This window comes from Amyelois transitella, chromosome 9 (assembly GCF_032362555.1).
Source record: "Amyelois transitella isolate CPQ chromosome 9, ilAmyTran1.1, whole genome shotgun sequence".
In the NCBI taxonomy this organism is placed as follows: Eukaryota; Metazoa; Arthropoda; class Insecta; order Lepidoptera; family Pyralidae; genus Amyelois; species Amyelois transitella.
In genome coordinates this window covers 9871576-10015754 of record NC_083512.1, presented here as the reverse complement: position 1 = coordinate 10015754, position 144179 = coordinate 9871576, and the positions used below count along the sequence as shown (strand labels likewise).

The 144179-nt window shown below is 35.6% G+C and overlaps 4 protein-coding genes across 5 annotated transcripts; 1 reads left to right on the top strand and 3 right to left on the bottom strand.

Annotated features, from left to right (window-relative positions):
* Positions 1 to 32061: 32061 nt before the first annotated feature.
* LOC106142852 (oxamate amidohydrolase proenzyme) lies at positions 32062 to 40316 on the bottom strand. The gene is made up of 2 exons (XM_013344769.2): positions 40168 to 40316; positions 32062 to 34415 (listed from the first exon to the last, which is right to left on the bottom strand). The coding sequence occupies exon 2, from the start codon at positions 34404 to 34406 to the stop codon at positions 32808 to 32810; it is 1599 nt and encodes a 532-aa protein (XP_013200223.2). The 5' UTR covers positions 34407 to 34415; positions 40168 to 40316; the 3' UTR covers positions 32062 to 32807.
* On the top strand, positions 39637 to 57242 carry LOC106142851 (calcium-binding mitochondrial carrier protein Aralar1). Of its 2 annotated transcripts, none has more exons than XM_060945765.1 (14): positions 39637 to 39855; positions 43482 to 43620; positions 46042 to 46218; positions 46919 to 47205; positions 47794 to 48032; positions 50174 to 50264; positions 51697 to 51772; positions 52462 to 52670; positions 53025 to 53105; positions 53557 to 53769; positions 54318 to 54440; positions 54808 to 54910; positions 55635 to 55725; positions 57038 to 57242. In XM_060945765.1, the coding sequence occupies exons 1-14, from the start codon at positions 39805 to 39807 to the stop codon at positions 57198 to 57200; spliced, it is 2043 nt and encodes a 680-aa protein (XP_060801748.1). In that variant the 5' UTR covers positions 39637 to 39804; the 3' UTR covers positions 57201 to 57242. The 2 variants fall into 2 exon arrangements, with proteins under 2 accessions (XP_060801748.1, XP_060801749.1); XM_060945766.1 differs by lacking the exon at positions 39637 to 39855 and adding an exon at positions 40407 to 40460.
* A 6260-nt stretch (positions 57243 to 63502) lies between these two features.
* LOC106142854 (ubiquitin thioesterase Otu1) lies at positions 63503 to 67312 on the bottom strand. Its single transcript, XM_013344771.2, has 4 exons — positions 66775 to 67312; positions 65352 to 65524; positions 64818 to 64976; positions 63503 to 64471 (listed from the first exon to the last, which is right to left on the bottom strand). The coding sequence occupies exons 1-4, from the start codon at positions 67163 to 67165 to the stop codon at positions 64262 to 64264; spliced, it is 933 nt and encodes a 310-aa protein (XP_013200225.1). The 5' UTR covers positions 67166 to 67312; the 3' UTR covers positions 63503 to 64261.
* A 1636-nt stretch (positions 67313 to 68948) lies between these two features.
* On the bottom strand, positions 68949 to 136198 carry LOC106142903 (tolloid-like protein 1). The gene is made up of 19 exons (XM_060945808.1): positions 135969 to 136198; positions 108780 to 109027; positions 106085 to 106659; positions 103977 to 104271; positions 103227 to 103456; positions 102385 to 102563; positions 94261 to 94491; positions 89173 to 89313; positions 77131 to 77334; positions 76624 to 76736; positions 76040 to 76188; positions 75411 to 75616; positions 74740 to 74912; positions 74344 to 74472; positions 73592 to 73818; positions 73037 to 73151; positions 72335 to 72515; positions 71007 to 71257; positions 68949 to 70502 (listed from the first exon to the last, which is right to left on the bottom strand). The coding sequence occupies exons 1-19, from the start codon at positions 136168 to 136170 to the stop codon at positions 70260 to 70262; spliced, it is 4092 nt and encodes a 1363-aa protein (XP_060801791.1). The 5' UTR covers positions 136171 to 136198; the 3' UTR covers positions 68949 to 70259.
* Between the last annotated feature and the right edge of the window lie 7981 nt (positions 136199 to 144179).

Below are 144179 nucleotides of genomic sequence, written 5' to 3'. Positions count from 1 at the left end.
TATGTATGTATGTATGTTGACTTATGTACTACTTGCCTGTTGTTTCATCTGCATGGAAACCCTATCAATCCCGCGGGAACTCTGAGATAAAAAGTAGCCTATGTGTTATTATGGGTCTTCAGCTATCTACATACCAAATTTCATTATAATCGGTTAAGTAGTTTTCGCGTGAAAGAGTAACAAACATACTGACATCCTGATATACTCACAAACTTTCGCATTTATAATATCGATTATCACAAATCCAACAGTAATATTAACGAAAAAAAAGATTTTTTTACTTCCTCTTAAAGCGACGAAGTGACACGAAAGTGTATCGTCAGCCCTTCTTGAATAGGGCGAGTTATACAAAAGTAAAGGGACACTAAGGAAATTTTGTAGTTAAGAAAGGGTGCGCTGTTAGAGAGCAAACGCGTGAGCAGCGTACTCATTGATAGGTAGGTCATTGGTGGTAATAGAATAGTGCTTTTTATGTGTGTGCGAAATTTAAATAAACCACAAGAAGCACTAACTTCTTTTGACAACCCTACGAAGAAACAATTTCTTTTTAATCTATACTAATATTATAAAGCTGAAGAGTTTGTTTGTTTGAAGGTGCTAATCCATATAAGTATTTATTATAAAATATAGTATCGTTGAGTTAGTATCTCGTAACACAAGTCTCGAACTTGCTTCGAGGCTTACTCAATCTGTGTGATTTGTCCTGTAAAAAAAAAAAATCTCAGGAAATAAATAATTCTTTGTGTTGAATAGACCATTTATCAAGGAAGGTTTTAGCCTATATAATATCACGCTGCAACTATTAGGAGCGATAAAATGATGGAGAATGTGAAAAAAGAACGGGGAAAATTATTCATCCTTTCGGGCTACAATGATGCCCAAAATAACTATTCCACGCGGACGAAGTCGCGGTAAGAGCTAATATCCAATAATTTAGCTAAATAAATTAAGAACTAGTAGAACCGAATAAACTTACTAGTCAATACGAATGGGTTCACAACGGCGTATTTAATCAGTTTTTTGATTAGAAAGGAAACATTGCCGGTTTACGAGCGCTATAAGCTATAAACGACCATACGAGACCTAGCAAGTTAGTACGGTAAGGTAAGTTATAAAGTGACCGTCATTCTATATTTTATATTTACGTATCCCTTGCGGAGTAGACAGAGGCAACAGTTTTGAAAAGACTTGGCCACGTTCAGCAGATTCATGATGGAATTGAGCTATATTTACATATTTCTAAAGAAAAATAATAATATAAAATCTGTATGTTTCTAAAGAACAAAAAAAATATGTAGGTATATACTGACTGGAATAGGTCCGAATAAATAAATATATACGGGACAAATTACACAGATTGAGTTAGCCTCGAAGTAAGTTCGAGACTTGTGTTACGAGATACTTACTCAACGATACTTTATAATATTTATAACGATATTTTATAATAAATACTTATATAGATAAACATCCAAGACCCAGGCCAATCAGAGAAAGTTCTTTTCTCCTCATGCCCTGGCCGGGATTTGAACCCGGGACCTCCGGTGTCACAGACAGTGCGTACTACCGCTGCGCCACAGAGGCCGTCATCAAATCTTTTGAAGAAGATAAAGTTTTATTAATATCAAATCGGGGATATTCTATTGAAAGGTCAGTCAAGAGTTTCCTCAACGATAGATAATGAAATGAAAGCAATAGATTTGTGCCGTGTGGTTCCCGACACCAATAGAAAAAAGAATAGGACCACTCCATCTCTTTCAGATGTTTTTTTACTTTCAGAGAAAAAAATCAGTCTATAATATCAACATTATAAATGTTTTATTAAACTTTCTTTGAAGAAAACTTTCTTACAATTTATCATCCATCAGACTGTGAAGAAACAAAGAAATTAATGACAAGATCTGAAATGTCAACGATCCATATTTTCGTCCGTCCATCCATGCAAGCGGAGTTGAGCTTTTGAAAGTTAAGAAATTCAAAGTAACGTAGTTATACAAATGGCTTTTAGTGGGCGGAGTACGCAAATAGAATTTAAAATTAGTTGATAAAATTTAGTTAAGACAGTTATGTTAATTTGATAGGTGTACGTAATAAAGTTTATTTAATTTTTGGTTTTATTTGAAGCAGCAATCGACTTTCTTTGAATAGGTAGCGATGGGCCCAACAAATGAAATTAAAAAAAAAAAAAATGGAACTTCTAACAAAAGAAAATTTAAACCTGCACATTCAGGTAACTTGGCTGTGTAACCATAAGATCCAATACGGGTTAGGTTTCTCTACAAAGGTTGCGGTGATCAGACGGCAGTCGCTTCGTGTAAAACCTGACTCAGCTAATCCAGGATCTATGGTCAAAGGCTATCCCGGGCTCCTCTCCAGAATGGTGAGGCTACAACCGGGACTAAAGCCATGATGAAGAAGAAGATGTAACATAGCAACGGACATAACAAAATTCAGAGAAAAATCTATACTAATATTATAAAGCTAAAGAGTTTGTTTGTTTGTTTGAACGCGCTAATCTCAGGAACTACTGGTTCGAATTGAAAAATTATTTTTGCGTCAAATAGACCATTTATCGAGGAAGGCTTAATGCTATATAACATCACGCTGCAACTATACGGAGCAAAGAAATAATGGAGAATGTGAAAAAAATCTGGGAAAATTGTTCCTCCTTGAAGGCTTCAATGATGCTCGTAATAACTATTCCACGCGGATGAAGTAACGGTAACAGCTAGTATAATATAATCATAACGAGAAGACTATATAAAACATTCATTTATTTTTTAATGATTCCTATTTACACTGTAAATTAAAGTTAACACCACATTTTTGCGCCGTCAAAAGCCGCAGGTGGTAATTTACGGCAAGCTGAGTTCGCGTAGAAAATGTTTAATGAAAACAGTGCATCGTTACGTTTAATGAGAAAGTAATGAATTCCCGCATCATATCTCGGACCATGGCTGGCAGACGTATCAACTTACGTCAAGGAGTTACGAAGAAATTTTATAGCGACCAAAGAGATCGGATGGATTAACCTGTAATATTATTTTGTTCAATCATGACAGCCATTTCATTTCTCCACTGCTGGGGTTCTGGCCTTAAATGAAAGCTCTCTCGCTCTCATCTTGGTGGGTTCCCGGTTGCATATCTGCCATTATTCTACGGGACCTTGGGTCCGCTTTCCTACTCTGTTCATTTTTTCTGGTCTACCGTGTCTTCAGTTATTAATTCATGCCATGTAACCATTTAGGTAACATTGAAATGCAATATATCCTTTAGTTCATAAATAAATGATTACCTAAGTTATGAAAACATGAAAGAATAATGAATTATGATGAAGCTAAAGCAGTAGGTATGCAGTGTGAGTGGTATGCGTAGAATTCGCTGCCTACCTTTCCGGGAAATCATGTCATCCATGTATTTTCATGGGTAAATAGTAGCTACTGTTACAGCATTTTTACAACGAACGTTGGTTCTCATCAGTTCTCTCTTTGTTTTTTAAAACCCTAAAAAATAATGATACATCCCGCTAAACATTTTTATAATTAGACAAATTTTTTGCCATCGCCTAAAACTAATTTGCCTTAAAAACTTTGTTTTGAATGAACTTACCTTTTAGTCTTTGTATAATTTTATGTTACCAATGCCGCATTCGATACACCTGGTATTCACACATCCACGGTTACTCATTACGGCGGGTTTACCCGACAAATTTCCGAAGTCTAGCCTCTCACAAAAGCTGAGTTAATTTTCTGCCCACCCTGGGCGCAAAACTTCTCGTTTTTCATCGTTCAACACCTTATTTTTGTGCCTATATTAAAACAGTTCCTTTGAAGGATCAGCTGCAGTTTATTAATTTTTTAATTAAGTTTTGAAAAGGACTTATTAAGATTTAATCCCCACTAAGAAGGTTCTTAGCGCTAGGTGGTTTCATGAGACATTTATTATTAAATATCTTAGTCACTGCCAGTATTAAAATCAGTACCTTATATGCCTAAAAATAGCCTTTTAATGGTACTTCTAAAGTCTCACGGCAATTTTCTGGAATCTTCTTTAGCATATACCTACATTATCATTGTCTTCGTACTGTTTTCTGAAATCTCTTCAATAAAGTAAGTTTTCATAATTGAATTCTTTGTAACAATTCTCTGTTTTGATTTTGCTGACCCGCTTGATAGAATTTGATTATTTTTAGGAATATATTTATCTGTCCTAGGTCAAACGAAGGCTTTGTTTCAGAAATACCTATAAAAAGCTAATTCTAATTAATTTTACGGTAGCAAAGTTCTTTATTATGAGCGCAATCACGTTTAGTTTACTTTTATTACGTGTGCATTTTACTTTTGAGAGCTCTTTAAAGAACTAAATTGGCTGCCTTGTATATTAGGTCAGCTGAAATTAATTTTTATTTTTACTATACTTTAGATGAAATGTTACATAAAAAACTTTACAACTTCATTGATAGTTTCATTTTATAGTAAGTAAAAATTTTAACGACTAGTTTAGATTTGAACTCTTATTATTAATCGAAAGGCCGATTTTATAAGCTTTAAAATACAAATCACAAAAATAACGCAGTGCATTGATATTTTTTAAGAAATTATAAGTAATTAAAATGGCTTTATAGCATGTAACATTTACATACATATGTAATATGAAAACTTTGTATCTCAATAAGAAGACAGAGTCAATATACTGAGTCGAACTTCAACAATTAACATGATGTCTTTAAAAACTAGACCACGTGTTAAAACAATTTTCCGCACAGACATTCTTCTGCACTATGAAAAAGATTTAAAAAAATGAGTACAGTCAGCGAGATAAACAATAAAACGGGGCCAACGGGCGAGTTGGGGGCATTATAAAATCGAGAGTGGCCCGCGTGGGGCCGAGTTCGCCCCAATTAATTAGTATTTACTGGGGTCTCGGAGATATATGCGCATGAAGAAAAGTGGAGTGTTTATTTGAGCGGAAGATAATAAATATATACGGAATGATTGTCAACCTGTATGTTCTAATAAACCAAAAACCTGGACACGCATACCTACTCTCCGGCTGAGTAAAGGGCCAAATCTATACATTCTTATAACTATGCGTAATTCTAAGACGGCAAAGAAGACTGTTACGTGTATTTCTCTTCTTTTTTGTGGAAATACTAAATGAAAGAGAGTAAGTATGCGTCACAATAAGGAAGCGGGAATTTGGGTATCTTAACTACGTTATAAACAGGAGTATTATGGCTGAGTTCAGTCTAAGAACTCTCCTCATGATTCAAGTCGAGGATTTCAAAAACACACAACTATTTGATTTACGGGAGCGATGATTCGGGTTCAACCACCACAAAGGGAAGATCTTCCGGCGGCTCCGACGATGTTGAGTCAGAGGTCGTATTTTTGTTTCATTCTGTGAAATCTTTATTTGCGCGATTTAGACTCTTCGCTGCTATTGGCTGAACGCGTCATTTTCTTCGCTATGATTAACTGTTTGTGTGTGTCAATAGTGATGTCGCCAGATATTTATTTGAGCGGTCAGCGAAAATACCAGTTGCATCTTCCCTATATAAGACAAAGACAAAAAAATAATTCTGTTTTTTATCTTATCACTAGTAGATATATCCCAAATACGCTCATACTGTGACCCCGTTCCCGCGTTTTATACGTTTCAGGTGCGAGTTTAATAAAGGCTTAGGTGCGTATTAATTATTGCAAGTGACTGTACACACGCCATTATTTCTAAACTCACATTAGGCCAATTTAGCCAGTATACACTGCACATAAAGGTGGAAATAGCTTGAATACTCCTTTTTGAAATATAATGAGATTTTCAGCAACACTGTTCTGAATACTTTACAAATGATAAAATTTGTGAAATTATTTTCTACAATATTTCGCCAATCCATTGAACAGTTTGTTGTATTTATTATATTTATTTTGAGGAAGACCAACATTAGAATCCTCAAGCAATGATCCTTATAAATAAAAAACACTTGTTTAATCATTTTTTAAATATTTAAAAAAAAACTGAAAAGACATAATTGAGAAAATTATTAAAATCAGTCTACGTTCTTAGAGAAATATATAACATGGGTATTAAGCACATACGTAAGATTTTTCTGATATAATATGTTATAGCAAGGAGATAAAAATGCCGCAAGGGATAAAAATGTGATTAATGTTATGACATTAATCATATTTTTATCCCTTGCGGAGAAGACAGAGCCAACAATCATCATAAGACTGAAAGGCCACGTTCAGCTGTTTGGCTTAACAATAGAATTGAGATTCAAATTGTGACAGCGCATCGGCTAAAAGAAAAATCCCAAGCATATAAGCCTATGCCTTAGTCACCTTTTAGAACGTCCATGAGAAAGAGATGAAGTGGTTCTATTCTTTATTTCTATTGGTGCCGGGAACCACACGGCACAAGAACTGTTCTGATCGCTCTGTTTCCAAATAAATAATAGTACAGTGTACTTTTGGAAACGTGCACCGTGCCACAGGCAGGTAATGGGTTGGTTCAATCTGTCATTTATTCTCCATCTATCATTTATTGAGACGTCAGAAATCCATTACGTCCTGCCAGTTGGAGAGGCGACTTGGCGACTTATTTCGTGAAATAAATGTTTCAGGTTCGATGTCGTACAATCGGCGTAATTTCTGATCTGATTATATATATGTAGGGTCTGTCAATAGTCCAATTCGCAATTAGTCCAGCGAACTGGACAAAATGCGAACTGGACCAATTTCGAACTAGACCAATTGAGAACTGGACAATTGGACATTTTGCGAATTGGACATAATGCGCCCAACCATTTTTAATTTCGTAGGGCATCAAAATCAGTCGAGTAGCTTATGAGACATTCACGATTTTGCTAAAAAAATAAAAGGTTTGCACCGAACGACTTATTTTCATGCACCAGTCAGCCACAACTAGCATAAGGCTGTGTTTAAACCATTAGAATAATTTCCATTACGTTAGAAACTCAACAAACGTTGCGCTCTGTTTGAAATGCAGCAAGTGCAAACAGAGGTGTAGCCGATGCATCATACTTTGTGACATGGATATGAATTGATGTCAATATTATTTAGTGCCGTGTGGTTCCCGGCACCAATACAAAAAAGAATAGAACCACTCCATCTCTATCCCATGGATGTCGTAAAAGGCGACTAAGGGATAGGCTTACAAACTAGGGATTCTTTTTTAGGCGATGGTTTAGCAACCTGTCACTATTTGAATCTCAATTCTATCATTAAGCTAAATAGCTGAACGTGGCCATTCAGTCTTTTCAAGACTGTTGGCTCTGTCTACCCCGCAAGGGATATAGACGTGACCATATGTATGTATGTCAATATTGTTTTACATATCTACATATATACAATGACGTCTTTATCCCTTACGAGGTTGACAAAGCCAACAGTCTCGCAAAGACTGAAAAGTCACGCCCAGCTAGCTGAACGGCCCAAAGATGGAATTCATATCAATAATATAAATATCAATATAAGGCCATACAGCTGAACGTGGCCTTTCGATCTTTTCAAGACTGTTGGCTATGCCTACACCGCAAGATATATAGACGCGATAATATGTACATACACAAAATAATATAACTCATTTACACATGACACTCCTTTTCCAACACAGAGTTAGGTAAATAATACTTTATCTGCTCATCATCATCACGATAAATCATCTAACCAAATCATCAGCAGGTTGAAACGCTTTGATCATTTTGCACATAATAATCGCGTTTAAACTTTTGTTGACATAATTGTTAAACTTGAACACGAGACTTAGCGAAAGCTCCCAAAGTTCATGCTAAGCTTAAACTGACTCTATTCATCTAGTTACTTTACAACTAATAAGAATGTAGCTATAAATTTATGTGGGTTTTCGTATTGAAATTAGTACCTATAACTTTTAAGCTTAGTTTAAAATATTCTTTTTTTGAATTATGGTTTTGAAAGATACTTGATTATTAAAAAAAGAATATGCTTTTGAATTTAGAACCTCTTCTTTTTTAAGTCGGTTAAAAGGAATTGGATATCTATATTATAAACTACGTTGTGTACTTTAAATTTAATTAATACCTATATATAATGTCATTTACTGTAGTATTATTCACCATTTTAAGCCGAACATCACCATTTATATGTATACGGGACATATAAATGGTGATGTTGCGGCCGTAAATCGGTACAGTGTACAAGGGGCAAATCCTTTTTAAGAGATTTACCGACGGGATTTGCGAGGTCGTTCCGTTTCTGCGCCTGCTTGACTTGCGTGTGGTACAATTTATGAGAACGAGCGGAAATTACGCCTAACGTAACCTCCATGCCATGTAACTTGGTGCCGTGTGGTTCCCGGCACCAATATATAAAAGAATTTAACCACGCTTGCCCATAGATGTCGTAAAAGTCGACTGAGGGACTTATAAACTTGGGATTATACTTTTAGGCGATGGGCTAGCAATAGCAACTTCTTACTAGTTGAATGTCAATGCTATCATTGAACGTGACAGCTGAACGTGGCCTATCAGTCTTACAAGACTGTTGGGTCTGTCCACTCCGCAAGAGATATGAAGTAGTTATATGGATGAATGTATGTATCTCAATTCTAATTTATTAACACAAAAGTCTATCTGTGACGCTTAGCATGATATTGACATTCCACGGCTAAGAAGTTTGAAATAAAATCAAATATAGATTAGCATTCATTTAAAGGCAAACCAATAACAGAATTAAAATTTACTTAATATTGTGATAATTTATTCATCAAGTTACAAGAGACGGTAAAACATATTTCTTAGTTATCGTACGTTTTATAATTCTTCCCGTGTACGAGTAGAAAAAGAAACGAAATTTAATTTTGTCATTTTATTTAAAATACATTCAAAAACAAGTAATCATCATATTATTATTTAATTTTTGGTGAAATAAAATAACAGAAACCCCTCCACAGTCCGCTTAGCCTCAACATTCCAGCGGTCCCCCATTTTCCAGAATTATGTATAAAAGTGTTCTTAACATTAGCCAAATAACAAAAACTCTTTTCACTTGCACCACAACCTGTGCTAAAAGTCTCAAAGACCAAGACGAAGCTCGTAAGGAACAAAGGTACACATTATCTTGTTTTGTATCGCTCCCCTCTGTTCCTAGATCAAAAAGATTTATACAAAGCCTAGATAATCTTGTTCGCTCTAATAAGGAGTATAACAAAAATATGCTCCGTGAAATTTATATTGAGAGATTAAACGTTATTGCAATCTGTTCCTTGGAACTCAATTACTTACTGTGAGTAATGTTTTATTTAATATTCATACAAGTTGTTCGCCGAGAACCTTATCATTTAGTAAATTTATTTACTTAATTTATTAATAACTTATTTTTTTTAATTTAATTTATTACTTTAATAATTAATTAATTAATGACATTAACGTTTTTGTTGTCCCATATATAAAAAAAATCCATTGACAGATAGATCGTTTTTAAATTCATCAAATTAGACTAGCGGTTCGACAATTATCTCGTAGGTAAGAAATTATATTTTCTTCCCCAAAATAATTTGTAAATATGAAAAAGATGCAGACTGATATTAAGGTACGGCCCAAAATTTGGTCCAGATTTGAAAATTGGCATTTAGTTCCTTGGTCCACACTATTAGGGAAATTATTACTTTCTTTTTAATGAGGTAGATTTATTACAAGTAGGTATAGTTTAGGAATTGTAATAATCACATTTTGTAAACTTGATATTTTTAATTAATAAATGGTTATTCATAAAGGTAAAAAAATATATATATTAATTAAGCCAAATTAATGGTAGCGTAAACAAACCTTATGAAATATTAAATAATCAGCAAATAATACTTTTTCAAACACAATGACGTCTTTTGCCACGGCGCACCTTAGTCTCCTCTCCAGAGAGGTGAGGACGCAACCGGGTCTTATAGCAGGAAAATGGCGGTATTGAATACAGACCAACACTTTTTCAAACTGACGCCTACTTCTCGCGAAAGGCTAATAACGCCACAAAGAGCTTAATCAGGAATAACCTCGGAGCTTTCCTCAAAGCTTTGTTTCTAGTGCAGTAGGTATCCCAAGCGGGTCAACCGAAAGCTTCGTTGATCACCGCGCTGTGAGCTTCATCATTATTTTTCTCATTAGTGCAGACCTGTCTGCAACGATTACAGATGACGAGGGAATGTTAGGGCGTGTGTACATCATCTGCTAGAGTTCGTACCGGCGGTGTCTTCCAGGGAAGCACTCTAGGTCCGTCTATGGTAGTGTGTAAGGCAAGTATTTATTAAGAGCGAATCACATCTGAATATTACAGGTTAAATTTCGTTCATTCAGGTAAGTCGTTCGCATTACATTGTTTGTAGGTAAGTTTCATTTATATTTTGCAACCATATTCGACCTCATCTAACTTACCATCGTGCGAATTGAATTGTAATTAAATCCAATGCACTTAAATTAAAAAAAAAAACAGTAACTTGACTGCTGTGCTGGATGTTTTGTGTGCTGAGAACTATTTTATACCGACGTGTCCTATATCCAGAACTAAAATTCATTAATAAAATTTATTCTATCTATTTATAGGCTTATAAACTTGGGTTTTTCTTTAACAGGCTAGCAACCTGTCACTATTTGAATCTCAATTCTATCATTAAGCCAAACAACTGTACGTGGTCTTTCATTTTTTAGACCGTTGGCTCTGTCTACCTCGCAACAGATATAAACGTGATTATATGTATGTATGTTATTCTATCAGTAGAAAGCTGATTCAGTATTAAGAGGTTTTTTCATAACAATTCTAATTTTAAATCTTTTTATTATTACTCTCTTCGCCGTGTGCACGCACCCTTACAATCTGTCCTCATTAAGAACTAGCGGTGGATAAAGCTCTTATTTTCGCGAACTAATCCGTAGATCGCGTTAATAAAGAGTGATAAATGGGCGTCTTCTAATTTTTTCTAAGTAAACTTGTACGAAATAAACTCTACTCTTAACTTGTCTTTTAATTTAATTATTTCAGTACAACTATTGACCGCTGCTTCAGTCACTTTATTAGTACCTATTTTTGTATTGCGTTTACACCATTCAAACTGCCGTCTGGTTTTGGAATAGAATAAGATAACTCTATCTTTTCCCCATGAATGTGGTACAACAAGTTGAGCTTCGGTGGATCCTCCAAAGGCCACCATGATGATGATTCCATAGAATAATTATACTATGAAGACGTGTTATGTGTAACTAGCTGTGCCCGCGACTTTGTTCGCGTGGAATAGTTATTTTGGGCATCATTGAAGCCCTCAAGGATGAATAATTTTCCCCGATTTTTTTCACATTCTCCATTATTTCTTCGCTCCTAATAGTTTCAGCGTGATGTTATATAGCCTAAAGCCTTCCACGATAAATGGTCTATTCAATACAAAAAGAATTTTTTAATTCGATCCAGTAGTTCCTGAGATTAGCGCGTTCAAACAAACAAACTCTTCAGCTTTATAATATTAGTATAGATGTTATTTTAAGAGCTCTTAAATTATTGAAGCCATTTTTATTCTATAACTTTCAGACTAAGTATGTGAACCTTCATCTTACTGATATCACATTTACGTCGCAGAAATGCATTATATTCCTTCAAAATGGCAAGCTTCTGTCTCGTGCCATTCAGAATAAATCGATTGTGATAAATCGATTAGATTAGTCTCTTGCAGATGGAATATACCTATTGTAGCTAGTCTCAGTATGAGAATATAGTGAAATCTAGATTTGGTTGTAAAATTTATCATCGTGGTTCATGGTAAATAGATGAGAAAACGTATTTTGTGCTTAAATAAAAGAGTAAGATACTTACATACATATGTACATATATTAGTCACGTCTATAGCCCTTGCGGGGTAGACAGAGCCAACAGTCTTGAAAAGACTGAATAGCCACGTTCAGCTATTTAGCTAAATAATAGAATTGAGATTCAAATAGTGACAGGTTGCTAACCCATCGCCTAAAAAAGAATCCCAAGTTTGTAAGCCTATCCCTTAGTCGCCTTTTACGTCATCCATGGGAAAGATATGGAGTGGTCCTATTCTTTTCTGTATTGGTGCCGGGAACCATATGACACTAACAGTGGGTATTTTTTTGTTTCTAGTATTGAATATTCGATTATTATCATTCACCTGACATTAGTCCCAATTGCATCGTCATTTTTTTAGTACGGAGCTAGCTAGGTCAGATTTATACATACTAAGTGACTCCCGTCTGACCTTCGCAACCTTTGTACAAACTAACCCATAACCGAACATGATTAAAGCTGCACTAGTTGAATATACATATTTCCTTAGTCGCCTTTTACTACATTTTTGGGACATAAATGCACTAGTTCCTTCTGAAGTAACAGAAACCACGCGGCTTATATTAAAAGTAACTATATTTTTTATGTTAGGTCAAGAGTACCTAACCTACCCGAAACGGCTGAGAAGAGAGTTATGATCGTGGCAAGTGAAAAGATGTAGACTTTGCCTACCCCTCCGGGAAAAAGACAAGATTTAATGTATGTATGTATGTATTTTATGGTCAGATAATACTTGGACATTGCCATAAGATACTTGTATCTAGGCAACGAGGGACTTAGTCAAAATTTTAGCGGCTTGCTGAAATATTCATCGAATAGTGACGTAAAGTAACGAACAAAGGTCGATATCGACGTCCATAACGTTGTTGTGATAACGGTTAGACCACGGTACTGGGATACGCGGAAACGATACAAAATACGGACGCGTCATGAAAGGTGAAAGATACCGTAATAATCAGATAAAATCCATGGTAATTGTAAACCCGGAAGGAGAAGAAGATAGATAGATAAAATACCCTTTTTGAAAATAAAATGATAACAATAAATTTCTATAAAGGTAATGTACAAAAGGCGGCCTTATCCCATTATGCAATCTCTTCCAAGCAACCACGAAAAACCGCGTGATTAAAAAATCCAAGAGATTAGATTCACTCGAGTAAGCCTCAAAAGCTAAAATAGCAACGATTGTTTATTTTTTTTCATTGGTAAGTAAATGCAATTGCAAAAAGTCCTGAATGTGCAGTTTACAGCATTATTTCCATTATAGTTCAATCGATAGTGCACTAATATATTTTTCATCTTCGCCTCTCTGGAGAGACTCTTACTACTAGATGAGCGCGAAACGGGTACGTTTTAAAAAAATACATACATATAGTCACGTCTATATTCCTTGCGAGGCAGACAGAGCCAAGAGTCTTGAAAAGACTAAAGGCCTCCGTTCAGCTATAATGGAATTGAGACTTAAATAATACAAATATGGAATCTAGCAACCTGTCACAGGTTGTTCAAGATGATTTTTTTACATCAGTTGTCATAACTCCGTAGACTCAGTAGCCTCCAAATTTTATATAACAACTAGCTGTGCCCGCGATATCGTCCGCGTAGAATAGTTATTTTGGGCATCATTAAAGCACTCAAAGATTAATAATATTACCCGTTTTTTTTTTTCACATTTTCCATAATTTCTTCGCTCCTAATAGTTGCAGCGTGATGTTATATAGCCTAAAGCCTTCCTCGATAAATGGTCTATTCAACATAAAAAGAATTTTTCAATTCGAACCAGTAGTTCCTCAGATCAGCGTGTTCAAACAAACAAACTCATCAGCTTATAAAATAATTTGTATAGATATAAATATTTCAAACAAAATCGCTACCGCGTGTGCACCTTTACCTATACCTTACCTTTCGTGTGTGCCGCATCACTACAACAGCCGAGCGGCAGCCTAGCTCTCTCACCGGACTCCGGTCGAGGCTAACTCGCCAACTATTTAATATGTTTTCCAAGGAATCCCCTTTGCCGTATTCGGCATTCTTACTAAACCGCGTCTTTGTTGCTTTTGTGAGCGTGTGTATGTGGGTGTAAAGAATAGGCCCACACCTTATCTTTCTTATGGTTGTAAAACGCGACTAAGGATAATGCTAATAAACTTCAATTTCAATATCACTTAATAATTGTCTCATATCTTTTTGTTTCACAAAATTGCTTGACGTCAAATAAATAAGGAAAGAGGTAGTCTCTACCTACCCCTCAGGGAAAGAGGCGTGATTTTATGTATGTATGTAGGTATGTCAAATAAATTACTTAAAACTAAGTTTTACTGCCGCTTCTAAAGCGTCAATGCAAAAGAAGCGGTAACAAACTACCCTGCAGCATTTTCTTTCTATCTCTCTCCTTTTCAATATCAACGACGAAAATAAAACTCGTTCTCAATAATAAATATGAGCAACAATGACAGTAACTGTTTCTTGTTGTTGAAAATATTTTAAAATTAAGATTACGAGCATCGTTTAAGTGGAACAGCTTATTACTTCTGCAAGCGAACAGCTTAAGCGGTCCCATCTGGCGTTGTTGTAACGAGAACGTACCCGCTCAACTTGAAGGCGACTGTCTTTTAAAACGTACTTAATTTGCTTCGGACCAGAAGCTGTTTATCCTGTTTTAAAAATAAGTACATATGTACATAAATAAATGTAATAAATTTATGAGAAGATTCATCATTAATTCTTTAATCTGACACAAATGCTTTTATGTGTTTACCGTAACGTTGTAATGAACCAATTGTCTCAATACACAAGCATATTCTATTTTTAGCTATAGATGAAATCGTTAAAATCATTCCCGAAATACATAATGCATAAACACAATCAAATAACGAAGATAAAAAAGTAATAAAAAAATAAAATTAAAAATACCTACTGCAGGTCAAGGATAAGAATCCAATAAAAAAAAATGTTTGTTACTTTAACTTTTTGATTGTTTCTAACTTAGTCGTAAAAGGTAACTAAGGGATAGATTTAAAAACTTGGGATTTCGCTTGTAAGCGATCGACTAGCAACTTGTCACTTTTTGAATGTCAATCCCATCAGAATGTGGCCTTTTAGTCTTTTCAAGGCTATCACCCCGCAACGGATATAGACGTGACTTATGTATATATGATGATATAATGTATGTATGATAGTTATTTTTATTAAAAAAAAATATTGGTCCCATCTAATGACAATTTAAACTTACAACTTCACTTACAATTACAGCTTACAGTTCGTGAAACTTTAGATCTGCATAAGCGTACATTCATTTCACATAGAGGTATAGACAGAGACATCAGTGCCAAAAAGAAAAGAAAAAGAAGGCCATGTTCTGTCGGCTGTATAAAGCTAAATAATATATTTTTACAAAAATGAATGAAATATCTGCAAATTTGACCTGATTTCCTCAAAGGATATATAATATCGTCAGCTCTCAAATATCACAAAATAACATTGCATAAAAAGAAAATGGGAAAAGGCGACATGACGCGAATAAGCTTATTAGGACCCAGTTGTAAGGGGACGAATTAAAAACCGGCCAAGAGTGTGTCGGGCCATTCATATTAAATCGTACTGTAACAACCTATTATACTAAAATAACGTGATTTCTTCTTTAAGGCTAGCAACCTGTCACTATTTGAATCTCAGTGACCATTATAAAGCCAAATAGCTGAACGTGGCATATGAGTCTTTTCAGTTAGTTAGTTTCAGACTGTTGGCTCTGTTTACCCCGCAAGGCAAATAAAGACATGATTTTGATATAGTTTATAAGCGACAGTTATGCTTTCGAAAGTGTTTTACTAAATTTTCTTTGTCCTTTTTGTTAAAAAAATGTGGGCTCTTTTTAACGCTTTGTTTTCTTTTTGACATTTTGCAAAATTTTGATACAGGATCAATGAAAGTTGAATATTTTTTTCCGGGAGCAGCATGTTTCTTCATTCTTGTAATATGTTTAATTAAGTATTTATTATTAAGTTTATAATATTCACAGACAGACTAGATTGAACGCGTGAAATTAAACGGCGGAATGCACGAAATACAATATATACGTAGAATATTATGAGTATATACCTAAATAAACATATTACGAGATAGATAACCCGAAAAAAAAAGTTTTCAGAATGACTTAACCGGGAATTGAACTCTGAACCTGTCGTTCACATTATATTCCAACTATCTAGTTCCAATGTTCTCTGAGCTGAAGATGCGATAGATGGACGGCCAGACAGATAGACAAAGCAGAATAAGGCTTCCTTATTGAATACGGAACCCTAAAACCCTCGTATAATGGATTATGCCACGCACGCAATGTTGACGCGTTGAATTTTTATGTATGTTGGTTTATATGTTTTTATTATTTCGAGTGTTTGTTTTTGAGAGTGGGAGGGGGGGAGATTTGATTCAATTTATTGACATAAATTTTTTTTTTGGGATAATGAATATTTACAGAGCGAGGTGGAAGTCATTAGGAGAGGCCTATGTTTTGAAGTGGACGGCCGACGGCGAAAATGATGATCAATGAATACATACAGAGCCATCAGTCTGGCTTCGTGATGGAATTGAGATTCAAATAGTGACAGGTTGCTGGCCTATCGCCTACAAAAGGAATGTCAAGTTTATAAGCCTATCCCTTAGTCGCCATTTATGACACCCATGGGAAAGATATGGAGTATAGTTCTATTCTAAAGTGCCGAAAACCGCACGGCACGATATAGACGTTTTACGATTTTCCAAGATACAGACGTAATAATGCGTCTAACAAATAAAGTTACAAATTCACGCTCAATTCCCCTATGCCCGGGAAGCCTCATATTAAATATTCCATAGTCTAGTTGTTATGTTATAAAGAGTATTATTGAAAGGGCAATGACTTTTCTTTTGTCTTGCTAAATTTAGTTTTGTCTGAAGCTGGGTGCCTTGGGAATTTGTTAGATATATTTATTCTTAACAACTTTACCTTAAATATAATGTCTATTGTATCTTTTTCTTTTAATAAAATATATTTCGTATTTTTATCCATAAGTATATGAAACTTGTATTGGGATTCTTTTTATAGACGTAGGGCTAGGCTACTAACCTGTCACTATTTAAATCTCATTTCCACCATTCAATATCCTTTGTCTAAAGTTGATGTTGAATAAGAATATAAAAAAGGAATTAAGTAAGTAAATGCTTTATTGTTCACTAAAGGAGTACATTACAAATATAAAACAGTACAGTACAAAGGCGGGCTTATCCCTAAGTGGGATCTCTTCCAGCCAACCTAACAACAAGAGTATATAAAATTGGGGCAAGGGTGAACAACAGTTCATTTACGTGTATGATGCTTAAGACTTAAAAAATATATACGTACATAAATAAATAAAGTAAATATATAAACATGTGTGTACAATAAATTAAATTCATAACCACTTCATGAATTGAGAAAGAATTTATTAAGCTTATTAAAGTATATCCTAACCTAAAAAAGAAAATATTTGCAAAGAAATTCCCTTACAAACCAAAATGTCCAAATCATTCTACCCAGAAGGTGTTCTTTCAGATAACAGGCCACAATACCCAGATAAAAGGCTTCATTATTTTTCCCATTAACCTAAGGGCGTGCCTATTGGTCTGTGAGGTGATCCCCATAATCTTCCTCACATTGCCTATAATTAAAAGATAACGGAGTAATTGGCGTCATAATCCTCGGTCCTATTCTTTTTCACGATCATTTGTTGGTATTTTGGTAGTATATATGGTGTGAGAACGGAAGTTTGTGGGTTAATCTTTACACAATTGTAGAGAAACAAATAATTATACTTCTAAGTATAATATATAAAACTTATTTATTAATAGTGAACATGTAACGACATGTATTGACCGCATTGTAGTTCCACCGATTTGCACTAGATGGCATTGTTACGAATTTATCGATGAGCCTTGGTTTCATACTCTATGCATTTTCAATTCCGATCCGATGTTAAAATACATACATATGATCACGTCTATATCCCTAGCGGGGTAGACAATAAAATATTAAAATATTTTGAAATAAACATGGAGATAACGAACCCATGCTCATTTTAAATTTCTATCTTCTTAAACCTATAAATACAATGTATTTGCTTGGCATTTCTTCACTAAACAAAGCCATCGATCGTACTACTCCAAGAGAGAGGAACATTTTCACTTCTCAGAATCTATAAACTTGTTTACTCAAACAACTTTAGACTGGAATTAGCACAAAGACAATGGCGCTGGAGCATCAATTTAACTGGGGATCCAACAATCGCTAGCGAATGGAGTTTACTCACTCGAAACGGAGAGATTACCTAATGAGCTCATTTTTAAAGATCCACACAAAAGCGCAGATAGGAATGAGCTACAATCGTCATTTTGTTATTTTTTTGTCTTTTGTTTTCAAGGATCAAATTGAAGACTAAATGTCCGATTTGTCTTATACTTCAACTCGTCGGTTTCGGGAACTGACGTCTTCCAAGTTCCCGAAACATAAGAATTTGCATGAAGAGTTATGAATCTGGATGCAGCGAAAGTAGGCAGGGATTGTGGTAAGTGGTTAGGTGTAGTCTCTGCCTACCCTATTGGGTAGGTGTGATTTTATTTATGTATTCAAAACGAATGGATTATCATCTTTGTAAGATTAGATGTGGCTTCTTACCTTCAACTTGAAATTATTTTTCGTTCTTTGATGTCGTAGTAAGCAAAAGGATTTTGTTATTCAAAAATAACAGTCACCTTGTTAAAATTGAGACGCTTACTGATCATTACATCGAAGGAATAAGTATCATATTTACTTGTAAGCCAAGATGTTTTAATGGCCGTTAACGATCTTCATATCAAATGGTTACAGATTGTGTGAGAATAGACGCAACGTGAAACAAAAGAAAAGCTATGTAAACAACTAAAAGATAAGTGGAAAGTTTAAAAAAAACGGGGAAAATCCTAAAAGAGATTTTATGAATAAAATATTCATTTTGATTTTTAAAGATGATTACATAGACTGATGGAATAATTTTGTGGAAAAGGAGGATTAACTATACGATACAATACAATATCAATTATCTTTATTGCTCATAAAAAAATACATACATATGTAGTTGAAACATACGGAAAGTAAAGATGTATGGATCATCATGGGTAAATGATGAGATATAATGGATGTAAAAGAGAGTTTATAACATTGTAGTGTGACGACATAAGCCCTCAATAAATCTATGTAACCTTATTGTATTAGTTCATTGACTGTTATAAACTAGATTAAGAGATCTAGATAAACAACCTGGATAGCACCTCCACCACCATTCTATGTTCTATTTAAAATATGTATATAAACTTGTTTAATCAATAATAAAGTCAGTTACTGTTTGTCATTGAACCTATAACTTCCTGATTGTTTGATTGTGAACAACCCCGTATTACATCATAACATTATTTTTTTATTTATTCGTATCATAAATACATACCTACTTATAATCACGTCTAAATCCCTTGCGGGGTATACAGCGCCAACAGCCATGAAAAGTCTGATAAGCCACGTTCAGCTATTTGGCTTAGTGTGAATGTGACTTTACGTATGTATGTTGTAATAAATAAATAAACTCTCATACATACTTACATACATATGGTCACGTCTATACCCCTTGCGGGGTAAACAGAGCCAATAGTCTTGAAAAGACTGAATGGCCACGTTCAGCTATTTGGCTTAATAATAGAATTGAGATTAAACATATACAAAGAATGAATATACAAACAAATATTAATAGCATCGTGCGATCGCTGACACGTGACGTGGGCAATTCTCATGCATTTCGTATTTTGAAAACGCCACCCACATCGGACGGGTTAATCGCACTGTGCGCCTGTTATCGTGTGGGAGTCGGAGGTTTTTGAAATGCCTATAAAATGATTTAAAAAAATTCGCACTTAATTTTTATAATTTTTTTTAAAGTTCGATGCCCTTTTTTCTTCTGATAAGAGGGACTGTGTAATCGAGAAATCTCAAACATGTAGCGGTAACGATCGATCTTTCGCAAGGCTGAGAGCTGCCGCGTGGTTCCCGGCACCACTACAAAAAAGAATAGGACCACTCCATCTCTTTCCCATGGATGTCGTAAGAGGCAACTAAGGGATTGGCTTACAAACTTGGGATTTTTTTTAGGCGATGGGCTAGCAACCTGTCACTATTTGAATCTCAATTCTATCATTGAGCCAAATAGCTGAACGTGGCCTTTCAGTCTCTTCAAGACTGTTGGCTCTGTCTTCCCCGCAAGGAATATAGACGTGACCATATGTACATATGTATGTTGCTTGCAACAAGTAATTATCACTCTTTTTTAACGATTCGCGTCAAAATAACCCGTATTCGGTGTTGCGTTAATAATTAATTTGTTTCGACGAGAGACCGCATTCATTCGCTGTATGTTTCGAAGGTGTACAATAATCCTGAAATGGAACGTACTGTTTGGGACACCGATGTTTGACAATACTTATTGAATTGTTTTTATCTCCTAGGTACTACCGAAAAACAAAAATAGCAATTCACTATATGTAATGGTCAAAAGCCTTAAGACTAGTGGAACAAATATAGATCATATACATATATTTAAAGTTTTAAGCTATTGTCACTGCTAAGGTTTTAAAGTCCTCTGTGGCGCAGCGGTAATAAGATTGTCTGTGAAAGCGGGGTTCTCGGGTTCGAATCCCGGCCAAGACATGATGTGAAATAAACTTTTTCTGACTGGCCTAGGTCTTGGATGTTTATCTATATAAGTATTTATTAAAAAAATTTGCACATCGTTAAGTTAGTATCTAATAACACAAGTCTCGAACTTAATTTGAGGCTAACTCAATCTGTGTAATCTGTCCCGTATATTATTTATTTATTATTATTAAGGTTATATTTGATGCAATAAAGTTTTAAATAAATAAATACATGATTATTACAAGTATTTCAGTTTCTTATTTTATTTCAGTAGTTAATTCTAACCAAAAAAATTCAGAAAACAGTCTTAGAAGCCTTCAACTATAAAGAAAAAAAAGAAACTGGAAAATGTTTGTCTATTCCATGTCAATTGTATTACTTTCTCCGTTTTTACTTGTTATTTTAATATTACAGAAATGTTGTGGTTCTTTGATGAATGCGGATGAAACAAAAGATACGAGTATATACACGGACTGTGACAATTGGAAGATGTAGTCTCTGCCTACCTCTCCGGAACTGAGGCGTAATTTTATGTATGTACGATTTCATGTCTCCAAAATGCATTTACGACTCCTGTTTAAGAAGATGCTTGTTCTTAGGGCTTCGATCCTGAAGAAACTTTCAAATATCTTTAAATTATTACCTCTCCAAGCCTTGGTAATTTGGTATATATTTTATGTAAGTTTATTATTTGGTATTTACATATGTGTGATATTATATTTTATTTATGTACTTGTTTATGTATGTCTATTATTAGTCGTGTGAGTGGAGTACACGCCTGTTACGCTTTCCATCATGTCTCTTATCTCGGGTCTGCTGGAAAAGATTTCTTTTGAAATAAGCAGCACCTTTGTTATTTCTGTTTCTTGTGATTAGATAGAATCCCAAGTTGATTGCCTTCTCCTTAGTCGTCTCATACGATATCCGTGGGAAAGAGATGGCGTGGTCTTATTATAAATTGTCAGAAACCACACTGTACTAATGCCACATAACCATAAAACAACAAAATAATTAAAAATAGCCACTCACATAAAATATATTAACCTTCTTCTACCTAGACTTACACTGAAATAATCCTGAAACAGATATCAGAAACATACGGGCATAAATCGGCACAGTGGGCTCCTGATAAGTGCATAGTACATAAGCAGGGCTATTCTGAAACGATTCTAATAACAGTAACCGCTACGGACCTCGTAAAAACGTATTGCGAAATGTGGTTTTCAGCAGGAATTAAATTTTCGACACAGCGCAAAAAATTAACGAATACCAAATTGGCCTGCTGGGTATTTGTGAATGTTTTAAGTTAAAAGTTTTTAGACTGTGTCAATCAAAGAGCAAGCGCAAAATACAGTGACCACAATAATACTCTATTAAGCGAACTGTTTGGAAAGCGTTACTTTGCTAATGTGTGGAAAGCAGACAGCGTCCAATATCAACGGTCGCATTATCGACTGAATCCATTTCGAAATGTTCATTGCAATTTAGATCAATATTTGCTATAGTTTACGAGTTAGTGAGTAGCCTAATGATGTTAAGGATCATGATACGTTGTAGCATTGTAGTATTGAATTGTTTGAGAACGTCCCTGATCAAGATATCAAGGGGCCAGATTAAAGGCGTGATGATCAGTGAGGTCACAGGTTCAATTCCTGCCCCGGCCATGTACCAATATTTCTTTTCTAAATTACGTTAATGTTTTAATGCTAGCCGATGCTTCCATATCGAAAAAAACATCGTAAAGAAACCTTACAATCAGGCTACTGGATAACAATGATCCAATATGGGTTAGATTCCCCTGCAAAAGTTGCGGAGGACAGGCAGGAGTCGCTCCGTGTAAAAACCTAACACAATCTAGGCTATAGACCATAGATATAGACCATTATGGTCCCATACACACTATAACACACATAACTAACACGAAAAGGGGAAGACACATTATAGTGTAGCGACATCTATACGCCAGTAGTCACTAAAATAAAATCACGTGACGCTATCTGTCAAAACAGCGAAAAGTCTAAATCGCGCAAGCAAAGATTTCACGGATTGAAGCACATATACATACAAGTTCCGACACAAAGTTGGAGCCGCAGTTCCCCAGGCATAACACCTAGCATTTTTTTTTTGCATCGCGAAAAATCTTCCCTTTGTGGCGGTCGAGCCCGAACTATCGCTCCCGGTAAAATAGCATTAAACAGTATGTATATGCGGTCGATTGCTAAAACCACAATCTAACAAAGTCTGTGTAAGGGGTTTGCTCAGCTCTGTGTTGTGGTTACCCTTTCGTTTGGCGAATTCGAAAAGTTATGTAAACAATTTCTATGTAATTTATTTAAGTATTGTCATGAAATAGTTCTAACATAGCTTTCAGTCTATTTATTACCTTTAAGAATAATTTCTTATCTCACACACAAATAAACTCAACTATAGATAGATAGATAGATAGATAAAACTCTTTATTGCACCATAAGAGTAAAAGATACAAAACAACATAAAACAGATATAGATGGTACAAAGGCGTATAGATCTGTTTACGCACGTACTTTTTAAAGTATGACGAATCTATATTAGATTTAACAATGATTATATGACACATAGAAATTTTTGTTGCCTTCAAGTATATAATGTACAGAAATTTATGGATTTATCTCTGCCGGTAACAAAACGCTTCTTCTAATATACCCACTTAACTAAATGTAAAGTTCTAGAAGCTTTCTAGCAAAAAAAATCGTGAATAAAGCTCTTTAAACCGACTCAACTTGCGACACCTGTTTTTGTGGCTACAACTCCACTCCGACTGCAACTTTGACCAAATAAATGTTTTACCTTAAACGAGTCCCTATTTTTAAATGATTAGAGTTTGAATTTCTTTAACTTTTAAAATTATAAAGTTGTTATTGATACAATACCTAAGTTTGAAACTCGAAGCAAACTAATCTGCTAATGGCAAGGAAACTTTTGGACGGATGAGACAATAATGTTGGGCGTGTTATAGGGGTTGCGTGGAGCGAACGACAGAATTATTGCAATGAGTAGAATAAATAAGTCTTTACATATATAGACACATATAATCGCGTCTTTATCCCTTGCGGGGTAGACAGAGCCAATAGTCTTGAAAAGACTGACAGGCCACGTTTAGCTACATGGCTTAATGATGGAATACTATTCATATAGTCCTGGCAATGAAATATTAAACAAATCGCCGAGCTTGCATGAAGAGAGTTATGAATATGGATAAAGCGAAGGAAGTATACAGAGATCGTGGCAAGTGGAAAGATGTAGTCTCTGCCTACCACTCCGGGAAGAAGGCGTGATTTTATGTATGTAAGCATGTAGTTGCAATTCGCTAGCCCATCCCCTAATTAAAAAAATCAAATTCGCTGCTAAAACGATACTAAAATTCAACTAAGCAAAGGCTTAAAAATATTTATAGTGACAATACCGTGACTAATGAACCCCACTGTCACTATTTGAATCTAAATTCTATCATTAAGCCAAATAGCTCAATGTGGCCTATCAGTCTTTTCAAGACTGTTGGCTCTGTCTACCCAGCAAGGGATATAGACGTGATTATATGTAGGTATGTAATGAACCCCACCATTATCGGTCGTTGCATGTTCCATCATTGTTCAATCACGCAATTACTTAAGAAAGGAAAATGGAAGAAATCGAAACTCCTAGAAATGGTTCTTAATAGCTTTTAAAGGTACTTAATGAACCATTTTCTGTTATTACTTTTATACGTCGGGTATTCTAATGAATAAATTATTAGGTTCATTTTCCTCTACAGTCATTACAGCGCCGTGTGATTCCCGGCACAAATAGAAAACAGAATAGGACCATTCTATCTCTTTCTCATGGATGTCGTAAAAGGAGACTAAGATAGGCTTATAAACTTGGGATTCTTCATGTAGGCGATGAGCTAGAAACATCCAAGTTCTATCATATAGGCGGTATGTCTTCAAGTAATGTAATGCGGCATTTAATGTGCACTTATTCTTAAATTCATTCATTCATTCATATAATCACTAGCCAGCAGTCTTGAATGACTTATATGATGAAAGGTCACGTGTAACTGTTAGGCTTAATGATAGTATTGAGAATCAAATTAGTGACAGGTTGCTAGCCCACCGCCTAAAAGAGGAATACCAAGTATATAATAAGCCTATCTCTTAGTCGCCTTTTACGACATCCTTGGGAAAGAGATGGAGTGGTCCTATTCTTTTTTGATATTGGTGCCGAGAACCACACAGCACGGTAATTCTTAAATCGTTGAACAGAAACCGGTTTTGTATGACTCCTTTTTCGCCATTAATATTAAGAGATATAAATAAGACCTACTTTTTGCATTGACAAAAATGGCACCATCTGCGACCAGTAAAGTCTCAGAACTTTTAATTAAAAGTAACGGAGAACAAGATGCGGCGCGTACAAAGTCTATATTTCAAAAATGTTTGGCCGAAACCCAAACTTTTCTTTTCGGATTAGAGATTTATTTTGCGCCGATTAAATGGTCAATAAAAAGTAATAAATTTAAAAAGTTCAATAATATGAGCAGGCTTATGAAATAGGCTAAATTTTATGTTCTTACATGATGACTATAAAAAAAAATAGAAATGATAAAAATATTGTTTCGAGATATATATACCTATCTCAAAACCATTTATAATTTTCAACTAATTCCGCGTTCTCATTTTCGGCGCCTGCTAATACTTAGATGAATCTCAGATCTCATTAAATATGCCAATTCAAAGAATTCATACATACATATAGTCACGTCTTTATCCTTTGCGGGGTAGACAGAGCCAATAGTCTCGAAATCGCTGATTGCTAGCCCATCGCCTCCAAGAGGAATCCCAAGCTTATAAACCTATCCCTTAGTCGCCTTTAACGACATTCATGGTAAAAATATAGAGTGACATTCACATACTAGATAGTTCAAAATGTATAATACATCTGTGGTTCCCGGCACCAATACAAAAAAGAATAGGACCACTCCATCTCTTTCCCATGGATGTCGTAAAAGGCGACTAAGGGATAGGCTTACAAACTTGGGATTCTTTTTTAGGCGATGGGCTAGCAACCTGTCGCTATTTAAATCTCAATTCTATCATTAAGCCAAATAGCTGAACGTGGCCATTCAGTCCTTTCAAGACTGTTGGCTCTGTCTACCCCGCAAGGGATATAGACGTGAACATATGTATGTATGTGTGTAATACATCTTTTCATAGATAAAATTGTAAAGACTATGATACATCGACACACTGGCAGCTACTTGAAACCTTTTACGATATAAAATAAGGTTGAAATGAGACTGGGGATTAAGGGGCCAGGTGGAACGTCACACATCGTACAACCGTAGAATGTAATTTGAGAAGTTTCGATGCAATGTATTGAATTTTAGTTTTTATTTTTTTGGTATCTTGTCACTACATATCCTACTACTATTATAAAGGCGAAAGTTTGTATGGATGTTTGTTACTCTTTCACGCAAAAACTACTGAACCGATTACCATGAAATTTGGTATGTAGGTAGCTGAAGACCCAGAATAACACATAGGCTACTTTTTATCCCAGAGTTCCCGCGGGATTGATAGGGTTTCCATGCGGACGAAGTCGCGGGCGGCCTCTAGTGGTTACATACTTGGGATTCTGTTTTAGGCGATGGTCTAGCAACTTGTCACTATTTGAATCTCAATTCTATCATTAAGCCAAATAGCTGAACATGACCATTCAGTCTTTTCAAGACGGTTGGCTCTGCCTACCCCGCAAGAGATTTAGACGTGACCATATGTATGTATGTATGTATACATTTCCACTTCACGAAAGCCGAAGCTTCAGCGCCCAATAGTGGATATTGTTCGAGAGTAAAACTATTTTTCAATAATACGATTCAGTGGCGAACAGTTACGTACATATTTCATAAGAATTTACTTTAACACCGAGCGTGAACTGCGATGGAAAATGCAGTTTTCTCGACAGACTGCGAGTTATATTCGACTTGATGTTTTCTTCTTGTCACATTTTTATAGGAATGATGTCTGAATGTCCATATCTCCATTATATTCACTGAAAATTGATATAAAACTTACCTAACCGAAATGTGTCTTTTTAATATTAAGAACCAATCCTTTTTCTCCGTGATGGTCGTACTAAAGGGATAACTTTAACAAAGTAGGGTCCTCCTTACCCACTCCTGGATCGTGGTTATAAGCATATCGTGGACTTTTCAAGAGAAAAAATAGGACGGTAAAAATGATGTTCTAAGGGTTAACAGAATATTATTTAACTTACGTATTTATTGCTTAAAAAAAAGACGCAAATTTATTGAGACTAAACATGTTAACAGAAACACGACTATGAGATCCAAAGAGATCACGTCATGTAACTTGAAACATGACTCCGACTACAGCAATAGTTTTGAATACATTTGAACAAGACAGTTACTTTTATTTATTTACATGTCTAACTTTATTCTTCAACAATAATACACGTTGAAAGCTATTGTAATATATTTGAAAAACTTTATAACGTTTTACAGTTGAAGGAGAGTGGGTGATAGAACTTAAAAAAAGTGCATAATGACACGCACAGAATATACAGAGATTGCACTCTCTGTGATTATCTGATGAAAGATAGGGTCACTCAGTGACCACGGATCATTGTAACATGATTCGAAACGTCCGAGATAAAATAAAGGTTTTTGAATGGCACAAAAAGAGTACAGGTTATTAAAATAAAAAAAATTGCTAATCTGCATACATACATACATATGGTCAAGTCTATATCCCTTGCGGGGTAGACAGAGCCACCAGTCTTGAAAAGACTGAATGGCCACGTTCAGCTATTTGGCTTAATGATAGAATTGAGATTCAAATAGTGACAGTTCACAAGCCCATCGCCTAAAATCTTTTACGACATCCATGGGAAAGAGATAGATTGGTCCTATTCTTTTATGTATTGGTGCCGGGAACCACACGGCACATTGCTAATCTGTCAGCGAAAAAAAACACAGTAACAAATAAAAACAAGAATACATGTATGTGTGTTTGTGATCAAATAAAAAGCTATATTAATAGTCCCAGATGACTTTTCATGGGCTTTTAAGTCACTAGGTAATCCTAGTGACTTTTTAATCTTTCTAAATCTTTGATTTTACCCTTAACCTTAAAATGAATCGCCACAATAAAGATCCACTTTATGAAGTTGTGTCAACAAAAACATACCGAGAAGATTTAAAGTTGGCGAGCTTTTCAATGTACAGAGCGAACTTAGAAGGCACAAAAGCTTGTCTTACGCCAGTTGTGAAACTTGGACGGACAATATCACAAGTATATTTTGACAGCTTTTGCTTAATCGAAACTGATTTATTCAAGGCAACTTTAAATATGTAGTGGGAGCAATGATTCGGCTAGAACGTCACGCGGAAGATCTTCTGCTAGGCTAGGTGCCTGAGGAACTGCGGCGCCATCGATGTTGTGTCGGAGGTTGTATATATGCTCCAATACGTAAAATCTTTGCTTGCGCGATTTAGGATTTTCGCTGTTTTTAAGTGATAGCGTTGCGTGATTTTATTTTTGTGACTTGTGGCTTTAGATGTCGCCACAAATAGATACATATGGCGTTTAAGTAAAAAATCATAAGTAAGAGAAATTAGAAATAATAAAAGGTTAAAATACTATACTGTCAATGAACTCCGAGTTTATAACTAGAAGTGGCGTATCAATTACTTCTTCTGTTTAAAAATTCAGAGTAGAAGTCACTAGAATAGCAAATTGCAGAACAAAAATAGAATTGTGACTGCGTGCGGTTTTCACATAACCGTACTCGTACGAGTTTACTAACGGAATTGTTGATTCATTGGTTTCATCGTTGTAATTTGTTCCCGTTTCGTCAGCTGTTGAAAGTTCAAATGGACTATTTTTGGTGAAATATAGTAGAATAATTTATTATCATGATTCGTTCATCATGAAAATTCCATCACAAATTAGTGAGCTAAAGCTAAACCTGCTACGGAAACGGAAGTTAGATGAAACCCCCCTTATTAAATAACAGATGTTTCCATTTATATTCACATGTGATTCATTAATTCATTCATATATACCCCATAATAATCACGCATATATCCCTTGCGGGGCAGACAAAGCCAGCAGTCTTGAAATACCACGTTCAGGTTAAATGAAAGAATTTATATTCATATAGTAAGTTGGTTGCTACCCCATCGCATAGGCCTATCCCTTATTAGGCTTTTACGATATCCGTGGGAAAGAGATGGAGTGGTCCAATTCTTGTGATGTGATATTATGATATTCTTCACGTGTGATATATTTATATAAATAGAAAAGTTATGGGACACTCCTTTTTCGGGAAAGGCAAAGTCAATAGTCACGAGATTGAAAGGATGGCTTAGGTGCATGAGACAGAACTGTCAATGTCTTAAATAAATAATAATAAATGTATACTGAACAAATTACATAGATTGAGAGCCTCAAAGAAAGTTCGAGACTTGTGTTACGAGATACTTATTCAACGATGCTATATTTTACAATGAATATAAAATATAATTATCCAAGACTCAGGCCAATCAAAAGATGAATCTCTTGTAAAAAACCTTTCCATTGACTGACTTTTATAGTCTGCGCTTTGGGAAAAGTAGCCGGCACACGCTTTATTGTTATACAAGCTAATGCCCGCCGACTTCGTACGCGTGAAAGAGTCTATCATGGTTTTTCCACGTCGTATTTTTTATGTTATGACCAGGTAAGTATAGAAGCATGCACTAGATGAATGTGCTTAATAGCTTAGTCATGTTTTACGATCCTCGCACTAAAAAGGGATAAAGTGATCATATTCTAAAATGTGAGTTAATGTAATAGTTTGTAGTCATGACATCGGTGAACATTAAAACACGCGTAAAAATTCTAAAAAGTCAAAACCATTAAGATTGCATCAAGTTCAAGCTAAGGACTTAACTAAGTTCTTAACCCCAACCCACTTAGTGATTCAGAAAAACTTATTAACTTGGCTCTTGAACTATCTTGCGTTTTACGGGTATCCTAACAGAAGATGATGACACAGTAAAGTTGGTAGTTTGATAACTTTATAAAAATAAAGAATGTAACTAAGTCATTCCGGTTACATACTAATTTCAACAGTTAAGCCCAGAGTCCGCCTGTTATCACCATTCTGAATTGAGCAGGTCATGAACCAAACCCCCCCGTATTGCATTATCATACGTCCAGTTTGTTGAAATTTCATGATTTCTCAAGAATTTTTTTGTCACCGCAAAATCATCGGTTAGCAATCAAACTAATGAATATAAAACGTAACCAAAGTATGGTTTGAACCTGTGCATCATTCTTTTTTTTGTTAACCCTTTAACCATCAACGCTCTTGATGTAATAAAGCACAAAGTGAAAAAAAAAATTGAACTTAACACCTATTTACAGTACTTTATTCTTTTCAAATACTTTTCAATGTTCAAGATTCAAGGCAAATTTAACAGGGCGCCCTAAAGATGCCAGATTCAGAAATAGTGACAGGTGACTTACAACCTACAAAAAAGCACCTATAAAACAGCGTGTTTATTGCAGACCAAAGAGGAAGCTTACAGAATAAAATAAAAATTTGGTTCAATGTTATTAAAGTGTAGCGACATAATTATATACGCCACAAGTCACAAAAACAAAATCACGCGACGCTATAAGTCAAAAACAGCTAAAAGTCTAAATCGCGCATGCAAAGGTTTCACAGATTGGAGCATATTTTACAACCGCCGACCCAACATGGTTGGAGCTGCGATGCTGCCTGGCGGAAGATCTTCCCTTTGGAGGTCGACCCGAATCATCGCTCCTGCTACAAAAGTAAACGTATACCAACTTACCCGCTGTAATCAACCTTCCGTTATCTTTATACTATGTAACTCGCCTGTATAATGCAGTGGAGCTAATCTATGCAGTTTGAGTTCCGTACGAGAAGTTTTAAAACTGTAGGACTTCCAGTACGCGGCATGTGTGGTATCAACTTCATATTTTGGTTCATGTGTGGGATTTCAGTAAAGTTTAAAAGTCAGCTTTTAAGTACTAGCGCACTTAGTCCATGCATTCCATTGGGGTAGGCGAAGACTTTGGGTTTCCACTTGCTAACGATCCTTACAGACCACTAGCTTCTTCCAGGCTCATTAATGTTTTTTACGCATATTTGACGATTATCTACTCCGATTTTTATAAAACATAGTTTTAGACACTAAACCGACAAGCGTGTTGGATAAAGGCAAGTGGAAAGATTTAGTCACTGCCACACACACACACACTCAGCAAAAAAGTCGTGTATTTTTTTTTTGTAGTTATTGTATACTGAAAATTTAGGTATAGATAATTATTTTGGAGTTTATCTTTTGTTGTATATATATTTGTTATCTTTTCTTATTTTGCGTATGGCAATTTGGAAATTAAATTATAACAAATCTTCTATACTGTATTTACGAATTGCAAGAAGATTAATTTTATACCAATCTTCCACTGAATATATTAAATAAATATGTAAACAGTACTTAATACATCTTCCACCAACGCATAGACGAAATAACGTTCTTAATTCAAGGGTTCGCCACATGACAGGGGATAAACCACAAATCAAACCGTAGCCAACATAAAGGTGGCATTCCAAACATTGACGGCCCAAAAATCCACAATTACCAAACTTGCATACCATAAATAAATCCATCCAATTTTCGAGTCCGCAGAGGGTCGAAAACTGTCAAACAAGTTGGAACAAGTCAACCAAGCGAGTAACTTGCAACTTAATACGTATCTAATAAAGCAACTTGTCTAAATTGAGACAAATGCGACCACTTCATTATAAGGAGAGTTTAATTTCGCTGTGTTGTTTAAGACCATTCGTCCACATTAGGGGTTGTGGGAAATTAATGGATTTATAGCTTTTTTATACTAAACTCTGTTTGCAGTGTTGACGTGATGAAGATTGATGTTTTCTGATTGATCTGGGTCTTGGATGGTTTTTTTCCTTTAGGCGGGACAGTTTTCCTACGCGCATTTTAACGGAGACTTTAGGTATATGGTGCACAATTTCTTTTGGTATTTTATACTGTATCGTTTTTAACAGTTGATTTGATTTGATAATGTTGTTCCTGCAGGCTTGTACGCTCTGAGGAATTACCAGGAAAATAGTAGGAGCCTTTGAACTGACATAGTAAACTAAATGTACATAAAACATACATACATATGGTCACGTCTATATCCCTTGCGGGGTAGACAGGGCCAACAGTCTTGAAAAGACTGAATGGCCACGTTCAGCTATTTGGCTTAATGATAGAATTGAGATGTACCTACATAAAAATCGGGCCAGTATTCAAACTTTGGAATTTATAATAATAATATCGATAGTATGGATCGGATTACATATATGGAAATATTGATTAAATAAAAAATATATTTTGTTACATCAGATCCCTTTTATTTAAAGAAAAAATAAAGTACTACTTACATATAAAATTAAAAAAGCTAACAAAGATATAAAAATCACACTAAAACTACTAAATGCTCATTTATTTACTAAAAAGACGGTAGGTAACAATTAATCGCAAAAATATTCGATTCGAATTTAAAATCGTTTGATTTACAGGAAGAAGAGTCTTTATGCTCTTATCTTACCAATAAATGTGAATTATACTTGTAGGTTCTCGGTTCAAGAGCCGGTGGAAATATTTCAAAAAGATTGTCTAATTTTAAATTCTTTTTAAACTATTAATTTTTAAATTTTAGACATATTTGAGCTCATCTTTCATTTTTAAAAATAGAAGTATATAGTATATAATAATGAATAAAAATTTCGATTTCATTTGGTTTGGTACATTATAAGAATCTAATCCATAATCATGAACATTGACCAAAGCATGTCTTATCTTCTCTCTCTTGTTAACACTCTAGATTACTCTAGAGAGAGAGAGAAAGAAGGAGATAAGACATGTCAAAGAATATTATACCTAAATTAGATAGTAGAGATAATTATAATCACTTTAATAAAATTTAAGTTAATTTCAGATCGTAAAATAAACTATTTATCTATTAGTACAGTCTTTGAATCAGTCTTAAAAATATTTTCATTATGATATGTTATTTGAATAAAATGAAGTAGTTCTTTTTGACTTAGATTGACTGATTTGAGAAAAATCGAAAATTCGAACAAAGAATGTATGTATTTTTTTATATGGATTAAAATCCAATTGCACTACCATTGCTTCTAGGATCAAATGCACCTTCCAATCTACCATCATCATGTCTCACTAATGCTCCAGCCATGCCAAATTTTGCGGAAAATGCTGGCATCAATTCCAAAACATGACCCCTTTCTCTTAAATCATTAACTGTTTCTTCACTAAACCTATCTTCTAATCTCACCACATCTACTAAATCTTTATCAAGAGTATCACCATAGAGCCATCTTGGAGCTGACACAGCCTTTTGTAAATTAAGACCTTGAACAACATATCGATGAAAGACAGCTGCTTGTGTTTGTGGTTGTCCATCCCCACCTCTTGTTCCATAAATCATGATTCTGCCATCTTTCAGGATAGCAGCAGCTGGGTTCAAAGTATGTAACGGTTTCTTACCCGGTTTAATAAATCCAACATCGGTTTTCTCCAAACTAAATGCAACTCCTCTGTTGTGCCACAAAATTCCAGTTTGAGGCAGAACAACTCCACTCCCATATGTGTGGTATATACTTTGAATAAATGACACGGAAAATCCTTTATTATCCATCACTCCTAGCCAAACTGTATCACCTGGTCCCTTACAATTTCCCGGTTTTGACGCTTTATTAAAATTTATTTTACTTGCCATTTTCTTAATGTTATCTGGTTTTATTAACTCTTCAGAATTCACTTTCATATGCTGAGGATCAGTAATGTTTTCTCGCAGGATAAATGCTTGTTTTGTAGCTTCAATTACAGTATGAATAAATAACCCTTCATGTTGCCCCTGAACTTTTAATTCATCCAGTATACCAAGTATGCTCAAAGATACAGCACCTTGGGTAGGTGGAGGTGTGTTGAATAACTGTCCATACTCATGAGACAACCGCAATGGTCTTTTTCTTATGGCACTATGATTTGCTAAATCTTCTCTCGTAATTGGCATTCCAATGATCTTCATATCTTCTTCAATAAGTTTCGCAATATTTCCAGTGTAAAAACTATTCAGACCATTCTGCGCCAGACATTTTAAAGTTTGTGCTAGTTCTTTCTGTGTAAAGATCTCCCCAACTACAGGCACTGTACCATTTGGCATGAAATATTTTTTGAAGTCCTCTGATATGATTTCATTCTCGACATATTCTGTTAAATCCGCTTCATCTAACGCAGACACTGAATATCCATTTTCTGCATAATAAATTGCATCTTCTAGTAATTTATGAATAGACAATCTTGAATAGCCGCACTCAGATACATAATTAAGCGCATCTTGCCAGCCACTTATTGTGCCTGCTACTGTGCTTGCTGATTTCGGCCCTCTCTTTGGAATTTTATTGTATCCTTTATAGAAATCATCAGTTGCTAAGCTTCCACTAGCACCACAAGCTTCAATTACTACAGGTTCGCCCTGTGGTGGAACTATAAGCCAGAAACCATCTCCCCCAATACTATTCATGGAAGGATTTACTACAGCAAGTGTAGCGGCTGCAGCAACAGTTGCTTCCACCGCCGTCCCTCCTTGATTCAGGATGTTAATGGCACATAAACTGGCAAGATGATGGGGAGTCACTACCATGCCTCGTGTACCAATCTTACTGTACTCCATTGGAATAGACATTGTATGTTTCTGGAAGAAATAGCAAAAAAAGACCAGTTACTGTACTAATAAATATAACATTTATGGAAACATATGTTTGTCCGTTCTTGCGTCGCTTTATCTATTGACCTTTATATTTTTATAATATAATTTTAATTATTATACCTTATACGCTATGAATTTCAGATATTTATAATTCGGGAAGAGTACTGTTCCCCTGGGATCCGCAATAAGCGTTCAATCTTTTCAAGACTGTTGGCTCTGTTTACCCTGCAAGGGATATAGACGTGACCATATGTACGACAATGTACGAGAGCGGGGCCCCGGGAAAATACTTATACACGTTTACATTATAAAGAAAACCTGAATCGTTTTAATTATAATTTTCTTACACAAGACATAATATGATAAAGTCGTTTCATCGTCTCATAAGAGACCAGCCATAACATAAATTATAACGTGTGATAGCTTCTAAGCCCTTTCGTCGTAAATACCGAGAGGGTTGTACCAAAAATTACCCCTGAGGGAGAGAAATAGCTATAAAGTAATATCGATATTAGATAAAATACATTATAATAAAGATTTTGAACATAAAGAGATGCATTGGGACCTATAGCTTCATATTGTGAAGACTTGCATTAATAATTTAGAATTCAATTTTCTTGAAACGTTTTTGCTAGATGTGTGGTATTTTTGACATTGGGGTTTAATGTAATGCCCATACATACATTCCATCATACCTTTTTTACATTGGGGTAGGCAGAGACTATTGATTTCCACTTGCTACGATCCTTACAGACCTCTCCCGCCTCAATCGTTCATTTGACTTGCACGTGAGTTTTATTACCTTTCTGACTCACTAAACAATCATCTTAATAGATATTTAGGTTACCTAGGCTAGAAACGACTAGGGACTTCAACGCCTGTAATTGATTATATATCTATAAAATATAATATATCTATAAAAATGCAAAAATTAAGATGAGCTTACATCCTACATCTAATCTTACTTACTTCTAAAATGGAACAGACAAATGTGAGCAAGAGATTTTCTTTTAATGTTCGATCCTCTGATCCAAACATCACTTTGCCCATTTTTATAGATTCCTCGTATCAAGAATTAGTACGGCCTTCGGTTATAGTGATAGTGGGGTCATAAACTAACGTATGGTGGAGACCCGTAAAATATGCTTTAGGGGTTCAGCCAACCCGGATAACCGGGACGTATGGACGGCCGGGACAATATTGAAAATGAAGGTTTTTGTATGCATTGGGGGTTTTATGACGGGAAGTGACGAGAAACGCCTAGCTGGTAGGCTGGGGGTACACTGGTTATGGTTGATGATATATTGCCATTCTCATTCATTCATTCATATAATCACGTCTATATCCTTTGCGGGGTAGACAGAGCCGGCAGTCTTGAAAGACTGATAGGCCACGTTCAGCTGTTAGGCTTAATGATAGAATTGAGATTTGTATGACAGGTTGGTAGCTCATCGCCTAAGAGAAGAATCGCAAGTTTAAAAGCCCATCCCTTTTACGTCGCCTTTTACGACATTCATAGGAACGAGATGGAGTGGTCCTATTCTTTTTTGTTGGTGCCGGGAACCACACGGTGAGGAGGTGTGACTTGAATATGTATGTCTGTATAAGAAAATAAAATACCCAAATTGAATGACAATAGTGCGTTCAATTTTAAATTATTAACTAGTTTAATGTGTCGCCACCCTGAACATAAGACGGGTGTCTTATGGCTTCATTCTTGCTGTTGTTTCCCTTCGCCTTGTGATTTGGTGGACGCTGAGTTGAGGGTTCACCATCATTTGCATGGCGGGGAAATGAGACGTCTATTCAAAGACCTTTCTATTTTGATGACCTTTTGAAAAATGTTTTATTGACTTACAGATTTTGTCTGTTCTAGTGTGTTCCTCAATGTAAACTTGTGATTTGAGGGTGGCATAAGTGCCGTGTGGTAGACTAGGACCACTTTATCTCGTTTCCATGGATGTCGTAAAAGGCGAATAAGGGATAGGCTTATTTTTAAATTCGAACCAGTAGTTCCTGAGATTAGCGCGTTCAAATCAAACAAACAAACAAACTCTTCAGCTTTATAAAATTAGTATAGATAGGTACTTATGATAAATTAAAATCTTTTCATCATTGAACTCTGATCGCTCCATACCGATCTTAACAAATTCAGTCACATGCACTCATCTATAATATTTTGTCCCTACAAAAATCGAAGCGCACAAAGTCTTGTATCGGAACTCAATGTCAAGTCAATCTTAAAATAACTTTGAAAGAAATCTGAAACATCGCCGGCGAGGGAACAAAGGCGATCCCTACACGTTTTTGCTCTCCGCTACTATGTAATAGCAGTTATAAGCGCGGTACAGTCAGCAACATTAAATAGTGCCGGCACGAGGAGATTTTTTTGATTGCTCCTCTTGCTTTGCTATTTATTTATTTAAACTTTATGCACGTAAAATGTACAACAGGTGGACTTAATGCCACAAGGCATTCTCTGCCAGTCGAACCAGTAGGTATGACCTCTTCCCATAATAAATGTTCTGATTAAGTTTTTATGGATCTGTGATATTAGCCCCGATTAACACTTTCTTTTATCTAACTGTTTTCTTTTTATTATTTAACTGTTGTTACATACATACAAAACCACGTCTACATCCCTTGCGGGGTAGACAGAGCCAGCAGTCTCGAATGACTGACAGGCCACGATCAGCTGTTAGGTTAGGTTAGCAACCTGTCTCTATTTGAAGAAAGAAGAAGAATATCAAATTTATAAGCCTATCCCTTCGTCGCTTTTTACGTCATCCATGTCAAAGATATGGAGTGGTCCTACTCTTTTTTATATTGGTCCCGGAAACCACACGGCACTTTTAACTGTTGTTATTTAAATAATAATTATACATATTTTCTTAAAAACTAAGTAAACATACTAAAACTGTTGTTATTTTTTCTCAAAATGAAAGTACGACAACATTACATACACAAACACAAGTATTTTAAGGATTCTCATTCGTATCTCGAAGTGCTTACCTACTCATTATCTTATTTTGACCTGATAAATATACGACATTCTCTGAAGTCTATACCTACTTTTGAACTTATCAAAGAATTATATAAATATAAGAAGGTGCAGTAGAATTAAAGCTGTCCTTTTTTACATTGTTTGAAATAATTACACGCACATTTTCTTGGCATCATTTTCACAATCATAAATATATGGTGCCTAATCCTATGGTAATTGGCCTATGGTTGCAGTATAAATTCTCAAAATACAATGATTTGTAAACGTCAATATATTGTTGACTGTACTCTTTGGTAGCCGGAGCTGGTATAAATCGAATTCTGTTTGGCTCCGAGTTTCTTTGCTTAGTTCATGACAAAGTCCAGTCAAGTTAGTGTACATTAGTGCTTTTAACTTCCTATGTCAAAGCTTGGAAGCATTTTGACGTAATAATAGGTGCTTTATTTGTCTTGACCGCGCACTGTCACCATTAAACCATCCAGCCAAACATGCCGTATGGTTCCCACTCCACTCCATCTCTTTCCCATGGATGTCGTAAAAGGCGCCTAAAGGATAGGCTAATAAACTTCGGATTCTTCTTGTGAGCGAGAAATTTTTTTATAGATCCTACTTAGTTTCTATTCTTCCAGCGCGCAACTTTATCTATTGAAATAAATATTTTATTTTATGTATCAGGCAACACCGGTCTCTATAAAGCGAGCTATTCAAAACTCTTTGTGGCAACCCGCTGCCGCTATCGTCCACTATTTATGAATGTTTAAAAAGCAACTTTAGCCACCGACGGAAAAGTGATATTATGGAAATAGGGAGTGTAAGGGTCGTACTGCACTCAGCTCAATGCACTTTACGAGTAGCATTCTATAAAATATTTAATGCTACTCATGCAGCATGCGAGATATCATATCACAGTTTATTAGCAAGCTGTAATATTAGCTGACTTTTGTTGATTTTGCGATGTAACATTGATATATACATAATAAAAAAATAAATATGTAAATAAAAATTCCGTACCGTACCGTTGGGTTATGGGCATTTTGAAATTGTTTGGTAAACACGGTTGACCAAAAGAATTAGTTCGAGGATTTGCTTCTATTATATTTAGGTAATGCAAAAACCAATAACCAACTCAAGCTGGGTTTGATAACCCGAAGTAACCCCGGTTACTTCGGTACACATGGCTATTGTCCATTAGGTGTATTGTTTAACTAAAGTACCTACTTGTGTAAGTAAGCATTATCTTTTTGTCGTAGCCACTGACATATTTTGCTTCTGATCTTGAAATGTATGTGGTTTCAAGCATGTCGAAACTTCCGAACCATCGTACTTTAATATGTTATTTACTACGTGCAAAGTTTTAGACAATGTAATTAAAAATAAAAATGTTTGTAAAAAAAGATCGTTCGTAAACTTACAGTAAATTGATGAAGAACAATAGGTACCTACATACCTTCATCATATTGAATCAATCACAAAGAATGTGTACTTGCTATCAGCCAAAGTTTTCCTTCAATTCGAAGTCAATTAGAGAAGTAAAGATAAAGACAAAATTACCTATGACGTGTATTAAAATTTGTGTAAATAAAATAAATTATTAACTTCGCCGTGGTAATGTGAACTAAGTTAATTATCACATTCTACTTCTTCCATCTCATTTTATGTTTGCATTAATTCTATGGTTAATAAATTACCTTCTGTCATAAGATGCTAAAGCGACATCTCTATGATATAGTAAGTACTACCTATCAAAAGATTTAAGCAAGCAGTTAAAAAAGATGGCTTGTATTAAAGCACGGAATTGAGGTAAAAGTACATAATGAAAACTTTGACTGTAATATAGCATGGTTGCAACACTTGTCTTATTGTCTTATACAGCTATTTAAAACCCTTTTAAGGCTATAATCACAAGGATAAATATTTTTAAGATCATTCGTAGATTTATTTAAAATGAGTACCTATTTATATTGACTAGGTAAACAAATATACCTACATACAAACTAAAATTGATCATTTTTATCAAAAATATGTCTTTATGAAAATTGCAACACTGTTACTGGATTACGAATGGTTACGAAGAAGAAATAACATCACTACTTATGTCAAAATTTGCGAAATAATACGGCCTAATGAAAAAGTCTGCACAAACGTCAACTCTACTCAAAAGAAAATCCTCTCAAAATTAATCGGATTATCTTATTAACAGCCGGGAGCAGATGATCATGAGCACAGTGCGTGTTCAACAAAAATAGATTTTTTAATATTTGTACGCATTGTGACGTGTTATCAAGACAAACGAACTTTACACATTCATTGCAGAGTTAAATATTACATTTTAGTTAAACAAGACATTGTTAATAACCGAAAATCATTGTAATGTTTAAATCCTTGTTCAGCTCTTTGATAACTCAGGCCAGCTGTCAAGAGGTGGGTAAGTTTTATCTATTTATTATGAAAATTATGAAAAAGGTTGAATTTAACAAAACAATTGAAAAATATCGCTGTGTTTAATGCTGGCATGCAGATTATTATATATTTTTCTGCTTATTTTATGCCCTTGAAGCGCCCGCCCTTGACCTACAGGATACGTCATTTAGCGTTTTGCGGCATGCAATAAATATTTGCATAACAACAACACCTGTCACGCTTTTAACATATTACAAGAATACGTAACAATATAATTTAGACTATGTTACAAAGAAATTACAAATCAAAACATTGTTAGATAACAAGACTCACCACAACCTTGTCGACCTTAGAGAAAAATATTTGTCTTAAAAATTCAACTCCATAAAGTTGTTACTTACAAAAATAACTTTTGTGTATTTACAGAATTTTTTTATTCTATCAATTTAATTATTTTAAAGCAGACATGTCAAACTGTTATGAATGACTGAAGCAATGTAAGGCATAAATATTATGTTGGTATACTTGAGTACACAAGATAAAATTCTTATCTATTACGTCAGCTGTCCTAATAAAGATCAATTCAGTAAAATTAGTGGCTTCACTACAAAATGACTTATCGACGGGTAATTCAATGCTTTTTAATCATTTATTACCTATGTGCCAGTATCAAATTTATTTTCTTTTCTTTTAATTACTAGTGCGTGTTGTTAAAAATCAGTTTTGATTCAGTGTCATTTAGCCTTATAATTGAAAACACATTGAAAAGTTTTCATATGTTTATCATAATGGGTTTGTGATAGTGTGTAATTAGAAGGAGTGCAGTGTTCTCATTATTTTATATTTAATTCAGAAATCAATTGCTTGATGTGGTTTGTGTCACATTCATTATCACATTAAAACCAAGTAGGTGTAATCATATTAATAAATATTATAATGGTCTTTTAATCAATAACTCTTATTGTATATCAGGTGGTTTTTTATACAATAATATCCACTATCCAGAACCTTACCTTTTATAAACAGCCTCTTTGTAAACAACAGTGTTGCAAAAGTTCTGACTAAGAAAATATCAGTTTCTGAGAATTTGTGGCTTTGTTAGTATTAACCTATTTCCTATGGGCTAAATATTTATAGACTATGTTCCTTTAAATATAATTTTCTTTTCTTACATCATACACGTAATTTCATCTTATCACTGGAATCATATAAAATATATGATTGGTTACCCAATACATTATTATGTTATATAATAATCACATATTTACTGGAAGTATACATAATTTCTCTGCACACAGCAATAACTATTCTTCTTCTTTGTCATTACCTTTTCCTACTTTCTATGTGGGGTCGGCACAGTATGTTAGTTTTTTCCAATTACTTCTATCACTTGCCGTCTCACTGGTCATTCCCTTTCTACTCATACTATCCTTAACGCCGTCCATCCATCTCTTCTTCGGTCTTCCCCTATTTCTGAAACCTTTCACTTCCATATTTAATGCTCTTTTAATAACTGCTTTATGAAAAGAAAAATCACTATCTGTTCAGAGATTTCTTATCTACTGTAATTTTTAAATTGCACATTCAAGTAATGTAACCATGATTCATGTGATAAAGTATAAAAATAGCCTTAATGGCACACATAAAGCCTGAAATTTTGTGAATAACACCCCAATACTGATGGCCAGTAATGCACAAGCTACATTGTCCACTGAAAGGCTGACTTTAGGGTACATACATACATATAATCACGTCTATATCCCTTGTGGGGTAGACAGAGCCTACAGTCTTGTAAAGACTGATAGGCCACGTTCAGCTATTTGGCTTTAAGATAGGATTGAGATTCAAATAGTGACAGGTTGCTAGCCTAAAAAAAGAATCCCAAGTTTATAAGCCTACCCCTTAGTCGGCTTTTACAACATCCATGGGAAAGAGATGGAGTGGTCCTATTCTTTTTTTTATTGGTGCCGGGAACCACACGGCTGACTTTAGGGTATTTTAGTATAATTGTCTGACTTTAGCACCCTTGGATTGTCAGATTCCAAGCTTTCCCCAGCAAAAACATGATGATGATTAGAATTTCTTCCTGCATTGTATACATATCATATTTCATTATCATACTTTGTATCTATTGTCTTAATTTTCTTTTTCGTTTTCTGCTTCTGTTTGTGCAATAATACTTACATATAATCACGTCTTTCTCCCTTACTAGGTTTACAGAGCCAACAGTTTCCCAAAGACAGTGAAAGGCCACATACAGCTGTATAGTTAATTGATGGAATTGTAATTTAAATAGTGACAGGTTGCAAGCCATCACCTACAAATCACAATTTTATTAGCCTGTTCCTTAGTCGCCTTTTACAAAATTTATGGGAAAGAGAGAGAGAGAGTGGTCCTATTCTAAAGTGCCGAAAACCATGCGGCACAATGAGAGTTTAATAAAGACTTCTCAAGACTTTTTCCCAAGACTGTTCGCTCTGTCTACTCCGCAAGGGATATATGTATGTTGATCTCATCCTTAATAACAAAACCACAGATTATTAAACATCCAAAAATATACAATATCTATTTATGTACAACAGTTGCCTTTTGAATAAACTTACGCAGATGAAACTTATATAACGTATTTTGTTGTTTATTGTTTTTACTTCACAATTGAGTGTTTGATAGTGTTATCAGAGTGATGCCATAAGTGTATGATTTTTTTACATGATGTTTTAATACTATCGGAATATTTCAAAAATTGTTTCATGTTCTTAGGCAATTAAAAAGTAATCAAAAAACTGAGTAGGTACCTATCTATAATTTTATTAGAAGTGAAAAGAGCGTACTTCTGTCAACACTCACCTTAACCCACTACAATTTAACCCTCACCTCTCCTAGGCAAAACCCTGACGCTCATAATATACCAGATTAGGTAGGAAAAGTTAAGAAAAAAAAAATCCCTTAAGAGTGGGGGCGACACTGGGCGTCTTTTTGCTTGCGCCTGCGCAGCGTCTGTACGGCGTGGACGAAGCGTCATGTGCATCATGCAGGTAGATGCGCGCCAAAGGCCCAAGGGTGAACGGACAGGACGCAAGAAATTGCGTAGAACTGAGTAAATTTTGTATCATTTCGTGTAGTACCTAGATTCCTACGATAAAACTTTGAGTGGTTCCTTACAATAAATCTTAGAGCAATGCAGGATATTGAGAAGCTTGTTGCTCTAAATATTATGTAAATGTCTCCCTTTTGAACTGAACCCTCTCTCTTATCCTTGCATATTCCGGGTTGCACCCTCCATTAGTACTGTTGGGAATAGCTGACACTAACAGTGCAATAGTTATCTATACAAATATTACCTATAAAGTTGAAGAGTTTGTTTGTTTGAACGCGTTAATTTCAGGAAATACTGGTTCGAATTGAAAAATTATTTTTGCGTTGAACAGATCATTTTTCTATGCAGGCTTTAGGCTATACCTATAACACCACGCTGCAACAATAATGAGCAAAGAAATAATGGAAAATGTAAAAAAAGGGGCAAGTTATTCATCCTTGAGGGCTTCAATGATGCCCAAAATAACTATTCGACGCGGACGAAGTTGCGGGCACAGCTAGTTTAAGTATAAATGAAATAAACACTAAAAAAACCAATTTATTTTTTTCAGGGGGCTGGTTATTTAAAAAGAGCTGACACAGACAAACTACATGAAATATTTCTAAAGTACGCCACCGTCGAGAAAAATGGAGAAAAGCACATCACAAGTGAAGATTTTGTGCGCAAATTCCTTGGACTGTTCACCGAAGGTAAACATTACTTCCATTACCTCCATGAAGCTAGTCCTGCTTGACTACGAATGTTGATAAGGCTTGTTCCAATTAACCTGAGACAAATAACTAATCAGAAAAGATGATAGATACGCCTCATCAATGTAAAACTTCAGGGTCCTGTTAGTCCAGGTTACATCCTCACCTCCTAGGAGTCCTCTCCTGGGCTCCTGCCCGGTGTGAGTTCTTTAACCATAAGCCTGAATAAGTCAGGTTTTTACACGAAGCGACTTCTGACTCTCGCAACCGGGAAACCTGATCCATATTCAATCATGGTTACACAGCCAGTTGCCTGAATGTGCAGTTTTCCTTAAGATGTTTTCTCTCACCTTAAGAGCTTCGGTTAGCACTAAAACTAATGTGCATAACATAGAAACGAGTCATTGGTACAAAGTCAAGGTGGGATTTAAACCAATCAACGTTTCTAAATAACCTGCAGCAAGTATTGCCCATAACGCTGACAAGGCGTAAGTCTTATCTTGCATCCCGCTTTATCTCTTTGGCTAACCAAAGGACAAGTGACGGCATCTTGACTTGAGTCCCGTTTGCGACCTCGTACCCTTTCTGAGAGATGCCTAGTGTCTATGTGACCAAGATCTTGGATTGAGTAAGTCAGGTTTTGACATGAAGCGACTCCCGTGTGACCACCGCAAGCTTTGCCGGGAACTTATACGTATTGTATCTTAGTTACTCATCCAGTTGGCTGGCCGTGCAGTACAGATTTCCTCACGATGTTTTCCCTCATCATTAAAGCATCTGATTAAATCAGATATCAGTATTTAATAAATCACCGCACGGCCGTTAAACCGAGTATTTTAACGAAAATTTCAGTATTTTTTTTTTATTGTCAACGTTACAGCTATGTAAAGAGTTTTACAATATATTGATTATGTAATAATGCTGATTGTGCCAGATAAAACGCACATGGTTACACGATAACTAAAGGTTTCTAATTTACGATAATGTTATTTTTTAATTTTGTTAACTAAATCGTGCGTTAGAAGTGATAACATGCCAAAATATTCACGACAATGTCATATCTTTTCACATTAATTCTCCGGGGTCCTCCAATAACCACAACCCTGGATTGCGTAAATCATGGGTAACTGGGGAATCAAGTTTTTTACGAAGCGACTCCGATCTGACCTTTGCAACCTTGTAGAACCTAATCTATATCAGGTCATGGTTAGACAATTAGACATCCTTCTCTTATCTTCTCAAATCTCTCAAATCTTCAGCTTAATACATTAATGATAAAAGACATATATGCGGTGGGGTTAAGAATCCTTTTTATTTAATTAAAAAACAAAGTTGTTAGAATTAGAAACGTTTTCCAAGTTCGCAACCCTCTATCGATTGTAGTCATCGCGTAGATACTAGATGCCTGATAACGATAAGATAACTGGCGAAAGTCGATCTAAATCGGTTGGTGCATCGGCCTTGAATGCACAATGAAGGACCTATAACTAAATTTTTTGAAGTTGCATTTCAAAGTCATGGAAAGGCCATGGTCAGCTGTTTGGCTTAATTATAGAATTGTGATGCAAATAACGACTGGTTGCTAGCCCATCGCCTAAAAGAAAAATCCCAAGTTAATAAGGGAAAGAGATGGAGTGGTCCTTTTCTTTTTTCCGTTGGTTCCGGGAACCACACGGCACTGTTTTAGGTTAACTTTCCGTAAATCGTGGGGTTGTGCCATTAATAGAGCTACTTAATTTTTTGAAGCTTTCGGTACCGGATGGATTTGTAGGTCGAAGGAGACTCCCGTCATTGTTAGTGGTGCCTAAAGCGAGGACCGATTTATTGTCCAAGATGGCGCTGGTCCGAATATATTTTTATTTGATATTTTTTATTATAAAATAATATGTTTCAGGTTTATTAATATCAGTTAGTTTTGAGTGAATTTCATGAAAATCGGTCAAGCCGTTTCAGAGGAGTACGGGAAAGAACATTGTGACACGGGAATTTCATATAATATAATCCTTTATTTTCCTCCACAATAGGGAAGGAACATTGTGACACGAGAATTTCATAGAATAGAATAGATTTATTTTCAAAATTGGATACAAGGTATCACTTATTGACGTCACATCACTTAAATCTAATTATAACTACTACCGCTTCCAAAGCGCATGTGTAGAAGAGGCGGCGGAACAAACTACACTGCAGCATTTTCATCGGACGTCGATGTACAAATATATGTAGATCCTCTTAAATCTAAATCATGGACGAATACACATTGTCTACATTAAAAAACATGAATGAATGTAGAACTAGTTATTTCAATACGAATTCGATATAACGTCAAATAAATAAAGATAAAATAAAATATGTACACACTGTACAAATTATGTCATATATAAGATGAGACCATTAAGGTTTATTTTTTTTTATTTCCAGATGACTACAACAAGGAGTCGGTGCAGCTCATCGCCGGCATCGTGGACATGGACAAAGACGGTTTCATATCCTTCTCGGAGTTCCAGGCCTTCGAGGGGCTGTTGTGTGTGCCGGACGCCTTGTACAAAACCGCCTTCCAGCTGTTCGATACGAACGGAAACGGACTTGTCGCTTTTGGTACATACCTACATATGTACATATAATCACGTCTATATCCCTTGCGGGGTAGACAGAGCCTACAGTCTTGTAGAGACTGATAGGCCACGTTCAACTATTTGGCTTTAAGATATGATTGAGATTCAAATAGTGACAGGTTGCTGGCCCATCGCCTGAAAGAAGAATCCCAAGTTTATAAGCCTACCAATTAGTCGGCTTTTACGACATCCATGGGAAAGAGATGGAGTGGTCCTATTCTTTTTTGTATTGGTGCCGGGAACCACACAACACTGGTGCCGGGAACCATACAACACTCGCTTTTGGTATAATATTATATCTATTAACATGTTCTATTTCGCTTTTTATTATGTTATACTAGAGGCCTTCGTCCGCGTGGAAACCCTATCATAACTTAACAATCAATCCCGCGGGAACTCCGGGATAAAAAGAAACCTATGTGTTATTCTAGGTCTTCAGCTACCTACATAACAAATTTCATCGTAATCGGTTCAGTAGTTTTTGCGTGAAAGTGTAACAAACATCCATACTGACATCCTGACATACTAGCAAACTTTCGCATTTATAATATTAGTAGGACGGATGAAACGGGACAGCGCTAGTTTTTCGCTCTACAAAAACGACGTCACGCGCGCGTTCCAAAAACTAATTCACATTTATTCTCATTTTTTTTTTCTCTCTCAATTTCCTTCTCATATTCCAGACGAATTCGCCGAAGTCATGCGCAAAACGGTACTACACAAGAAACTCCCGTTCAATATGGAGAGCACATTCGTCAGATTGTACTTCGGCAAAGATAGGAAGCGGCTAGTGACGTACCAAGAATTTAGTCAGTTCCTTCACGATTTCCACGAGGAGTACGGCGTGGAGGCGTTCAAGAAGTGCGACAAGGACGGCACTGGTTTTATCACGGCCGGCGATTTCAGGGAAATCATGCTGTCGATAAAAAATCACCTGTTGACCAAAGATTTGAAGACTAAAGTGATTAATGTGAGTGTTAAAATTAATATATACTACTCGTCGTACTACGTCTCGCCTGCATACATAACATAACATATAGGTAATCACGTCTGTATCCCTTGCGGGGTAGACAGAGCCTAGTAGACTGAAAGGCCATGTTCAGCTGTTTTGTTTAATGAAAGAAAAAATTATACATACTACTTGTCTTGCCTGCCTGCATAACATATAATCACGTCTGTATCCCTTGCGGGGTTGACAGAGCCTAGAAGACTGAAAGGCCATGTTCAGCTGTTTTGTTTAATGAGAGAATTAATTAATGAAAGAATTACAGCATACATAACAAAACAGCGAATACACGATAGATAGATGTGAAGGCCCTATAGAATATAATCTTTCTCATAAATGTCGTAAAAGGCGACTAAGGACACTTAAATAAACTTAGGATTCTTCTTTTAGGCGATGGGCTAGTAACGTGTCACTATTTGAATCTCAATTCCATCATTAAGCTACACAGCTGAACAAGGCCCTTCAGTATTAACAAGATGTTGGCTCTGTCTATCCCGCAAAGGATATAGACGTGATTGTACACATATAACACAATTTAATTCATCTACCCAGGCCTCCGGCTTCCCACAAGGCGAACGCAAAATCAGTTTCCCCTATTACATGGCCTTCAACTCCCTTCTCAACAATATGGAGCTGATCAAACGAGTGTACTTGAACGCTACCAACGGCCACCGTACCCAGGAAGTGACTAAGGAGGAGTTCCTCCACTCAGCTCAGATGATGAGTCAAATCACCCCGTTGGAAGTTGAAATATTGTTCACATTGTGCGAGATGCTTCACCATACGAACGGGTGAGTTTTTGGTATTTTCAACATACGTAATAAGAAAAAATTATACATACTACTTGTTTCGCCTGCATGCATAACATATAATCACGTCTATATCCATTGCGGGGTAGTTAGAGCCTAGAAGACTGAAAGGCCACGTTCAGCTGTTTTGTTTAATGAAAGAAAAAAATGTACATACTACTTGTCTCGCCTGCATACATAACATATAATCACATCTATATCCCTTGCGGGGTAGACGGAGCGAACAGTCTCGAAAAGACTGATGGGCCACGTTCAGCTGTTTGGCTTTATGATGAAATTGTGATTAAAATAGTGACAGGTTGCTAGCCCATCGCCTTAAAAGAAAAATCCCAAGTTTATAAGCCTATCCCTTAGTCGCCTTTTACGACATCCATGGGAACAAGATGGAGTGGTCCAATTCTTTTTTTATTGGTGCCGGGAACCACGCGGCACAAGTATGGAATTTTTCATGTAAGTTTTATGACGCTGTTCGTATTTAAAAAGTGAAATTCGATTTTCTGAAGTGAAATCAGGGAAAAGGTTTATTTATGAAGGGATAAAGTATTTTTGTTGTAGCGACAAACTAAACCTATTCTTTCTTGTATCTCAATTCCACTAATAGGCATTCCACCAGCTATTTGTAAGAGATTTGGAAACTAGTATTTAATAGGTTCCTTCTAAATCTAAGTAAAATTGTTTAATATTTCTTTTTGTAACGTTTTACAAATCTCCTGAAATCACGGCTCAGTTTTGCACCTTTGCATAATAGATTTAAGTGCGTGTGACCTCAATCTGACTGGTGGTAAGCAAGATGAGGCTTAAGGTGGTGCACGCATTAAAATAATGCCTATTCACTCATGCCTTGAAAATCCCCAAGTTGTATGTATCGGGGAAAAGCGATGCGGGGACGGAATTCGAAATCAGAACGGAATTCGAAATCAGAACGGAATTCGAAATCAGAACGGAATTCGAATTCAGAACGGTTCACATGACAAATGATTAAACGAATCGCAAGATTCGCAAGGTGCGAAGGGTGGGGATAAAGACGTCCTTGAAATTGATTAAAACAAAGATCATTGATTATCTTAAAAACAGATAAAGTATGAACATTCACAGCGAATACTTGTATTTGTTATCAATTTGATAAAATGAAATAGTAATACGATGTTGATAGTAATAACATGCAAGTAGTAACAAGAAACCACGCGCGCGTTCATGATCCTAAAGAAATTATTACATGCTTTTGATGAACATGTACGCATTTAATCATGCCCCCATCACCCACGGCGTAGACAGAGCCAACAGTCTTGAAAAGTCCGAATGGCTACGCTCAGCTGTTTGGCTTAATGATGGAATTGAGATTTAAATAATGACATATTGCTAACACATTACCTTAAAGAAAATGTTATTAAATAGACATGTAGTTTGAGGAAAATCGACTAGGCTTGTTTTTAAGCGATCCAGCTACCTAAACTACCCTTATGAGTATCTTGTGACGATTATCTCTGCCTTATCCGTAAGGAATAAAGACTTGATATATTCAATCTCCGATTCAGGGAACTCTAACCCATATTGGATCATATTTACACATTCAGTTGTCAGAATATGCAGATTTCACCCTGATATTTTTCCTCAACGTATCGGTTATCTCTTAAGAGGTAGACAGAGCTAAAAGTTAAAAAGCCATGTTTAATTAAACTGCTCAATGTTGGTATTGAGATAAAAAATATATATATTTGTATAAATAAATAGTCCTTACTACAAGGTATTAAAAAACAGATAAGCTATCATTTCTCACACTTCGCCTTACATTGAAATTAATATCTATGGTGTTATTATTATCTAAATATTATGTAATTATTGATTATATTCTGATATTTAAAAGCTGTAAGATATACGGATAAAGTTGACGTAACGGAAATATTGGATTTGGCAATCTGTATAATCTGACTGAGAAACCAAAACCAAAGCAGAGCAAAATTTCCTGTCGAATCCTTACGTAATCTTCGGATGCGAATTTCCTAGAATTCCCGCAGTAACGGAATTGAGCGCTAATAACTTCTATATGACGCTGCCGCGAATAATCGCGGGAAACGTAATTAATGAAAATTTAATTTAAAAAAATATAATATCCATCTTTCCAGTCGAATCGTCTACAATGATCTCAACTCGATAACGCCAGAACAATACTTCAAACAAGTCACACGGCGAGTCGCCGAAATCAAAGCGGTCTCGGTAAGTATACCTGTCTCCCTCGCACACATACACACAAACTATACCGCTGTCTCGTTTTAACACTCGGAAATTTTACAGGAGCCGCCCGCCCGATATTCATAGAAAAATGTATGTTTAGACGACCTTAGTGTTTAGTTTTAAGTACCTAACTGGAAACATCACTAACTTATTGCTCTGTATTTTTCTTTTCCTAAATGCTCAAAAGGAGGAGGTAAATATGTTAAGAGACTTGCGATTTGTAGACTGTTTGGAACTTATAATGGTAAGTACAGGTCATCGGGTTATGATGTTTCTATTTTTTTCACATGTATCTGGTAAGCTTCATAAGTACTTACGGCATTTAAAGATTATTGAGGATTCAAAAATAATCGCTAGATGTCAGCACCGTGGCGCTATATTGCTAGTTATTAGCAATTTTACATAATAAACACTTAATTATATCAGAGCATTTTATAAATATGTACACCTAAGATAATTTTCTAACTTGATGTAACCGGAGATCGAACCCTAAACCTATTTATAACTAAGTATTTTAGTTCATAAAAGGAATAACAAAATTTTTAATGTTTTGAATCACGACTTTGCATTATATCAGGCATTGAACCTACAGCCTTGTTTGTTGATCGCCTTAGATAGGTAAACTAAACTAGTGAACTAATTAGGTTCATTGAGGAAACATCCGGCTACCTTAAAACCGATCTTACAAATCATAATTTATTTTTACAATAATTAAATTTAAAAGTATTTTGAGGTTAAGGAACTGATACAAAAAAGGAACAACAAATTGTAAAATATAACTTTGCGTTAAATTTAAGATGGTAAGAGTCAAAATTGTTCCACTTCTCTATTCTCTCTCTCTTTCTCACACACACAAACACAAACACACTCACTCATATTCAAATTTTTATTTGTATTGTAATACTATCCAATACTTTCGCTCCGGCTTCTCACAGATAGCATAGCATTTATAGATATAAACATTCGTCAGAAAACGCTCTCTCCAACATTTCAAACAGGAACAATATCCGTCCAAAAGTTTCCGACATCAACGCATACACACAGACAGTGATGAGTACAACAAAAGTACGAGACGAGACATATGGTTATTACCCTCTCTTTTTATCTTTGAGGGTAAGCGACTAGACGTTATCATATAGAAAGAGATAGAAGTTATCATATGTCTCGTCAACATTTGGCTGTTGGCACAAAGTTGAAAGCTTAAGGTTCTCTGTTCATTTATCATTATTTTTTTCAAATATCGGACTTTTTTATCTTTATCGACTGCATTAAGTCACTCTTATATATACTTTTTATAAATAAAGATTCAGTTATACCATTTTCATATTTAAAACAATTTCATTCATAGTTGAAACTTTACTCTTAAATGTTTATGAGCTAGAGTTAGACAAATACACACATATTCTTGTTCCAGAGTCCTGAAGAGAGAGGCGTCCTCATCCAGATTTTGGAAAGCACGTACAGATTTACCCTGGGTTCCATTGCTGGCGGTAAGTCATCTATCTTATTTTTATTTTTAGTTTCCAAACAAGTTTTGACAATGTCTTATGTCTATACTACGCAAGGGCTTAGTCTTAATGCAGTCTCTGTGGCGCAGTGGTAGTACGCTTGTCTGTGTCACAGTTGGTCCCGGGTTCAAATCCCGGCCAGGGCATGATGAGAAACGAACTTTCTCTGATTGGCCTGGGTCTTGATGTTTATCAAAATAAGTACTTTTTATAAAATGTAGTGTCGTTGAGTTAGTATCTCGTTACACAATTCGCGAACTTAATTTAAGGCTAACTAAATCTATGTAATATGTCCTGTTTATATTTATATATATTTATATTCTGTCTGTTATTATTTCAAATATAAACCACTGAACCAACTTCGATGATATTTGACGATTACCTAAATAAAAATTAAAAAATAAATTTAAATCTCGAAAGTTACAAATATTATAGTTATTTAGCTACAATGAAGTTTGTTCCGCCGCTTCTTCTACACGTGCGCTTTGGAAGCGGTAGTTGTTATAATTAGATTTACATGATGTGACGTCAATAAGTGATACCTTGTATCCAATTTCGAAAATAAATCTATTCTCGTCTCTATTCTATTCCAAGAACGGATTAAAATCCATTTCAACTAAGAAAATATTTACAGCAAAAGTGATTTTGTTCTCAATATATTGTTTTTTCAGCCGTTGGCGCGTCAGCGGTATACCCGATTGATTTGGTCAAAACCAGAATGCAGAATCAGCGGACGGGTTCCTTCATAGGCGAGGTGGCGTATCGGAACTCTATGGATTGCTTCAAGAAGGTCATAAGGCACGAGGGAGTCTTCGGATTGTACAGAGGATTGGTGCCGCAACTTATTGGCGTGGCCCCTGAAAAGGCTATCAAACTAACGGTAAGAATTTTTATGAAATGAAGAAGACATTAAGGTTCTCTGGTTATCCCAATGGTAGACATAGATGTTAGATAATGCTATTAAGTTCATGTAATAACATGTTTGCTAGTATGCATGGTGCCGTGTGGAAAAGAATAGGAGAACTTCATCTCTTTCCCATGGATGTCGTAAAAGGCGATTAAGGGATAGGCTTATAAATTTTGGATTCTTCTTTTAGGCGACAGGCTAGCAATCTGTCACTATTTGACTCACCCAATCCAGGATCCATGGTCAAAGACACACCCCGGTCTCCTCTCCAGAGTGAAGATTAAGAACAGTTAAAAAAACCTTTAAAAATATATTTTCTATTAACAGGTTAATGATTTAGTACGAGACAAAATGATGGACAAAAATGGAAACATAAGTCTATGGGCAGAAGTCTTGGCTGGTGGTTGTGTAAGTATTTTGTAATAATATAAATATTTTAAACAAAAGTATAATATGGTATAGTGTAATGTATTTGAAAAGATAAAGACTTTTGAACTTTAGTCCAAAAAGTTAACAATTTAGTTATAACAGGTTAACAGATTTTTTTATCAACTCAACTATTCGAATGTTCGATCAATTCGATTGATCAAAATCATTTTTTTTTTTGTTGAATATACATAGATAGAATAGAATATTTATCGAGGAAGGCTTTAGGCTATATAACACGACGCTGCAACTTTTAGGTGCAAAGAAATAATGGAAAATGTGAAAAAAAAGAACTGGGAAAATTATTCATCCTTGAGAGCTTCAATGATGCCCAAAATATCTATTTCACGCGGACGAAGTCGCGGGCACAGCTAGTGCGTTTATAAACTGTTACTTTATATATTCTTTTTAATTTCTCTTTTAAATATTCCAGGCCGGCGGATCCCAAGTAGTATTCACGAATCCACTGGAAATCGTAAAGATTCGTTTACAAGTGGCGGGGGAAATTGCCGGCGCGAGCAAAGTCAGGGCGTGGTCTGTTGTTAAGGATCTCGGCCTTTTCGGCCTTTACAAAGGCGCGAAGGCGTGTTTGCTGAGAGACGTGCCGTTCAGCGCTATTTATTTCCCTGCGTATGCGCATGTTAAGGTGAGCGTTTTATATTTAAAGCGAAAGTGGGAAACGAAAAACTAGCAACGAATGTGTTTGGGCTATTGGTTATTTTTTTTTTTTAATATTTTTCTTTTGTACCTTTACTGGATATACCTTGGTGTTTTTTTTTTAAAAAGATGTAATTTTTAGGCTCCATAGCTGTTAAAAGGTTATAATTAGGTACATACATAATATATGTATGTAATTATTATAAAAAAAGTTATAATTACATAATGTATGTAATTATAACTTTTTTACAGCAAGCACGTATGTATCTATATACCTACCTATAGAGTGGATTACAAATGATATTCTACTCTTCATCAGTTGTACAAGTATCAAGCTGAAGTCTTTCGTAGTGGAACTGATGTGAAAACTCATTACTCTACTCATAAAGCTCCTTAGTTACCGACTTTACCGTTTATAACGTCAATAATATTGTATTAAAATACGTGCTGTTTTAAGCTGAATTAAACCAACGTTCCTTATGGTTTTGTCTTTATTCTTGTATCAATTTCTTAACTTCTTTATAATTTGTATTCCAGGCGAAGTTCGCAGACGAGAACGGATACAACCACCCGCTGACGCTGCTGGCGGCCGGCGCCATCGCGGGCATCCCCGCCGCGTCGCTGGTCACGCCCGCTGACGTCATCAAGACCCGGCTGCAGGTCAGTCAGTCAGTCACGCCTCCACCACGAATTCATGAACTCATGATATTTATTTGCATTTGTACAAGGTAGAACAGAATAATACAGAATCGGATCTGTGGGCAACCTTCTTGGTATACGCCATAGCAACGGTTGCCATGATTTTTAGTTTAGCCAGAAAATAATGTAAAAATTATTTTTAGTGTCAAATATTTATATTTTTTGTTCAATAATATAGTAATTTTTAACTGATTATTTGTCTCCTCTTTTCTCCTTCTGTCTTCTGCAGGAATAACTAACTTTGCGATTACACTTCCTTCAGATCATTGCCCGTGTCTACCCCGCAAGGGATATAGACGTGACTATGTATGTATCACAATTATTTCAGGTGGTAGCAAGAACTGGACAAACAACATACACGGGTGTCATAGACGCCACAAAGAAGATTTATGCTGAAGAAGGTGCCCGAGCTTTCTGGAAAGGAGCTCTAGGTAATTGTTGACACGATATTTTAAACTAGAGGCCGCCCGCGACCTCGTCCGCATGAAAACCCTATCAATCCCGCGGGAACTCTGGGATAAAAAGTAGCCTATATGTTATTCTGGGTCTTCAGTTACCTACATATACCAAATTTCATCGTAATCGGTTCAGTAGTTTTTGCGTGAAAGACTAACAAACATCCATACTGATATACTCACAAACTTTCGCATTTATAATTTTAGTAGGATTTCGATCAAAATGAAAAATAATAAATTCCAGGTTCATTAGTGTTATTTGGAAGTTAGATGTTACTTATATAATGTTATTATAATTATATGGGCATCCTATACCTAGGAGGTAATAGTTGCAGCGTGATGTTATATAGCCTAAAGCCTTCCTCGATAAATGGTCTATTCAACATAAAAATAATTTTTCATTTCGAACCAGTAGTTCAAACAAACAAAGAAACTCTTCAGCTTTATAATATTAGAATTGATTATAATGAGACAATTAAAACATCACTGAATAATTGTCATATATATTATCTTATGGTTTCACAACATTGGTTGACGTCAAATAAATTACTTAAAACTAAGTTTACTGCCGCTTCCAAAGCGTCGTGCATAATAAGCGGTAACAAACTGCACTGCAGCATTTTCTTCACTAACACCAACTTCACAATTATCCACATTTAGACTTATAAAATAAAATAACTAAAAAATAATTTATTTTCAGCGCGCGTGTTCCGTTCGTCGCCGCAGTTCGGCGTGACGTTAGTAACGTACGAAATCTTACAGCGTTTGTTCTACGTCGACTTCGGAGGATCGTGAGTATTGATTTTTCTATCTCTTTTGTATCCTTCTTTCTCCTTCTCTTACTCTTTTCCGCTCCTTTTTTAGCCTAATGTATCGCAGACTGCATTCTTCTAAAGTTTGTGGGTACTTTAAAGTATTAATTTTGTATGTTAATTTTGACAGCGGCCCCCTTAGCATGTCACGCGCGACGTTTTCTTTTATAGCGCGATAAACTATCGCTGTTTCACTTTTTTTTATGATGTGAAACGGGAAGGCGATAGTTTATCGTCCAATAAAAATGGCGTCGCGCGCGCCATGCTACGAGTGCAGAAAAGCTTTTCAGTCGTCTATGCTAACCGTTTCGAAAATTTCATTTTTATAAGCTGACGACTTCTACTTTACAATAATCATAAAAAGAGTGGTCCAATATATTATAGACTATTTCAATCATATTTCCATCGTTAAGCCATACAGCTGCATTTGGCCTTTGAGTCTTCGAGACTGATAGTCTTGCCTACCCCGCAAAGCATTAAGATGTGACTGTATGTATGTATTTTTGGAAAAACATCGAGGACAAAAAATAAACATGGGTGTTCACAATTTTCGCTCAGTTTAACCACAATTTCTCAAACTCTCGATCTCTTATACCAATCTTATCTCAAGGTTGACTGGAAGAGATTGCTTTAGCGATAAGTCCGCCTTTGCACCATCTATATCTGCTTTGTGCTGTTTTACTCTTATCAATAAAGAGTTCTATCTATCTATCTATCTCATCTTGCCGTGTGGTTCCCGGCACCAATAGAAAAAAGAATAGGACCACTCATCTATATGTATGTATATCTGCTTTGTGCTGTTTTGTATGTTTTACTCTTATGGTGCAATAATAGTGGATTATTGGCTCTGTCTACCCCGTAAGGGATATGGACGTGACCATATGTATACATATACATATGGTCACGTGACATGAGATAAACCTCTTTATTGTACATATACATACATACATACGTATGTTTATGTACAATAAAGAGGTTTATCTATCTATCTATCTCATCCATCTTGTAACCAAAACTCTTTCCCCGTTTGTTTTTTGCATAAACACATCCTGTGGAATACGACCCAGATCTGTTTCTACGATTTCTTTTTTATCTTATTATTTATATGTACTTAGTTGTATTCTGTTATGTGTATAATAAATATAAAGCCAAATAGCTGAACGTGGCCTATCAGTCCGCTCAGGACTGTTGGCTCTGTCTACCCCGCAAGGGATATAGACGTGATTATATGTATGTATGTATGTATGTAAATATAATAAAAATAAAAAAAAATAATTCTCCATCACGCAAGGCGGCCGACCGGCTCCGAGCTCCACGTGGCGACCCCCATCGAGGAGCAGAGGAAGAGGCCCGACCACATCGGCGGGTACCAGGTGGCCGCGCCCGTACTCACGGGCCTCGAGACCAAATTCGGCATCTGCCTGCCCAGGTTCTCATTCGCTAAAACACAGTAAATCAACCATCCATATTGGTACATACATACATACATACATACATACATAGTACATACATAGTACATACATACATACATACATACATAAAATCACGCCTCTTTCCCGGAGCGGTAGGAAGGGACTACCTCTTTCCACTTGCCACGATCTCTGCACACTTCCTTCGCTTCATCCACAGAACTTCTTGGTAGTTCGTTTTAAACATGAACTTAAGTCACGAAACATTGATAGTTTTTAACAATTACTTAAAGTGAACATTTAAATTGACACTTAAGACACATGATTAAGTTAATAAAAAAAATATGGCGGTTTTTTTTTTGTGACAATAACTTAAAGGCATTTTGTAACTCCAATGGTCCGACTCAGTAACTAATTTGCTACGCAGTGATAACAGAAAATAACTATTTATTAAGTAATTCGTACGGAATCCGTTTCAAAAGTAGTTGTGTTAAACGCATTTTAAGAGAGAATGTTTAATCTAAGCAACACACTTTTTCGTAACAAAATGACGATGTTAATTGATGAATTAATGAATTGGTTTGTCACTTGAAAAATAGGGGACATACGAACAAAATCTGTGTTATTGTACTGGATTTAACAAAATTTGTATTTAGTTATTACTAAATATAACTATAAACATGCACTCGTAAACTATTAAGTATTTATAAAGTTTTGAATTATTTTCATTAGGTTCTATTATGAAAACAAAACATATTAATTTTATGAAACTGGCTAGTTACATATAAGGTTTTGTATAAAATTTTACAAACATTCTGGACAGGTGGTAATTCGTTCAAAACTTTCTATTTAAGGCATCGCACGCTTTTTGGCATAAAGAGACCGTGCATTTTTTTATTGTATGCAATTTAAATAATACAATCCGCTTTTCTTTCAAAAATATAGACATTGCAATATAATCAAACTAGATCTTAGGTTCCACTACACAATTAAAACGTATCGTACTTATGTAGTGGTCAATATTGTGATGTAACAGATGATAAGAGTTTGTTAGAAATATCGCCAGACTGCGCAAAAAAAAAAAAATAATTTTATCTCAACCAATGACAACGTAAAATTTCAAATCGAACGTTAATTTAGGTTTAATTATTACCAGTTAGACTGAAAACATCGGCAAAATAAATTTTATACTTTCTCTTTTACTGATTACGTGAATAATATTTGTATTCTTTATAAACTGAGTTAGCAATAATTATGTGGCAAAAAAATTATGTCTTTTTTGACAAATAACACTACTCGTGTTCATTTAATTTTGAGTAAGCAATATATTTGTTTTATAACGAGCGCTTCACCGTACAAATTAAGTAACTGTAACGCCATCTATGCATAAACTCCGTAAAACACTGCTTCAGGTGATCGTTACAGAATAAAAATGTGTTTTTGACAGCTGTCATATTTACCAATTGCAAAATGAGTAACAAATTCGCATTGTTGAGCACTGTTATTCAAAAACGTTGACATAGCGTTTACTTATCTCACTGTTTATCTTTGATGTTAAGCGAAGTAATAGACAGAGAGAGAATATATGGTCATGTAAACTATCAAAGAGGCACTCAATGCGAATTTGTATCATGATACGTTATGTATCAATTGGTACCATAGATAATTCTTTTGACATAGCAATGTGCGTTCAACAATGCGTGCATCCAGCATTTTACGTTTATCCTTCGATCAAAGAAGGTAATTTAGATTTGTTTATTAGTTTTAAGCGAAATCTTGTTGAATTTTGTTATTTTATATCGCTTTTGCCGCCACCTTCGTTTTGAAGGTTAACGCCTTTTTATTTACAACTCCGCAATGATTGTGTTTTCGGCAATAAATAAAGTTATATGTCGTTAGTTATTAACTAAGTTTTGACCTCAGAGCAAGTCAGATGGGTTGCGCCAAGCGTCACCGTTTTAAATGCTTTTTTGATGCGAAATTTCAACTGAAAAAATATAGTTACTATACTAACTTAAATGTACGATTTTAATTGTAAAACTCTCGTAATTAAACTTTAACAACTGACTCATTTTACTTTAAAATGCTTAATTTTGTAATGTTATAAAAAGGACGATATTGTACAAAACTATATCAGAAGGAGAAACAATGTATAGATGTGATTATTAACATTTCATAGTCTAATTTCAATATTGAACTGTTTATAATAGATTGGACGTCCATAGATTTTATAAGCTTAAGAGCACAGTATAAAAAATATATCAAATTAAAATAAATTAATAATAAGACACATTTTTTAAAGTTTTATTGAATTATGTTGCTTGAAATAAGCAGCTATAGTAAACAGTACTAAGAAAATAAATAAATTGCATTTAGTTAAAATTTATAATATTTGAAAGTAAACATTATTGCTTATTCGGCTATGGTTTGTGCCAAGTAGTTATATTATTAAAACAATTCAATTAATTGTTCTACAGAAATATATCCACATTACGCTTCGTCTAAAAAGATAAAATAATAATATTATTAGATTAATAAAAGCACTTGCATATTTTTGTCCATCACTATTCTGAATTTGAACTTCCTGGTGGAACTATGTGGAATCTAATCCATATCTTTTATGAGAAGATATAATGCTATCCTATTACAAATAAATGTATATAAAATAGTATTAACAAATAACAAATATATTTATGTAATGATAGTAGAAAGTGATTCCATAATTTGCCTAATTTAAGATGTTCTGCAACTTTAAACCACCAACTTCTGCTACTCACTGCAGTTTTTAAGCTTGTTCGCGACCTACTTATTATACTGAAAGTATTTTTATATAACTTTAACACATTCAAATCGTTTCGAATGATTGACCTCTAAAATCTACTGAAAATGACAAAATACGATTCACTTCTTTGTGACCTAAGAAATAAAGTTTATATTCGAATGAGTGTACTTACACAATTTTCTAACTATGGACGGCCCAAAACATGCACAATTAAGATTTCTCTTATACGCAGATTTCCGTAATTTAAGCTAACGTGTTGTATGACAACATTGTATAAATAAATCATAGGAGTAACGAAAAGTGATAGAAAACCGATGTGACTACTATATTTATTGATATTGTACATTTTTGTGTTAAAATAAATCGAATAAAATTTTTATAATGTTTTTTTTTTTCAACCCCTAGAGACCCTTTGCAATAAAAGCCAATAAATATTCTCCATTTTTCAACCAAATTAATAAAATTGACAGTTTGTCTTGACATAAGGTTGACATTAATAAATTATCAATGATAAGAGCTATTTTAAAAAATGGTTTGGGTATTTTTACTTAAAATCATACTATTTTTAAATATATGTATTAAACGCGCACTGCACTCGCGCAGCTAGTGAGCGGCGGTGGAGATAAAAATATAAAGGTTACGGAAGTACGCGTTTAATACTTGCAGTATTTATAAATAGTAAAATGCATCGCGAAAGTGAAAATCAGTCTTAAAATTATCTTTTTAGAGAAAGCGGAGATAGGAATATCACAACAAAACAACGTAATACTAGGCAAATGAGTTTATTGCATCCAGTCATCATGTGAGGTAATTTAGTGTAACATTTTATCACTTGCGATTACTTTGAGCGTTTTAAAAATATATATTATTCGCTATATTTTTCTTACAAAATATACAATTCATGTAAACAAAACTAACCGAATACATAATAGGATACTAGTCCTTTTGTAGGAACAGAAATAGTGCTGAACCTAATTTTAAAGATGAAATTCAAAGAAAAAAAACAAAGGATTTTTATCTAAGTAACTGTTAGAGTAAGATATAAGGTTACAATCAAAAAATTTAATAAATAGTGGTATTTTTTTTACTCATTAAATATTTTTGATTTTCTTATTAAAAAATTCAACAGCTCTTAATTATTTAGCTAAAGGGTATCTTTAATATTTTTAACCATTTCAAAGTTATGCAACGATGGTTTTGAAAATGTGAAGGTTGCATTAGAAGCAATTAGTTGAGACATTATAATATCAGTTAATTATCGTGTGTATTGTAATAAATAATACTTCATAACTAAATTAACATGACGGTAACATTTCAATACATAGGTAGGGATTTTAGCTCAACAAGTCAAGCAAGTAAACGTGAAAGTTGCATACAAATTTGGGTTAAGATGAATTATTTATAAGCGAGGGAAGTATGCAGGGATCGTGACAAGTGGAAAGATGTAGTCTCTGCCTACCCCTCCGGGAAAGAGGCGTGATTTGATGTGTGCGTTTACTTACTCGACTTGTTCGAGTACAACTCATACTAAACCCACTGAAATACACATTATAGAGTAATAAAAAAACAGTGTAATAAAGGCGGTTTTATTGGTGCAAGACGATATTCTCAGTAGCATAGGGCTTAGATAAATAATCCATAAGGAACCATAGGTACTAATCTTATTAAGCAATAGGTAATAGGTAATAAATATATTTTTAGGTATAAAACAAAAATAAACAAAAGTCATTTAAACTACATTTCAAGGCATTTCCTTCCGTTGCAATCGGTGCTGACATCTAGTATTCAAGTTAAGTTATTAATTGACATAATTATCTTTGTTTGAAACTAAAATACTATAGATTTAACAATATTATATAATTCCTATTGTCAGGCACACAACGTATAGTTGTCACAACACTCTGGACTAAATCCAAGAGAAAGAAGTCTGACCCCTCGCTACGCCGGCCAGGGTGCGCCAGGATGATGTTGGTCGCAGTATATGCTTTTTACAAAACATCATGGGCAAGACATAATTATATTTTCAAAATAGGTGCATATGAGTTTTGAAATTTTAATCAATTTGTCGTAAGTAGGTATACATTTAGTTGTATGTGAAATTAAGAATAATTTTCAAAATAGGTGCATATGAGTTTTGAAATTTTAATCAATTTGTCGTAAGTAGGTATACATTTAGTTGTATGTGAAATTAAGAATAATAGATTGGAGTTATAAAAAGACGAAAGTTAGCTATGTATGCTGGGCGAGCTTTATAAAGTTTTGGGAAATATTACTAACTAGCTGTGCCTGCGACTTCGTCCGCGTGGAATAGTTATTTTGGGCATCATTGAAGCCCTCAAGGATGCTCCTTCCACGATTTTTTTCACATTTTCCATTATTTCTTCGCTTCTAATAGTTGCAGCTAGACGTTATCCAAACATATAATAAAACTGTAACTGAACTTTGTCTGTACATTGAAGATATTTAAGAAAAAAAAATATAAGGGGTCTTTTTAGGGTCAATAGAAGCCAAAACATCTGTCTGTCTGCCCTCTCGAATATCTAGGTTCTCCCACTTCAGGTCCCTGCGGATCGTCGAGTTCCTCACGTAGCGTGGGGCTCCGACGACTGCTCTGAGACTTTGGTTCTCTTGGGCTCTGAGTCTTCTCCTGTTGGTCTCAGAGCAGAATGCGTACCACGCCGGGGCCGCGTACTTGAGGCGGGATCTGACGTACGTTTGGTAGATCCCGAGCTTCGTCCTCAGGGGGAGGCTGGAGGAGAGAACTGCGTGAAGTCTCCCCCTGGCTGCCTTGGTCATGAAGCTTGCGCTCGCCTCCCGCCCCTTTTCTACCCTGTCGCCGCTAGCCGCGTCGAGCGCGGTAACCGTTACGCAAAAATAATCCCTATAGCATGATTCAGTATTTACGCGCAATGGCTTGCTAGCGTATTTCATTTCATGTATTAGTTTGGTGTTTCTATACCGATTTCGATGATTCTTTTTTTATTGAATAGGTACTTATATTAACTTTTAAGAATTATGAATGAGTGTGAGTGTTATTGGTATTATAAACATCAGAGTAAAGAAATATAATCAGAAATCTCCGAACTGCTAAGCTATTAGGAATTACACGTGTTATTGTGAGTCAACCATAAAAGATAGACTTATGCTGTCTTGAGATATTTTTTTAATAATTTTATGTAGAATATTTCCGTTGTACATGGTTTCGCTGTATCTTTAACCATTAAGGCTGCACACGCGACGGAAGCTTAAAAAATCAAGTAACTTCTCCCGTTTTCCCAACATTTCCTTTCACTGCTCTGCTCTTAGTGATTGTAGCGTAATGAAAAGTATACTATAACCTGCTCAGGAGTATGAAGAATAACTGTACCAAGTTTCGTTAAAATCCGTCAAGTAGTTTTTGTTTCTATAAAGAACATACAGACAGACAGACAGACAGACAAAAATTTTACTGATTGCATTTTTGGCATCAGTATCGATCACTTATCACCCCCTGATAGTTATTTTGAAAATATGTTCCATGTACAGAATTGACCTCTCTACAGATTTATTATAAGTATAGATTTCATAATTTCACAGCAAAGATACATAATATCAAATTTACAATTCTTTTATTGTCTATTCTGGAAGCGATTGCTTTAGCGACAGATCCGTCTTTGTTTATGAACCATTTCTCTTTTGTTATTGCTGTAAAAAAAAATATTTACTTGCTTGCTATTACATTCTCTGTGATGGCAAAGATAGAGAGTAGGTGACCACGAATCATTGTAATATGATTCGAAACGACCGAGATAAAATAAAGGTACATTACGTGCGCGTTTAATACCTATATTATTTATAAATAGTATAATGTAACGCGAAAGTTTAAAATCATTTATGAATTTACTTGGTTCAATAAATTGTATATAGCATATAAACATGGACAAAATTTAGAGGTTTTAATTGAATCACACCAAATTATGTACCCTTGAGTTTTGTGCGAGTATTTATTTTCTGTAATTAACAATATTTATTAGGATACAATTTTATTAATGCATCACGAAAACAGACAACCCCATTTTAATTAACTTGAGGATAATCTTGCCATATTGTGTAAAATGTAAAAAATTGACCTAATTAACTAACAGAGACCTTAAGGTGGTGCAGAGATAAAAAATATTTAGATAGTGCAACTACAAATTGAAACGTAATGAAATTATCTAAATTTAAAAACTAATTGAAACATGAACAGGCCCACGGCTGACAGTCCACAATTGAGCCTGTATACTATACGGGCATAATCCATCTTCTCGTTCAACGAAAACGCCTGTTCCAACTACAACTAATGCTAAACTTCACCAAAATTCGTATGCTTGGTTTCTTTCGCGTGTTTTTGAGCCTCTACTTGGCCGGTTAGGAACTTATCACACACCATACACTTTAGAGTAAATTTATTGAGGTCAGTGAACTGTCTAGAGGACTTGGCCTCGTGGGCTAACTGTTCGGCTTCTCTGTATATGTCCATGTCTTCAGCTGGGAACATAGTTTGAATACCACCCTGTAAGTTAATTTTAATTTATTACAAAAATTATCAAAAGTCTTTAAAAAAAAAACAAAGAAATCAATGCTGATATATGATGCCAAAGTCAACAAAATAATAATGAAAGTCATTGAACTTTATCAGTTTCTAAGAACAATAACTTCAGCATTGTGAAATATAATGTAGAATGAACAGTACAAAGGATTTCCTGAACAAAGAAATTTTATTTGTAAACTCTTTATTGTCCATACAAATGAACATGCAACTGTACAATTTTAATTTATGTTTATATTGTTTTATGCTATATACAAAGGGTAGAGCAGGCCAAAGCTAGTATAGTATTTAATAAACAACAAATACTTACATCAGACTGTTCTAAATACAGTGGATCATAGTGAACTCCATCGAATAGAAGAAAAACCCTTTGTCCGTAATTCTTGTCTTCGCCGAATCTATTTATAATTGCATTCAAAGTGTCCACTACTGCCATCTCTAATCCATAAAAACGGGATAAAATAGCCACCTGAAAATTATTTTTATATGATATTAATTTTTAATTCCAATTGCTATAAATCCAGATAATATTTAAAAAAAATTGTCATCAGTCATTAAAAAACTGAAAGGCCAGGGAAACAGCCAAAGTTTAGCTGCTTGGCTTAAGATTCAAATAGTGACAGGTTGCTAGCCCATCACCTAAAAGAAGAATCCCAAATATATAAACCTTACCCTTAATCACATTTTACAACATCCTGGAGAAAGAATCAAAATCATTTAAACAAAATGTGAGATAATCACAGACAAACATACATACACATACAGGTCTCTAAACGAAGAACTCGAAAGTATTCACATTTGGTGGTTTAAAAAGAAGAGAAAAGAAGAGAAGAAGAAGAGTTACCTCTATAGCACCTCCCCACGAACTAGGTTGCTGTATCCACAGGCAGTACTCTGCGTTTGGCCGTCCGAGCATAGCCTCATTGTATGTGTCTACATCACTCGCTACTTCCATCGCTATGATTTGACGCATGAGCGTGTGCACACTAGTGTCTACATTGCCATTAAGTACAAAACCTGTAATCGAAGAATTAACAGTTACATAAAAGGTAAAATTATTGGTTTGATTAAGAGTATGTGGATCTACAATTATTTCACTTAACTATCATAATAAAAATTTGCAAAATACTTTTTGTTCAAAGAAATTTTTTCAAGTTTTTAATGTTTAAAAAATCGGTTAAACTCTTGAAACGGGCCACCGCCGGAGAGGGGTGGGGAGGGGGCAGGGGGATGGGGGAGGGGTTAACACCCCCCCCTCCCGTGACCCCCCCTTGCCGGAAGCCTATAGTTTTTTTTTTACGAATTTTTAAAGTTTTCATATAAAAAGTGTGCTAAAGGTCATTAACCGCCAGATGGGCAAGGGGGGGGAAAGTCAGAAGGGATGAAAGGGATGAAGGTGAAGTAAACATAACCTAACCTATACGAGTACGTATAGGTTAGGTTATGTTTACTTCACCTTCATAGACAGACATATAGACAGTAGTCTATTATACTTTTTTACTCAGTTTGAACGCTCCGCTCGCTTCGCTCGCTCCGCTTTGGTGGTTTACACCAACCTAACCTAACCTAACCAAACCGAGTTTGATTTGTGACTAATATGTTTCTTTTCATTGCGGGGGGCTACCGCCCCCCGACCCCCCCGTGCGGGGGGGCTGCGCCCCCCTGCACCCCCTGCTGTCCGTTTACCGACAGCTACTTTCGAAGTCAGTAGATAAGATGACAGTAGCACATAACCAAAACGGCGGATTGCGTTCTGTTCATAGTTAGTGTCTTTTTTGTTTTTACTTTTAAGCAAAGTTTTTGACTATATTTTTAGTGCTAAAATATATTAATTAATGTGTTGTACATGTTTAATGGACAAATTAATTATTTAATACTAAATTTACACAGTTTACAATGACAAACCGAAAATATTGCGTTGTTTAGTGCAATTTTTAAGATTTTCAAAAATTCGTATAAAAAAAAGGGGGGGCTTCCGGCAAAAAAAAATACTTGGGGGGGGTCATACAAACCCTCCCCCACCCTCCCCACCCCCTCCCCAACCTCTCTGGCGGTGGCCCGTTTTAAGAGTTGAGCCAAAAAATCTGTAAGACCAATGTCTTACAATAGTTCCTATTAAAGTTAAGCTTAATAAAAATCTTATAAGAAATCAATAAACCCTACATCCTTCGTGCTTCAGCTAATCTGTAAAGCTGGAGTTTGTACTTAAGTAATATAAAAAGGGAATACTAAACCAAAATAATTAAAATACTTTTATAAATAATTACCTATACTTGTGAAAAGACAAGAATTGTCTGATGGGACCACTTTTTTCATGAGAATTCCAGGTCTGCAAGGTCCTATCGTTTCATGAGACGCCACACCATTTTCCACAGGCTTGGTGGGCTGGCTAGTCTCTGGTTTCGTAACTGCCCCAACTTTCTCTTCCACAATCAAAGTCTCTCCTGTTTTTAAACCTATTTCACATATTTTCTTCTCATCGTCACTTATATCCAATGGCTTTGGTGGATATCCTATAAGCACGCAAATCCTTTCGCATCCAACGTCCGCTATACTAGACAAAAACAGTTTGAGTTCACCCACAGTACTATCAGAGGTCAAATCTTTTAATATCTGCTGTCCATTTTTGCTTTTGACCTTAAAAGCCACTGCCGTCATTTTTGTAAATAATTTTAATGATTGCAAAATGTATGTGCGATTATAATAATCCTTACAAAGGAAATCTAATTGGGTTAATAAAACTGACGCCACAAAACGAAATAAATAAATAAATTACGTGAACTCTTCGCGTTGCGTGAATTTGGATTAGAATGACTTTTTGAAAATGACATCATTTTGACAAAATGACATTGACATCAGTCGTGCACCATTCAGTCAGAGGACAAAAATGTTAGGAAGATTTGATATTTCGATACAATATTGCCATAATCTATTGAATTTTCCCAAAACCTGTTCTGTAAAAGAGGATTTTCAAACCTAAACTTGAACGGAGTTCGATCTCGGTGTACCCTGGCATGTGGCACGGTAAGCTAGCTACTAAGATACGACAACTAGTGGATAATTACCCTTATAAGCGGAAAGTATCTACATATTGCTATATTATATTTGCATAATAAATAAATCGTTATGATCTTGATTATCTAGGTAAACTGACCAAGAATCTTACGATGGGGCAAAAATATCATGAAGGAACGCAGTTTTAAGTCTCGAAAAGACTGACTTAAAAAAGGAGGTTCTCAATTAGACCTTATTTTGTTTTATTTATGTTAGGTATCGTATTTATAATCCGATTCGAAAAATAATTTTTGCATTCAAGAGAGTAGAGTATCTGTGTGGTTTCATAGAAATTGGTTAATCGGTGAAATTGGTTAATATTTAGAAGATATTCCAGGGAACACCTCGAAAATCAACAGAATAAGTTCTAAAGCTAAGTTATCATGTAAATAGTGGTGTTAAAATTGATCTTGGTTTGATTTTGGGAAATTGACGGTGGGACTTTATGATGATAAAAGTAAAACTGCACTTGCTTAAATATAACACTGAACTGTAATAACTGATTAAGGTAGTTTGACAATACAATTAAGATCTATTGATGAACTTTACTAATATGAACTACAATGGACTGATATTTCATAACAAATATGCTTTTTTGAACAACATCTGACTTGACATTCTATTTTGGTTTTTCTTTTTTTCTAAGTGGCCAGTATCAGTCATGAATGTTTCAATAAGTGGTATAATATGACAAGGCCTCTTCTAACAAGGAAAAGGAATGACCATAATACGAATTTATCTCACTCAGTGACTAGTAGAATAGGATAGAATTTAATTTCTAGGATTTCTTTTGAAGCAGAAGATAGGTAAATCTAGATAGGAAAAATTAAACAATGAAGACTTTTTCGCATATTTTAATAAAAATAACATTCCTACGTATAAATATTTTTATCTTAAATACAAAATGCTAGATCAATAATTTCACGTCATTTACAATTACTAAGTATCCATTTTGGCACGTGAAAATAATATAACTTAAGTATTTCTATAAGCATTACCTACCATATTTTGAAATAATCACGAAAATAAATTGATATAAAACTGCGAACTATTCAGTTGTTCGTGTACCTACTTACCCTTAAAGACAAATGTACACTATAAGCACAATTTATATAAATTAATAAAAATTACAACAAGTGTAAAAAATATGAAAGAAAATTAAAAAAATCTGCTTGAATGACTGAAATGTTATTAAAATAATGAATTACTTCTTACCCATGAAACATAATTCAAATCAAATCATTGCTTCTAAATCATAACCAGCAAAGATATTATTACTATCCTGTAGATTTTTTTCAACTTTCAAATCAAATCATTGCTTCGTAATCATAACCAGCAAAGATATTATTACTATCCTGTAGATTTTTTTAACTACAAATTGTATTCTTATTATTTTGTTATAAGCTACACAATATACAGAGAATACGTGATTATACAATTGATATGAGTTCGAACACCTAGCTTTATGACATTTAACATTAAAAAATAACTTCTTACGTTACATATTGTCTTTATATTTCTATCGTCGAATGAAAATACTAAACTATGGTAAGTATACGCAATATGGCAGCATTAATATCAGAATGAAGTATGGTACTTAATTGGTATATATGGCACTAGTTAATAACAACAATCCTATATATCTACAGTTACATATTATATTTGAGTTTCTTATAAAATACACAATCTTTGGTAAATGTTTAATTTATAGATATAATTAGTATAAAAAATGTGAGTGTGTTATAATATTTTAAATTTGTGTAAGAAATTAATCTGTGTTGCTACCAGTTACTACCAATACTACATTAAAAACGGACACTCACACTTCATCTTCACACAAATTAACAATTAAGGTGTAATATAAACCTTCAAAAAGGATCTGCTCCTAAAATAATGAATGTTACTTATCATTCAATGAACACAATATCATGCGTAATTGTACAATAAAATAACAAAGTACCTAGTATTGTCTCCAAAATTAACTTCGGAAATTAAAAATGTACAAAATGGGGTCTACAGTATGGGGTTTACATTCAGGAAATTAGGAAAATAACTTCTCTTTCTATTTTTATTACTATAACAATTATGCATTAGGTACTGTTTTGCTAAAGAACGAATATTCGTGGTAAGTTTACTGTAATTAAGTAATATGCTCATTACAAACTATCGGTATATTTACATATTTTTTTTCAGTCATAAACGTAATTTATTCTTTTACACTCCCAATTATAAGATGCTACCGCTCCATCGCATTATGCCAGTGATAAAAAAATAAGATTTCCTAATTGATTTTAGACCTTTGCCCTTAATTCACCCGTTATGTTTTCATTCTGAAGATGTTAGTTACTTACAATGTGAAAATATAAATAAATTTCTTACTATTTTATATGCTTTTGACTCATCAATCATGACTCAAAAATACATTTTGTTGTTTTTTGCCGAACGGTTAGTAACGTTTTTTTTTAATGTCAATATTTTGAACAATATAAAAAAAAATTAGTCAATTCAATTCAGTTTGGTTAATGCAAGGCGGGCAACACTGAATCTATTCGCTATTTATTAATTTGAATTCCTGAAAATTATCTTAATTTTGAACGTTCCTAGAGAGTTTTTAGAAAGGTCCGTTGTCTGTTCTGAACCGGCTGTTTGCATTGCGATGCGGTCGCCTGTGCCTTGGGTGACGCGGCAGCGGCCAACGTCACGTCGGTCTTCTAACATACCGCTGCGAAGGTGCTCGGAGACCTCTCCTTCCAACCACCAATGGCGGCATGCGCTCATCTTCCTCTTCTTCTTCGTCCTCGCTTTCAGAACTATCATATTCGCTTGATATCTCGGGCTTGACTGCCTGGTAGGATGCTGAGAATCCCTTGAAGACTATCGAGTCGTCAGTGCGGAATCTTACGAGTAAAGCTTCTGAAGTTGATATGATTTCAGACGGCATCTGTAAAAATATAAATTCAGATTGAACGATAAGCCCTAGACATTAGTTAATTCAAAAGAGTGACTCTAATTTTACAGTACTTAAGTAACAAAAATCTTTCCGATACGATATGGGTACCTCCTTGTGACAAGTTAAAAAAAATGGAAATAAAAACAAACGCCACACGTTTTATAAACAGTAGAAATTTCCCCAATATTAAGCAAATTCAAATAAGGTGACAACACTGCATCGGCGGCGGTATCATTTACAGATGGGACCTACTTGAAAGAGCAATTTTTTATATACCTACTTATTTACCCGCATTCGACTGATAAAATAATAGATCGTACTAAACAAACTTGTCGATAATTTATGTAGATAAGTATTAAAACCAAATTAAAAATATTTATTGTGTTAACTGTGTAGTTAATTGTGATTATGGTAAAATAGTATTTAAAATAGAATCAACAGTTTGACTCTTCAGACTTTACATGAAAGCATCGGTCGACATATTCCATTACATACCTTTGTTCCACACGACGCTCCATAATCTCCACCACTACCGTCTAGGCCTCCGAAGACCTGAACGTAGTCGTAGCCGCAGTTCGCCTCTGGCTCCAACTCGAAGGTCAGGAATGTCAACTTGACGAACTGTCCAGGGGGCGCCACTATGCTCCAATCGCAATCCGCACGGGATTCGTAGGAGTCGTCGCCGTATCTTGCGTGGGAGTAAAGATGCTTGACGGAATCTGTGGCTGCTAAGTAGCCTCCACAAGCTGAAAATATGGTTCATCAGTATTTTTTTTAATTTAATTTTCATTATCGTCGGGGCTTATATAAATATAAATTATCTGTTAAGTATGCTACCTTTTTGATTTTACCTTTCACTACCCAAAGGTTGGTTGGCCATAAGTCCGCCTTTACTCAACTTAGATATATGTATTTTTTTATGGGCAATAAAGATAATTTGTATTGTATCTAATGTATTTAAACGAGCAATTCTTGTATATATATATAATCAGGATCAGGATCTCGGAAACGGCTTCAACGAATTTTCATGAAAGTTACAGATTAGGGGCTTTTCGGCTCAAGGAATCGATTTATCAAGGTCCTAGGTTCGAGAAAAGCTCGGTTCCCAAGATATATAAACATTTTAAAAACCGCGTTTTCAGAAACTATATCAGCGCCATCTCTGGTAGACCGGTCAACCGGGTACTTCTATTATAATTACCTATGTATCGAAGATTGCACATAGAAAAATGTCGATCTTGGTCGACGATCAACCATCTAATGGTATGTACTAAAATGTGATGAATAAGTTCGCAACAGAACTTCTCATCATAGTTTGCTCAAAAATACATCAGAAATGTTACTAAAGTTTATAAAAATAATAGAGCATTACTCCCTACTAACATAGGATAATAAAATGGTTAAAGACTATCCACTGAGTTCCCAGATAAATGGTCACCAGTCAACCTTTCTCGAATTCTCATTTGCACATTTAGCCGTACCTTTTCGGTATTAAGAAAACGAAATTCATCTACATTATAGGACACATAAAACATCCTACTAATATTAAAAACACGAATGTTTGTGAGTACCTATGTCAGGATGTAAGTATGGATGTTTGTTACTCATTCACCTAAAAAACTACTAAACCGATTACGATGAAATTTGATATGTAAGTAGCTGAATACCTAGAATAACACATAGGCTACTTTTTATCCCAGAGTTCCCGCGGGATTGATTGTTACGTAATTATAGGGTTTCCACGCGGACGAAGTCGCGGACGGCCTCTCGCTACTAATAAGAACATCGAGACCCAGAAACGAATAAGAAACCTAAAAAATTACCAGTAGAATGCGTAGCCAGGAATCCCTTCCTCTGCACCGAGGCGTCGGACTTGAACACCACGTACATCTGGTTCTGCGACGCGACCACAGGGTGCGGCAACTTGCTGCCGCAGAACCGGCCCAGGGTCTTCTCGTCTGCTGACGCGCCGTCGTAGATGGTCACGTGGTCGTACGCGCATTCCTGTGCCAATTACATGATTTAACAGACACACACACACACACACACACACACACACCCACACATAGTTACTAAGTCACTTTATCCCTCGCGCGGTTGACAGAGCTGAAAGTCTTGAAAAGACTGATAGGCCACGTTCAGCTGTTTGGCATAATGATAGAATTGAGATTCAAATAGTGACAGGTTGCTAGCCCATCGCCTATAAGAAGAATCCCAAGTTCAAAATCCTATCCTTTGGTCGCCTTTTATGACATCCATGGCAAAGAGGCTGAGTGGTCCTATGCTTTTTTGTATTAGTGCCGGGAACCACACGGCTAAAAAGAATCCCAAGTTTAAAATCCTATCCTTTTGTCGAATTGTATGACATCCATGGCAAAGAGATGGAGTGGTCCTATTCTTTTTTATATTGGTGCCGGAAACCACACGGCACTGAAATGTGTTCACGTTGAAAATTTCAGCTGGATAATGAAACTGCTCATTAGAAAGCTTAAAAATAGCACGTAACTCTCAATCGCCAATATTACCTGATGAGGTTCTAATTCGAACACGTTGAAAATCAACTTGATGCGATGTCCGGGCGTGGTGGAGAACTGCCACACACAATCTTTCCTCGCCGGGTACTGGTCTGGGTAATTAGGACTGAGAAACAAAAGAAATACTTACATTTAGCATCATCACGCAAGTACCAAGAGAAGAAATATCAAGTTAAGAATGGAGTCACATAAGTGACCACTTTTGAACTTTCTTTTGAGGTTCGAGAACATACTTCAAATGCAACAACACATTTCAAAGAAAATGTTGACGGCCTCTGTGGCGCAGCGGTAGTGCGCTTGTGCGCTTGTCTGTGACACCGGAGGTCCCGGGTTCTCGAATCCCGGCCAGAGCATGATGAGAAAATAACTTTTTCTGATTGGCCTGGGTCTTGGATCTCCATATCGTAAAAGACGACTCTTTTATTTACGACATGGAGTGGTCCTATTCCTTTTTTTTATTGGTGTCTCCATCTGCTGTACCATATCCACCTAAAGTATTACGATTTACGAGTCTTATTAGACCTTCCTCCAACATCAATCAGTTACCTGACAATGGTTCCATGCGGCTGACTGACGTCATGTTTACACCCGCCCTCCTTGCAGTCGTGCTTGTTCGGATGCAGCGTGAACCCGCTGTGGCATGCACATTCATAACCGCCTAAAGTATTGTGACACTCGTGTTGGCAGCCGCCGTTGTTCTCGGCACATTCGTCCACGTCGATGTAGTACACCGCTGCGAAGCCAGACCGGTGGACTGATGCGTCTGATGTGAACTGTAACAAGCAGACGTGTTATTTGTAAAGTTAGCTCTAGTGGAAATCACTACATAGTATAAAACAAAGTCGCTGTTTTAGTCTGTTTGTCTGTATGCTTAAATCTTTAAAATTACGCAACGGATTTTGATGCGGTTTTTTTGTAACAGGTAGAGTGATTCAAGAGGAAGGTTTTAATGTATAATTTTTTCCGAATTTTGCACCCGTGCGAAGCCGGGGCGGGTCGCTAGTGTCTAATAAAGAAAACATAAGAACTTAATACATATTAGAACCAGATGTCAAAAGTCAGCTTCAGTAAGTAGGTAATCCAGTGAAAAATTTCTAAAATCTACAAAGACAATATAAAATGCCCATTATTTATGAAAACTTTGAACTATCAGAACTAACTAAAATAATGCGCCGGAGAAAAACACAAAGAAGAGATTTAAAAAGTTTATTGAAATCACTTGATAAAAATAATTATTTTTTTCAGAACAACGTTGGTCATGTGGATGCGAAAACTATTATACAGAGCATTAGACTCACTTGAACTCTGAGCACTGAACCATCAGAGGTGACCGGAGGCGGTAGAGCATTCCCGCAGAAAGCTCCATGTCTTCTCAAAACATCAGCACCAAGTTTTGAATGCACTGTCACGCTGTCGTATTCACATTCCTATAAATTAGATGAAAATAATGTCAAAATTGAAAATATATCTGTTACAAAGTGAAACAGAAACATCAGGTTTATCAGTCTTGAGTTTACTTTGAGTTTAGTAGAGTGCGTGACTTTTTCATTGGGCGCTTGCCTTTGCCATCCATGCTTAATTTTGGACAAGCTTTGTTCTATTATTTTTTTCTTTAACATCTTATGACAGATTAGTAATAAATTCAATCTTTTCCCGAAAAAGAACACAAGCACCTATTGAAGAACAAAGCTTACCTGTTGATACATATTGTTTCCTTCTAGATCGAAATGCGTGAAATTTAAAGTGATGCGGTGTTGAGGCGGCGCGATGATCTCCCAGAGGCAGTTTTTAGAGGGAGGGTATAAATCCGGGAAAGAGGGAGAGGTGATCGTGCCATTTGGACCGTAGAGGGAGCCTCCGCACGCATCTGCAAAATCAATATTTTATTCAGAACAAAGTCATTCGCAGGCACTCTTTCACGTCATTCTACACTGCAAAAGAGAATTTTAATCAAGTATTTATCCCTTATGGGTATAGATTGACCTAAGAGCTTAAAGGCCACGTTTAGCTGAATGGCATAATGATTGTTTCTCATTGTGCAAAATACAGATGAAGGGCATAAGCTTAAGGACTTAGTGATAAAATAATTAACAGTCAACCATTGGGTCTATTCTGGTGCAATATAGAATTATTGTATTTTACTGTACATCTGATTACGAAAATATTCTAATATAAATTATTAATACCTAGTATATATTTAATGAACCTATGTTACCCAAATCACAATTCAGAAATATTTTTTTAAACAGTCTTAGATCAAACCCTTCCACAATTTTTGCTTAGTAGCAGCGGCAGAATATCAACAAGCATTTTTTTGTATCGTCGTAATCAACGAATTTACAGTAAATATTAAAATATCACTTACTTTCGCATTTCTTCCCATCCGAATGCAGCTCATAGCCGATGTCGCACGCGCACTCATACCCACCCAGGGTGTTGACACACGAGTGACTGCATCCATGTTCTATCGATGCACATTCGTCGAATTCCTTCATGAAGGTGGCCGAGAAACCCGCCTTCTGAACCGTTGCGTCCGATTCGAAGATTACCAACAGCTTGTTTGAAGTTGACCTGAAGATAGTTGATGGTATTGTAAGATCCATCTATAAGTTTGATAAACTTGTAATTTACAAATTAAATGAATTAACCATGTGTGTCTTCGTAAGATTACAAAATAGGTTTTGCTTCAAGGGAGGCGTGGGTGACACAATCACTAGAAGAACAATTAGGTGAGTATCTGGTGCTAAAGGTTTCTTTAAACATTCAAGTAATCTCCACCAAAAGAGCAGGCAGTAAAACTTTGCCAAATCATCCCACAGCATATTGTATTACTAATAAGCCCCCTCAATGTAAATTAAAAATAATTAGTATTCGACCGGAATATGATCTTTTCAGTCGCTAAAGAACCTATGGAACAAAATTTATTCCATTATTTCCATAATTGGGGTAAAACAATTAACAGATGTGGATTTTAGGTCTACTACAGAAACTTACCTAATATCGGGCGGTATTTTGTGCCCGCAGAACATGCCGATGAGAGGGCTGTCCATAAAGTCACCGTCTCTGACCTTCACCTTGTCATAGGAACAGGTATCGTGGTTCTCCACTTCGAACGAGTGGAATCTAAGGGCCACCTGGTAATCCTGTGAACAAAGTAGATGTTTTAGATGATATTCTTCATACATACTTAATATCATGGCTATATCTCTTGCGGGACAGAGTGAATAGTTTTGAATGGATTGAGACGCCACGTTCAGCTGTACGGCTTTATAATGGAATTGAGATTCAAATAGTGACAGGTTGCTAGCCTAGCGCCTACAAGAAGAATCCCAAATTTTATTGCATATCTTAAGTCGCCTTTTACGTAACCTAATATGGTCCTATTCTTTAGTGCTATAGTGTATAAAACTGATAGTGAGGAGAGGAGGTTAAGAAACACAGAAGCGTTAGATCATACGACTGTCTCCAAAACATCAATGCAGAAAAGAAAGCAGTTTACATCAAGAAATCTAGGAAATTTATGGTATGTATGTAGATAGATGTACACAGATGTATAATGAAATATTCTGACCACTGACCTGTGGAACAGTTAACCTCCAAATGCACAGCTTGTTAGGCTGGTAATCGTCAGGGTAATTTGGTGACTCCAAATGCCCGCTACTGTCTACTTCGATGTCTCCGCCACACACCGCTGAAAATTATATGTCGAATGAGAAATAGGTATTAATGTTGTCTACAAAATATCCAAAAGTCTATTTTTAGATGGACTTTAGAACCGTTTACGTTTGTTAAGTTAAGACCTTGCACTTGAAATTTGCCATTCAGATAACTATGAGGTTGTAGACGTTAAGCTAAAAAGGGATTTGTGGAAAAATTCCCATGTGGCAAAAACTGGTGAAATAATGAAAATATAGTACTTATTTTTTTTTACTTAACCAATATTTGTGATCATAAAATAGAGTCTCAATCACATACCTAATCCCAATCACTCACTAAAAAAGTTTAATTCATGGACCAAGTTTATATCGATGGACGATAGTATAGGAAGATGAAATTGTAGCAAAATGGCAAATCAATGAATATACCTTCATAATGAGCCCTGAAGCCCTTCAACGGTTTAGGTCTAGACCCCGGCTGGTAGATGACAGTGAGTCTCGACCCAGTAGACCTCAATAGAGGACCTTTCCCGGAGCCGCAGACTCGGGCCAACACCGGGGCGTCGGGCATGTACCCATCACGAACTTCCACCCATTCAGAACGACATTCTTCAGATTTGTGAATGTCGATTTCTGGGAAAGAAACACGTACGATCGCGTTCATATCTGCAGTCATAGTTTTAAAATTCTTACGGGTTAAAATAGCGTGCACTGTGGTTCCAATAGATACACACACACATGCATATTTAAAAAGAATAAATATTTCATCAAATGAATACGGTCTTTAAAACCAATGATTACTAAGAAAAACAGTTTATTATTCTATGACATATAACATAACAAAACAGAAAGAGACGGTAATCAACGATGGCCGAACTGGGCCCGATAATTGTCGATCGAGATATCGTCGTCTCTCATTATTTGCATAAGATTTGCCTATAGATGGAAGCCTGCGACTGCCAGACTTATGACATTTCAATAAGGTTGAAAGTTTATCTGCACACGACCCTAACGTAGGTAGTGGTTCCTTTGAAAGTTATTGGGTAGCAATTTTATTACTTGTGTGAGCAAGTGAGATCTAAGATAATATTAGATAATCTCGCTTGCTCACACTCGCTTGTTCTAGTTACTAGCGTTACTTGGATTTCGAAGTTATTCAAGGAATTTTTTTTCCTATTAAAAAAAAAATTGTGTTACTGACAATTTTTTATGTTTCAAGGTGCCATTTGAACTAAGTAACTGACTGACTAACTAACTGATATCTAAGAATTACAAACACGGAAAGTTGTCTTCAAACACGGAAATCAGCAAGAAATATTAAACAAGAGGGAGAAAATAAAACATTCAATAATTAAAATTAGTAAATTTTATTGAAACAGTTTACTTATAGTTTTGTTTACATATTGATGATTATATAAAGCTATACATACAGCATATTACACTAATTGTATCATCTACTTATCTCCTGTTATTAAGGTAACAGCTTAATTATTCGTTTTCATAAAGAAAAGATATTGAAGCTGTCCTTAAATACTATCTAAGTAATTAGTAGTTTTAATATAAACTGGCAGAACCTTTCACGCACTATATGGACTCGATGCACAGGGCACAAATGATATTGTTGGCATATAATCAATCGGAAAAATATACCGCACAGTTGGTAACATGGTTTCTTCCAGCACTTGCACATAATGAGCAGCTATAGCGCGTCCTGCTATCCACAACTGTTCCCCAGGTCCAGCAGCACTCATCCAGCCCCACATATTTACAGATATGTGTCCAGACTCCATATTTGGCACAATATTTTTTTCTTCATACCGAGTTGCATTTCTTCGCCATAAATGAAGTCTACCGTGTAGTGATGACATAAACGAACTTTTCGTCCGTAAATATCGCTTCTTTCCAGGCAAAATCCAAATACTGCCCAGCAAATTCTAAACGTCTTTGCTTATTTATTTCGGATAAATACGGCTTTTTTGCTGGCTGTCTGTGGTGTAGTCCCTCACGATGCAAACTCGACGAACAGTAACCACTAATGTGTCGAACTGTTCCGCAAATATTCTGGTCGGTATGAAGCCATTATTTTCGTACTGTTCCACCATGGATCTCCGCTGTGTGGCTGTCGCTGTGTTGATTATTAGCGGACGACGGTCGCTGCGCGGTCGACTTTTTACACTACCCTCTTCTTGATGGCGCGTTACCCAACGTTTCACCGCTTGTTGTTTATTGTGTTATTTGTGTGAATGTGTGAGTGGTAGCAGTGGTGCAAGCTATAAAGTTTTGCGAACTATGACTGCAATTATGAACGCGACCGTTATTAATTTCTGAGGAAACCATGTGTCTAGAACGACTATCCGAATATGTATTTTTCGTTCTTATTTTTTGGAGTCCTTTTTAACCATTTCTTCGCCGACTACGCTTGCTAAAATGTATTTTGGCCTCAAGTACAATCCAAATTTTATTAAAAATGGTCCAGCGATTGTGCTGCTGTGATAACATCTACACTACATGAGTATATTCTAGAGTGTGTTTATGTTTGAATCTTTAAATATTATAACCGACGTAAAAAACTTAAAAAAGCGAAAATTATTCCACAACAATCATGGTGTAAAAATTAACAAAAGAACATAGCAAAGGCAGTTTTCAAATAACTTTTTTATAAGTGGCCAGTGAGTAGCAAAAATAATTTTGATATGGAATGGATTGAAATTAATAAAGATAGGTACATCACAATATAGAATTTTCGTAGTATTACAATGTACCTAGCATGCAATATTTGAGTAACGTTGCCAAAAGGTTTCCCGTGATTCTTGGCAACCCTAACGACTAGTAAACTAAGCCTGCACTGACCACCGAAAATTTACGGCATCTATAATCTACCAGTTTACCTTGACCTCTCACAAATCACTGCAGTATCAACTTTGTGACCGCATCTTACCAATATTATAAGAAGGTAGCGGTCTATGTATTCTGGTATCTTTGTTGAAGGGTTGAACAGATTAAGCGCTTGTGTTAGTACTACGGAACAATATAAATAACGTCATTAGATTGCAAAGAAACCAGATTCGACAACATCAGGAAAAAAAACAAAGGAAAGTTATGTTGGTACCTACTAAATCAATTAATTTTTTGTATCTGTTCGCACAGATAAAAATACATCTGTGGGTCAATCAAATTCTAAAGGGTTAATCTAGAGTTTTATAAAAAATAAAACACAAGTTAACAAATAAACGCAAGTAATTTGGCTACGTTCAGAACTTATGCGTTATAAGAATGAAGCTAATTGACAAAGTCTGTCGGTTGATAGACTTTCAGTTCTGAAACAAATAAGTATAGCTTTTACGATAAAACCAATGACGTGTCGATGGTGTTTTCATGGTAGATACCCAAGAAACCTTAGCAAGCGGACCGGATACCTATTATTTTCTGTCCCATTTTGCAAAAAGGGTGTAAGGAAGTGAGAAAAAAGTTGAAAGTCACTTTCTTGATGACAGTATCTGTTGCATTTAATGTGTAGGAAATGTTGGAAGAAATTGTCACTTACTATTATTTTCTGTAATAAATGGCAAACCCCTTCTCACGGGTAATATAATTGCATTGCATCAAAATCCGTTGTGTAGTTCTAAAGATCTAAGCGTACATACATACAGACATCGGAACAGACGAGGGAAGCGACTTTGCTTTATTCTACATATGTAGTGATTGTTGCCCGCAGCTCCGCTTGTAAGTACTTTACCTTCTGTTATTTCCAGAATTAAAAAAAAATCTTGTGATTTTAGATAATTATTGTGTTCGACATGAACACACACTACGCGAATAATTTTATTAAAGCAGCTATTTATCCAGCGTAGCTTTGAAAGCATATTACAGGCAAACAGATTTTCGCATATCTAATATTTACTTATTATGAATAGAAATTGGTTTATTATTTAATGCTTCTTTAAAAATCGAGTGGGTGTCAATGTTGCGTATTCTGGCTTCAGTTTAGAAATCTAATTAAACTGCTTAATCCTTCCATAATGACGACAGTATAAGACATTTTGTTTCTCAATGAAAATCTGTAAGAGTTAATTCTTCTTTAGAACTTCTTTGACATGAAAAAGTTATAAATGTATTCAAATTTAATTTTTTTATTCGCATAATATAGGGTATTTTATTGTATATATATACATGTTTATATATTTTACTTTATTTATTTATGTACAAATATTTAATTACGTATTTAAGTCTTAAGTATCATATCTTGTAAATGACCTTGCCTCAGTTTTGTTTGTGTTTTAATGTCAGGTTGGCTGGAAGAGATTCCACTCAGGGATTATCGCGCCTCTGTACTGTACTACTGTCTTATATTTGTAATGTACTCCTTCATTGAACAATAAATCATTTACTTACTTACTTAAGAGACTGAACGGTCTAACTTTCAATCTATTTATTGCTTAACTAGCATTGCCTGCGACTTCGTCCGCGTGGAATAGTTATTTATGGCATCATTGAAGCCCTCAAGGATGAATAATTTTCCCCGTTTTTTTCTTCATTCTCTATTATTTCTTCGCTCCTAAAAGTTGCAGCGTGATGTTATATAGCCTAAAGCCTTCCTCGATAATTGGTCTATTCAACACAAACAAATTTTTCAATTCGAACTAGTAGTTCTTGAGATAAGCGCGTTCAAACAAACTCTTCAGCTTTATAATATTAGTATAGATAATTCATATCATCGAAACGAAATAAATATATACATACAATATTAGGTAAGATTAAGAATAAGAAGATTAAGACAAGATTTAAGATTAAGTTAGTCTGGCAATATTACTGTTTTGTTTGTACACTTCTCAAAGAAACTTATTTGCATAATTTTTATTACTAGCAGCTACATACTCTCCACATAAGCTTGTTTAACCCCAGCGATATTCAATTGTTTTCCATTCTCCCGGGCTATTTTCCGACCTTTTTTTCGTAATATAAAACATGTTTGAAGTAACCCTGGACTGGATATTAAATGTTACATGGTAATAAACGTGTAAACATGACGTTACATCAATCTGCGCGAAACGAGTTATGAAGATTCTGAGAAATATATGAAAAATTGAGACGAAATTGTGGTTGATTTCCATGCGCGGTGTATAGAGTTTAAAGGTTTACAGAAGAGGTAAAAGGAACTGTTAAATACATACATACAGGTTAGACAGACCATTGGGTCTGTCTAAGTTTAAGACTATTGAGTCTTAAACATACTGAAATGCCACGTTCAGCTGTACGGCTTAGTGATGAAATTGAGATTCAAATAGTGACAGACTGCTAGCCCATCGCCTATCAGAAGAATCCCAAGTAAGTAAATGCTTTTTTGTTCACTAAAGGAGTTACAACATTACAAATATAAAACAGTAGTACAGTACAAAGGCGGGCTTATCCCTAAGTGGGATCTTTTCCAAGCTAAGGCTTAAAGCCTATCCCTTAGTCGCTTTTTTACGATATCCATGGGAAAGATATGGAGTGGTCTTATTCTAAATTACCGCGAACCACACGGCTCTGTTTAACGGACGTGTATATAAGTACCTACAATAGTCCAATTCTAAATTACCGGGAACTGCAGGGTAGATACTATTTAACGGACGTGTATATACTATACGCGGGTGGTATACTTTCTATGTGGCCCACTGTACCCACAATCAGCTGTCCCCTCTGTAATTACCGGTGCTGATTGATCGGCGACCGTGGGCGGACGGACTAAAAGTGGCCACAATTAGCAAAGACCGCTTACTAGGGTCTGGCTGAAAACCTAAAAAAAAAATTGTCTAACCTAACTAAGCCATTCTATTTAAAAAAAAAATTGATAAGTCTTGGGTCAAAGACTGAATAGGCAGGTCAGTGATTGTTTAAAGTTGTATAGCGCACTGGCCGCTAAGAAAAAAAAGTATTTTTTTTAATAAAAGGAATATGGTGATCGTCAATTGTTAATTTTACACAACGATTTGCTAAGACGAAGACTAAATAGTGATGATACTTTAAAAAAAAATTGTAGGTAATCAAAAATTATGAGCGGTCCCCCAACGCGACGTATTTCTCATAAATTGTTACTAAATACATACTCGTACTAAGTTGGATATAATTAATTTTATCATTTCTTACTTTTTATAGGGAATTTAAATATGAGTCGCATTTTAATATTTTTTTTTCGGTGTATTATTTGATGTTTCTTGTTCTTCTTCTAAATCGAGTGGGTGTCAGAATTGCGAACAGTGGTGTTAAAGTTTTAAAAATCAACAGTACTGCAAGCAATAGGCGTTTTATTTTTCATTAAAAATCAGTTATCAGTTTTCAATCAAACCAATTTTTTTTTTTTTTCAACAAAGACCAGGGACCAGTTATAGAAATATCTGACAAGCAGACAACGAATAAATATTTTTTGTACAGTAACGTTTTCAAACAAATGTACTTTCGCTTTATCTCCAAATGACAAGTATAAATTTTAATCAATTATAGAATTGAGATTCAAATAGTGACAAGTTTCTATTCCATCGTCTAAAAGAAGAATCCCAAGTTTATACCTACAACTATCCATTAGTCGCCTTTTACGACATCCATGGGAAAGAGATGTAGGACTACTCTATCTATTTCTTATTATTCTTTTTTCTATTAGTTCCGGGAACCACACGGTACGAAATGAAAAATTAACCTAATTGTTTTAATTAATCAAACCAAACAATTAACACATTTTAATGCGCCATTGGCAAATTAATTAAGTCTCCCGAGAGAAGCCAAGCAAACAAATTAACAGATAGAATTCAATTCGGATTGGCTTATTGTCGTATACAAAACATTATTGTCTCCGTTTTACAAAGGGGGTTAAGCTGTGAAGGAGCTGAGCTAGGATAGGGCTTATTTTGAATAGTACGCTTTGTTGTTTGTTGGCGTCACTGCTATTCTTTTTTTTTTCTTACAGTTACGTAGTTACATTTACAAAAAACTTCGTCCGCGTGGAATAATTATTCTGGGCGTCATTGAAGCCCTCAAGGATGAATAATTTTCCCCGTTTTTGTTCACATTTTCCATTATTTCTTTACTCCATGTAGTTGCAACGTAATGTTATATAGCCTAAAGCCTTTCTCGATAAATGGTCTATTTAACGCAAAATTAATAATTTTTCAATCCGAACCAGTAGTTCCTGAGATTAGCGCGTTCAAACAAACAAACTTTTCAGCTTTATAATATTAAGTATAGATTTCGGCTAAATAGGCGCCGGAATAACCTGTCAAAGTCAAGCCGCTCAAAAATATTTTTGGTGGGTACCTACTTTTATCTCCATTTTCAACACAAGTGAATGTATAACTAAAGAAGCTTCAGTGAAAATTATTTCATTTAAGTAACTGTGAAATAAAAAGAATCAAGAAAGAAGCAATATTTAATTTCTTATTAAAGTCTTTCATTTGAAATTAGACTAGTTAAAGCTTGCAGATCTCGATAAGTCTTTAGAAAATTGTCCTTCCACGATCCATGCAAATTTTGAATGAACTTTGAACAAAAATGAACACGAATTGGGATTTAAATAGGTTGCTAGCCCATAGACTAAAAAAAAGAATCCCAAGTATCGTATTCCTCAGTCGCCTTCTACGATATTCCGGTCCTATTCTTTTTTTTATTGGTGCCGGGAACCACACGGCACCAAAACAAAAATCAAAGCTTTGTGAACGTTTTTTTTTTAACTCAACCTCTTTGAAAGCTATAAATAATTTTCAACTCCTATTATAAATTACAATATCTACAAGACAAATGATATTTAAACATTATTCAATTAATGAAGCCATTGCTTTATGATTAATGGTCCTTTGTCGTTGCCAATAACGGCTAGACCTCGCTTCATTGATTAAGAAATGGGTTCGCAATTTCAGTTTCAAACGACGATACAGAGCAAAGATCGGCCATGTTCCCTTTGTTTTGTGTTTGTACACTTTTAAAGAGATTAAACTGAGGGAGAGCTCTTAGGTAACAGAGAGATATTGGTATACTATGTACTAAGTAGTAGTTTTATATAGTGCGTTGGCGTCATAAAAATTTATATATTATTATTAATAGAACGACCTAAAAATAAATATCTAAGTTACTGTTTTCAAAGATTGTTCAAATATAATACTTACTATTCTAATACAAATACTATTTTAGTACCTAATCTGAAAGGCGGCAGGACAACTAGCCAGTGCCAATATGAATAAAAAAAAATGACGCTTTATGCAAGATTTGTATAAAACGCATATTTGTATAAAATAAAACTTGTATAAAACGCAAGTTTTTATTTATTCATATTGGCATTGGCTGGTTGCATATTTTAAATCGCGATTATTTTTTTTAATACGTTTCGATTCTATTTTTGAAACTTTTTAAAAAAAACCACCTTGAATTTTAGCGGGTTTTCGATGCGACATTTACTGAACACTTGCCATTTCTGCACACTTAAGAATAAAGGTACATATTTATTGTATTGTGTATATATTTATTGTATTGTGGTGTCCTAAACCAAACAAAACAAAAGGCCAAACACATGCTAATTCACGGCGGGCCCGGCGCGAAACTAAATGGATTTGCCGTTAGAATTAATGAATTTATCGCCTCGCTTTTATTTCAAGTGGCGGCGCCACCGGTCACCGCAGACCATCAATCTTGTTGCCTTACCGAGATTTTCACTTTACGATTTCTTTAGGATCATGTTGGTACGAATTTTCATCTTATTTTGAACAAACATACATATTATCACGTCTGTAACCCTTGTGGGGTAAACAAAGCTAACAGTCTTGAAAAGACTGAAATGCCACGTTCAGCAGTATGGCTTAGTAATGGAATTGAAATTTAAATAGTGACAGGTTAGCATATCGTCTATAGAAAGATCAGTAGCTTAGTAGTCTTTTCCTCAGTCGCCTTTTACGACTTTCATTTGTAAGATATGGGGTGTCCTATTCTAAAGCGCTGGTAACTACACGGCAATATACACTCCGAAGTGAATATACATTTCGAAGATTTTTCACCATAACATTGTAAAGTATTTTTCATCATCCACTTGGCGTTAGGTTGCGACCTCACCACTCTAGAGCCCAGGGTCCCCCTGTCACCACGTTACTGGATTGGCCAAGTAAAGTTTTTATACGAGGTGACTTCTGTCAAGTTGCCTGAATGTGCCTTTAAAATTAGTCAATATCTTAGGTGCAGAAAACCTTTTCTTTTTCATTTAGTTTAATTTCTTATTAGTCTTATGTAATAGTTCTATATCTAAAATAATTGTAATTAAAAACACGAAAATGTCACTAACATTGAGCAATAATAGTACCTACATAAGTTGCTATAATAACTGTTATTTTTCTACTAAAGAAATCACAGCATTTTATCTCAAAGAGAAGATAATCCTCGGTCATAACGAGACAGTCGTTGGTTGACAAATGGCTTTTTTGTCAACCGTACCGGATGTAATGAGACGACTTCAATTATTTTTGTTACTCGGCGAAAAAATTGTGACAATCATAAGTTTTGTGGGTATATTAATCGGTGTCCGTGTATAGTAGCCAAAAGAATTGACTTTATTTTAATGCGTTTTGTCCATATTGTCATTTTTGTCCATAATATTTATTTTAAAGTTTATTTCGTTTATTCGTCATTCCGTGTGGTTTCCGGCAATTTAGAATAGAACCACTCGATTTATTTTTCATGGATGCCGTAAATGGCGACTAAGGGATAGACTTATAAACTTGGGATTCTTCTTTTAGGCGATGGGCTGGCAACCTGTCACTATTTTAATATCAATCTCATCATTAAGCCTAAAAGCTGAACGAGACCTATTAGTCTTTTAAGATTGCTGACTCTGTCTACCCAGCAAGGGATATACACGTGATAATATGAATTAATGAATGAATTTCGTACCAAATTCAGTGGCACGAAAATTCACGTCTTAAATAATCTACATCCGTTGACATTATGCCGTATTGGACTTGGAACAGCGTTCGCTTCTCACAAATCTATTCCATTGCATCATTTAATATACATACCGTTGAATGGATACCGTTTCTTGTCCATTGATTCGGAATCAGGAATAAAATATTCGTTTTATATTTGTTATTGTGCAATTGTGCTACCTATTGACAATGAAGCGGAACCCGGGCCCGAAGCAGAGGAGAGATGTCCTGATTTCTTTCAGCGTGTTGATTGGCTTAAAATAATTGTTCTTCATTGTCAAAACTGGCCAGTAAAGTGAAAGGTTCATAATTAGAATAAGGAAGTAAAAAGGAATTTAATTTATATATTTTTTTAATTTTGATTACAAAAAAAATAAAAATGCTTGTGTTTTTAAAGAAATCAAATGTAGAATCATCAGTGTCACACTATGTGTAATTAACTTGCTTATATCAGATTTCTAATGTAAGATTATTAGTTAACTTGGATATTTGACACTGCCTGTATGATGGTAAGCGTAAGTAAAGGTAAGGACGAAGTCAAAGGTCGAACACACAAACTCAAACAATGCACATTTTCTCTAGCCTGGTAAATCCTCAAGTTGTTAATATCTAATCTAGAAACAGACATTAGAGGAGGGAATTCAAAATTGCCAAAAGATCAATGATATCTACAAGGGTGGATCTCGTACCGTATAGATGTGACCTCAGCATACATACATACATATGGTCACGTCTGTATCCCTTTCGGGGTAGACAGAGCCAACAGTCTGAAAAAGACTGAATGGCCACGTTCAGCTATTTGGCTTAATGATAGAATTGAGATTCGAATAGTGACAGGTTGCTAGCCTATCGCCTAAAAAAGAATCCAAAGTTTGTGAGCCTATCCCTTAGTCGCCTTTTACGACATCCATGGGAAAGAAATGGAGTGGTTCTATTCTTTTTTGTATTGGTGCCGGGAACCACACGGCATTAACGTTAGTGACCTCAGCAGATTGCCACAAAAGAGCATTGTCAGGTAACACTGGCCCTCCAGCTGAGAGGACACTCGAAGCACCCCAACCCATTGACATTTATCGATGCTGGATATGACAGAACTCATACATACATATAGAAAGAAAGGCCCACCTTTATATAGGTATGTATGAGTATGTATGTGCCGTGTGGTTCCCGGCCCCAATATAAAAAAGAATAGGAACACTATTTCTCATTTCCCGTAGATGTCATAAGAGGCGACTAAGGGATAGGCTTTTAAACTTGGGATTCTTATTTTAGGCGATGGGCTAGCAACCTGTCACTATTTGCATCTCATCTCAATTCTATCATAAAGCTTAACAGCTGAACGTGGCCATTCAGTCTTTTCAAGACTGTTGGCTCTGTCTACCCCACAAGGGATATAGACGTGACCATATGTATGTATGTCAAACTTAATGTACCTACACTTTAATTAAGACATGTAATTCAAACATTATTGTCTTATTATAATTAACTATTAACATTTATTTTCACGAATCTGTCCAGTAATATATCGTACATGTCAATGCCTCAATCGCAGCCCTGTAATTTTTGCCGACGCACGTTTCGTCCTTGTATTGACAACCTTTGAGTATGGGTTTTATGATACCTCGGCAATTTCCAGGAATTTCCCTTGAGCGGGAGGAGTAAACAAAATTTTATATTAAAATAAACTATATCCTTTATTTATGGTGTAACCTTTTCAGTAAACGTTTTTGTCACCGTATAGGTATATAATTTTTTGTATAACAAATTTATATTATTAAACACATAATAGGCTTAATCCTGAAATAAACGCTTTTCATTTCTATAAATTTTTTATCTAGGTATAAAGTGTTTGGTAAAGAAATCAATTCATTATGAGATTTGAAATAAAAAAATTGTGATGCTGTTTGAGTAGAATTTTATGTACTAAGGAATTACTGAAAAAAAAAACAACAAAAGAGTGCGATGAAAAAGTATACATTAAATACTCTTTGCTTTCTATAGAACTTAACTCCTAAACAGAATTGTTTATGATAATCAGACAAAGTTAAGGCACCTACTTTTATTTACTAATTTATTTATTTACTAATTTATGTACACAGAAAACATCGAGACTGATAAACACAAGAAACAAAATTACAAAATTTCTGCTTATTTCAAAAGAAATCTCTTCCAGCAGACCCGAGATACTTTGTTACTTAGTGCAGAAAAAGTAGGTAATTTTATTAACTTTAAACAACTTTATAAGATTTATATATACCTATTAATCAGGTGTCAATTTTATGTTCTTTTTGTACATATTTTACCATTCCAAACAGCTGATAATAGCCTATAAGTCTTTTCGAGACTATTGGCTCTGTCTACCCCGCAAGGGATATAAACGTGACTATATGTATGTATGACTTCATAATTACTGCTAAAGGTTGATGATACTCATATAAGTAAATTACGTCTCGCACTACACCATCGCCCCTCAGCTGTTATAATAAAGACCTTTAGTTTTTTTTTAATTGGTAAAAAAAAAGATCAAAATAAAACTCACCAGTGATATTTAAGACCACTCGTTCACCGTGCGTGGCTACAATTCTCCACTCGCATCTCTCAGCCGACACTGGAGCCACTTCAGATCCCCAGCCGGGAGAGTTGAACCAGCCAGAGTTTCCCAATAAGGTCTTCCCGCATTCTGTGAATTGTAGGAAGCTGTGAGTGTTTGTTAGTATTGTCGTGAAGGTTCTTGAGATAAAAAGTTGACCGCTTTGTTTGACCGCACCGCTAAGTGAAGTAATAATTGGGACGTATGGCAAACAATCAAGAGATACGTTATCACAGACCGCAATTGACGGAATTAAAGTAATGATGTTGCTCAATATGAGAATAAGAGTATAAATTGTCACTAACTTTTATAGGAATTAGTAAATTTATTTATTCGATCTTTATGCACGTAAAATGTAAAACAGGTGAACTTAACGCAAGAAAACATTCTCTACCAGTCGAACCTTTGGACCAAATTGAGATAAAAACACACATACATATCTACATACATACATATGGTCACGTCTATCTTCCTTGCGTGGTAGACAGAGCCAACAGTCTTGAATAGACTGAATGGCCACGTTCAGCTATTTGGCTTGATGATAGAATTGAGATTCTAATAGTGACAGGTTGCTAGCCCATCGCCTAAAAAAGAATACCAAGTTTGTAAGCCTATCCCTTAGTCGCCTTTAACGACATCCATGGGAAAGAGATGGAGTGGTCCTATTCCTTTTTGTATTGGTGCCGGGAACCACACATTAAAAAAAGCATGGCTTACATTGATCTCCTTGTTTCTAAGGGTTCCTTACGACTATTGTAAGTCTGAACAAATGAGTAACGACGAAAATTATCATAAAAAAAAAATCGTTCAAATCTTTCAAATCCCATAACATTCTAACAAACAACAGACTAAAATCCAAAGTTGCAACTTAGCATTCAGCACACAACTTTTGCACTAAGGAAAATGAAGTGATATATTCAGTAGCGAACTAGTTCATACAAGCTCCGTCTTTCCATGCTATTTCACATCTACCCTGCAAATCAAAATTCTATCGTCAAGTTTTCAACTCTCCGTCTGAACTAGATATAATTGACTTGAACAGAAGTTTCTAGATCATACAATTCTAGATGCCATATTCGGAATAAATTTACTAGTGTTAACTATTCTTGTGCCAATAAGGATCAATTTTGTAGAGACTACATAGATATTTGCCTCAATATACAGAGTAGGTATACTTTATTGCATACATACATACATATAATCACGTCTATATCCCTTGCGGGGTAGACAGAGCCAACCGTTTTGAAAAGGCCACGTTCAGCTGTTTGGCTTAATGATAGAATTGAGATTCAAATAGTGACAGGTTGCTAGCCCATCGCCTAAAATAAGAATCCCAAGTTTGCAAGCCTATCTTTATACTATACTAATTTGAATACAAAATTAATGAGGCATTTTCGTTTGGTTTCGTGGAGTACGCACAACATGGCATTCCTTTCGTAACCTAATTTATATCCTGGTAACGCCCACGGCGAGCGCTTAACACGGGAACTGAATTAAACGAACTTAACAGGTACTTTTAATTAGATATTGAGATAGCAAACTTTGTATACGGCTAATTAAGTAGGTTAATTTTGGTACATACATACATATATATAATCACGTTTTACGAATTTCATGGGAAGGAGATGGAGTGGTCCTATTATTTTTTCTATTGGTGCCGGGAACCACACGGCTAAGAAAACAAGTGAATAAAGTTTTTATCTGTATGTATATCGTGAAAGTAAAGTGAGTCATCCTGTTTTTTGGACTACAATAAAAAGTTATTTTTTTTTGTACTTAAATTAAAATTAAAAGACTAAGATATCTTTCAAAGAATTTAAAAATCTTCTGAACTGGTTTGCAAATAATATAGCAGAGTAGGTATAAGCTCATAATTTTGCCTTATAATAGCCGAAACTTTAGAATAGGTTTATTATTCTCTATTCCATAGATGTCGTAAAAGGCGGCTAAGTGTATCTGCATCAGCTTTTAGCGTAATCCAATACGGGTTAGGTTCCTCTGCAAATATTGCGGAGGTCAGAGAGACTTGTTACGTGTAAAAACTTGATTTACTCAATCTGGGAGCACTGTTAAAAGATACACCTTTGCTCCTCTACAGAGAGAATAACAGGAACATTTCATATTTACGAAATACAAAAAATACATACAAACTCTTCAGCTTTATATTATTGGTATAGATATAATAATCTTGTATTAACAAATGCTTCAAAAGTCGATTTAAAGTAAGGGTAAAGTCACGTACAACTACATGTTGTAGTTCTGAATTGCAGCAAGACTGTCGGCTCTGTCTACCCGCAAGGGATATAGCCGTGATTATAATGTATGTATGTATGTAACACCTACTTTTTTATAAAGAATCTGCATAAAGTAACCAACATCACGGAGGCATCATCAAGCGTAACAACTTGTTTACAATTCGGGTCATGTTCTGGAATTAGATAATTGTCCTTAAGCAGATTTTGGCCCACACAGTACCTAAATGGTTATTAGGAATTGTTAAATTTAGATTTAGCTTTTCTGAATTGGTTTACTTTACACCCACACAAGTCCACTAATCAAATATAAATTTTGTTAAGCATTAAATATGCCTAATGTAATTTTACAATTTGAGCAAATGACATTTATTCAAAAGAACGTAGGTGGTCATAGTTTGAATAGTTTGTAAAATAAGTTCACGCGTCACGAATAAGAAATCGTTTCAAACATTCTTATAATTTGTTGTCCTATTAAGACCATACATTAAATTGTATCAACCTCTTTTTAACATGTTACTGGCCAGTTATAAAAAGTAACATGTTTGTTTTTTATTAAGGAACTTGAGTGAAAATATTTGAAAATCAAACTAACTACGCATCTGTTCATGAAAGAGATAATTTTAGGTCGCTTTTATTTTTCAATATATATAGGGAATTTGATGTGTGTGTGTGTGTTTTTATTTGTTGTTACCGCTTCTTCTGCACTGACGCCTTGGAAGCGGCAGTAAACTTAGTTTTTAAGTAATATATTTGACGTCAACCAAGTTGTTAAACCATACGACAATTATTAAACGATATAATAATATCCTATAATAATGAATAAAAAATTTTGAATTTTTGAATTTTGAATTTTTTTTGTGAAGCTCTCATATCGTAGTTCGCGAATTGACCAATATTACCAATAATTATGTTAAGATATATTATTTGTTATAACGCATTCTCAATGCTTTTTATGTGCGCTGCCTTTTTAATTATGGATTATCCTTTATTTTTTGGTTGACTGGAAGAAATCCTAATTGGGATAAGTCCGCTACTGTTCTAAATCCAATAACTGTTTTGTAATTTGTTATATATATGTATGTACAGTAAAAGTTTACAAGTTTTTAAGTTAAACAAACAAACAAAATTATCACTTCCTAGGCAGATTGTAAAGGTCAATCGAGAGAAAGAAAAAAAATCGTATTTCGTATGACGGACAAGATACAATCTCAGAATCTAAATTCCATCGCTAAATGCTTAGCTACTCTGCCTACTACGCCGTGGATAATAAAAAAAAACAGATAGACGAGTGTGTTCACACAAAATAAGTTCAATATTATTATATGTGGTTTCTGCCTATTTTACATATTTATGTATATATGTAAATTCGATATTTATTCGACAGCGTATTATCGAAATGAGCCAAAAACGTTTTTGTAAAGAACCCGTTAAACTTTTTGTAGACGGCGTCATAAGCTTCATCGTTCTTCGTCTTTCTCAAGGAGACAGGAGCGCCCGTAGGCCTTTTACTTTACATTCGAGACACTTAGGACTGCCTCAACAATGTTGAACTAGATATTTATTCATGAGATAAACAGATATTAAAGTTAAGAAATATCTAGGATTTGTATAAATGTCGTTTGGTGAAGAAATATTGAGAGAAAAAAAACGGATTAAGTATCTTGTGTTTCTTTTTATGCAGGTTTAACTGAACAATTGAGAATTATCTAAGTACCTACCTACATTTTTATCTAATCGTTTTATTCTTTACTAGCTGACCCGCGCAACTTCGTTTGCGTGTATCCCGCTACTTCGACAAATACAGTCAACGCACCAACACATATTGGATACTAATTTTCAATTCACAATAACTTCTCTTTCCCTTAACCGCGTTTAAAATATTAAAATGTTTTTTGGTTTCTGTGACTCTTCTTTGATCGCCCCCCCTATCAGTTTTTGGAAAAAATATTTAAGTAATGTACAGATTTTTTTTGTCTTATATGTATAGATCAAAGTCGTAGTACCTACTTTTTAATATTATATAATCAAAATTAAATGCTCGTGATGATGAACTTACTTATTTTGATAAGGATATATGTATTATTGGTTATATCACCAGTTAAACATCACCCAACGAATTAAATGTTTTTTTAATACAGAAAAGTAGTTTTTGTGACTTAAATAAAAAAGCTGGATATATGTCATCGCGGACTTTTTTGTAGAACTAATAAAGACCAATGTTTTTGCTATACATTGTTCTTACTTGTATCCAACGGTATAAGCGGCGCACGCACAAATGCAATCTTCAATTAGATTTTTTTTCTGACTTCTTGGACATAAATCGCTATAACTCAGCTAATATAGTTTCAATGTATTTCAATTATATATAAAAACCTGTCGGAGAAAATACTCTTTCTATTAGTGAAAACCGCATCAAAATCCGTTGCGTAGTTTTAAAGTTTTATGCATACGAAGGGACTACAGACAAAATGGGCGACTTTGTTTTATAGTATGTAGTGATGATAGGGCAGACAGTGTCAGCAGATTAAAAAAAACTTTAACGCCCGTTCAATTGGATTGTTTGATAACGGAATTGAGATTCAAATACACTGACAGGTTTAAAGCCTCATGGCCTCAAAGAATCTCAAGTACATAAACCATTCCCTTTTAAAATCTAAGCAGGAAAATAAGTAGCTGGCACTCTGTTCTTTTCTACCAGTCCAGTAAAAAACCTACAGATAATTTTAAATTTGGAGTGAAAGAAACAACTAGTTTCACTAAATAATAATGTCACACAACTTACTTGCACATTTATAGAGCAGGTTAGTCTGCGCTATATCACTCGCACTCAGTTTCACTCGCTGTCCAATCTCCGGCCGTTTCTTCCCATTAAACTCCAGAGGTAGGATGGTGTCCAAAAATGTTCCTTTACTGAAGGTGTTCCTCGCGTAGTGCATTATGGAGTCGTAGTCATAGGTTTGTCCTAAAGAGTTCACCTCTTCTTCAGTCAGCTTGTTGAAGTTGTATTCTTGCCCTGTAGGATTGAAATAACGTTACTATTTTTATTATCTATACTAATAGATATTATAAAGCTGAAGAGTGTGTTCGTTTGTTTGTTTGAACGCGCTAATCTCAGGAACTACTGGTTCGAATTGAAAAATTATTTTTGCGTTGAATAGACCATTTATCGAGGAATGCTCTAGGCTATATAACATCACATGCAACTATAAGGAGCACAGAAATAATGAAAAATGTGAAAAAAACGGGGAAAAATATTTATCCTTGAGGGCTTCAATGATGCCCAAAATACCTATTCCACGCAGACGAAGTCGCGGGCACGGCTAGTTACTTATATTGTAAATCTGAAAGTGTGCCTTGTCTATAACATATTTGTAGTCTGAAAAAACCTTTATGAAAATAGATACAGTGTAGTCTGGAGGAAGCGTAACAAATGGATTCGCAGCAGAACAAAAGTGACCGAAGTTGTGTCTTTAATAGCCCATAAAAAGTGGACAATGGACTGAAATCCGGAGACGCCTAAAACCGGACCAAGTGGAGAGAGAAAAGGAAGGCGGATCTCGGGCCCCGAAACACTTCTATGGAGGGTGCAACTGGGAACACGCAGAGTTAAGGGAGAAGTGGATATGGGTTGGGCACATTGCTCAGCTCGAGCAGATGGACTAGACGAGTCATTGAATGGAGACCTAGCACCGATATCTGAGGAGGAGGTCGACCACCACAAAGATGGGTTGATGACATACGAAGACACAGGCCATGATTGGATGAGACTGGGAAAAGACTGTCACGTAGAAGAAAAGGGAAGAGGCCTAATAGAAGAAACTGAATATAGAAGAGACTTATAATGATGATGACAGTATGAGTGAGGGCGGTACGTAGTACGGAGAATGACAAAGGGTAGATATAGCTTATATTGACTGTGGCTTTAGTGAGAATAATTTCATATCAACTTTTAGAAAAAAAATATACTGACCTACAGGCGCAATTAATCTAAACCTAAATAAACAGGTTGTACGAAACTGTTTGTTTGTTTGTAATATCTTTATTGCATAAAAATTTATAGTTATAAAAGAAACAAATCACTGTTATTATAAAAAAAAAAAGATCCCAATAATATTGGTACGTCGAGTCGAGGCATAAAGATGGTTTCCAAGTGTACATAAAATCCACATTTCCGAAGTCAATCAGTCTATATTAACGATTACTTTCGTACGTTATGTTCAAGGTTTTATTTTGATGTGTAATTAGATACAGTAATAAAACACAGGTATATTTTATTACTGACAACCGATGTACTGGTAATGTTCATGAGACATTATCATCCCTAACTTCCTTGTTATTATTAGCGACTAGCTTTTGAAGCTGGTGAAGCCCGCACGAATTTAGCACCACAAAAGAAAAGCGAGGAATTTAGCGCTACCTTCAAAACAATACAGGTTATTCGCAAATCCCTCGGGAACTATAGTTTTTACCGGAATGAAAAGTACCCTATGTCCATCTCCAAACCCTTTAATTATATACATATACTAGCGACCCGCCCCAGCTTCACACGGGTGCAAAATTCGGAAAAAAATATACATAAAACCTTCCTCTTGAATCACTCTACCTGTTACAAAAAACCGCATCAAAATCCGTTGCGTAATTTTAAAGATTTAAGCATACAGACAAACAGACTAAAATAGCGACTTTGTTTTATACTATGTAGTGATTCGCAAAATGCAATAATATTTGTTCAGTAGATAACGCGTGAAAAGACGACAAACAAACAAATTAACTTACATTCGCATTTTTATTATTAGTTGGGATTGAGTTTTGAACATCTGCCGTTATGAAAAGAGTATTTTTAGATAACTTTAAATAACGAGAAATATTTTCATCCTGACTTTCCTCAAGGAAAATGCGCCAAATTACTGACCATTAGCTTAATCGAGCCTACCAAATTGACGGGGCCAATCAATGTTTTTTGCGAACGGATTACAGCGATTAAGGATAGTCAAAATAGTTGGAACTCCAATTAATATTAATGTTTTGTGTGTAATGCCGCCGCATTTGGTGCCGTGTGGTTCCCGGCACCAATACATAAAAGAATAGGACCACTCCATCTCTTACCCATGGATGTCGTAAAAGCTTACAAACTTGGGATTCTTTTTTAGGCGATGGGCTAGCAACCTGTCACCATTTGAATCTCAATTCTATCATTTAGCCAAATAGCTGAACGTGGCCATTCAGTCTTTTCAAGACTGTTGGCTCTGTCTACCCCGCAAGGGATATAGACGTGACCATATGTATGTATGTATGTTTGTAATGAATTATTTTTGTAAACTATAGTACCGTGGGCTCAGGAGACAGCTGTGCCACCTCGCCTTGATTGGTATGTAGGAGGTGACCCAGGTATCTTCTTAGCCGTGTGTACTTAATATAGTATAGTGGAGCCTACAGTGTTGAGCCTAGATATGTTCACGATGCGAAATACGAGTATATAAAGGGAATGTGAACGGGTTGGGGTGGGAAGGACTTGACGAACGAGTACCCAAAACCGACGAACTTGCATAAAGAGAAAATATTTTCGGACTTCCTTACTTATTTTTAATATAACGAGTAAAGGTGATTCTTTAATGACTGAACGGCAAAATGGTTAAACTAATTTTTTTGTGAACTAGAGAGTATCATACATAGGCTAAACTTTAACTCGAAAAATAGCTATATAAGTACATATCTATACTTAATATTATAAAGCTGAAGAGTTTGTTTTGTTTGTTTGTTTGTTTGTTTGTTTAAACGCGCTAATCTCAGAAACTACTGAACCGATTTGAATAATTCTTTCACTGTTAGATAGTCTATTTATCGAGGAAGGCTATAGGCGACATTTTATCCCGGATTTCCTACGGGAAACGTCAACAATGCAGGTGAAAGTTGAATGAGTCGGCCATCTGCGAGCTTTCCACGCGAACGCTGCGCAAACCAACAAAGATATAGTAAAACAATGTACTAAAGATGTGAAGTACTCATTTTTTGCCACAAAAAAGTCCGCGAGAGCATATATCTATATCTTAAGGTTTACTTACAATAACCACTTTTATGTTCATTTTTTAAGATTATTTTTTCATTATAAACATAAATTATTTTGAAACCAATTTTCTTTAAGCCAGTATTAATCCTTATCCAAATAAATATGTTTATTACTTTCGGCTTTTCATGTAGACTAAAATTGCCATTTACAGTATATAAATCAGACGAATAGGTTTTGAGATATAGTCGTTATAAGCAATTTGCAGCGAAACATTTAATACGGCGAACCAGCGTTCTTTCTAATACGCGTGACCGCCTGACCGCCCTGAATAAATATGATGCCCAAAATAACTATTCCACGCGGACGAAGTCGCGGGCACAGCTAGTATTATATACTTTACATATTTTTTTTACAATTATCGCACCACCCGTACATTTTTTAAATAAATAAATAAAGAAGCATGCCAAATACTCCATTACATTATTACCATTAAAGTCAGTTTTTTAATATTTTACGAAAATAAAAGCGTAGTAAAAACAATTCATGTGACGTTTATTCAACAGTCTATCACATAAAACGGTGTGACATCACATTGAGTGGTCACTATCGGGACCAGCGGCCACCCATTTCATTACTGTACATTATAATGACCATTTAATCTAGGTTAATGCTTGCGAATTGCCGGCCCCAATTCGTATGCAGTTCTAGATAAATTATAAAGGTGATGTTCGTGAATTAAGCAGGATTTAGATGGTTAATTGGCTAGTTTTTGTAGTGAAAGAAAAACATATACATATATAATGACGTTACTCTTACAGGGTAGAAAGAGCCTCGAAAATACTGGAAGGCCACGTTCAGCTACATAGCTTATTTAAATATATATAATGCCGTGTGGTTCCCGGCACCAATAAAAAAGAATAATACAACTCCATCTCGTTCCCATGGATGTCGTAAATGGCGACTAAGGTATAGGCTTATAAACTTGGGATTCTTCTTTTAGGCGATGGGCTAGCAACCTGTTACTATTTGAATCTCAATTCCATCATAAAGCCAAACAGCTGAACATGGCCAACGTTGGCTCTGTCTACACAGCAAGGGATATAGACGTGATTATATATATTACACACACACACACACAAACACACACATAATATCTACTGATAGGCCATAATATCTATTATACATAATATAATTATAACACATAGCCTATTTGATGGAATAAAAAGAAATGAAATCGTGACATAAGTTATTCCCTAAATTACTTTTACGAATGGCACGGGAAGGAGAGCGTCTGGCACGCAGTATGTTTTTTCTATATCGACATCATGTATTAACCTCTCAGCCTAAATTCGGCATAAAAAGTCACATGTCAATGAACAGGAAACGAATTCGTGTCTTCCAGATGGATTACGCGTCTGATATCGGACGTGACGAGACAATGCGAACTCACTCGCGAGTCACGCGCCGACGTGACTCCGTAACTTGGTAATGAGGATGAAATTAAAAATGTTATTTAAGAGTTCACTTCATGGGATAAGTCCGCCATTGCAAGTGTTTTGTTTCTTTTATTTATAACTATGTACTACAATATTTTTGAATGTCGGTGGCCTAAGATACGCATGCAGGCAGGTACAGGTTCAAATTCCACCTCGGTCTTGTAATAATGACTCTTTACTGAGTTTTTGGTATATTCGAGCGAGTATAGTCTGACTGAGACACGTGAATTCTAACTAAGACATGTTATGATTGAAATTAAATTGTTTCTGAAAGTCGGTTGTCAAAGATACGCATTAAAGCACGGGTTCAAACCCTACTTTGTCCATTTATCAATGATTTATTATTCACTTATTTATTTGAGCGAGTTAAGCCCGTCGAAAATACGTGTAAGGCACGCGCTGTCTTAAATACGCTTGGATCAAGACACTTATTGTCCAAGACATTTGATATTTTCTCACTCATAGTTGGATGAAAGTAATAATAACCTTTTATAGTACAATACAATTTCAGTGAGTACATTTTTTTTTTCATCAAAAGTCTCTGAGTTTCCAATTCGTTAACGTTACACGTCGGTGTTCAAAGCGGCCATTGTAAACATTTGCACTAAGACGCACGCAATGGATTCAGGTCAAGTATTCCACATATTGTGCGGGAATGGGAGTAACAGAGTGTCTGTGGCGAGATTCAGATCACAGACATACCATCAAGATATACAGCATGAATATGTATCTTCTATTTCTTTGTCATAGGCTCTTGACATAGCATTCGTGAATAGAATCACGGATTTTAAAGCGTACATTTTATAAACATCTGCGTTATATAAAGCTGATTACAATATATTGTCAGTCTTTTTTGATTATGTGTCTTATTTCGTGTTGTAATAGCTTGTGTGTACGTAGTATTATTATAAAGTGTTTAATTCATTGTAGTGTTGATAATGCAAGTAAATATACAGCTTAAGAAGTCATCTTAAGCTGTTCTGTGCTTATTTTTTCTGTATAATAGTCTGATTTCTTCGTCTGATTTTTACTCTATGATGTTGATGAATGTTCCAACCATAGTGTTTTTTCCTCTATATATTTTTAGTGTAGTAAAATACAAAAAAAATATTAAATGGCCACGGATCGGCGTGTCGTCGCAGTGCGCAGTGACCAGATCATTTGTTTTTGAACTAAGTACATTAGTGCAAAATTTTATGATGGTTATAATTTTTTTATTCATTCATTCATTCAAAAGAGTATTTGCAATCAGTCTTGTGGCTGCCTTTATTTTGTGAATTCATCAGACTAGTTTCTAAAAAGGTCTTTTTCATTGTATCTTTATATAGGTATTAGAGACGAATTGGGTTCTGAATATAAATATTTGTTATCTTTAGTTACTAAGAGAATTTCATTACGACCTTTAGAAGATATACTCATATGACTTCAGATTCTCAACTGACATTATGTTACCAAAATCTATTGTTATGTTAATTAATTAATTAATTACTAGTGTGTACTCAAGTTAAAGGGTGTAATAAGTTAGTATGATGAGTATGTTAATTTGAAAGCTTTTGTTCTTGTAATTGTTCTGGAAATCTAGAGTTATAGTGTGCATGACATACATCAAAAGCATGATATACTTATAAGATTACTAGACTGACAATGTGACTGACAGAAGTACTTCAAACTGACGAGCCTGCAAGTAGAGAGTTATGGCTGTAGGTGAAGCCAAAGATGTGTGCAGGGACTAAGGCAAGTGGAAAGATTTGTATTTGCCTACCCCTACGGAAATGTATGATTTTTTATGTATTTACAAAGATTTATAAATCATGAAAGTTAAAAATGGTGACAGCAGTTAAACGAGTCTCTTGTCGTAATTTTCTAGTCTCCTTTTTCGTTCTGCGTTGACCAAAATATCATGTTAGTTTGATTAAAAATTCAGTGCTTATCCTATTCTTAGGTAGAAGGAATGGTGAGTATGACCAACCCGGCTTTCCTTTTTTTTCTACGCCATTTCACATTCATGTATGGCAACATTTTCACATTGGACACTGCCGGAGTCAACCGGCCGTTCTCTAAAAGACTTCAGGATTTTGAAGCTTTCACGCGCTCTCTAAAAGTCTTCATGAATTAGAGACATTCAAAAAACAATCCTCACATACATAATGGTCACTTCTATATCCCTTGCGGGGTAGACAGAGCCAACAGTCTTGAAAAGATTGAATGGCCACGTTCAGCTATTTGGCTTAATGATAGGATTGAGATTCAAATAGTGACAGGTTGCTAGCCCATCGCCTAAAAGAAGAATCCCAAGTTTATAAGCCTATCCCTTAACAGACAAGCTTGCATGAAGAACGTGACGAATGTAGATGTAGCGGAAAAAGTATGGAGGCGTCGATATTGTAGTCAATCGAAAGATTAGTCACCTCCGGGAAAAGGAGTCAAAAGATTCTTTTTTGTACTGGTGCCGGGAACCACACGGCACCTCAACCCTCACCTGTCATGATATTGTCCCTGATGATTTGTGTTGGTGCCGGGAACCACACGGCACCTCGATCCTCACCTGTCATGATATTGTCCCTGATGATTTGTATTGGTGCCGGGAACCACACGGCACCTCAATACTCACCTGTCATGATATTGTCCCTGATGATTTGTATTGGTGCCGGGAACCACACGGCACCTCAATACTCACCTGTCATGATATTGTCCCTGATGATTTGTATTGGTGCCGGGAACCACACGGCACCTCAACCCTCACCTGTCATGATATTGTCCCTGATGATTTGTGTTGGTGCCAGGAACCACACGGCACCTCAACCCTCACCTGTCATGATATTGTCCCTGATGATTTGTATTGGTGCCGGGAACCACACGGCACCTCAACCCTCACCTGTCATGATTTTGTCCGTGATGATTTGTATTGATGCCGGGAACCACACGGCACCTCGATCCTCACCTGTCATGATTTTGTCCGTGATGATTTGTATTGATGCCGGGAACCACACGGCACCTCAACCCTCACCTGTCATGATATTGTCCCTGATGATTTGTATTGGTGCCGGGAACCACACGGCACCTCAACCCTCACCTGTCATGATATTGTCCCTGATGATTTGTATTGGTGCCGGGAACCACACGGCACCTCAACCCTCACCCGTCATGATATTGTCCCTGATGATTTGTATTGGTGCCGGGAACCACACGGCACCTCAACCCTCACCTGTCATGATATTGTCCCTGATGATTTGTGTTGGTGCCGGGAACCACACGGCACCTCGATCCTCACCTGTCATGATATTGTCCCTGATGATTTGTGTTGGTGCCAGGAACCACACGGCACCTCAAACCTCACCTGTCATGATATTGTCCGTGATGATTTGTATTGATGCCGGGAACCACACGGCACCTCGATCCTCACCTGTCATGATATTGTCCCTGATAATTTGCACGTGGTGGTCTCTGTCCGGCCTGGTGTGCTCGTGCCAGAAGCCGACCACGTGACCCAGCTCGTGCACCACGATGCCGAATTTGTCGCAATTCTTCCCGATGGAGATCGCCTGCGCACCGCCGCCTCGTTTGCCGACGAATGAACAGCATCTGTTGGGAGAATTTGTTTTTGAAACCTTATAGGTATTTTATTTCATTAGACGTCTGCAATTTATTGAAGCACTGGCTTGGAGGATAACCTTTTGTAGTCAGGAGTATTTTCAGCGACTTATATGGTATCGGTTTCTTTAGATAAGGGTCTAACATACACACTAAGTGCTAACTTCACAAGATCTTTTTCAATAAATGTTGAACTTAAACATTTTTTGCATTTGTTGTGTAAGTTCTTCTGTTTGCGTAAGTTTTTAAGATACCTGGGACACTTCCTGACATACAGTAATCAAGGCACGGTGGCACAGCTATTTCATGAGCTCAAAGTGCATTGTAAGAAACCTCTACAGAGTAATCTTAAGACCAAATGGAACATCTATATTAATATTTTAAAGCTGAAAAGTTTGTTTGTTTGAACGCGCTAATCTCAGGAACTACTGGTTCGAATTGGAAAATTCTTTTTGTGTTTAGTAGACCATTTATCGAGGAAGGCTTTAAGCTATTTATCATCACGCTGCAACTATAAGAGCGAAGAAATAATGGAAAATGTAAAAAAAACGGGGAAAATTATTCCTCCTTGAGGGCTTCAATTATGCCCAAAATAACTATTCCACGCGGACGAAGACTAGTTGGAAAATACACATGCAAAAGAAACATCCTCACCCGCAAGGTCTCTCAGTGAACACGATATAATCCTTATGCAAATCAGGGTCTCTCTCCACAAACTTGACACACGTGAAGTTCTCCCAGTGCCGCATGGCTTGCTTGAACAAGGACTTGTGTGCGCCGCTGAAGTTCCCGTCGATCTCGTAGGGTATCACCCCGTTCTCCCAGATGCGTTCCTTGCGATTCGTCGCCGCTCTCGTCGTCCGGTGCCTTTTGTGGGGCTGTGGCTAGAACAATTGATAAACGTGCAGTTGCTGCCAGTAAAGTTTTTGTCACTCCGTTCTGGAGGGCAAAAGCAGGAGCTGGTGCATTAAAAATTCTAAGGGTGGTGTCAAAGTTTTGCAAAGGTTCTCTCTCTCATCTTTGTTTGATGATTCGCCCGGAGTTCGCCTTCCAAAATTTGGCTTTCCACTTTTCTCTTTAAGGGAACATGATGATCTTTAACGATTCTGAACCTGAAATCAATCCGCAGCGTATGCAATTAAGTTAACGCTGTGATCAGAGAAAGATGAGGTTGCGTGTATAAAATGGTTGCTCATTATTAACATTTTTATTACTGGCTTATCTTTCAAAGAACAACCAAATTACAGAGCAGAATTTGCTGAAACATACAAGGGCACTTAATATATAAAGTTTAATAACAATGCCATGAAAATCTACGTATGGATATCTTAATTATAGAAACTACAAAATCGATGATAGCACTCCAATTAAAATAGGTACTTGCATCGATTTTTTTCAACTTACTCGAGAATTATTGTACACGCGGCTCTCCATAGCCTCTAAATCATCGGAGGTGTCCCGAAAAAACCATCCTTCAAACTGCTGGTTGCCAGTAACATTCACTTTAGGAGGCGGCTTCACTTCGAACCTTTCTTCGAATTCGTGTTCTGGTATTTCGAATTTCTTTTGTTCACTTTTACCACTCAACTTCTTTTGGTGACGAAAAAATTTTTTCCTTTCGAAATGCTCGCTCGATGGTCGCTCTGTTAGTTTTACTGTATTTTGGCCTAGTCTTTCGTTCGAATGGAGGTTCCTGTACCTAAAATGAAGATAAATGTCATTTTTTTTTAACTTAATAAGCGAAAGATCAGGTTGAGGGTTACCCTTAACAGACAAGCTTGCATGAAGTTACGTTACGAATGTAGATGAAGCAAAAAAAGTATGGAGGCGTCGATATTGTGGCCAATTAAAAGATTAGTCTCCTCCGGGAAAAGGCGTGATTTTGCTTATATCATCAAGAGAGATAAGTGGTTGACTGAACCTTTCCCATTGAAGACGGGTGGCCGGGCTAGGAAACAAAACACGTTGCAGATATAATAAAACTATATTTGGAACGGTTTTACAGAGATAAACAATTCATTATCGCGGAGAACAAAAAAAGGCGCGCTAGTTTTTCCGCCCGAGGACTCGAGACGACGCCTTCGTAATTTGAATGTGGCGCGAAGTCGGCGTCACCATAAACAAACATGTTTTTTTTTAGATATCTTACAAAATGTACAAGGAACCAATTAGCGCTACACTCTGACAATAATTCTTGACATTTCTTTTTAAAAATGACTTTACATTTGCGACAGTTCACAAATATTATTCACAAATAAAATACGGATGTGAGCGCGTATACCCATATTTCATTCAGCCATGTGAAGTAATAACATTATAAAAAATGCAATTAATATCCCACAAAATATAAAAAAAAATCGTTGTAAGCCACTAAACTTTTAGTCACATAGCTCTACTCTACCTTGAATGCGACAGTCAACGCTCAGTAGGAAAGCTCCAGCTTTTCAGAAGCTGCAATTACGTTCGCAACGAACCTTATTCACACTCTATTTGGAGTGAATCTTTCAAGTCTACAGACACTCTTGGAGAATTTAAATTAACGCGATGTTTAAAGACGTTCATGTCCAGATTTATTGTTGTATGAAAATACGCTTTATAATTTTGCATACCATTTTTGGCATGTAAGATAAATATTATACAGATTTAACTGTGTTTGCTTGTTTGTAAGCTAATCTTGGAAAATACTGAGCTGATCATGAAATTCCTTCTACTCTAAAAAAGGTACAATAAAAGCTATGTAAGTGGCACTAGCGATCGCCCCGGATTAGCATGGATATTATTTATAGATAAAAACAAATCCATCCAACTTAACTTCCGAGATTACCGCATATATATATATGCGGTAATCTCGGAAGTTAAGTTACAGAGAACATACGGGTACACTTTATCATATGTAGTGATAACTTCTTAAATTTTCCACTTTTAGATTGTAATAGGCTCCTCCGAGGAAGAAAGTGGACATATTTATTATCTTCTCCTTCTTTCTAGCGTAGAGGTTAATTAGATTGGTAGGAAGAGAGGAAAATAAGACATATATATCAGTGTTCGTGGATACGGAATCGTGGTCAACATATGACCCTTGCCAGGTTAGATTATTCCAACAAATTCAGTAGCTTAAATTTGTAGTTTTACTCACTAGTTATTGTTGTACTATAACTAAATTGGAAGCACAATTATCTCTACTCAAAATTTATGATCATTAGGATATTTTGTCCAATTAAACATAGTTTGTTAAATATACCCCAAAACTCATAATTGAAGTTACAGTGTGCTTTCGAAAAGCAGTAATTAGAGTATAGAATAAACTTCATTTTGCGTTGGTTTGAACGTGAAAAATTCGTGAAGTTATGATTTATTTAATTATTTTTTTAATTTTGCAAGATTTTATGGAGTCAGATTCGTAAGAGCTTATACTATTCATTCTCTTGAGTAGTGAAATGCCATATTGAAAATTAAAAAAAAAATTAATAAATACAAAAAAAAAATTATTTTCATTTTAAGAAAATACTTACCTTCTCCCATTCCCGTGCCTTCTTTTTCTTCGACGTTTCCTTCCAGTAGTTTCTTCATTTAAAACTTGCAAACTCTCTGTCGGTTTCAGCAAATCATTACCTTCCTCAAACTTCTTATTCATTGCATGTTTTGTCTTATTAAGTACAAACTTATCTATACTATCATTTTCCTCGTCCTGTTCATTTGTTGGCAAAACACCATTAGTAGGTGCTGGGGCTACAGTCACGTTTTCAGGGATATCTTTCGGTTTGATATTGTTGTTAGAATCACCGGTAATCTCACGGCTATTACTCTGTATCTTGTTAGTAACTTCGTCCATTTTACTAGAAAAGTTTGCTAGCTGTATATGAGGGAATAACTCGTCTAAATTAAGGATGTTGTCAGTGGAAACATTTACTACCAGGACACCTTCTTGTTCGAGACTTTCGTATTCAGTCAGGTTCTCTGTTGATGTTTGATTTGCGTGTTCTAGTTTGGTTGTGTTAGTTGGACTTTTTATGCCGTCTATGTTTTCACCGGGTGGCAGTTTTCCGTTCTTCATTAATAATGATTTGTCTAGACCTGATGGTAGCGTCTGGAAATAAAATCTATGATAAATAAATGGGAGCTCAGTTCGGACGAAAATTTAGCCAATGAATCATTGCGGTTGACTTCATTAAATAAAATAAGTGGGTTTAAATTATTAAATCTGAAAGTATTCTGGAAATCCGTAAGGTCAGCCCGAGGAAATACTATAACCAGAGAGCTGACTAGGATCAGATGCCAGGATGGTAGCGTTGTGAAAGGAGAAGAATGTGTACTAAAGATATGGAAGGACTATTTTGAAAGTTTATTTGAAAAAAAGGAAGGAAATAAGAAAGATTTCTGCTATAGCGAAGAAAAAGAGAATGAGATGGAAGGCGAAATTGAAATGTTCGAAATTGTGGAAGCACTTAAGAGTATGAAAGCGGGAAAGGCTGCTGGGTGTGATAGAGTGTCGGTCGAGATGCTTAAAGCAGGGAAAGGCGTAGTAGCTAGTCAGTTGTACTGCCTTTTCAATTTGTGTTGGAGAAGCGGCCGAGTACCAAAAGATTGGTGTAAGGCTGTTATCGTGCCACTTTACAAAGGAAAAGGGTCACAGCTGGACTGCAAAAATTATCGTGGTATAAGCCTGCTTAGCGTCGTCGGCAAATTGTATGCTAAGGTATTGATTAATAGAGTCAGGAATGAAACTGATGACAAAATATGGGATGCTCAAGCGGGATTTCGAAAGGGAATGGGATGTACTGATCAGGTCTTTTCCTTGCGGTGCATAGCCGAAAAGTTTTTGGCCAAGAGTCAAAAAGTCTATTGCACATTCGTAGATCTGGAAAAGGCCTATGACAGAGTTGAGAGGAATGAATTGTGGTCAGCACTTTCTATGCATGGGGTGAGCAGTCTCTTAATACGAGCACTGAAATCCTTATATGAGGATTCGAGTGCTTGTGTCAGGATAAACGGAGCGCACACTGAGTGGTTTAAGATTGAGAAAGGCGTTAGGCAAGGATGTGTTGCGTCACCGTGGCTGTTCAACCTATTTATGGATAGCTGTTTGACAGATTTGAAAGAGTCTAAAAGTGGATTAAGGATGAATGAGTTACTCGTCAAATGTCTGCTCTATGCCGACGATCAGGTTATACTGGCGTCATCAGAGGAGGAGTTACAGGAGATGGTAAACTGTATGCATGAAGCTTTAAAAGAGAAAGGAATGAAAGTGAACGTAAGTAAAACTAAAACACTGGTTTTTGAAATGGAGAAAGAAATGACAGCATGTAATATTTTGATTGGAGGAGAAAAAGTGGAGCAAGTGAAAGAGTTTGTATATCTAGGATCAAAGTTTACATCAGATGGCAAGTATGATAGTGATATTGAAAGGAGAGTGAACGCGGGGAACATGGTGAATGGAGCTTTGCATGCCTTTATGAGCAGTCAGAAACTATCCAAAAAGGCTCGACTGGCTGTGCACAGGGGCGTGTTGGTCCCGACATTAATGTATGGGAGTGAAAGTTGGGTATGGCAAAAGAAGCATGAAAGCAGAATAAATGCAGTGGAAATGAGAGCGTTAAGGAGTATGATGGGTGTGAAATTGAGTGACAGGATAAGGAACAGCGTGATAAGGGAATGTTGTGATGTGAAAGAAGATGTAGTTACAGGAATAGAAAAGGGTATGTTAAGATGGTTCGGTCATGTGGAGAGGATGAATGAAAGCAGGTTGACTAAGCAGATATACAAGGAGAGTGTGGAGGGAAAGGTCGGAGTGGGAAGACCTAGACGAACGTATCTTGATCAAATTAAGGACGTCCTGGTAAAGGGTCAGGTCAAAAGTACCCGAAACCGCCGAGCTTGTATGAAGAGAGTTATGAATGTGGACGAAGCGAAAGAAGTATGCAGAGATCGTGGCAAGTGGAAAGAGGTAGTCTCTGCCTACCCCTCCGGGAAAGAGGCGTGATTTTATGTATGTATGTTAAATTATTAACAATTAAAAAATTTTTTATAAAATAGTGTAATATGATTTACTTTCATTAATTTTGGTGGTTATCTAATCACTTATTGATTGTTAATTTCTTTGATCATATCCTCTTCTAAGATTTCGCGTTAAAGTACGAGTATATGACCTGTGTAATACAGGTTCGTCGTTCGACTATAAACTTATTAACGGAATTAATTTCAACTTACTTTCGTCATCAGCATAGCTTCATTGTATTTCTTCGGTTTTTCTTGCGATAAATGTACTGGTTGTTTTGTTCTCTTCCTCAAGATATCTGGTAGGCCTTCTTCCTCCACTTGTAGTCCTTCTAAAAGTACTTCCTTTTTTAGTCTCTCTACTTCTTCTTGTAATGATTTGTTGATTTTGGAAGATGATGGAGTGTTTGATGGCCGCTTGAAGTAGTCATCTGGTATAGCGATATCACCTTGGAAATTGCCTGCAAAGAAAAGAGAAATTGTTAAATTAATGTTCAGCATCGTAATGTCTGCAATAACTTTAACTTGGCCAATAACTGTAACTTTCATCCGATTTTGATTCAATTTTGAACATAAAAATCGGGTGGACTGGTTTTTAATTAGCGAGACATCCAATTGGACAGTTTTTGGAATATTGATGATTAGACTATATGTAGATCAAAGTTCATAGAGTATTTTTATAAAGTTAACAGAAGAAAAAACAAATTTTCATTTAAGAGCAATTTCATGAGTATTCACTAACTACTACAGTAACACGATATACCTACATAAAGTTGAAATTTAAGTAGGTACATAAACATTTAATCTGTAAGATAACTTTGAGAACCAAATGGTGCAGTCAGAATTGGCATAAACTGCAATTTCGAATTCGGAACAGAAATTCCTAATTTAAATTCAAATTCATTATGACAGCGCCGATTGCATTCAGCCATTAACAACATTGTACATCTGCCGCGATCGTAAAATTTAACGACCGTCGATGCGTGTCTATGCCCCAGCTGTTGCCTAACGCTGGCTGGCTATTAATTAATTGTCTATGTATGCTTACACAGCGCGTATTGGACAGGCGGGTTTACGATAGCAACGGGCTCTTTGAATATTCATGCTGAGGTCTTGTTTGAGGATTGAATTTGATTACATGGGTGGTCATTTCAGTGGGTATTGGTAAGTTTGGGTCTTTGGTGCTTCGATTATCACCTTTTAGTTGTATTTTGTAAGGGCGTTGATGTTTGCAATATTGCTGAATAGGTGGTCGTATGAAATTTTTGATACACAAAAATTTGTAACTAATACATAATTAAGTTTTTCTATTTGGTCAGCTGGTTGACTGGTAAAGAATGCCAAATGGCATTAAGTCCGCCTTTTGTACATACATATTTTTTGTGCAATAAAGTTTTAAATAGATAAATAAATAAACACCAAATAAATGCATATTGTTCCAAAAAAATCAAAAGTTGTGCGTTTATGTTGTCGAAGGCTTTGTATTGTAGGTATGGCGTTGCATTTGCGCTTTGTAGATGTGCTACGCCGTAGACACTACACCGTAGCACTTCTACGCCGTAGGCGCGATATCATACATATATTTTAGTTAGCGTATAACATTTTTTTAAGTAATGTTAAAGATGATTCCGCCTTTACAGATTCACAGAAATATCCACAGAAATGAGAAACTTCGAGGTGAATAATAAATTCATCATTTCGTGTAAAATAATATGTTATGTAGACCCAAAAACGTACAAAATTATTTGTTAAAATCACTTAAATAATTAAAACCCCTAAAGGAATTTCAGTTACAAAAACATAGCTAAGCTACCTTGTACAGTATAACAGTATGGCAAAGGAACGGGGCCAAGTAAACATTTGGTCTGCAGAGGATTCCTGGCCGGCCAATAGAAATGGGTGGCATTATTACAGACAGGAATTTAAGGCCAATAGTGTTCAGAATATGTTTCAGTTACAAAAATAATTCAGAGCGTCTGTGGTCGAGTCAGTAAGGTGCCTGGTCAAAACACGGTTGCGCATAAAGGCACCGCTTCGAATCCCACCGTGGTCATGTACCAATGACTGACGAATATATATACATTAGTTTGATAACCAACCGATGCTCTTACGGTGAGGGAAAACATCGTGACGAAACCTGCACATTCAGGCAACTGGATGTGTAACCATATGATCCAATACGGGTTAGGTTTTCCTGGAAAGGTTCCGTATATACATCGGGTATAGGAGGTTAATGTGTTTAAAATTCTTTGTATTTAAATTAAACGACCATAACTGTGTTGTCGCATAAGGAACGTTTCTTTTGAGGGTTTTAATTGAACGCGACGTCACCTTAACTACACGAATATAAAACGTTATTTGGACTTGCAGATCCGTTCCTAGCGGTATGCATTAAATTTATTAACCCTGTTATTACCAGAAGAGTAGAGAAGAACTATCTTTACTTCTTGATGTCGTAGGAGGCGATTAGAACAACATCCGTAACAACCTTAATAATATTCAAGATTATTTATGGTACGTCTATGTTGTGATATTTTTTTTTACAATATTGAAAATAAGTAGTTATCAGTAATCGATTCTATTAAACCTTTAAGAAGCCGTAGAACTTATTTCTGTTTAAAATACTGAAACATGATAGAGGAAGTTTTATACAAAAACATTATTTATATCAACCAATCACCAAGCGAAGAGTTGAAAATTGTTAAATGTATCGGCACACAACATAAAGTACACATATGAACGCATCAACCTTCAAAATTCATTGCAATTTGGTCGTTATTACCGCGCGATAAGGAATATGGGACTGGATTATATGTAGTTGACTGTACGATGGTAATCGACGAGGGTCACCACAGGGTATATTTCATAACCTGCCATCGACAGGACCCTACAAATCCTGGTATGGTACATTAGGTGCCACTTTAAAAGCGACCCTAACGCTGTGTCATAAAGCTGTATAAGTATAGCAAATTTGTACGTAACGCTTGATCTGGTTTTAGAAGTATAATCGTGCTTATAAAATTAAGTATAAAAATTTTGAAAATTCTTTGCCTTCACTTGATAGGGCCAATATTCACAAGTTTTGTAAATCACATTTAGCTGGGGTATTCCGGAAAATTGTTTGTTAGTGCGTACGCTTGGACCACATGAAACCTACTGAGACCCAATCAGTCAATTAGACAGTATCGTTTTTTTTTATAAAATATATAGACAGACTTTTTATTTTTTACTTTTGAAATATCTAAAATCAATAGAATTGTAGGGATTTTTACAATTTATTAATTTTAATAGTTTTAATTGTAAATACATAAAATAATAAATAAAATTATATTTTAGTAATAAACGGACAACCTATATCACTACTCATACGCGGAACTCTTTCGTCCTGCCATAAATTCGGCGGACAAGAAAAATGAAAAAATGTCAGTTTGACAAGTGTCAATCTTATTGTATTTTCTAGGCCCGTTTGTTGCTATACGCTTGAATATTAATTTAAATCTTTCATTTCATCTTATATCCATTTCCCTCTTCTCTTACTCTGACTGCGCTTCACCTTCTATCAAGTTAGCTTTGAATCTATCGTTACAGAATCATCAGCTTATAACTTTTGTTATTTCCTGCTTTCAACCTTATTTAGTTTCGGTAAATGAATTATTCATCCACTTTATAACTTCAATACGTCTGCCAAGGGTTTTATGAGGGTGGTCATTAGAAACAGTTGAAGATTTAGTTCAAAAAGTTTCTATGCGAAGATTTTGTACAAAAAGTTTTTATGCGTGTATTATAATATTATATGAATAATGCATTTTTTCGGTCTTCAGTCTTTGGAATTATTTTTATTTTTGGTATAGGTAGGTACTTCTGCATATTTTTACGACATCAAAATTTTATAGCACTTTCATTCTCTCGTAGTCGAAAATTATGACCTAAAATGGTAGTGCGTGCGATAAAAAACAAAAGAAAAACATTACCTATGTATACAATATGTTAACCAGCCTCCATGTAAGGAATATACTTGTTTGTGCAAGGCTTTAAATAAGCACTAAGTATTTTGTATCAAAAACACTATTCACTCAGTCAGATGAAACAATAAGAAGTAAAAAACGTTTTTTAATATAGTTATAGTTTTTCCGCCAATGAAGGGTAAAAGGAGTAACACCACCATTGTTGTTTTATAAAATACTTACATACATATGGTCACGTCTATATCCCTTGCGGGGTAGACAGAGCCAACAGTCTTGAAAAGACTGAATGGCCACGTTCAGCTATTTGGCTTAATGATATAATTAAGATTCAAATAGCGACAGTTTGCTAGCCCATCGCCTAAAAAAAACCCCAAGTCTGTAAGCCTATCCCTTAGTCGCCTTTTACGGCAGCCATGGGAAAGAGATGGAGTGGTCCTATTCTTTTTTATACTGGTGCCGGGAACGACACGGCACTAAAAATACTTTCACGTATAAATCTCACATGCATCGTTATAGTGTCCTGTTTGTATTTTGTCGGTATTGTGTTTTGTCGGTACCTTTACCCATATTTCTGCGGCATTGATATCCCCTTTGTGATTTTTCAGAGTTTATTTTGCGTTCGATTTTGATAAAAAGTATGTGTATTTTTTGACAATATTTTTCGCAGAGTAATAAGTACATATTTTATTTTTCACGTTTTCAACTTTTCTCATAATTGGTTGTAATTAAAATAATAGTTACGTTTGAAGAGGCCCAAATTTCATAAGGTTGGTTGCAAACAAGTTTCTGTTCACTTTTAACAAATTTAATATTAAGAAAGTTGTACTTTATGAGCAGTTTATTATTTACTATATCCCTTAGGTTGAAAATGACCTAGACAGAATCAACAATCTCGAAATGACTGAAAGACCACGTTCAGCTATTCAAATAAACGTTGCCAAATTAAATAACGTTCCAAAAACAAAAATCTGCTTAAACTCCTTTGCGAATACAAAGAGAAACTATTCCCGAAATTGCGCTGGCACTCACACAGAAGCGTTTGAAAATGGAATTATTTTACAACAATCGCTATCCAGACCTCTTATACGGGAAAGTGGCCGGTTAGAGCCGGTTTAATCTGGTTATATGCGGATATGTGCATCCGAGTGGAGTCCCTATTTTATGTGAGGCCTTACGCTTTCGACTGTGATTTCACAGCCAAGTTTCAGGATCGTCTTAAGAGAGTATTATTTGTTGTGGGATTGAGGTTTTAGCTTTTGTTGCATTACTAACTAGATAGTTATACATTATATACATACATATATTCATATAATAACGTCCATATTCCTTGCGGGGTAGACAGAGCCAACAGTCTTAAAAAGACTGATGGGCCACGTTCAGCTGTTTGGCTTATTGATAGAATTGAGATTCAAATAGTGACAGGTTGCTAGTCTGTAGCCTAAAAGAAGAATCCCAAATTTATAAGCCTATCCCTTAGTCGCCTTTTACGACATACATGGGAAAGAGATGGAGTGAACCTATTATTTTTTGTATTGGTGCCAGGAAGCACACGTCATAAAAACACTATTGAGAAGTATCGCGAATATGTTCGTGTCCTTGTGATGACAGCACGCGAATGAAGCCTCAGGCTGCCATTGCAACAGTTCTGCAGATTATCGAGTTGCGTTCGGTAAAACGGAGCGGAAAATCGGAAATAGCCGAGTCCGCCTTTTCACGCGGGATCTAACAAAGCGTAATGCCGTCACTCCCGACTTTTGATAGACATTCAACAGCTCATACCACAGAACACTGAACACCAATACCCCTGGGCAGTTGCTCTGTGTATCAAATACGTACATACAGACGTCTATATCAGCCAACAGTCCTGAAAAGACCGAGCGGCCACGTTCAGCTGTTTGGCTTAATGAAAGAATTGAGATTCATATAATGACAGGTTGCTAGCCTAACGCCTAAATGAAGAATTCCAAGATTTTTATCCCTTAATCACCTTTTACGACATCCACGGGAATGATATGGAGTAGTCTTTTTCTATTGGGGCCGGGGACCACACGGCACTTATATATATTGTTTTAGTGCATATATTGTAGCCGATATGTTATTTTAAGATCTCTCATGGTTATTGAATGAGCTATATGTATTCAAAGTGTTATTAAATATACACCTCATATAAAGTTACCCAATACCCTGTGTATATGTAGCGTCTATAAGCCTGATTGGAATTTATGGTGATAGCATATTTACCAACTCACTTTCTTTTGCGTTTAATGAAAGAAGTTTAAATGTGGAGGTTGAATGAAGAAGTCCATGGAGAAATCTTTATCAAATTAAGCACGTTCTTATAAAAGTACAAGAAAGTATACATAACGGACAAGTTTTCAATAAAAATATTAATGAATGTTTTTACTAATAACTACATATATTCTTATAGTTACCTCTTTATCCCTTGCTGGCTAGACAGAGCCAACAGTCTCGGACAAACTGAAAGGCGTTCATTCAGCATTATGGCTTCCTGATGGAATTAAACCATCGCCTACAAGAGGACTCTTAAGTTTACAAGCCTATCCCATAGTCGCTTTTTACGACATCCATGGGAGAAATGGAGAATGAGAGAATGGAGTGGTTCTATTCTAAAAAGCCGTAATCCACACGGAATGAATGTAAATGTCGCATAGAATTTGAATGTATGTATGAAAAGTCTACACGTTTGGAGTTGAAAGTGTAATTTTACAAACGTTTCACCAAGTATGACCTTAACAAATACGAGTGGCTACGTTTGTAAGGTAAATCGTACGATCCAGGAAATAGTGGGAACCAACGCTGCGTGAAATCGCCTTTGTTCTCGTGAAATAGCCTTTACAACTTTACAAGCGAAAATACACGCATTTGATGTAAGCTTGGCTCTGCTAGCGTTGTCCCCGGGTTTTATTCATGTAGGGAAGTATACGAAAATTCTTTGTTTGTTTGTTTGTAATATCTTTATTGCATAGAAATTGGCACAGTAGCAAGAAAAATGTGAATCTTTATTTGTGAATGTCTATTTTATAATAAGTATTTACAGAACTTGGTCTAAATCTCAGTTTAATAGTTATGTTGCGAAGTGGATTGACACACCACTTATATTTTTCGACCTTTTTTTTAAATATACATATATATTTAATTTGTGGCATTGCATTAATTACTCGTTGCATTCCACATTCCACACTCCAAAAACTTTTAATTAATTTGTGTTAAAAGCTACCCTAATTTTTTGAAACTTCTGTATTTATCATAGCAAATGTATGAGTGATTTAGATAAATTAATCAATAGCTAATTTATCATATGCATATGATGGCAGTCACGAAATAGTCGGAATTTTCTGAGGGAGCGGCTACGCTAAAAATATAAATCTATTCTTAGAATCTTTTGTACATTAAACTACAAATTGTATCGCGTAAACTAGGCAAGAAGTTACTTAAAAAGCCAAGACGAGAATTTAACTCAGCATCCTGCTAAGAATTTAACTTGAACCAAGTTGGCTATACTAGGGAATTTCCAGCGGTATCTTATTATCTTGTTAGTTGGTAATTCTACTTGATAACTTAAGTTTCGCAAGGTTGGCAGTTTTGCGGATTAAGTGACCCCAATTTGAGCTGGCTAAATATTTGTAAACGAGGCTGAGTAAGGGGTATTTAGGAATTTAATATAAATATACCTACAGGGAAACTTGAGTGATTCCCGGAACCAGTGGAAAAAAGAATTGGACGACTCCATCTCTTTCTAATGGATATCGTAAAAGGCGATTAATAATAGACTAATAAGTTTAAAAAATATGCTTATAAACTTTTAGATTATTTTTAGGCGACTGTTGGGGATGACCAAGGAGATTGTTTCGAAATATTTCTTTATTTTTTATGTCATTTTTTGAATAGTGTTTTTTTTTTGTGTGTTCTTGTTTGTCAGTGGAAGTAAAGACCGTATTTTGCAATCTTCTATATTTTATTTATTCCTGCCGCTAATTAGGGGCATTTTTGGGAACAGGGAGAGCTGCAGGGTCTACCGGGCAAACGATTCCGTAACATAAGTGGCGACCGTGACTTAAAAAAAAATGGATCGCCTTCTTGCGAACAGGAAAATAACAAGGAGGAGGTTCACATTGGTAAAAAACAAAATTCTAAATTTTTTGCAATCTGATGATTCTGATAGAGCAATTCCAGAGTTTAATAAATTAAAAGAATTATTCGCAGAGTTGTCTGAGTTACAGAATAAAATTATGTCCGTCTGGCTTGACGAGCCAGAGCGCGATGAAAATTTTTTCGAATACGACATGGAGTCGGACGACGCGTACTCAAGTGAGTTCCATCAGATCAAGTATAAAATTGAACAATTATGGAAAAAAAATGAGTGTGAGCATCAATCCGTAATTGGATCAACATCTAGCTCTAAAAATGGACATAGATTTAAGCTTCCAAAATTAGAGTTACCAAAGTTTGATGGAACTGTAAAGAAATGGTTGCAATTTTGGACGCAATTTCAAAAAATTCATTTGGATGAAGAGTTGGATGACAGCGATAAATTCCAATATTTGATACAAAGTATCGAAAAAGGATGCAGTGCTAGAGATTTGGTAGAGAGTTTCCCTCCATCGGCTCCGAATTACCCGAAAGCTATTCAGCAACTGAAAGAGAGATTTGGAAAAGATGATATTATCATTCAATACTATGTGAGACAGCTTTTAAAATTAGTGTCGTCCAAAGGAAAGGGAATATCATTGCAATCATTATATGACCAACTAATGACCCAAATTTTATCTTTAGAAACATTGGGCGTGACTCAAGATAAGTACGCAGCATTTCTTTACCCTATGGTAGAATCAACACTACCTGATGACATCATCAGAGCTTGGAATCGATCTCTTTTGAATGCTTTAGGTGACAATGAATTGACCAAAATTTTAGATTTTTTGAAAAAGGAAGTTGAATCGGAAGAACGAATATACATGGCAAAAGGTAATTTAAATAATTCTGATACCGTGCCATCAGCCTTTTTCCTCACTGTTGCTAGTGAAGCCGAAAAGGTTAAATCACGTTTTCAGAGAGAGAAAGATAATGTAGAGTGTGTTTGGTGTGGAAAAACTACACACAGTAGCTCTGAATGCAGAGTACCTATAAAGATGAATATAGAGAATAAGAAAGAATTCCTAAACAAAAAGAAGGCATGTTATATTTGTCTCAAAATGGGTCACTTCGCAAGAAGATGCAGGAAGTTTCCGAAATGTGTGGTGTGTGAAAAACGGCACTATCCCATAATGTGCACATCGATAAATAAAGAAAACACCAAAGCCCAAGACCAAAGCACTCTACTGAATACGGCGTCAAATACAACAGTCTTGCTTCAGACGAGTAAGTTTGACATCTGCAATGATAACATGGTAATAAGAGAACTATTGGATTCAGGAGCTCAGCTATCGTTAATAACAACAGATGCAGTGAAACTGATTGGCGCAAAACCAGTACTTAAGATAATACCGGGTTCTGACAATGAGGGTAGAGTAGCGTCTCGAAGAGTTAGATTAAGGCCGTTACAACGTCTGTATCCTCCGGAGGTTTCACAAGCCCAGAACTTTATGTCACCAACAAAGAATGACAAAGAGTTAAAGAAAAAGTTCGAGCCTTGCCCTTATAAACAACAAACCACACGCTCAGGCCGTCTAGTGAGGGTACCATCTAGATTTATTGTTTAAATCATAATTGTTGATGACCATCAAGGCGCGGGGAGTATGTATGTTGTTTAAGTCATAATTTTTGATGCTCCTTCGACCATCAAGGCGGGGAGTATGTTGGGGATGACCAAGGAGATTGTTTCGAAATATTTCTTTATTTTTTATGTCATTTTTTGAATAGTGTTTTTTTTTTGTGTGTTCTTGTTTGTCAGTGGAAGTAAAGACCGTATTTTGCAATCTTCTATATTTTATTTATTCCTGCCGCTAATTAGGGGCATTTTTGGGAACAGGGAGAGCTGCAGGGTCTACCGGGCAAACGATTCCGTAACAGCGACGATGGACTTGCATTATTAACAACATGTCACTTTTTGAATTACAATTCTATCATCAAGCCAAAGAGCTGAACGTGGCCTATCAGTCTATTCAAGGCTCTGTCTACCCCGCAAGGGATAAAGACGTGACTACACGTATGTATGTAGACGCGTGTCGTGTATTTGTCTCAACGTGACAAAAGGCGCGGTACGGTGTCAAAGGCTTTGTTGCCAGCACTATGATGACCTATTCTGAAATGACGCGAGGGTAACCCAGGGCTGGAGAGGGTATTGTACACTTAGTTTTCATGTGGAGTATACGGTGTCCCGGCTGAATAAGGTAGATCATTTATTTGCTCAATGACTGAGAATTATTTAGAGCAATAAAGGAATATGGTTTGGTCATGTGAAGAGGATGAATGAAAGCAGGTTGACTAAGCAGATATACAAGGAGAGTGTGGAGGGAAAGGTCGGAGTGGGAAGACCTAGACGAACGTATCTTGATCAAATTAAGGACGTCCTGGTAAAGGGTCAGGTCAAAAGTAGCCGAAACCGCCGAGCTTGCATGAAGAGAGTTATGAATGTGGATGAAGCGAAGGAAGTATGCAGAGATCGTGGCAAGTGGAAAGAGGTAGTCTCTGCCTACCCCTCCGGGAAAGAGGCGTGATTTTATGTATGTATTTTATGTATAATGTTAGTTGATATTGGGATGCAGGTTTTGTTGTTGATTTTATATACATACAATACATACAACAGGACTTTCTCTTCCTTTATGATATCCGTGGAAAGAAAATCAGCTGAAACAATTGCTTTTCTTTCTTTTCGCTTTTTATTATGACGTGAAAAGGGATAGCGATAGTTTTTCGTGCGATAAAAACGGCTTCGCGCGTGCCAAGTTTCGATAAAGAAATAACCCTATATGCAGTATGTATGTACGGGAGGCGACAGCTCCGCGCTAATAATATGAAAACACAATATTGCAACTTAAGATTAAGACTTTAAGATCTGAGATCCTTTTCTCAGCATCGAAATGGGTTACAAATTCCTAAAAGTTGACTTTGAATTCATTAGCATCCTTTTAATTTGAAATTGTGCCTATGATTTTGAATTGTGCAAGCCTTTAATTAAGGTTATGATAAATAAGTATATAAAGTACAAATTACATATTTAAGTAACTTAATATATAGTATGACGGCCTCTATGGTGCAGCGGTAATATGCTTGTCAGTGACACCGGAGGTCCCGGGTTCGAATCCCGAAAACGAGTGAGAATGAGAAACGCACTTTCTCTGATTGGTCTGGGTCTTCGATGTTTATGTATATAATTATTTATTATAAAATATAGTATCGTTGAGTTAGTATCTCGTAACACAAGTCTCGAACTTACTTCGTGGCTAACGCAATCTGTGTAATTTGCCCCGTAAAGGTATTCATTTAAATAAAAATAAAAAAAAAAAAAAATATGCAATCATAGAAGTTTACGAGGTTATACTCGTATGAAGAAATGTAAAGCATTTATCGCGTAAGTGACTTAAGCTACAATAATAAACAAAATTAATTCCTAGCTTAATGTTGCTAAAATTCTAATTCCCTTCCAAGGACTGTTGTGACAGGAATGTTATTCTTCCTTCTAAGTATTTGACGCAGCCATAACAAATACGCTGAGTTGCTAATATTAAAGAGTGCGCAAGATTAGACTTGGCATATAATTCAAAACTACTCTGTTGACTATAATTTCTGAAAAACCTACTCGTTTATGAGTTTCTAAATTTAAATATTTCATCAATATAATATTTAATCACTTGCATATTGCATATTTTATAAATTTTCCATGCATTTTTTGATAATGTACAAAGATATTAAAATAACATTATGGTGATCTAAATTTTTAACATTTTATACTCTTAAACATTTTTAAAGAATAAATAAGTTGCAAATATGTATATATATAGGTTTCTACCCTTCAAATGAACTGAAATTTAATTTACAGCTCTTATTTCAATTAGCGAGCTTGAAGACTTATTATCAACTCTATGCTTAAATATAATAATCTTACACGTACTTTATTGGATGTTAGCACACCTGAGTCAGTAATTCTGGGCGCTTGTTGGATCTACAGATTATTAGAAAGTTAAACAGAAAATGATAGGTTCTAAAATTGAAAAATATCCCTTGCGTGGTAGAAAGAGCCAAAAGCCTCGAAAAGACTGAAAGACCACGTTCAGCTGTATGACTTCATGATGGAATTGAGATTCCAAAACGTTGCTTGCCCATCACATAGAAGAGGAATCCCAAGTTTTAAAATCTATCTCTTAGTCGCTTTTTACGACATCGATGGGAAAGATATGGAGTGGTACTATTCTTAAGTGGCGGAAACCACACGGCCCGCTGTACTCAACCCAAAAAAATCTCATATTTTACGTATATCATGCTTTTTAATTCGGGTACCTCAACCACCAACAATTTCTCAAATATCTAAATTATAATGCACATAATAGTAAACAATATTGTACCTTATCTGAACAGAGAGTAAGATTAACATGTGATGATTAATGAAACTCTAAGCACTAGCATACAATCAAATTGAGCAGCTAAAATAATTTGTCTTCGTTGCGGTACTGTTTATCTAAAGGAATTTCACTCCTGTCGTCACGACCTAAAGTTCAATTTTCAGAGAAGATTTAGCACTTCTTGCTATTGTCGAGATTACAGAAAACAATCAGCTGTTGTAGTATAATCCGGTTATGCTTTAAAAATTATATGACGAATATATTTATTGAGTACACAATACAAATTTCAAGGAAAATTACCAAAAATTGTTACTATACTTTTCGTCAAAAGTCGAATGTTATAGTATAATGAACATACTGAAATCTGCAACGGAAAATATAATTATGTATTAAATTGCATTTTTATTTCAGTGAAATCACACATAGTGAACTCGTGATATGTTGTTACAACTAATGTAAAATTCATTCATTCATTCACTTATTTTTTTAACATGTTATCCTAAATGCCGTGCCGTGTGGTTCCCGGCTCCAATAAAGTGCCGTGTGGTTCCCGGCACCAATAAAAAAAAGAATAGGACCACTCCATCTCGTTCCCATGGATGTCGTAAAAGGCGACTAAGGGATAGGCTTATAAACATGGGATTCTTCTTTTAGGCGATGGGCTAGTAACCTGTCTCTATTTGAATCTCAATTCCATCATAAAACCAAACAGCTGAACGTGGCCTATTAGTCTTTTCGAGACTGTTGGCTCTGTCTACCCTGTATGTATGTATGTATGTATCCTTAATGCTGCCTTTGTGAACTTGACGTGAGTCCTGACCAAAGCTTGAATCCATTTTACAGGTAACTTACAACACCTCTCTTTTTATTCCGAAGCTTAAAATACAAAGTATCTTTGAGTTTCAGCTTCATTTAGTTGAGAGAATATTGCATATCGTTTGCAGACAAACTTAAGATCAAGACAAGTAAAAGTTTTAATGACGATCTTGCCTCCAATGCCTTCTGTAGTCTGAAACTGAGTTTATCGGCTACATTATAAAGTCCGTAAGTATTAAATCCGTATTGTTTTATAGATTTTCCGAATACTGAATAAGTTTGTATTTTTTAAAGGACTAGGTATTTAAAGTTTGGTGTTTTGACATACTTACATAGCTCTTTTATTATTTAACAGCTATACGGAAAGAAATTACATTGTTTATGACAGCTGCTTCTCTTGGAATTAAGTGATTATAGACTTTGTCCTACTCCGTTAGAGATTAATCATGGGAAAATTTTAATGTTTTGTTTTTTATACATAAACCTTTGAGAATAATTTCTCTCAATGACAGAAAAACATGCATTAAAAATCTTTTATTTTTTTAAATAAAAAAGCTTAGAAACTGATAGTGTGGTGATTTTGGAAATCAATGGTTGAAAAAACTATTTGCAATAACGATCTGAAGCTGAAAGATAATTTGTGTTATAGTGATGTAACGTATAACCATTTTTTTTTTAATTTTGGCGGCTTAAAGCAAAATATTCACAAAAAAAATCGTATTCATTTTTCGAATGCACATGTGTGGATTCAAATATTCGTTACATCACTAGTGTGTTAATTCAAAAACATGAAACATGTTTTCGAACTAAAAATAGAAGACTATAAAAAGGAACAGTCTGCATGGGTATTGTATGAGTCTAACAAAGTACCTACATATGTCTGTGATGAATGAGTCTTTGAATTAGACTGCATCAACACGTGGAAACGCGCCTTCGATTCATGTACAGTTGGTGGCAATAAAAAGCAAAACAATATTTTATCATTTTATTTTACAGAAGCAACATTAATGAGTTATTGTCGTCACTTCTTTTCTTCTGTTCTAATATACCAGAAAATATACGGCATTGCGGCATCTCGTAGAAACAATAGTCCTTCGTAAGACGGACATGTCGACAAGGCAACCTGACTGTACTTGGATCATGGTTATCACACTACCACCTAGTCGGATAAGTGAATGAATTAATGATGATTACGTGAAAGAATGAATGAAATTCCCTTTATTCCCTTTGCACACCAGCTTTTGCGCGAGGCTTTATTTCCGTGGGCAGTTTCAAATAATAAGTATCCTATTTTACTCCCGAAGGTTTGTCTTTATCTGTACCAAATTTTGTGAATCCATCCAGAGTTTTTTGAGTTTATTCGTAATAAAGACAAAAATACAAATTTTCTCTTTGGTATTAGTATTAGTATGGACGAGGAAAACATTACAAACCGTGTATTGATTAAGATAGTATTGAACAATATCTTTCAGGCAACCTTATCGAGATTATTTAAAAAGAAATATAAAGTGCTCAGTTTATTAAATTTACGATAAAAGATATGTACTTATTCTTATAAATGCCGAGAACAACAATACAATTTACGCGATCGACTGTACCACGTACCTATTCTCAGTCTATTCAATAGAGAATAGTGGACTCGATTTCCGCAGGTACAGTCGAACACACAAACGAGTATGGACAGTCGTCGGGCTCATTGTAAATGTGTCCCCGTGGCAACAGTATGGATATTACGCGGTTCATTGAATCGGTACCATTTTACGTCGCCTGATTTCGTGTTCTATAGAATATCGATATTATGATACATTTTTTGTAATAATCTGTAAAATAGCTATCATAGTTAAAAGGTATTTTGAAAAAACATCCCAAAAAAATGTGTCTGTTACAAAATGCAGAGCTTCGAAGCTTCGACCCCTTTGCGTTTGGGCTATGTACCAAATGACTATATCGTTTTTGAGTAAACGTGCATAAATTTGATAGCTAATTAAGCGAGGAAAAACATTGAGAGGAAATGGGTGCATAAAGGCAGTGGGTAGAGTTGCCCTGCAATGTAAGATGAATTATAGTAGGTAATATTATTTTATTTTTTGATATATTACACAGATTGAGTTAGCCACGAAGTTCGAGACTTATGTTACGAGATACTAACGCAACGATTCTTTATTTTTTGATAAATATTTATTTACATAGATGAATATCCAAGACTTAATATATTAAATCAATATATTTATATATAATTTTATCAATATATTCAATTATATATATTATTATAATAGCTACATTTAAATTTGTTAAATAGCTATTTATTTGACTAATTTATGTTTGTAAAACTTATTTAAATCAACAAATATAGAATGGCATAGATGCTTTTCTTTCTTCAATCAAGGCAGTATGAGGCAAAAACAAGTACTTACTATGTTATAAAGCCTACAAACCTTTAACTTAATTGGAATTTAAAAAGCCAGACCTACATATTCTTTGACACCTACATATTTATAATGTGCGATGTCTTCAGAATCTCGACGTATAGAGCTACGTCAAAGTTTCCAGACTATTATTATCGAACATCGTTACATAAGGTGAGACAAAATATCGGGATGAATCGGCCAAGAGTGTGTTTAGCCGTGTCGATGTTGGGTTCTGGGATTTTAAATTATATTTTTACACGTTTAGTGGAAAATAAAATAGTATTTTTTACGGTCATAAAACAAGGTTGCTCTAAATTCAACTGAATTTTTTTTATGAAGCATTTACTATGCTTCGGTATATCGCAATCTAATGAAATCTGAATTTTAATTTTTTTTTAAACTATAGATTTCGTAAAAGGCGTCGAAGTGGTAGGCTTACAAACGGTTTCCGGCAGTTTAGAATAGAACTACTACATATCTTTCTCATGGTGGCTTTTGAAATTGTGATTCTTCTTGTAGGCGATGGGCTAGCAACTGGTCACTATTTGAATCTCAAATCAATGATTAAGCCGTACAGTTGAATTTGTTTCAGTGGCTCTGTCTACCCCGCAATGGATACAAACTTGGCTATATGTATGTATGTAGGAAAAATATATTACAGATCCCTAAAAAGTTTTTCTGAGGCAAAGCCCCGCGCGGTAGTGTCCACATTGAGTCTTTTGTGCTCTTACGCAAACTGACATTTTGCGATTCCTTTGTACGTATTGCTACGGCATTAGAGTCCAAATTCATTGTATCTAGTTGACGGTACTGTATCAACTTCTCTTTTAGTATGTTGTGGTGTAGGTGTATGGATGCTTCCTAGATAAGTGCGCGGGGGATGCACATCTAAATCAGGTATGGTCATTTACTGCTATGATATTAACTTCTTACAACCGGGTTCGAATCCCGGCAAGAGCATGGCAAGAAACGAACTTTGTTGATTGGTCTTAGGTTGATAATACATGTAGCTTTAATAAAATGTAGCACCGTTGAGTTAGTATCTCGTAACGCAAGTTTCGAACTCACTTCGAGGTAGACTCAATCTGTGTATATATTATCATTTAACTATATATGTAAGTATGAGAGACTTAAGAGAGATAACTTGAGAGTATGGCCACGGCTCTACTGCGTAAAATTTTGTTTCTTTTCCGTTCCCGCAGCAATTTTGGGAAATTCTCTCTTAGACCTAAGGATCTTGAACATGCCAAATTTTAAGCTAGACCCATCGCTTTTGGCGCTGTGTTGATTTATGTTGACAATTGTCCTCATTTATATAGGTATTTAGATTAACTTAAAAATGCTTGAAGAACACCTTCAATGCAATGACCTAGATTTAGTTATGAAAAATCATGGGAAAGAGAAATAAACCGGTTTCTTCTTTAAGACGATTGGCTAGCAACTTGTCACTATTTGAATCTCAATTCCATCATACGGCCATAATTCATTAGAAATTTAAGTGCTTTTGAATTCCCAAAGAATCCCATGGGAGTGAAGGCTCAGACAAAAATCTAGTTAAAAATAAAATGCACCACCCAACGGTTATTTGCTACTAACGAAATCGTGTTGTGTCGCATCCAAAGGATGTAGTTTGTAATGCTATTAGTGATTTGGAATTCAACAAATTTGTCTGTCCATCTGTCGTCCACAGACTACGAGTAACTTCGAATTTGTTAACTGAATCTACTCATTTGGTTACTACACTTCCAATGCTAACCATTTTTAAATTAGTTTATTTAGACTGGATAAGATATTTTTAGAAATTTTAAATTTAATTAATAGGCATGTCATGATTATCTTTTTTTTAGGTACTAAATTAAATATAAACAATTTCTATGCGTGATTACGTTGCAAAAGAAACATTAGAAATTACTACAAGCCGCTCGCGACTTCGTCCGCATGGAAACCTTACCATTCCCGCGGGAACTCTGGGATAAATAATAGCCTATGTGTTATTCTGGGTCTTCAGCTACCCACGTACCAAATTCAATCGTAATCGGTTCAGAAGTTTTTGCGTGAAAGAGTAACAAACATCATACCTACTGACATACTCACAAACTTTCGCATTTATAATATTAGTAGGATTATGACAAATAGGAAGCATAACCATAATGAAATAACAGTTTAGTAAGATTATCGCCTAAATTCTCAATTACAATTGACTTAACCTCGTTTCTTACTTCGAGTTTAGCTAAATTTTTTTTTAATTTGTCCTATATTTTTACTGCGTCTTCTTACAGCTGGCACACACTATTCTTTTTATATCCTACCAGACCAGCATCGCATCCAATGACAGTTTCATTATATAAATAGAGTATGCACCAATTCAATTGAATTATGCATCTCCATATCAATGTCGATATCTGAAACCCGTGCATTAGTGCGGAAATATTTGACAGGACAATGTGTATTGATGCTCGCTCGCCGCCCAATTAATTCGAGCTGGCAAGCAAAATATGTATTAATAATGTAGTTAAATGTCCAATTAATTCGTTTGTATACGATTTTTCGATTTATTTATCTAGGTTATTCTAGGGTATAACCTAATTCCTAAGAAGGAGAATCAGTGGTAATCAAGATAACTTCAGACGTAAAAAAAGCGTGGTCAAGGAAGCCCCGGTTCGAATCCAGCCAAGGTCATACTCTTTCCTGAGTCATGTACATATTTCAAACCGAAATTGGACATATTCCCCGAGGTTACGGAAGCAAGACAGGTGAAGATTCATGAAAAAACTATGTTACAGTTTACACAATCAAAGGACTTGATTATAGCCTGACCCCGGGTTTCAATACAAAATCGTGCATTTTTCTTTGTCATACTATGTTTCTCTATAAATTTCAATATAAAAAAATATTTACAAACAACCAAACAAAAAGTGAAAGCAATCAGAAGATTGATGAAAAAAAAATGCATTTTAGCGTTATTACTTTAAAATTTTATTAATATTCGCTCTCTATAGAACGTGTCTAAATTTCATTTTGCTTAACAGAAAGCACTCCACTCTAGCCTGATCTATCCCAGATCTTCCTTTTTTTTATTCGTAAAATACAGGGGCCGGTGAAATGTTCGGCCATAATTTCTCAACTGCAAAACAAACAATGACAAATGTGGCGGTAACATAAATTACATTAATTGCAGATACGTCCTTTTCTATGCGAGGTGCCTCCCCTACATTTGGCTCTTGTCCAAGATAATGTATAATTTTTAACATTATATAAATAGGCTTATTGTATTGGTACAGGCTTTTAAGGGCGAGGGAAAGCATTGTGAGGAATCCTGCAAAATCAGGCAACTAGATGTATGATTCCCTTGCAAAAGCGGAGGTATCTTCGCTTCCTAAGAACGTGGTGATAGGCGTACCTCGGGCCCCTCGCCAGGGAGGTGACCTGGACTAAATCCAGAAAAATTATGATGTTGAGAGAATAGGTTATCGTACGAGACCACTAATGAAGGAGCACTTTGGTGCAAAACCTGATTTACCCAAAGGTCTTGGTCATAATCTGATTTCATATTTAATTCTTTATGTAGATTGTAACTAAATGTAATAAACACCTGAATGGATCTTCGTAAAAGCTGAATGCTAATATGGGACTTACACTTACTTTGTCAATGCACGATTAAAATGACGACCACAATACCATGACCGTTAATTTTTTATACAACTTAATACGCTTATAAAAAAATTAAATATCCTTAGAGGAATCTTTCTGTACCTTCGATGTTTTGTAAATGCGGTCTTTAGTCGCTCGTTTGACTTCTTTTAGGGGTCCGTGAATGAAATTTTAAATGAAATGTGGTTAGCGTCCGCGTTTTTTTTTTTTTACAAAACATCGCTTCTCGTGTCCATTTAGTAATTACATGCAATTTTATTTTATTTTCAGTCAGTTTCTATACTTTTCGTAATTAAGTTAAAAGGAATGTTGTGACTTGAGAATCCGAGTAGAGTAATGAAAATTTAAATAACTCTATTATTTAAATACAATTTTGAGATCTAAAACTCATATAGAACTTTACCCTCAGGGAGACATAGCAAGTTGTCTCGACAAGATTTAAAGTCCACGTTCAATTGGATGATGACTACGACCAAATGATGGAAATGAAACAGTGACAGGTTATTTGCTCTAGTGGAGTTGGAACAATTAAAAATACATACATACATACCTAATATTTTTTTTGTGAGATTATACACATACACACATATATTCACGTTTATATCTTTTGCGGGGAAGACAGTGTCACTGTCCTGAAAAGCCTAAATGGTCACGTTCAGCTGCATGGCGTTATGATAAAATCGAAATTTCAATAGTGACATGTTGCAAGCCAACCGCGTGCCAAGCCAAGTGCCGTGTGGTTCCCGGCACTATTACAAAAAAGAATAGGACCACTCCATCTCTTTCCCATGGATGTCGTAAAATGCGACTAAGGGATAGGCTTATAAACTTAGGATTCCTCTTTTAGGCGATGGGCTAGCAACCTGTCACTATTTGAATCTCGGTTCTATCATTAAGCCAAATAGCTGAACGTGGCCATTCAGTCTTTTCAAGACTGTTGGCTCTGACTACCCCGCAAGGGATATAGACGTGACCATATGTATGTATGTATGTATGCAAGCCAACCGCCAAGAGTTATCCCAATCTTATTCCCTTTTTATGACAATAATTGGAAATATATGTAGTGATTCTATTCTAAAGCGCCAGAAACCACACGGCAAATTGGATTACAACTCCAAAAAAAATTAAATCTACTCGAATCTAAAAAAGCATAAGTCTAAAAACGCCTAAAAATGAAATACGAGGTCGGTGTAGCAATAATTTTCACTTTCGCTAATTGGTCACCGTGATGCCGACTAATGAATCACTTGGAACCGGGTGAAATGTATGCGAACTCAAATTGGAGCCGGTTGAACCGGATTTTTAGGCCGCTATCGTCAATTTGAGAATACGAAAGCATTCTTTTTGGAAGAAAAGTTAGCTGTTACAAGTTTTGATAGTTTTATGGTTATTTAATACTGAGTCTTCTATAATATCTTTGCGTGTTCCCAGTTGCACCCTCTGCTACGAAGCTTCGGGGCTTTTGGTTTATTTACCAACCTGATTATTTACTTTATGTGTGTCGTGTGGTTCCCGGCACATTAAATAGGACCGCTCAATCTCTTTCCCATAACGTAGGTAAATAAATTTGGGATTCTTTTTTTAGGCAATGGGCTAGCAACCTGTCACAAATCTCAATTCCATCATTAAGCCATACAACTGAACGTGGCATTCCAATCTTATCGAGATAATTCGCTCTGTCTACCCCGTACGGGATAAAGACTTACAATTATTATTAATAAATAATTGGCTTTTACAATCTGCATGAGAAGAGAATCATGTAACAAACTCATATTACAATTATAAGGAACTTCCTTTATAGAGATCGTTGACTTGTACATCATCTTTGAGAGATGCTTATTCATTTGTTAATGAGTCAATTAAAACTTAAGCAAACAGCTGTTAGTTAGTCATGCCCGATGTTATCGCAATTAAAGGATAAACAAAGCAATTAAATAAATAAGCATAGATATAACAGTTGCTTAGAGACAAGATGTGGTTCAATCCGTCACGTCTATCTCCTTTGTGAGGAAGACAGAGCAGTCTCGAAGAAAAAGGCAAAGTTTAGCTGGATAACATATTGGAGTACCCACTGAGTTGCTATGATACGAACAAAATTATACATAGGTACCACCTGTATTATATTTATGACTCATACATACATACATACATAAGGTCACGTCTATATCCCTTGCGGGGTAGACAGAGCCAACAGTCTTGAAAGGACTGAATGGCCACGTTCAGCTATTTGGCTTAATGATAGAATTGAGATTCATAGTTGGTTTTTGGACTCATAGTTGGCAAATAAATGTTTGAATCTTTGAATCGTTGATTCAGATAGTGAAGAAGAAGAAAGTAAAGTGTATAAGCCTTTCCCTTGAATTCCTTTTGAAACTTTGCAGGAAGAGCATCGCGTGTCGTATGTAATCTTGCGCCGGTTTTGCTTACTTTAACTTGACATAGTTGATGGTCGCGTGTGTGTATTTTTTTAATGATTATTTATTCATTCATTCATACAATCACGTCAAAAAATGTAATATACATCATCTATTACCCCGCAAGGGATATAGACTATGTATATTATATTTTTTAATGATTATACTAAAGTTTTTATTTTGAGTTTTTAATCAAATGCGTAGGTACTCATTCCTCGAACAAATATTTCAAGATGATACATACATACATACGAGTTTGACATTGTGATAAACGAGGTAAGTATTTATAATATATACGCCACTTATAAATTTGCTATCTGTTTAAATAAAGACTGATTTCATTCAGTAAATTTTTCCAGTCAAAACATTAAAAGTAAAAAGGTGACCGATTTATCAACGAAACAACTGAATATCGTAATGAACTTATAGTTTTTATGTATGTATTTAACGGAATATTATATCACGCATTTTTACACGCATAATAAGCCGGAGAGCTTTCAGGAAGAGAGTTATGAATTTGAATAAAGTGAAAAAATAATGAATAGATTGTGGAAAGTTAAAAGATTTAGTCTATGGGTAAGAAATGGGATCTTATGTATTTATGATAAACACCACAATCAAAAAACTTTGTATTAAAAAAATCATGCTGGTTTTTTTTTAATAATGAATAGCAAAAGTCGAGTAAAAACTCATCTTGAGAGCGGGTTAAAATTCAGCCGAACACATCCAACCTTAAGGTCAAGAACGGTGGAGGGAGAGGGTAACAAATCGACCTTATAAATCAAAGGCCGAGTCTGACCATAGACTGTTCCCCAACGGAGTTTGTTCGCCCTTCGTGGTTTGTCTATGGTTCGTTTAAATTAAATTCCTCATTTTGTTTGCGGATTTTTTAAGAACATTCTTTTTTTTTTTATTTAGAAAAGCACAAATTCGAAAGTCTTTATTAAATATTACTAGAATCTCCGACAGAAAGTCATAGCTGCGGAAACTTTGAGTTTATATTTATATACCTATGGGATTAACCCAGATTTTACCTCGAGGCTTTGCCTGCGCGAATTTCGCCACCTACAAATGTATTCTACCATGTGTTCTACATGGTGTTTGCGAATTCAATGAGAACTATAGTTATTACCGGGATAAAATCCTATTTCCTTCTCCTGACTCTTAATTACATAAAAAAGAATAAATTTAAGAAGATTGATTCAGTACATAACGCCTAAAGAGGTAACAAACAAACTTACTTTCACATACATACATATAGTCACGTCTATATCCCTTACGGGCTAGACAGAGCCAATAGTCCCGAAAAGACTTAATGGCCACGTTCAGCTGCTCGGCTTAAAGATGGAATTGATTTGAACTTACTTTCACATTTATAATATTAGTTGGTATTACCATGAAAAACTTATATTTTTTTAGTCTTAATAAAAGGTCCAGATTCATCCGTCATGTTTATGGAAAGGAAAACTAGTTCCGGGATTTTTCGGCTATTCACCCAGGTTGGGCAATGACCGCTTTTACGAAAAATGAGGATAATTTAACCTAAGTTTCTTGAGATTGATGACCTTTTACGGTTTAATACTAGTCGAGACGTATAGAAGTTATGAGGTTTCTAACTACAGTTCTTCCGCATTGATTAATTCAATTTAGTGCACCAAATACATCAATTTTATTATTCTAAGACAGGTTTAGAACTGTAAATATGTTAAATATCCCACCCCAGCCCCTGTAGCATGTTACTCGCGATGCTTTTTTTATCGCGCTATAAAAATATCGCTGTTTCGCTTTTTATTATGACGTGAAACGGGGCAGCGATAGTTATTACCATGCCACTGGGGCTGGACCAGAATACGCAAACATGAGAGAGAGAGAGAGAGAGACGAGACTTCTAATAACGCACTACTAGATTTTCATAGTTCCGATTCTAATAACAGTCAACTTACTCGTAAAATCTTAAGTTTTCTTAGTACGAACACACTCTTATGTATTGTAGTTCATCAGTTGCCAGTATTACTGTTACTATTCTACAAGAAGATGTGGTCCTATCTTCTTTACTTTAATAGTGACATACATACATATAATCACGTCTATATCTCTTGAAGGGAAGACAGAGTCAGCAGTTTTGACTGATTAAAGACTGATTGCTCACGTTAAGCTGTTTGGCTTAATTATATAATTGAGACAAATTGTTCTTAAGATTTATTTTTCCCAATGTTAGGACGAAGTCATACGGATTTGAACATCTCCAGGCGAAGTTACATCAGAAATACCTAAAAATGGAATACTTAATAATTAATACGTTTTTGTTACAACCATACTTATCTATGTATTAATTTTTTAATATATCCAAGGAAAGCATTCGTGTTCACACCTATAAAGAGTGAATGAAAAACGTAACTTAAAAATAAGTGAATGTCAAAATGGCCGAGATAAAACGAGTACAAAAGGTCGTGAGATAATAGCTAGGTCATGCCGGCATCATTGCTTGTACACCTGTAGTATCGAAACCTTTGAATATTAATAAGGGTTCTGAATTTCACGCAGAAAGGAATTATTAATTTTAGGGGAAAATCACCGCAAATTTTAAAAGGTTTAAAGAGCAAGAAATGTTAATTAAGAAATTATTTTTAAGCCCCTTAAAGTATCTTTTTAGATAATCGGTAAGATCGTTAAGCTATTTGAGTTGTTAGCGAACGGTAATACAGTTCGAATCTAATTTCGACCATGAACACCAAAAAATGGTTTGTTATCGTTAACCAATCTTAGATCGAATCCAGGACTTTGTAGCTAAAATACAAGCATATGACCACTGCACCACTGGCCGTAAAACTACAAATTGAATTGCATTTTTATCAGTGAAACTGGATTCAATCCGCACCTATTAATTTTCAACTCTGCTCTGCTCGCGAGTTGAAAGGCTTTAAATATCAAGTTAATGGTCTGACCACGCCTGCCTTGCTCGCCAAAAAACCATGAAAGCCATTTTTATAGTCGATAATATTTTTTTTTTTTACCTTTTTGTTTACGTATCAGATACCTACTGATGATTTTGTACAGAAATAAAAAATCGTATAAATGAGTTTGTTACTTTATATCGTGCTGTGATAAACTTTTAATTGGGAATCACCTAGACCATAGCTCATGAATTTACCCAAAGAATGTATTTTTTTTCTCTTATCTCGTACAATTTGGTTCAGTTATGGAGGTAAACATTTTGTTTTTCACCTCAAAAATATTTTTATTCATAAAATTACAGATTACGTGTGGAAATAAGTACCTACGTTTTTTTATGACCAGTTGCAGATCTCGTGCTATTCAAGAATTTTCTCTTTGATGTAGCGCTGAGAAAGTTGTGGCTATTGCCATTAAAAAAAAAGAAAAATGGCTGTCGCATACGGTTGTATACTAACAATGAAATGAAACAGGATTCTTGTTACTACTTGATCAAGAGACCTAATCGTAACAAAACGACATCTTAACATGCAATAAAGATGTCAATCTGCAACGTAAAAAATAAAACTCAATACAATCAGAATAATACCGATTGAGTGCTGGCATTGTCCGATTTTCACGGTCCGCTTGATGAGGGTCCCTTTATTGACTTTAAAGGTTTATAGAGTGCCAGATTCCAATTTACGGGCCACGTCCGGCCCGTGCCGATAAACTTTGACGGTTTTTACCGATCGGACCGGTTCACGGCAATCGGATAGGTGCCTTTTATTATTTTTGAATTCGACGCGGATTTAAAAATAGGTCGGAAGGAATTGCTGGTTTGTGATTTGAGAAGTTTTAGAGGGAATGTTTCAGTGGAAATTGTACAAGGAGTAACTCCTGTATTGACTGTTAATAATGTGCCTAATTTTTTTACTTGATCTTTACAATAATCGTAAGCATCATCATTATCATCACATTGCATTATTACTGAAATTCAGTAATAAACAATAACCTATACATCGAAAATTAAGGAAGAGTGTTGCGAGAGATGGAATTTCTGTTCTAATATTTCAAACCAAACATTAAGAAAAATTAATAATCATGAGACTTAAGAAGAAAGAGATTAATAGAATGAAGTGGTATTTACCTCTTAGCTCTACGCTACATCATCTCCAGAATCTCTTTTGTATTCTTCACATACGTAGTTAACGAATAAATATGTAACAGGAGTGTTAAATATGTAAAGGTATTAAAATTTTCCGATAAACTACTCGTACCACTAGTACCTACTTATCGAAGCTGCAGAAATTAAAATCTAAAATTGTTTTAAATTTTGGTACCTACCATGAATCTGTTTTGTACTCGTATAAAAAATCTGGCAGAATTTATTACAAAATAACGCTAACCCTGTATTTTTAACTCTAACGTACGTGTTGTTAGAAATACCAAGGGGCTTAACAATTTGTAACGGCAAAAAAGTCTCAATAATTTGAAAATTCCTCGTGAACATTGTTCGTATTTAATTCCACCTCGGGCGGCGGCCATTAAAAAGTGCTAAAACAGAAATCAACGGCTGACGATAAAAACCATTCTGCTCCCGTTGGAAATTCTGCCAATGGCTCAATTTATGAAAGAAAAACTAAAAATTATACCGAAAATTCTTTCGCTCTTAAATAACGTAACGTAACGTCGTAACTTAAGGCTAACTTATAGTGTGACTGTTAGTTAGGACATTTTACTAATGGTTAATGGCGTAAGAAAAACTGAAATTAAATTATTCTTATAATTGAATATGTATAGCAAACTTTACGTTTTAATTTTTCGTTGTCTACATTATTATTTTTGTCCTATCCTGCTTGGGAAGTCCTTAAAAAAAGTTCAAGTAAAAATTCATCAGGCCACATATGACTATATCTCTAATATATAACTACCCTCAATATCATGTACCAATTGTGACATTCAACCAACAACGACCATAAACCGTTGTTTTAGACCATAGACCCCGGATTCTTCATCAAGGTAGACAAGATCGGGACAAACGATATGCTCATGTTAAACGGATGAAGCGATTTCAATTAAGTTTTTACAAGAAGTGACTCCCATCCTTTTCCATCTGACTTCCTCAGCCTTGTAGAGAAACGTAATCCATATCGGATCTCATTAGTTACAATATTGGTATAATCGCTAAAGCTTGTAAATTATATATAACAAATCTGACTGAAATTTGTTGAGGGCAATCAGTGAGTTAGGTACAAGGTGTTCGTGACGAGACCCGGTTCTCCACCGCTCATTTTGTCATGTCCTTTTATTGTTTTGTTTTCAATGTTTATCGCTTTCCTTTTGGTCATATTTTTTTGTTTAGCTGTATAGAAATGATTTATATATGTATTTATTATAAAATATAGTATCGTTGAGTTAGTATCTCGTAACACAATTCTCGAACTTCCTTCGAGGCTAACTCAAAATTTGTCCCGTATATATTTAATTATATTTATTTATTTATTTATATACATATATATATATACTATAATAACGTCTTTATCCCTTGCGGGGTAGACAGAACCTACAGTCTTAAAAAGGCTGATAGGCAACGGTTTTCTAGCCCATTGCCTAAAAGAAGCACGTAGACGCCTTTTAAAAATATATTTTTTTAATTATTAGCATTAAATACTTAATATTAGCATACTCAACTTACCAGCCTTACATGGGTCCATTCCAAGGTCGCCTGAGTCTTTATCTTCAAAATCCGTGGACAGCAGTTCATCGACCGTATACTTGTGAAGCTCATCCCTACTCTCGGCCGAGGCTAGCTCGAGCAACGCACACAATATTATTGTCAGTCGCACACTGATCGCCAAACGAGGCGCACCTCTACACCGTAAGGTCATTTTGATCATTTAAAACTTCACACTACTGCATTTCCCTTATTTTCGTTCGATCTGAAACAATACAAAATAAATTTAGGTATGCATACTTTACTTGATTTATTAGACTTAGAAGTAAATCTTTCTACTACTTTTTTTGTGCTGATCTGATAGCAAAGAAAAACATGTTAACAATAACCTAACTTCAAAAGCACAATCGATCAAATTCAATCAATATTATCCAAACATTTTGAATTATTTTGTATATCCAGTTTAATCTCGCAAATAGTTTCGACCATTGACTAATTGAGTGGTTAGGCGGTAAATACCGCTAGCTGTGCGGATTTCATAAGGGCATTTTTACACAACATCAATTTTCTGCAATAGAGTGGAAAAACAAGTGGAAGATTATGTAAGGAGAGATAATGAAATGGTTGGAGTACCTAGGAAGGCCTAGACGAACGTACCTTGACCAAATCAAGGACGTCCCGGGAGAGTGAAAGAGAGTTATGAATGTGAATGAAGCGACAAAATATGCAGGGATTGTGGCAGAAAGCGTTATTTTATGTATGACTAACTGTGCCCGCGACTTCATCCGCGTGGAATAGTAATTTTGGGCATTATTGAAGCCCTCAAGGATGAATAATTTTCCCCGCTTTTTTTTCACATTTTCCATTATTTCTTCGCTCCTTATAGTAACTACTTACTTACTGTAACCAGCGTGATATGATATAGCCTAAAGCCCTGCTCGATAAATGGTCTATTCAACACAAAATATTTTTTTAATTCGAACCAGTAGTTTCTGAGATTAGCGCGTTAAAACCAACAAACAAACTCTTCAGCTTTATTATATTAGTATATGTAGATGAAAATTAAAAAAACTAGAACATGTATTATATTTATTATAATCATGACATCTTTATTTACCCTTCACGACAGAATAAGTAGATAAGTGTATTGGAAAAAAAGCACAGTGATGAGTAATTTTCCCATTTGGTGCAGTCAGTTATTATTACGCTTTCTTGTAAAAATCAGTGCAATTAAAAATAAACTAGTACTTATAAAAGTAAAATAAAAATTTGTGGTACGAAAAGCATAACGAACACGGAGAATACAAAAAAATTATTGATATTTTTGTTTGCTTCAATATTTTGAACAAAATAAATCGTTCATTTTTTAATTACATGAGAAAATACCCTTAGTGTGATAGTCAAGTTTTTGCGAAAAGGTTTCGTCATGTTTTTGCTCCTCTGATTGAGGATACGTGCTAATAAACATTAGGTGCCTTGCGTTGTATGGTATCTTTTGGATTCTACCCTTTTATATAGTTAATGAGTATTTAGAAAGACGTCACCGAAAATTTATAGGAGAAAAAACCGTTGTTGTGTTGACTTTGTTACGATAGAACTAGATACTCCGTAATGTATTTATGTTGATATCGTTGCAAACGTTTTAAAGCACAAAAGAATGCTTGCTTATTATAAGCATTTGTTCCGAAACGTAAAAACTAGCTTTATTCATCTGTGTACATCATCGAATTGTCTGAGAATGCAATTACCAGTACAATGAAGATGATAGAAAAATGTAATGTAGACAATATGCATTGTGCGTTCGTCCACGATTTAGATTCGATGAAAATGCTGCAGTGTAGTTTGTTCCGCCACTTCTTCTACACATGCGCTTTGGAAGCGGTATTAGTTATAATTAGATTTAGGTGATGTGACGTCAATAAGTGATACCTTGTATCCAATTTTGAAAATAAATCTATTCTATTCTATTCTAAAAAAGAGAGAAAGAGTGATAGTTACTTTTATAGAGAGAGAAAAATATATGCATATATATCTAGTGAAACTTAATAAATAGTTTCACCTCTTTCTTTTAGAGCAGAGATACAGCCAGAGTACACTATCAACATGTTTGGAATAAACGGTTTTTGAAGTACAGCTTGCAACTACTTAAACCACTCTGTTAATGAAAATGCGCTGATAAGGCTTATGAAACTGGCTTTATTTGCAGCTAACAACTACACAACAGCCTACGCAAATAGCGAAGACAAACAACGGTATGGAACCTTTGATGTGACGATTATACGGAAGGCAAAGTTTGCAACTCCAAGTTAACAGTTACCAAATAGTTTAACACTTGCACCCTAATCTGTAAGTAACGTGGTTACGAACGATGAATCAAATTAATATGTTCGGTTAATGTCCTTGTTGTAGATGTGTTAGTTTCTGAGGATGTATGGATGTTTGTTAATTGTTGACGCATCATTTGTAAGTGAAATAGCTTCTTCTAACTTATGTCTATGATCAAAAAAATTATTAGCGCTTTGATTTAAAATATTTCGTGTTATCAGTAACATCCGTTTTCTGTTACTCTTTAAAATCCTACGTCTTGACATTAATGTTTCCATTCCATTCGATCTTCCGAATTATCATCTGAACTATTCTCAGAAGCATCTTAGCTAAAAGCTTTGTAGCCCGTTCCACTATCCTAAGTGAAATACAAGGTTACTGGTTCTACACAAAGGTATATTGCCCTCTGATCTGCGATAGATTTATACAAAAGCTAATTGGTATTGGAAAATCACAGATAAAAGTGCCTACCGCAGCTCAGAATAGTTCATCTAAAAAATTAAATAAGTACCTTCATACATACATATAATCCAGTCCATATCCCTTGCGAGGTAGACAGAGTCAACAGTCTTAAATAGACTGACAGGCCACATTTAGCTCTTTGGCTTAATGATAGAATTGAGATTCAAATAGTGACAGGTAGCTAGCCTGTCGCCTGAATGAAGAATCCCAAGTTTATAAGCTTATCCCTTAGTCGCCTTTTGCGACATCCATGAGAAAGAGATGGTGTGTTCCTATTCTTTTTTCTAACGGTGAGGACCATAATCGTACTACTAGTTTGTGTCTCTATCTCGTTCTCTATCGTTTACGGAGAAGACGAAGCCAACAGTATCTATTGAGCCATTGCAAGCAAATGCGAAGAATATCTTTAAAGTTGACTTTGACGAAGAAGCGTATGGTCGAAGCTTTATTATGACTATGAGCCATTTTTTATAAGTGCATATTCAAGAAATGCGTACTAAATAAAGTCAACTGTTGAGAATGCAAATACGAGTGTTGTAGGTTATAATATAAAAATTAATAGCTAGAACGGTATTTTACAACACATTGTCCGAAAAAAAAAAACAATGAAATTTGGCTAATTTACTCATTTATTGGACTGTCACGTAAAATACCAACAACGTATACAGAATAATATTTAGATATCACTAGAGGCCGCCCGCGACTTCGTCCGCATGGAAACCCTATCAATCCCGCGGGAACTCTGGGATAAAATGTAGCCTATGTGTTATTCTGGGTCTTCAGCTACATACCAAATTTCATGGTAATCGGTTCAGTAGTTTTTGCGTGAAAGAGTAACAAACATCCATACAAACTTTCGCCTTTATAATAGTAGTAGGATTTATTACGAAAACAGTTTTGAGAGAGGTGACAAGCAATGGAACGTTAGGTTTGATAATTTATTATTCTACTTACATACATACATAAAATCATGCCTTTTTCCCGGAACGGTAGGCAGAGACTACTTCAGAGACACGATCTCTGAATACTTCTTTCGCTTTATTCACATTCATAACTCTCTTCATGCAAGCTCGACGGTTTCGGGTACTCTTGACCTGACCCTTTGCCAGGACTTCCTTAATTTGATCAAGATACGTTCGTCTAGGCCTTTCCACTCCGACCTTTCCCTCCACACTCTCCTTGCATATTTGCTTACTCAACCTGCTTTCATTCATCCTCTCCACATTATTATTTTATTACACTTTTAACCAAGTACTAAAGTTTTACTGGATAATAATTACCTAATACTTTTTGGTGAAATATATATGGTATTTGTCATCAGTTATAAGATTAACTGTTGTTTTTCCATACATATATACATTTATTTCTACACTAGCTGTGCCCGCGACTTCGTCCGCGTGAAGTAGTTATTTTGGGCATCGTTGAAGCCCTCAAGGATGAATAATTTTCCCGTTTTTTTCACATTTTCCATTATTTCTTTGCTCCTTATAGTTGCAGCGTGATGTTATATAGCCTAAAGCCGTCCTCGATAAATGGTCTATTCAACGCAAAAAGAATTTTTCAATTCGATTCAGTAATTCCTGAGATTAGCGCGTTCAAACAAACAAACTCTTCATTCTTATACTATTAGTATAGATGTATGTATGGATTTCATTTGAAATGTATCCGACGCATCCTTATCACACAATACACTTATACGAGTAAGTTACCTTTCGAGTGCGTCCATTACTGCAAAATTACTACCATTCATTTCCCCTCATGTAACGGATGGTACAAAGAAAGCAACCGCATTATTATTGGAATTTATTCCCTTATCATTCAGTGATAGTAGTGACCGGCGCGTATCACCGACCCCAGCGTAAAACGACGTAACTGCAAACTTTGGCAAACAATTATAATTTTTATCGTTAGTGAATAAAGCTGATATTGGAATGGCCCCGTGATGGGATTTACGTTGCGAATATAGTTGTAAGGGTCAAAGAACAGTGCCTGATTAGTGGCCGATCGCGAGTACTTAGAATGGACATGATAATTTTGTGGAGGAAGCTCTTATTATAAATAGCAATGTTTATGTATCTAAAATTGGTTTTGGGAATTTTTTGATACATACACAAAATTGGGTATAAATTTCTATCTGTTCACCTGCACCTATTTAATACACGAAATAGGTACTTTTTTTAGAATAATAGAATATCAATTATATTTTAAAATTATCCATTAAAAAAATTCTAAGCAAATACAATTTATATATATTGTGGCGCCATCTCTACGCCACTCGTCAACAACATCAAATCACACAACAACTGTCAATCATCTCGAAGAAATCGACGCGCTCAGCCAATAGCAGCGAAGAACCCAAATCGCGATTTCAGAGATTTCACGGATTGGAGCTATATATACAACCTCCGACACAACATCGTCGGAGCCGCGGTTCCCCAGGCATAACACCTAGCCTGGCGGAAGATCTTCCCTTTGGTGGCGGTCGAGCCGAATCATCGCTCCCGCTACATTGGTGACCCCGACGTGATTGGAAGCAACCTTCTTCATCTTCAACTCCAATCCTCAGCATCACTCCTCACTCTGCAAGCAGTCTCACAGCAAGCCAGCAACTGGGTATCGCAGCAGGTCCATCGCAGCCGACTCACCGAGCTTCCTGGTCCTGTCTCCACCCGCACTCACTCTCATCGACTTCAGCGACCGACGCATCTACCGCAGCCCACGCCTGGATCTCTTCGACGGCCGCTCTTCTCTCCAGCGTGGCAGCTCTGCACGATTTCTCCCGGCGCCAACAAGTCGACTTCGCTCTCTACTGTCTCGACTCACCGCAGACTACGAGCAACGCAACGGCTCACTCCTGACTCACTAGGACTTCGAGCAACTTCCGACTCACTGGAAGACAACTGGCACTTGCAAGCTACTGAAGCACAGATTGCACAGCAAGATCTCAAGACTTCAGACCTCCGGTCTTGGGGGGGAGTACTGTGGCGCCATCTCTACGCCACTCGTCAACAACATCAAATCACACAACAACTGTCAATCATCTCGAAGAAATCGACGCGCTCAGCCAATAGCAGCGAAGAACCCAAATCGCGATTTCAGAGATTTCACGGATTGGAGCTATATATACAACCTCCGACACAACATCGTCGGAGCCGCGGTTCCCCAGGCATAACACCTAGCCTGGCGGAAGATCTTCCCTTTGGTGGCGGTCGAGCCGAATCATCGCTCCCGCTACAATATAATAATAAAATATTAGTTTTTATCATGAAGATTGGGAACAAATTTTTACATTTATTAAAAAAAAACTGTATACCTATCTATTTGTTCATATACTACATGTATATGAAAGAATTTTACGTATTTTTTGGAAGCTCGTGGACTCTTTAGTCCCCAAGCTAAAAGATAAATGGTCAAATAAAACTTTTACATTTATTATAAAAAAATACATACATACATATGGTCACGTCTATAGCCCTTGCGGGGTAGACAGAGCCAACAGTCTTGAAAAGACTGAATGGACACGTTCAGCTATTTGGCTTAACGATAGAATTGAGATTCAACTAGTGACAGGTTGCTAGCCTATCGCCTAAAAAAGAATCCCAAGTTTGTAAGCCTGTCCCTTATTCGTCTTTTACGACATCCATGGAAAGAGAATGGAAATTTTTTGTATTTGTGGCGGGAACCACACGGCAATGCCGGGAACCACACGGCAAAAAAAACAGTATATATGTTCATATAGGTACTACATGTATATGGAAGAATTTGTACATTTTTTTTAACGCTCATTTGGACACTTTAGTCCCCAGGCTTAAAGATAAATGGACAAATAAAACGCACAACAACATAAAAGAACAAAATAATTTTCCAAACTTAGAAATAGGGTCGTTTTATCTATCGCACTGAACTTCTCTATCTAAAGTTCACATGCTATCCTTTTCTAGCAAATAACAAATATGTTTTGTCCTGCTCTTTGATAACTGTTTCTCTGTAAACCTTAAACTAATGCATTTAACAAAATTATGCAAATTTATTTATTTAAACATTTAAACAAATAATGTTGATTACAATGAGCTATCTTAACGCTAAATGAATTTCGGCAACCAACTTTCGGGTAAAACAGAAATATTAAAGGGGTTTTTATTTGTACATAGATAAAATTACGCCTTTGCCGGGTAGGATAGGCAGAGACAACATCTTTTACTTCCGACATAATTCAATACTATCTTCATGCAATGTTGGTTTTACTTTTAACCTGATTTTCGGCCAGATTTCTACATATATGTATTTCATAAGTACCTGTTACTCGTATATAACAATGGAAATGAGAATGAAAAAACCGGCACTTAAAAATAGAATTACTGCATATCTTACCAATGGCTGTCGTAAAAGGCGACTAAGGGATAGGCTAGTAAACTTAGGCTTCTCCTTGTAGGCGGTTGTACTGTAATGTACAAAACTTTGAAAACCGAGTCATCGATACATAGCCGATGTAGGATTTGAACCTGTGCCCATACACATGACTTACGCATTTTACTCAACCACCGACCCTCTTGTTCTTATTCCCGGATATCTACAATTTACAGAATTACAATTACTTTGTCTATGGTTCATTAATATAGACCTCATCTTGCTTACCAACAGGTAGATTGAGTTCAAAAACACTGTAATTTTCATTTAAATAATTAAAACATGATCCGATGAGACATAGAATTCAAAGCATACCAATTTTATTTCATACAAAACGCACAAATATTCCATAATCACCATCATCTCCAGACGACGACGTTTAATTTACATTTTGTCAAAATTAATACAAGTGGATAAGTTAACGTTTTTCTAACAAATCACTTTTATTTCATAAAGAGAAACTCATAACCCGGTCTTGTTATAATTTTTACAGTGATTTAGTAAGTTTTTCATTCATAAATAAATTGTGTCGCCGCCCGCCTGACGTCATATGCCGAACAGATTCTCGTAATTGCTTTTTTCTACATACATAGATATAGACCCGTCTATACCCCTCGCGAGGTAGACAGACAGTAGTCTTGAAAAGACTGAAAGGCCACATTCAGCTGTATAGCTTTATGACGCAATTGAGATTCAAATAGTGACAGGTCGCTAGTCCATCGCCTACATGAGGAATCACAAGTTTAAAAGCCTATCCCTTAGTCGCCATTTACGACATCCATGGGAAAGATATAGTAGTTCTATTCTAAACTGCCGGAAACCACAAGAAAAAAGGCGAGAGAAGAAGATAAGAAGGAAACTTAAATAAAACAACATCTCAATTAATAGTAAGAATATGACGTCACGCTTCGTAAATATTTTTTTAATTAAAAAAAAAACAAAAATAAAAAGTTTTTTAATAAAAAAATAAATCATTGAAAAATTTAACGGTAGTGTTGAATTATTACAGGTACTACTTTAAAAAAAATCGAAAATTAT

Coding starts and splice junctions, on each gene's coding strand:
- LOC106142852 (XM_013344769.2), bottom strand. CDS start 34,406: ATGTCTATTCCAATGGAGTACAGTAAGATTGGTACACGAGGCATGGTA.
- LOC106142851 (XM_060945765.1), top strand. CDS start 39,805: ATGTTTAAATCCTTGTTCAGCTCTTTGATAACTCAGGCCAGCTGTCAA. Junction 52,671..53,024: donor AAAAGGCTATCAAACTAACG/GTAAGAATTTTT, acceptor TTCTATTAACAG/GTTAATGATTTAGTACGAGA. Junction 54,911..55,634: donor TTTCTGGAAAGGAGCTCTAG/GTAATTGTTGAC, acceptor ATTTATTTTCAG/CGCGCGTGTTCCGTTCGTCG.
- LOC106142854 (XM_013344771.2), bottom strand. CDS start 67,165: ATGACGGCAGTGGCTTTTAAGGTCAAAAGCAAAAATGGACAGCAGATA. Junction 65,525..66,774: donor TTGTCTTTTCACAAGTATAG/GTAATTATTTAT, acceptor CTTCGATTACAG/GTTTTGTACTTAATGGCAAT. Junction 64,977..65,351: donor CGTGGGGAGGTGCTATAGAG/GTAACTCTTCTT, acceptor AATAATTTTCAG/GTGGCTATTTTATCCCGTTT.
- LOC106142903 (XM_060945808.1), bottom strand. CDS start 136,170: ATGATCAAAATGACCTTACGGTGTAGAGGTGCGCCTCGTTTGGCGATC. Junction 89,314..94,260: donor CCTGCTCTATAAATGTGCAA/GTAAGTTGTGTG, acceptor TACAATTCACAG/AATGCGGGAAGACCTTATTG. Junction 70,503..71,006: donor GAGCGTCGTGTGGAACAAAG/GTATGTAATGGA, acceptor ATATTTTTACAG/ATGCCGTCTGAAATCATATC.